This window comes from Equus przewalskii, chromosome 23 (assembly GCF_037783145.1).
Source record: "Equus przewalskii isolate Varuska chromosome 23, EquPr2, whole genome shotgun sequence".
Taxonomy (NCBI): domain Eukaryota; kingdom Metazoa; phylum Chordata; class Mammalia; order Perissodactyla; family Equidae; genus Equus; species Equus przewalskii.
The window spans coordinates 2,107,651-2,244,190 of NC_091853.1; the positions used below are offsets into that span (position 1 = coordinate 2,107,651).

The 136,540-nt window shown below is 48.5% G+C and overlaps 4 protein-coding genes and 3 long non-coding RNA genes across 21 annotated transcripts; 4 read left to right on the top strand and 3 right to left on the bottom strand.

Moving 5' to 3' along the window:
- The first annotated feature begins 10,501 nt into the window (after window positions 1-10,501).
- IL24 (interleukin 24) lies at window positions 10,502-16,138 on the top strand. Its single transcript, XM_008510731.2, has 6 exons — window positions 10,502-10,671; window positions 11,704-11,902; window positions 13,109-13,171; window positions 14,072-14,230; window positions 14,690-14,764; window positions 15,649-16,138. The coding sequence occupies exons 2-6, from the start codon at window positions 11,732-11,734 to the stop codon at window positions 15,730-15,732; spliced, it is 552 nt and encodes a 183-aa protein (XP_008508953.2). The 5' UTR covers window positions 10,502-10,671; window positions 11,704-11,731; the 3' UTR covers window positions 15,733-16,138.
- FCMR (Fc mu receptor) lies at window positions 15,976-31,798 on the bottom strand. The gene is made up of 9 exons (XM_070591378.1): window positions 31,613-31,798; window positions 24,827-25,162; window positions 23,936-24,061; window positions 22,774-22,984; window positions 21,222-21,352; window positions 20,701-20,859; window positions 20,156-20,214; window positions 17,868-18,079; window positions 15,976-16,830 (listed from the first exon to the last, which is right to left on the bottom strand). The coding sequence occupies exons 1-8, from the start codon at window positions 31,647-31,649 to the stop codon at window positions 17,903-17,905; spliced, it is 1,236 nt and encodes a 411-aa protein (XP_070447479.1). The 5' UTR covers window positions 31,650-31,798; the 3' UTR covers window positions 15,976-16,830; window positions 17,868-17,902.
- A 3,305-nt stretch (window positions 31,799-35,103) lies between these two features.
- Window positions 35,104-68,713, top strand: LOC139078953 (uncharacterized). 7 transcript variants are annotated; one of them, XR_011532176.1, is made up of 12 exons: window positions 35,104-36,605; window positions 52,387-52,544; window positions 53,203-53,253; window positions 54,166-54,208; window positions 54,787-55,908; window positions 57,033-57,231; window positions 58,905-59,009; window positions 59,694-59,781; window positions 61,714-61,852; window positions 62,533-62,660; window positions 64,137-64,608; window positions 67,257-68,713. It is a non-coding gene; the product is annotated as an uncharacterized lncRNA (long non-coding RNA). The 7 variants fall into 7 exon arrangements; XR_011532174.1 differs by lacking the exon at window positions 67,257-68,713 and adding an exon at window positions 64,931-65,292; XR_011532171.1 differs by lacking the exon at window positions 67,257-68,713 and having other exon boundaries at window positions 54,787-54,975; window positions 55,772-55,908; window positions 64,137-65,292.
- PIGR (polymeric immunoglobulin receptor) lies at window positions 37,810-55,715 on the bottom strand. 3 transcript variants are annotated; one of them, XM_070591379.1, is made up of 12 exons: window positions 55,536-55,691; window positions 54,761-54,837; window positions 48,464-48,560; window positions 47,469-47,813; window positions 45,180-45,833; window positions 43,647-43,988; window positions 42,756-43,079; window positions 41,697-41,868; window positions 41,185-41,306; window positions 40,396-40,527; window positions 40,218-40,276; window positions 37,810-39,154 (listed from the first exon to the last, which is right to left on the bottom strand). In XM_070591379.1, the coding sequence occupies exons 3-12, from the start codon at window positions 48,504-48,506 to the stop codon at window positions 39,059-39,061; spliced, it is 2,289 nt and encodes a 762-aa protein (XP_070447480.1). In that variant the 5' UTR covers window positions 48,507-48,560; window positions 54,761-54,837; window positions 55,536-55,691; the 3' UTR covers window positions 37,810-39,058. The 3 variants fall into 3 exon arrangements, with proteins under 3 accessions (XP_070447480.1, XP_070447481.1, XP_008539949.2); XM_070591380.1 differs by having other exon boundaries at window positions 54,761-54,840; window positions 55,536-55,667; XM_008541727.2 differs by lacking the exon at window positions 54,761-54,837 and having other exon boundaries at window positions 55,536-55,715.
- Window positions 41,779-45,536, top strand: LOC139078954 (uncharacterized). The gene is made up of 2 exons (XR_011532177.1): window positions 41,779-41,898; window positions 43,356-45,536. It is a non-coding gene; the product is annotated as an uncharacterized lncRNA (long non-coding RNA).
- Window positions 64,016-97,042, bottom strand: FCAMR (Fc alpha and mu receptor). 6 transcript variants are annotated; one of them, XM_008541726.2, is made up of 7 exons: window positions 96,648-97,042; window positions 76,578-76,714; window positions 74,007-74,067; window positions 69,495-69,833; window positions 67,792-68,551; window positions 67,032-67,150; window positions 64,016-66,393 (listed from the first exon to the last, which is right to left on the bottom strand). In XM_008541726.2, exons 2-7 carry the CDS (start codon window positions 76,614-76,616, stop codon window positions 66,224-66,226), a joined length of 1,488 nt encoding a protein of 495 aa, XP_008539948.2. In that variant the 5' UTR covers window positions 76,617-76,714; window positions 96,648-97,042; the 3' UTR covers window positions 64,016-66,223. The 6 variants fall into 6 exon arrangements, with proteins under 6 accessions (XP_008539948.2, XP_070447483.1, XP_070447486.1 ...); XM_070591382.1 differs by lacking the exon at window positions 96,648-97,042 and adding an exon at window positions 89,541-89,744; XM_070591385.1 differs by lacking the exon at window positions 96,648-97,042 and having other exon boundaries at window positions 64,016-66,257; window positions 76,578-77,265.
- A 28,922-nt stretch (window positions 97,043-125,964) lies between these two features.
- On the top strand, window positions 125,965-136,195 carry LOC103565613 (uncharacterized). Of its 2 annotated transcripts, XR_011532128.1 has the most exons (5): window positions 125,965-126,261; window positions 132,359-132,453; window positions 132,560-132,792; window positions 133,872-134,066; window positions 134,588-136,195. It is a non-coding gene; the product is annotated as an uncharacterized lncRNA (long non-coding RNA). The 2 variants fall into 2 exon arrangements; XR_548331.2 differs by lacking the exon at window positions 132,359-132,453 and having other exon boundaries at window positions 126,084-126,261.
- Window positions 136,196-136,540: the final 345 nt, after the last annotated feature.

Consider the following 136,540-nt stretch of genomic DNA (forward strand, 5'->3'; position numbering starts at 1 on the left):
TTGTAAAACTGAACTGGGTAAGAAATTAAAGAATTCTAATGGAGAAACTGACGATCTCATAAAACTGCCAGCAGAAGATTAAGATCAAGAATTGATTACACAGGACTGAATGAACTGATGAGAATGATTATAACTTTTTATGACTTTTGTTTGAAATATTGGTGATTTTTGATGTGTTGTTTTGTTTTCTTAAATTTAAGAAAAACTTTGCCTCTTTTCTCTTGTGCTAACTACTTTTAACAATTTGGTGAAATTATACCTTGGTGAGCAGAACTGAAACATCTCTCTTTTTCTCCCTACCTGATCCCTCCCCTCCAGAATTTGGAAACTCTTTGTGGGTGAGTATGGTTATTTCGTGGCAATACAGTTATTTGCGTAAGTTCATTGAGAATCTGTTCTCCTTATAACAGGACACAGTTGGAAACATTAGTTGTATTACAAAGGCTTTGACTGGAATGTCATATCTGAGAGAAACATACAGGCTCAGAGATGACAAGACAGCTTCTCAGGAACAAAGATTGAGCTTTATGGAATAAAGCCCCTTGGAAATATTGGCTTGGTATCTTGTTCACAGAGATTCCAGCAATCTTACCTGGTAAGTAAGGAAGCTCACTTATCTGGCAGGTGCAGGGAACCTCGAAATATTTGGGGGGACATTGAAAAGAGAGGAATCTGTAGGTACTGTAGGCAAAATCTGATGGCAAGTCTTTGGCTTGGCTTTTCTGGCCTCAAGAGGCCTTTAAAGTTCAATTTGAGATTCCTCATAAAAAATTCCAGCAAAGCAGATTTAAAAGAGCCTATATAATCAATTGCTATTCTTGCAATGCTTATGTAAATAATTGGACCAGGTTTTATTGACACTACACTTATTTTGCAAACCAGTTCATCTTAATTTGGCTATCTTTTGTAAAAATGAGGGTGATTTTAGAGAGAAAAATGATGTTTCAGTAGAAGCTATGTACACATTCATGGATATTAGATTCTAGCTCTTCTCTTCTACAAGATTCGTCTATTACTAATCATAATGTCTCCTTTGGCGATCTGTCTCTGATACCTGGGAGCTCCCTGGCCACACTCAAACCTTTTCCTTCAACTCTAATGCCCAAATACTAACTAAATTTGCCTTGCCACCGGTGGATCATAAACAACGAGTTCCTAAGGTAAAGTCCCCAACCTATCGATACACACAGGATGAACTATATCAAATTTGGGACGAATATATTTGGCTCACTCCTACTAGTGGCCAACCCAGTCAAAAGACCACTCTGTGTTAGGAACAAACCAATCACATTTGTGATACTTGGCCTAATAGCACCCAACCTATGAGACAAATACTCCGTTATATGTGTTCTCGTATCATAGCCTAAAAAAATAGTGATTGGTTTGGGACTGACTGGGATAGACAGCCCAGCATACGGCAGTTAGCCCTTAATGGCACTCAGTGGTTATGTGGCTCCAACTTATGGCCTTGGCTGGTGCCTGAATGGATTGGACAATGCACCCTAGGCTTTGTCTGAACGCAAGGTAGAACTACATTTACTATATCTCCTCCTGCTAACCTACCCAACCTGTGATAATGCTGGACCTGTTCTGTGTTCCACCAGTGTGATCACCTTGCCTCAATTTTACTTCCCCAATTAGGAATCAAAAGTGTCATCTGGAAAATGGAAGCCCTAAACAAATTTACCATGAAGGCGTTAAACAATACACAACATAGCCTTTTGCTGCTCGATTTAGAAGTATCCCAAATGCGTAAGGCGGTCCTCCAAAACCCAATGGCACCGGATGACGTGATGGCAGCACCAGGGGACACTTGTGCCATTATAAAAACCAAATGTTGTGTCTATATTCCTGACCACCATCAAAATATCTCTGGCTTCCTATCTGATATGAGTCACCAAATTAAATCCTTGTCTGACCCTACCTTATCCCTAAATGCTTGGTTGAACTCCTGGTCAGGTCCAGGTTTCTGGACTACAGTCAAAGCTTTATTCACTGAGTTAATCATATTGCTTGTGCTTCTTATTATAATTTGTTGTCTATTTTGTTGTTTGTCTTCCATGTGTCAACAAAGTTTCACCTCCTGGACCACTTCTCATCAAATGATTCTCGTCTCCAGAGGATCTGTATACCTTGTCAGCCTTGGACTCCATGGGTGCAACCTTCCGGTGCACTGAACTTCCTGCCTATACCCCTATGGCCCAATTTAGGGACAGCTCTACGACCTTGTACAGATGAAAGTAGTTACAGAAGATTGACCATCGTCCATATCCCCAAAAGATTTTGGGGCCAAATAGGTTCGGGGGGGTGGTTTATGATGAGAATCAAGGCTGCCCCAGGGAGAGAAGCACAAGGTGTCCTGCCCCACATACTGATCTATATCATCCTCTGGGAAGCATAGGACATCCTGACCTGATCTGATCTGATTCTCGTGTAAAGTTATAGGACCACCCAATAACCAGACCCCACCTACACTGATACCATTTTAACAAGTTTTTTACATAATCTTTCCTTTGTCTTGTGAAGAAATAATTCACATACCTATGCCTCAGATTTAGCCCTGCCCTCAACCCATTGCAGCTCTCACTGCCCATGGGTCCTGTCCCCATGCTGCAGCTCTTCACTACCCACCGCTCCTGTCCCCATGCTATTCTCTGAATAAAGGAGCACTACTACCAGACCTTGAGAGTCCAAGAAATCTTTCTTTCAACTCCTCGGCTCACTGAGCCTGCATCACATAAAATCTTTGTCCTCCCAAGATCTCAGTCCAGGGAGAGAGAGAGAAAGAGAAGGCAGGAAAGAGGAAGGGAGAGGTGGAGGAGGGGAGGGGAGGGGAGGGAAGAGATGGAATTAAGTGCCACGAAAGAAGTCCAAATTGCTACAGCATTCAGAGTGATAGAAATACCTTGCAAGGAAGAGACTTTGAAGAAAGGGTAAAATTTTAAATGCAAATCTCTCTCTGTAGGTGTTTGTTGAGTTCTTTTTATGTCAATTGCACAAAATACTTTAAAGATGAAAATAAAAGTCTACCCAGCCTATAATCTTAACTCCTTCAAAATAACTATCCATAACAGGATGTATATGTGTATGTGTACCTACACACGTTTTGTACATGTGTGTATATGTATGCAAATGTGTATACATATACATACACATAGATGTAATTTGCTTTTGATAGTCAACAACATATGACGACCATCTTTCTATGTCAAGGCAATAGATGGTGGTTAGTGTTTGACAGGAGGTAAGGATATCTCAGGTTCTGTGAAGAGAGCAGCAGAGGCAGGAAGTGGAGATGTGGAAAGGTGTGGGAAAAGGTAAAGTTGGGAAGATGAATGACCAGGTCTCAGAGAATGTTCAGTGTCAGGGAATTTCAATAATTTTCAGTGGGCAATAGTGAAACTAATGATTTGGTTAAATTTAAAACCTTTTTAAAAACCTTACACAAAACCTACAATTTTATTTTGTTTTTATTTATTTATTTATTTTTGCCGAGGAAGATTTGCCCTGAGCTAACATCGGTTGCCAGTCTTACTCTATTTTGTATGTGGGTCACCACCACAGCATGGCCACTGACGAGTTGTGTAGGTCAGCACCTGGGACTTGAAAAATACAGATAAACTATAGAGAAGGAAAACAACCATTATCTTACCACTGAAAGATAATCCTGTTAACATCTTGGTATTTATATTTCTAGATCATTTTCAACACATGTGCCCATTTTACTTCTTACAAAAATGGAATCATACTGCATATGTCATTCTGTAATCTGGTTTTTTAACCTAAAATTTTACAAAAGCTTTTTTAAGAATGTAAATATAAATTATTTTTAGTGGTTGAATAGCATTCCATTACATGGACTTTTACCCACAAAAATAACCAGATGTGGATCACACAAAAGTAAAAACCAATTTAATTTATCTTCCCCCTTAAATGCATTCCATTGACCTAGTTTGAAATTAAGAATTGATGGGGCCAGCCCAGTGGTGCAGCAGTTAAGTTTGTGTGCTCTGCTTCGGTGGCCCAAGGTTCACCAGTTCAGATCCTGGGCACGGACCTATACACCGCTTATCAAGCTATACTGTGGCAGGTGTCCCACATATAAAACAGAGGAAGATGGGCACAGATGTTAGCTCAGGGCCAGTCTTCCTCAGCAAAAAGAGGAGGATTGGCAGTGGGTGTTAGGTCAGGGCTAATCATCCTCAAAAAAAAAAAAAAAAGAAGAAGAAGAAGAAGAATTCATTCTAGAACAACCACTTTCACTGAACCCCTGAGAGGTCAAGGGCTCTGTACTAGGTACTGCTGGGATACAGAAACTGAAAAGAGCAACGGAGGGAAGGGATGGGGAGCTCTCCTTACTGGAAACCAAAGACAGTTTGGGAGTTCAGAAGAACCATGATCAGAGTTGTGCATTGAGGAGACTATTTAGAGTGGTGTGCAATCTGTGCTAACGAGGGGTGAGGCTGGAAGAGAGTCTGTAAGATTGCTGAAAGGGAGTCATTTCCCCGCTCGGACAGGAGGAGGCAGGTAGCACAGAGAAAGAGTGTGACTTGTTGATGTAGCAGCGTGGAAGCACTAGGGGTAAGACTGGGATTTTCTTGTTCACAGACCCAGGACTGCCTCCTCTGCTGGCCTAATCACAGATTCTGTTGTCCTAGAGATCTGTGTCCAGATGGGTGGTCATAGCATTACTTCACGGGTCTTTACTCTCACAGTAGGGGAATGCGCAAAGCTGGTCCAGGTGTTTAATAACGCCACGGGGTGTACGCCGTCTCAGCCCTGTGGCTGTTGCCTGAGCAAACTGGAGAAACACTTGGCAAAGACCTATGTGTAAGCAGTCTGGGAGGCTGTTTGGTCCTGTGCACAATTAGATTTGGGGACCCGTCATATGAAATTCACTCATTCAACAAATGCTCACCGAGCACCGTAGTCTGTGCCAGGTTCTGAGGGCCATCGTGCAAAGGATGAAACTCAATGCTGGTGCCAGCAATTCACAGCCTGGAGGACAAGGCAAGCAGGACACAGCGATGGAGGACATCCCTGGAGCAAGGGGTGGGGCGATTACTGCTGTCCAGGAAGCTAAAAGTCTCCTGCAGGTCTAGAGGACGAATCTGGATAGGAAGAAGAGGGGAGCTCTTTCAGGAGTACTGATTCTGATTTATGCCTGAAAATGAGATCTATCTCATTACCACCGAAGCCTTTTCCCTCCCTTGCTCCCTCCCTTCCTTCCTTCTTTAAAAAAAAATCTGTTGGAAAAAGCGACCTGAGATATATGAGAGACAGTGACACAGGGGAAGTGGACCACAATTCTTTCCCTGGATCTACTCAGGAGCTTCAGTAACTATCATTTTTCACAACCTGTATACCGTCATGTAGTTATTTAAAATTTAAAATACGCTGTGCAGGCTGTGGGAAGGCACAGGAGCCTGACTTCTTGGGAGCAGTTGCTGGTTTCAGAACTGGATGTTGCTTGTGGTTCTGTCTGCATGACTGGCCAGAAGCCTTTGCTTAGAAAGCTGGGACCCTTGGCCCTTCCTCCTGCTTCTCCACTCCCGTCTGCGGCTCCGAGGGGTCAGTAGCACCCTACGTCCCCTTCCATGCCCTGAAGTTGCATGTAAATTGCTGTTCCCCATCGATTTGCATGAATCATTAAGCAAAAGAACAATCAGTGGTCCTCTCTCTTCTAGCAGCTTCCAGAACCTTCTTTTCCTTGGTCCCCTACAGCAACTGTGCGGCCATAGAATTTATGAGGGTCACAGGGGTCTCCAGCAGGTGCCCTCCCTTTATTTTTGCTGGCAAATTCCTATATGGGCTTCAAACCTCAGATCAAATGTCACCTCTACTGGAACGCCTGGCCACCTTTCTAGCACCGTCCAAGACAGTGGGAGATTCTGCCTCACCTTGATGTTAACACAGGCTCCATCCTTCTGTTAATGGCGCCCATGACACTGCTGCAATTTATCTGTTTGCAAGTGCACCTCCCCTCTACTGCTTCATTAGAGCCCAAGGACTCTGCCTTAATTCATTTTTTAATGGCTTTGTTGAGATATAATTTACATACCATAGAGTTGACTGTTTAAAGTGTCAAATTCAATGGTTTTTAGTATATTCACAGAGTGCATCACCATAATCTAATTTCAGAATATTTTCCTTCCCCCAAAAGAAACCTTGCGCTCATTACCAGTCCCTCCCGTTCCTCCAGCTCACCCAGCCCCTGGCGCCAAGCTCTTGGCAACCACCACTCTATTATCTGTCTCTATCGATTTGTCTTCTCTGGATGTTTTACATAAATGCTATCAAAGTAATTCATTTCTTGTGTAGTCTCTTTCGACACTCAGTAGGTGCGTAGGAAATGTTTGTTCAGTAAACAAACGACTGATGCACGAATGAAAAATTGCACGGAAATGTGGTACAAGGGAAAGAATATTGGACTAAAAGCCAGAAGATCTGCATTCTAGCTCTGGTTCTGTCATTTATTTATCAGACCTAGGGAAAATCATTTGACCTTCCTGACTCTCAGCTTTCTAATCTACAAAGGAGGGTTAATAATACCTGTCCTCCTTATTTCACAAGGTTATGGTGAATATCAAATGAGAAAATTCACTTGGAGGGGTTTTGTATGTCTAAGCCTGCTGTACAGATGTAAAAATAATCTGTTTGTTTTTACTTCCATCCTTTGAAATGCCTGTAATAATAAATCATTTATTACACCAAGGCCAGAGAAAAAGATAGAATGGGAGAGTGCCAGCCAGTGGACATCCACCCCTCATCTCTGCTCTTGGAACTATGGCAGCTCAGACCAGGAAAAAGGCTGACAAAATGCCCAGGTACCCACATCTATTACCCCATGAATTTCCCAACCAAATAGGGAGATACAAATCTGTTTTAAGGTGAAGATTAAACTCAGTTCACTGGAAGAAAAATGATGATGTAACTTTCTCTTATCTCCTGGCTCTCAGGAAATCCTAATTAATATGCTCATCACTTCTCTCCTGCAGGGCATTTGAATCAATCAAAAAGAGGGTGTATTCAGATTCAAGAGTCACCCCTTTATGGAGAAGGGACCCTTCTCCATCCTGGTTCAGTCCTTTTCTCGCTACAAGTTTAGGAGAATTTGTAGGGGATGTGAGGCGGGAGTAGATTCACTTCTCAAAGGTAACATTCACTCTACGAAGAGATATATATGACAGAGACGGCACGAGATTAACAGAATAAAGCCCCTAAACCTAATAAAGAGTATTTTTGGGAAAAAGTGGCCTTGTAAATCAAAGTTTATCCTCAGAGGAACTTTTCTCCCATCTAATATTTTTATAAAGGAAATTCCCCAAGTTCCAGACATCATGGAGATTAGAGAGATTAGAAGAGCCTCAGATCTTAGTCTGGCCCAGGAGAAAGTTTGCATAAAAATCCACGGATCTGGACAAAAGGACCAGCCCCATTTTCTCCAGCTTCTCCAAGTCTTGCAGCTTCCCTGGCCGAGTCAGTAAGCCAGACCTCGCCCACCTGGTCCCACCCAGAGCCTCTGGGCACAGCCTTCCAAGCTGCCATCTTGTTCTCCCCCTCCCCTGACCACCTATCAGTCCACTGCCCCTTTCCCAATAAGGCTCCCTTCTTAGCCTTCTCTGGTCCTGTTTCTGCTCGTTCCCCACAGCCACTACTGCCCTCTAGTCCAGGATTTCTTAGCCTCAGCACTACTGGTATTTGGGGTCACATAATTCTTTGTGGTGAGGGCTGTTGTGTGCACTGCAGGATGTTTAGCAGCATCCCCAGCCCGTTCCACTACATGTCAGCAGCACCTCCACCCCACCCCACTCCCCAGTTATGACAACCAAAAATGTCTCCGGACGTTGTCGAACGCCCCCTGGGGGCAAAATTGCTCCATTGGGAATCTCTGCTCCAGTTCTTTACCCCTTCACTTGAAACCCTTGTTTGCTAAGCATTTACCACGTGGAAGACACTGGGCTAAGTCCTTCGTGTGTTTTATGTAGATAATTCCTAAATTTTAATATACATAAGAATCACCCTGGAAGTTTCTTAAGACATGCATTCTGGTTCAGCAACTATGGAAGGGTTTAAAATTGTACATTTCTAATGAGCTCCCTGACATTGCCATTGCTGCTGGTCTGAGGACCACACTTTGAGTAGCAAGGCGCTATGTTATTGTGTCTTTACGGCCCGATGAGAACTTGATTTTACAGACGAGGAAGAGGGTGAAAGACTCAATCACGTTTTGAACCTAGGTCTGCCTGGGTGCAAGCTCGGACTCATAACCAGCAATCTCGCTGGATGTTGGGCCAAGGCCCCTGAGTTCTCTCCTTGCCCTCCCTTCCCAGGTAATCAGGCTACGATAGCTCAGCCTAGCCTGCGACTCAGGCACGTGTTTTCCTGGAATGTCCATATTATATTGTTCCTTTCTTAGACAGAATGAGCTACTCATGACCTCAGGTGGATATTCCAGAGCCTACCGAGCTATCTCCATGACCTCATGCCTCTGTTCTATCCTGCCCTGCTAACAGCTCATCCCTCCTGCCCTCCTGCCTATCAGCAGACAGCTGTCTAGGACTGCAGCTGCCCTGGGGGCTCCCTTTCCCTCCCAGCTTCCTGTCTTAGCCACCTCTCCAGCCTCTCCTGCCTCCCCCACATCTGTGGCCCCAACACACTTACTTCATCTTCTTTTCTCTCTCATCAGTGCTTGTTGGCATCTTCTTCCCATAGTAGTGAGAGATTTTTAGAAATGCCCTAGATCCTGAAGGGGAAGAAAAGGATGTGATGTGGGTCCCTGCTAGGGCTAGAGAGCAAGACTCAGTTTCTCCAGGAGCAAAGGACCCAAGCTTGGCTCCCGTCGTGGCGGCGGCCCAGACCAGGCTGTGGCTGGGGATTGCAGAAGTGTTTTGTCTGCTTAAGGAAACAAACAACACTGTGTGTGTGACGGAGGGCAGGGGTGCTGGTGCCAGAGAGACTGGGAAGGGTCTGCCAGCTGGAGAGACTGGGAGGGCCTGATCCTCCCGGTGTCCCCTGTTCTTCCCTCTCCCCTGAGCTGGAGAAAGTGATCCTGCCCCTCACGTCACATTTCTGCTCTTGTGTCTTTGCTGGACCCAGGTTTAAGGAAACTCGGGGAATGTTTGCGCAGGAAGGTAATTTAGAGCCGGGCTCAGCAACCTCTCTGCAAAGGACCGGAGAGTAGATGTTTTAGGCTCTGTGAGCCACACGATCTCAGCACAATACTCATCCAGGTCATTGTAGCACAGAAGCAGCCAGAGACAATATGTGACAAATGAGCCTGGCTGCATCCCAATAAAACTTTATTTTTGGACACTGAAATTTGAATTTCACATACTTTTCATGTGTCACAAAATATTCTTCTTCTTTCGATTTTTTTTCAATCATTAAAAGATGTAAAAACCATTCTTAGGTCACAGGGCTAAGCTATTCTTGGCTTATTCTTGGCCCGTAGTTTGCCAATCCCTGGTCAGAGTGCAGTGTCCCCGGGATGTGGCCAAATGTTTGTGGGAAGCGCTGGGTTAAAGATAGTCAAACACACGCCCGACCCTGCTCCTCAGAGCACTGTACATTCCCGAGAGGGCCGTGCATGCCCGGCTTCTCTGAGTTACCGAACCCGCTTGTCTCATGGGGTGTCTTACAGACAAGCATTTCTCAGGACTCCATTCTGGGGCCTATGCTTTGGGACATGCTCCAGTCTACCCCTCATGACACCTGGGGAAACTGAGGCTGGAGGGCCTCGCCAGCTGGACATACAGCCACGTCTCTTGACTGCACTGGTGCTCCCGATATGCCATGCTCCCTGCACTGGCTGGATGACCCCAGGCACAGCAGCACGGGCTGAGGCTAGCCCACCAGGACATGAGGGCCCCCAGGTGTCTGTACCTGGACATGCACACACTTCCTTCTTCCTGAACCCAAGAAGGGGTCATGCGTGGCTGCACATCAGGAAACACTCCTAAAATTCCTGTCCCTGAGTGAGTAAGGAGAAGTACTTATAGGTTATCCTTAGCCTCCGGCTTGCTGTCCCATCACTGACGAGGTATAATTATTGAAGATTTGGGGAGTAAGGAGACTGGTGCACCCTGCACAGTGATCATGGATTTCCGTGTGCAGAGAGTTTACAAAGCGCCACTGCGTCACTTCCCATTTGGTCCTTAAACTTGCCCTCTGGAGGAGGTAGGACATAAATAAGGGAATAAAGTTTTTTCTTTCCTTGTTTCTTCTTTTTTAAAATTTTATAGATGTGGAAACTGAGGCTCAGGGCAGCCAGGAGACTTGCTCCTGGTTGCACAGCTTGGGGCGGAGCCAGAATTCAGACCCAGGTCTCATCTCCCCTCAGGGGTTGCCTTCTCCATGCCCATTGTCTTACAGTGAGGGGTGACTAGGCAGTGAAGGAATTCTCTAGGGCAGCATGACCAATTTCCCTTTCTCCACCTCCCCCCTCTTCCTCCGCCCCTCGCCAGCCCCCATATATACGAATCTCCACAGAGGCTTGTCTGCCCGCACACCTTCACTTTTGAAACCACCTCTCTAGCTGAGGGAAGAACCTTCCGTCCACACTTACACCCCTGACCGCTGAGGGAGGGGGCCTCTCTGACTGTCCCCGCCATGACAGGGGCCAGCCACCTCCGAACAGCAAACCCGTAAGCATCAGCTCCAGGACCAGAGGTGAGCGACTGGGGACTTCTGAGGACCTCACTTTGGAGCGTGGGGCTGCCGCATGAGTGGGAATGGGGGGCTGGGGGGCCAGCAGAGGGTGCTTATGTGAGGATAAGATGTAATTGTGGACGCAGAACCGCATTCTCCAATTTAACGCCGAGAAGGACTTGGGCTGGATGGGAGGGAGGCCAGGAGGATCACGAGGCCCAGAGATGAATTTTCAAGAGACGCGGCAAAGCCTGCAGAGTTTGAAAGAACAGAACGGGAAGACTTTCAGGGAGGCTCGAAGCACGCTCCTGCATGACAAGGATAGCGGGTGCCGGCCCCAGAAGGTTTGAAAGGTGACTCATCTGGAAATCTGATTCCTCCCTCTTGTTCAGTTACCTGAAAAGTTAATTCTTAGAGTCAAGAGTGAGTCGGTCAGTTGAAGTGGCAGAGTGAGTGTGTGCCGCTAACCTACCGTCTGTGCCTTCCCTATGGGCTAGGATTGACCCCTCGGCTCCAGTGTGATGAGGAGTCAGGGACGGCCTTCTCCTGGGGGAGGAGAGAAAAGACCTGCCCGAGTGTGCCTGAGCTTAAGGGCAGAACTCAGACTAGCAAACGCCTGGTTAAGCTCTCTATCCTCCCGAGTTTGGGCTCCCTACACGTGTTCTTTGGCCCATTATAACCCCCCATTTCTTCACTCTTCTTGGTCAAATTCTGATTAGCAGGTTGTTGGCTAGAGAGAACCGTCCTGGGGCAAGGAGGGAGGCGCAGGGTGTGTGTGATGTGGATGCGCGTGGTGGGGGAGGGCAGACAGTGAGATAGCCAGATCAGCCAGTAGGAGGTTGAGGGACAGAAAGACCCTCACCTCGCCCCAGTGTATCCCAATAAGGCCACATATTTGCAATATTCTAACACTGGGAACCCACCGTGGTCTCAGGTTTCCCATCTGTGTGCCCCCAGTGCTGGCTGAGGCAGAGCCAAGGAGCCTTATTCTGGCGTACATGACTCCTGGGGCAGAGGGCCTGCCTCAGTGGGACGCTTTCTTTCCTCCAGCAGGATCCTTCTGGTTCTTCCTTTGCTGAAAATGGGCTCTCCAATGCAGAGGGCTGCCCTCCTCTCCCTGAGTCTGATCCTGCTTCTCTGGAGCCAGAGGCCAGGAGTCCAGGGCCAAGAGTTCCAGTTTGGGTCCTGCCGAGTAGAAGGGGTAGTTCTCCAGGAACTGTGGGCGGCCTTCCGGGCTGTGAAGGACGTCGTGGTGAGTGAAGCGTTGTTCTGAACCCAGCCACGGTGGTCACCGTGGGCAGAGGATCATATTTCATGATTATGGAGCCCTTTGTACCTCGCTAATCATTTTCGTATACAACGATTTTGTGAAGTCAGAGGCATCACAAGCCCACATTTCCTCTTGCACGTGAGGAAACTGAGGCTCAGAAGGACATGGTTAGTCTACAGTAAAAAAAAAACACAGCCCAAGGGGAATAAGGAAGGGAGCCTGATTCATCCGGGCTTCATCTATGTCCCATGGGGACGTGAGACTCCACCAACCGGAAGTCACAGGAAATTCTTTGAGACCAGTGGGAGTTTTCCCTACTGCTTTGTCAGGCTCTAGATAGTCTGTCCCCATCCGCCCAACCCTTGCCTAAAGGTAGAAAGAATGGTTAATGCTGAGGTGGGATGGGGTGGCTTGTGAAACATGACTGGGGCTATCTCCTGGGCATGAAAGTGCTCCAGTCTGTACACTCGAAGTTGCTCTCCACACCTTAAAGAAGATCAGACACAAGGCAGAAAGAGGGAGCTTGATGAGGCAGCCTGGGGAGAGGGGAGAGTGCTGGGCAGGGGACAGGATGTGATCCTGACCTTGAAACCAACTGGTACAGTAACCCCCACCCCCCACCGCCCACCCCGATCAGTTTCCTTATTTGCACAATGAAGAGGTGGGACAAATGAGCTCTAAAGCTGCTTCCTCACAAGGATTCTTTCACTGCAAACTGAAGAACCGGGATGAGTGGCTGGGCTACAGGGGAAGCACCAAGGGTGTGAGCTTGGAGGTGCAGCCTGCCCACGTCCCCTGACCTGCCCCCCCTCCCCCCCCATTGGGAACGTGGAGGCAAAATCCTGCCCCTAGTGGTTCCTAAGCCAAATAGGCTTATTTCCTCCTGTCTCAAGTGACCAAGGAATCAAACTGGGCTCTCATCAAGCCCACATTCAGGCTCTAAGAACTCTTGGGATTCAGTCTGCCCCTGGGGACCAAGATTAGTGACTTTCTGTGGTTGGAAACTTGTACCCCTACCCCAGAGGCCAGCTCAGCCCAGCCCTTCCTGGGTCCTCCTGTGGTCCTTCTGGCCTCTGAGATCTCACAGACTGGATAAATGGAGGGGTGTGGGGGAGCAGCACAAACGTGCAAGGTTGGGTACTGTGCTGACCCCCAACCTGGAGACATCTTTTCTTTCTGTCCCCGAAGCAAGCTCAGGATAACATCACGGGCGTCCGGCTGCTGCGGAAGGAGGTCCTGCAGAACGTCTCGGTAATCAGACCTTGGGGAAGGAGGATGCTTCCCTCTTTGTGGCTGGCCTACTGTGGGTGGGGGTGAGGGGCTGCCTAGGGGAGGCTGACAGAAGCCCTTTACTTCTCCCTGGGTTAAGCCTACACAAGACAGGGCTGGGCACTGAGCCGGAGAAGTCAACGTCTGGGGTCGTCATCACTGTATTTGGGTTCTGTGGGTATGCGTGTGGCGACACAGCGTGGGAGGGAACTAAGGCTTGTAAACATCTTTCTCCATTTAGCCAGAGAGTTGCCATCCATCTTTCTCTCTCTTTTGCTTGGGAAGGTCCAGTGGGCATCTGCTTAGGTCTCTTCCATTTCCATCCTTTTTTCTCACCCATTATTGTCTTCTCATCACCCATTTAGTCAGTCAGTGAGCACAAACATACTCAGCCCTGATCCCTGAAAGGTGCTGAGCTTTGCTCTGTGGGTTTGAGGGGCGAGAGTGCAATCCCTGAGTTCAAGGATGTTGGTTTTCTTTCCTCCTCCTTCCAGTCCTTGTCCCTCCCAACTTCCAACCATCAAGTTCTGGGGGCTTTTCAGGATCCATCACCTCCCAGAGCTACGAGAGAGGCCATGTGATCTAGAAGGAAGCACATTAACCAGATGGGGAGTCAGGAGTCCTGGGAGCTAGGCTGTGTCTGCCGCAGGCTGGCTGTGTGACCCTGGGCAGGTCCCTCCTCTCCGGGTCTGCAGTTCCTCCCGTAAAACAAAGGCACCGCTCTGCGTGGCCCCTGAAGGCTCCTCCAGGTCTCACGTTTATCAGCATCTCCCAGGAGATCCCTGCCTCTACTGTGCATCTCTTGCCTCATGTAGCATGTGGGTTGTTCATCTGGGGGGGCAGGCTGGGCAGAGGCTCCACAGTGACTCAGACCCTCCCCAGGACGCCGAAAGCTGTTACCTCAGCCAAGCCTTGCTGAAGTTCTACCTGGATACCGTCTTCAAAAACTACCACGGTAAGGCAGCTGAATTCAGGATCCTGAAGTCATTCTCTACTCTGGCCAACAACTTTATTGCCATCACGTCAAGACTGCGACCCAGTGTGAGTAGAACAATGCTGGGACTGGGGCCCATGGGAAACAGTGCGTTTTGAGAAGACTCCCCTCCCCTTATCTGGTCCTGGCTTTTACTCCACAAGAGAGAGTCGTGGGTGTCATGGAAAAGAGCACAGGCTCTGACCCCAGCAGTTCTGGGTTCAAGTCCAGGTCTGGTTCTAACCAGCTGGGTGACCCTTTGCAAGGGGGTCAGCCTCTCTGGGCTTCAGTTTTCTTACCTACAAAACATGGAGGATCAGCCCCACCTGTCAAAACTGCTGTGGGAATGAAAGGAGGCAGCCCCTGCCACATGGCGGGAGTTCAGCATTGGCTACCTGAGGACGTGGGATTCAGAGCTGTCCTCTTAGGCCTTGGGAACCCCTCTGGCATCACTGGGAAGAAGCGGGAGGCGGCTTGCCTCTGCTGCTACCCAGCACTTGGCACAATGTCTTTTTTCTGTTATCCAGCAGGAAAATGAGATGTTTTCCATCAGTGAGAGTGCACGCAGGCGGTTTCTGCTGTTCCAGCGAGAATTTAAACAGGTAATCAAGGCTAGGAGCGAGAGTTTGCCCCTCCAGCAAAGACTAGCCTGAACTGTCACATGAGGGTGCCTCAGAGAGAGAATGCAGAATTCAGTGCAGGTGGCTCCACCAGGCTTGCCCCAAAGCCACGTGATTTAGCAGGAACACAGGTATAGTTGCATTCATTAGCATTTACTTTGCATAAGCACCACAAACTACATGGCCTATTTTTCTGCCAGTTTTCAAGTTAAAATGCTATTCTATTTCCCTACGAGATGATTTCACTACTGGGGACTTGCCCTGTGAGTTTTCTGAGTACCTGAGCTGGGCAATTGGAGTCGGAAGTGGGGGAGAAAGAAGGGAGACCACCCCACCACATACACATCTGCAGGATTTTCCATAAGGCTCAAATGGTCTAGTTTGTGAAAAAAATTAGGGGAAATTATATTGCCTTTTCCCAAATAAAGACAGCAAAGAATATCTAAATTTCATCCCCAGCTCCCCCGAAAAACATACACAATCTGACTGCTTTTTGAGGAACAGATACGTCAGTCTATAAATAAATGGTGAGGAGCAATAATGTACAATGGAAAGAGACCTCCTGCGCCTCAGTTTCCTTACCTGTACAGTGGCTCAGGAAGCGGACCAGGCCCACTGTGCACTGGGATTAGACGCTTTTCCCTTGCTCCTTACCCACTGATGCTCCCTGGCTCACTTGTCCTCACTCCTAAAGCAGACAACACACAGAGGCAGGGAGCAAGCGATGGGCTGGTGAGCTCGTCAGAGGCCATCCCGAGGGGATGAGGCCCATGATTCCGAATCAGGCCCATTTCGGGAGTGGTGGTGGGAAGGAAAGCTGTTCTTGTGGCTAACATGACACATCTTCATCTCTCGCTTCCCTTTAGCTGGACATAGAAGCAGCTCTGACCAAAGCCTTTGGAGAAGTGGACATTCTCCTGACCTGGATGGAGAAATTCTACCAGCCCTGAACGCCCAGACCAGGATACCCTCCTGGTTCTCCGTGTCATTTCAAACGAGCGCGCCTTCCCGTGATGCTCTCTGGGCGCTTCACGCCCTTGACCACGGGCCCCGTTCTTGGCCCAGGCTTATCCTCAAAGACTTCATTCTTTAAGTGGCCCCAAAGACAGCCACGGAAGGTTCCCTTGGATGCTGTGAATAATCTACAAGCAGATTCTTATATTTATTACAACTCTATTTAATTCGTGTCAGTGTTTTAACTGATGCCATATTTATTGGTGAGACTGTAAGTTCTGTGAAGGCAGCAGGGACACCCCTTGCTTCTCTTTTATCCACCACAATCCTGGCCACTGCATGGGGCAGTGGACAGGCGCTTGGCAAATGCTTAATAAACTGGATTTTTTGCCTGTCTTTGAATTGCTGAGGAATCATGAGGGGTGCTGAGATGTGAAGTTGAACTTTCGGGCATGGAAATCACATTGTTGTGACATCTGCAGGAACAGACCACTGGGCTGGGGGCGAGGCGCACCGTTTGAAATACAAACGACAAAAGATGTGATGTGGGCCAAATGCCCAGCACAAAGCAGGCTCTCACTGAACACTTCATTTCTTGCCCGCACTCCCCACCCCACTCTCCCACCATCCCTTCCCCTTGGTGCCTCCTTTCTTAGCCTACTCATTCTTCCCTTATCTGCCACTTGAGAGGTGCCAGTGTCCGTCTGGCACTGCCAGCGGTGTCATCGTACTGCTGTACTGTCCAATCTGTGATGACATTCCCTGCTAAGAAAAGGCAGGGACCTCAAGTCTGGCTGCCTTTCCTTTCTATTTCTGGACAAGTGCCCAGTGAGGCTGAGCTGGGTGTCTGGGAAAGGGCTTCTTCCTCATGGCAAGACTGGGCATTCTCTAGTCTCAAGCTCTGGATGAACTCTGGAGTTGACTTCAAGCCAAAGATAGAATGTCTGCTATGCCTTTGCTCAGAAATCTTAAGAGAAAGAGTCTATGTAGGAGGTGGGCTGTCTCTTCTCCCATGATCCAAGTGCTGCAGAGGCCCTGGCCCTCCAGGAATCCAGACGACTGTCCTTCCCCACCTTGCTACAAATGACCTGGAACTGGCAAAGAGATGAGGTGCACTTCAGAAAGCAGAGAGATGTAAAGGTTTTGGATGGCTAAAATAGACCAATGTTAAGGTGAGTGCACAGGGGCTGGCCCCGTGGCCGAGTGGTTAAGTTCTCACACTCTGCTTCAGCGGCCCAGGGTTTCACCGGTTTGGATCCTGGGCATGGACATGGCACCACTCATGAGGCCACGCTGAGCATCCCACATGGCACAACCAAAAGGTCCTACAACTAGAATATACAACTATGTACTAGGGGGCTTTTAAAAATAAAAAAAAAATGATGAGTGCACAAATATCAGTGCTAGGCGATGGAAGAAGGGTAAAGAGATGACAAAACCGATTCTATTTCTAAAAGACAAGAAGTTCTGGGGTCGGGGTACTTAACAGCATCAAGGGAGGAGAGAGAGTAAAGAGGATTTAGGGAGATATATATATATATATATATACACACATAACACTAACACTAACAAGCACAGCTCTGAAAATTTAGAACTCTTCATCACATCAAAATTAATTGCCCTTAACGTAAGATTCAAGATGAGTAGAAGCTCACTAGTAAGTGCCGGCCCTAAGATGAGGGCAAAGATGTTGACAGGGGTGTTTACCAGGCCCCCTCTCAGCTCATGGGCTGAGGCGTGTCCTCACAATGCAATCCAGGGGCCTTCTACTGGAGTGAAGCCCAAGCCTGGGGAGGGTTCCAGAAGCAACAGCTGTGCCTAAGCTCTAGCCCAAGGTCGAGCCACATGGTCTAGAGCCAGGGCAGCAAAGACCCTCTGCAAATCCCACAGCCTGTCACACAGCTTGGAAAGGAAGCAGGTGGCATTGGACAAACGCTCTGCATGCCCAGAGCCCACCTGAAAACCACATGGGGCTGCAAAGGTGCGTAAGAAGAGCAGCGGGGACTGTGCCATGACCCCGACATGGCACAATTATTCTAACATCCACTCAAGAGGGCTATGCTGGGGGCAGTCAGACAGGAACGAGACTCAAGGAGGGATGTGGGAGGTAATGAGGGCTCCAAAAACATACTGAGCAGGTGCTGGAAACCAGCGGACACACAAGACTCAGTGGCACAAAGGTCTGGGCCCAGGGCGACAGCTGGAGAGGTGAGTCAGGCAGGCAATGTTGACGTAGTCCTCTAAACCGGTGTCCTCCATCATGGCTGCAGGCTGGCGGCAGACGCTCACATACTCACAGCTGCTCTTCAGAGACGAGGCCTGGGGCCAGGGAGCTTCAGACACCTGGGAACAACCAAAGATGCATCACCAGAAAACACTTAGATCTAATGTGGGCAGAAAGTGCCTTAAATGGGGTGCAGGCTAAAATCACGTGGCCAAGCACAGGTCTGAAGGTGACCCAGCTGCCGGAGTTTCCCCTCTGGGTGACTTATCGAGTAAATATGCATCTTCTTAGGGAGTCATTCAGAAGCAGGGCGAGCCACGCCCTGCACCTCTGTAAGGGCTCAGAGAGGCCGTGACGTGGCAAGACAGTGCATTCCGGGAAGGGGCTGGGTGGTGGAGGGGGGCAAAGTGGCAGGCCACACGGGCCAGTGGAACTCCCCTTCCCCAGACAGAAACCTCAGGATAATCCGCCTTCAAGGTGGGTCAGTCCTCAGAGGATAAGGCTGTGTCACGACCCCAACATGACACAATTATTGTAACATCCACCCAAGAGGGCTGTTGTAGGGAGAGTCACATATTTACACCCAAGTGCTGAGAACTGGAAGTCCAGCCCCCTGAACATAGTAGGCACTCAGTAAGTGCTCATTGAAAGAAATGTTACTTTTTGTACTTTACCAGAAGGGAAATGAGCAGCAGCTTGCTTCAACAATACATCTCCGACTGCCTGTTACAGTTCATCGTTTGAGATAAATTTATTTGGCTTAAGAAATTAAGATATTCCCTACGAAGTCTAAAATATTCAGTTATTAATCACAGGCACCTTGTTGTAAACTTGTTCCATTAAGATTTTAGTCCCTAACAGTGGGAATGAGAGTTTCAAGCAGGGAGGAAGGGTAATATCTGAGCGAGCAACAGGCCCAGGGAGGGGCGTGTGGGGTCACAGGGGAGGTCAAAAGAAAAGGGCCCGTGTAAGGGTAGCGAGGCTGGGTCCTGCTGGAGCTAGTAAGCTCCTGTGGGCCTCCTCTGGCAAAGGTGGGCAGGGCGAGCTCAGGCAGCTGGAGGGGACTGTGACAGAGCGTTACTTGTTGCTGGGCATCGCTCTCCCCTTTTTAGCAAGGCACACAATTGCCCAGCCAGGGACAGCCTTTCTCAGCCTCCCTTGAGGGTAGGTGTGGCCCCATGACTAAGTCAGGCCAACGGGACGCGAGTGGCAGTGATGCGTGAAACTCCAGGGTCATGGTCTGAAGGAAGCAGCTTTCTCTCTCTCCCTCCTGTGGGCTGGATTGCGGACATGGCACTTGCGATTGAGCACGGACTGCGGACCAAGCAAGACTCCAGGGGATGGTGGAGCCACCAGACAGACGGCGCTGGAGTCCCTGGATGACCTGGCGGCTCAGGCCCTGCTTCCTGGCTCCCTGCCTTCACTGGAGAGGAAACAGACCTCCATCTTGTGAGCCTGTGGCCTAGGGTTTGCTGCATTAGCTTGGTCTACACCATAATTAAAACAGCAACATTTGCCACACTTAGGTTTTCCTGGTTCTTGAGGTCACAGTGTTTTAGCTACTGTGGGCTACTTTAGAGAATAAAGCGTTTTCTCTTCTTAATTTGGGAAAACAAAGATGAACGGATAGTTTAAAGGCTTTTCGCCCAACTGCCAATGGCCATCGACAGAAGCATGAGTTCCCTATGCCCACTCCTAAATTTCCAGAGGAATCCTCCTCACCCAAGGCGTTGAATCCTGCCTACATCTTGACGTCCACTAAGTCATCCTCGAGGCCAGGCTTAACCGCCTCAGGGGATGGGCAAATTACCTCTTCTCATCTTAGAGTTTACTCGAACGTTCCCCTCAGAGTAAGGTGAAACTGGGTGGATCCACCCCTTAAGACCTCCTAAAATCGAATCTCTTCCACAGGAAAGCCCGTGCGTATTTGCATGGTCGCCGTCTATCATCCCCTACTCAGCACCCACTTTCCCGTGAGGAATGCTTGGCTGCAAGCCCGGAAAGCAGGTCTGCCACACTGGCGGCAGGCAGTCTCCCGACACCATCAGACCAGAAACATACTCCTCGTTGCCGACGCCGGGCCCAGGAGCCGCTGGGGAACCGGCGCCCTCGGCGGAGCGGCAGCTCCGGGAACCGCGCGGGGCCCCGCCTCCCCGCTCCGGCCGCGGCTGCAAGCAGGGGCGGGGCGGGCTTACCTTGGGCGGGGCGGAGGCCGCCGAAGCTCCGGGGTCGGGGAGGCGGGCCTTGCCGTCACCTGAGGGGAACCCGGAGGCCCAGGTGAGGGCGGGGCCGGGGGAAGCCCCGCCTCCAGCCCCGCCCGGAGCCCCGGGAGGAGGAGCTGGCGGTGCGGGACGCCCCTGGGTGCCCAAGCCGTGCCCGCCCCCGCTCCCCGCGCCTCCGCGCCCACCTCCCGCTCATCCCCCCTACCCCCACCCTTCTTCCGCTCCCCGCGTATCCCCCGCCCGCTCATCACCCCGCCCTCCTCCGGCTCCCCGCGTATCCCCCGCCCGCTCATCACCCCGCCCTCCTCCGGCTCCCCGCGTATCCCCCGCCCGTTCATCCCCCCCCCCCGCGCCCTCCTCCCGGTCCCCGCGTATCCCCCGCCCGTTCATCCTCCCCCGCCCTCCTCCCGCTCCCCGCGTATCCCCCGCCCGCTCCCCGCCCTCCTCCCGCTCCCCGCGTATCCCCCTCCCGCTCCCCCCATCACCTCCCGCTCCCCGCGTATCCGGCGCCTGCTCACCCGCCTGGTCCGCCGCCCGAGCACGCCGCGGGCAGGCGCTATAGATGTTGTTTTGGGAGCGCGGCCGCGGCGACACGCGGGGCCGCTGCGACAGGGGCCGCTGCGAGGCATCCCGGGCGCGCATCCTCAGGGCCAGTCTGCGCACTCGCCTGGAGAGCGCTTCTCGACGGAGTCCCAGGGAAAGAGAGGAGAATGGCGTCAGAGGCCCGTGCCTCGCCCCCTCGCCCTGGGTCTTCGGAAACTGGAGGCTGTCTCCGTCCCCCTTGCCGTGTAGCTGCACAGAGTGTATGCGGCACAGCCTTGCCCTCCCCTGAAGGCCAGAGAGCCCTGGCCGCTCTCCTTCTTGTCCCCATTTCCAGACCACTGACGCCCATTTCCAGACCACGACGCCCATCCCTCGTTCCCCGTAGCCCAGGCTGCTCCTCTAAAGCCCCTCAGCGTCCCTGAGGTCCAGCCGGGGTCCTGAGGCTCTGGGCTCTTGGGGCAGCTCAGCTCTGCTAACCGAGCCCCCAGCTGCTCACCTTTCCTCCTTTGAATGACCCTCTTCACCACCAGTCCCAGAAGCGCCAGCAGGATGAGGCCTAGGATGGTGGGAATCAGGATGTGAAATCCTTGCTCTTCCGTTCCGGACCCCAGGCCATGGTGGAAGCCTCTGAGGAGGAAGGAGAGAGAGAGAGGAGGAAGAGGTCAGTGAGGGAGGGAGGTTGACGGCAGCACTCTCGAGTGGCCAACTTTTCTGGAGATTACTCACAGGTTTGTCCATTTGTTAACACAATTCTTGCCCTTCCCCCAAAACAGCCTTGTCTATGGAGTCAGGACACCTGCATTCAAACTGAGGTTCAGCTTTTTACTGGCTGTGCAGTCATGAACCAGTCTCCCCACTTCTCTGAGGCCTGGTAAATGGTATAGTAAAACTTGTTGCACAGAACTGTGAAAGGATAAAACAAAATAGTGGACGTAAAGAACTTAATGCGCCTGGCCTATAGCAGCAGTCGGTAAACGTCAGTTCCCTTCCACCTCTCTGTGCCTCAGTTGCCTCACAAGATTATCGCAAATATTAAATGGGTTAGTTTCTTATAACTGTGGAAAAGAGGATTTTTTTTATCGTGGTGCTCTCTCTGCCTAAAAGGTCTCCCCTCCATTTTCTCTACATATTGAAATCTTATTTTCCTCAAAGGTCGGTGCATACATCCTCTTGTCTTCCCCAATCATGGTAAACCAGAATTAAGTTTCTCTCTGTCCCCAGTTCTTGTGTTCATACCCATTACAACCCTTATCAGAGTCAGCCTTGCATTAGTTAATAAGATCCAGATATTGCATGTTTTTGTCTTTTTACATTTTCAGGACATAGAACAATGCCTCATACGTGGTAGACACTAAGAAAACATTGGTCGAATTGACTTGAATTCTTCACTGGCAGGCTGGTGTAATTTTCTAAACTAGTAGTCAGGAGTTCTGATTCTATTTGAAACTGCTTAGCTCTCATGGCCTCAATTTCCTCATCGATAAAACCCAATTGATGTTGGAGGTCCCTTTCCTAACTACCATGTTTGTTTTTGCTTAGGTAAAAGTAATTCCAATTATTATAGATTTTCTCTGAAGTCTGCTCTAATGCTGTCCATTGCAGCACTGGCCTGGGTTGCACGCCAGCCTTTGGACTGGTGCTGTCCAACAGAATGCAGTGTGAGCCACCTATACGATCTTAAACTTCCTAGTAGCCACATTGAAAAAGTAGAAGATACATGAAAGTAATTTTAACAGTTGACAGTTTAGTAGCTAATTTTATTCTTGCTTAGTTCTTCCCCAACAAAACAGATCTGAATAAATGCCGAGTGACTGAAAGATTGGGTCTCACTTCTACAGGAATCCTGCTGGGGCATTGATGAGTGTGTTCTTGTTAATGGCACTAATGAGTGCTATACTCATAGGCAGTGTATTTCACAGTGGCCTTCTAGAGGCAAAGCCAAGAAAGGTCTCAACTGGTAGACATTTCAGGAAGGTCTCAGTGGCTCTCCTGACTCTAGACTACTTTGCCTAGTTTCTAGCCCCTCCTGGATGGGAGAGGCCTCTTACCTCTGCCTGTGGAGCCTGTTGTGGTGGGTGTAGCTGGCTGTCTGGCGCCTGAGAGCTGAGGTCTTTGAGGCTGCGGTGGATGGCCGGGGGGTTGTGGGCTTGGCAGCTGCTACTGAAGATGCTCTGGAAACTCGAGGACGGTAGGTGATTAGGGTGGTGGGAGAGGAGTGGTGTGCTAGAGGGGTCTCCGTCCTTTGAGCTGGTGTGGTTACTGTAGGAGATAGCAGGAAACAGTGACCTCCCGTGCACACACTCTATCTCCAGCAGGACTGGGCCTCCATGTCCCTCTTGAATACACTTTTCCCTTTTAGCTCAACTGCCTTTGTTCTTGCAGTCCTCATAGCCTGAATGCCTTCTTAGCATGCCATCCACACCTAGTAAATTCTATCTTTATTTGCTTCAAACACCCGGAGGCCTTCCCTGACTTCCCAGGCAGAAGTGCTTGCCCTCCTCAGAGCGTGGAGAAGGCCTTGTTTGTAGTTCAGTCCCCACTCTGCCTTGTGCTGTGGTTGTGTGCTTGTCTTTCCTTGCCCATCCCACAGCTGTCTGCCACAACCTTGGGTATGTGATGAGCTCAGTTACCCTGTCCCTCTTGGCACCCAGCAGGGTCCTTTAGTGTAAAAAGGCTCATCAGTATATCTACCTCACGGGATAGATGTGAGCATATGTTGGAAATATGGCATGTCAAAACGCATTTAAGACTGGAAAATGATAGAGAAATGTAAAGGTCTCATCAATATAATTATCATTAATCTTTTTATTGCAAAATAGAGTTGTCAAAGTCACTGTATGCCAGCGAGTGGAAGACAGCCCTATGCGGAGCAGGAGGCATGACGACCTCTGGCTGGGACAGTGGCCCAGTCTTGTTTCCGCAGTCATTCACCAAAGAGCTGGATTTTGTGAATGGAGCACAAACTTCATTGCTTGTGCTGCCGCCCACTGGTGATGTGTGAGTTCTGCAACTAGTGCTGAGTGTCCATGGATTTGAAGGCTAGAAGGCAGATCTCCGGGAGTTGCCCCCTCTGAAGGCAGGGAAATACACATCTCAGACTGAGCTCTGCTCTGCCAACCCCTCTATGAACTGAAGGGGTTCCCCCTCCTCAATTTTCACAATGCCCCAGCATCTCTCCCACCTCTCCTACCCTAGCTTTGGTGAACCGACCTTTGGTTGTGAATTCAAAAGCATGTGCAGGCGTCTGGAACCAAGGAGGTACTGGCATGTTTAGAAATCTACGAAACCATTGTGGAAGCTCAGGCATCGACTCCTCTTCCCAGAGCAGCTCGTACTCTATTGGAGGCAAGAGGAACACATGGGTGGGCTCTAGGAGGAAGCCGAGGCCTGGGGCAGGGACTGTGGTATAAGCTGAAGCTGACTCAGCCAGGGTGGATGGCAGTGAGGGGACGAGGGTGGGGTCCACCAAGAGGAGCAGGGAAAGAACCAGGCTGGAGGCTTCACTGAAGGCAATACTCTTTCACCCTACCCCAGCCAACATTCCCTGCGGGACCGTCAGAGGCCACTGAGATTCCAGGTTGTTGAATTAGTGCTGCTTATGAGTGAGGAAGTCAGTGGGGAGAAGGAGGAAGGCAGAGGTCAGCAGAAATAAGGAAAGGGTCGGATCATAAAGTCACAAGTTTGGCCTACAAATGTGGCCTGAAAAATGACCACCTTTCCTTTATATTTGTCCCTGATATTTCTCATGGGACAATTATACAGGACAATTATGTCCTTTTCTTCCAATTTCCTCCAGTCTCAGAGCCTCTCTTCAATCTCAACCGCCCACCCCACCCAGCTCTAGGTAGGAGGTATACAGTGCAACCAAAGGTTATTGCATTATCTTGTTCCTTTCATCCAGTTTGGGTAGAAAATTCTGTGGGCCATGAAGTTAATTGACTCTATGAGGTTTCAACCAACAAATCCCAGTTATCATTGGACTAGCTAATATGGCAATAGCGTAAGAGTCGGAGGGACTGCTACAGTGGGATGGTTGCTCCAGCCTTCCTGAGTGGAAGCGTTTTCTGGGTGGGCTGAGCCTCCATCAGCTGGGGCACCTACCACTGTTGACATTCAGGGTGATTTGCTGGGTCTTGCCCAGGTCTGTGTTCGTGCCCGCCCCACAGGCATAGACTCCACTGTCACTTTTGGTCAGCTCTGTCACCTCCACTAGGAACAGATTCCTGTCTGGACATGGCGTCAGGGTGACTCGGTGCTTGTATTCTTTCTTGACAAAGTTACTGTTGGACACCACGGTGGCACATGCTCCAGATCCAGCCATCTGCCGGCAGAGATATAACCTGACACGCGTCACAGGAAGTGGGCACTCGATGGTAACAGATCCGCCCAGCGTTCCCTCCAGCTTGACTTCTGGGAGGATCTTCAGAGCGCCCGATACTGCAGGGAGACGAAGTTAATGTAGAGGAAGCCCCATCTGCAGCCACATCCCACCTTCAGCGACCTCACACTCATCCCCAGATCTAGTCGCATGCCCGTCATCAGCCCAGGCCTCAGCCAGCCCTTGGCCTCAGCCCTACCCTGACCTCAGTCCTAGCCTCATCCGCAGATTCTTCCCTCACCCACCCCTGTTTATGTCCTCAGTCCAGCTCTTCGTCCATCCACAGCCCTAGGCCCAAGCTCGTGTCTCAGCCAGACCTCTCCCCAGCCCAGGCCTTAACATAACCGTTAGCCTCACCACCAAACTCAAACCCATAAGGTCCCAGACACCACCCCTGAGAATATAGTCAAAACCACTATCCCACTCCAAGGAGAGAGAATATGCTGTGGGGCCCCGACAGCACCTAACCCCTAAGTGACTTCAGTGTGGCGTTGGGAGGCATGGCGCAGTGTTGCCGCGACAGGTTTTTCTGTCCAGCTTTGCTTTGCTTGGGTCCATTCAGCCAGAACAGCCGTTCGCCCTGCGTTCTCTGTGTTAAGTTGCTCAGCGGCATTCATGGATTGCCTTTCGTGTGACAGTAAGATAGCTAGCATCCTCCCCACACAGAGGGTGAGAAAAACAGACAGCCACTCCAGCACAGTGTCATAAGCCCCTGACAGAGACACACAGGCTCCCGGGAAGCGGCGAGCTGGGCACCTGATCCCAGCTGTAGGAGAGGGATGTGGAGTTTGGGGAACGCTTTCTGGAAGAAGTGATGTCTAGTAGCATCTTGTGACCTGAACGACTGCGTATGGAGGGCAACTGAGAGAATGATGCTTATCCTCACTGAAGTAGGGACATAGAGGGAAAGTAAGGGTGGATATGAGTGTGTGCACGTGTGTGCACGGGGTGTGCACACTGTATGTGTCCTGGGGGTGGGAGGAGGATGTGAGGCAGGGAGGAATAAAAGATGTGGTTCATGAGTCCCTGACATCAAAAAGCTTGTGCTTTGGCTGAGAGAAGGCAGGTCTAACACATGAGCCAGCTGGAGAAGGGGGCAAGGCCAGGCATGGTTGCTTGTCAACTGAGTGGGTCTCAATAACTGTCTGCGTGTTTCTGGGAAAAGGGTTCATAGGGTGAAGCGTGTGTGTTGGCGTAGGGCTGCGGGCACAAGGGCAGAGGAGGAGAGACCTTTCCAGACAGTGAGAACAGCCTCCATACAGGCTGGGATGTGAGCGAGAACATGGCATGTTTACGGGGTGTAGAGAAGGTCACAAACATCCTGAAATTCATCCCAAGAACACACGTTAAGAATAGCTCCAAGGAGTTTGGCAAAATGAGGAGAGTCAAGAAAAGAAGCTTGAGGCTTCTGGATGAGCAGAGAGACCTGAGGAGGACGTTCTGGGGAGACGGAAGAACGTGGATGGCACTAAAGGTAGAGACAGCTATGGGGCGTAGGTCAGAGTGGAGGAGGTTAGAGAGGAGCCACATCTACAGAGCGAGTGAAGACAGAAAATGTAGCTAGTGTTGACGTGTGGGAGAAACAGAGGGGCCAGCCAGGCACGTGAGTGCTGACTGGGAGACCCTCACTCGAATAGCCCAGCACTGCTTTAAGTCCCGGGGGACAGACGTGTGAGGGAGCCTCGTGACTGGAACGTGGTGAGGGAAGGGTGACCCATTCCAAGTCAATGACCCCATCAAGGGGCGGGGAGGCCCCTGTGTGTCCAGATGGCCCACACCTGTGTGTAAAGCCTGGCACCTGAGAGTGAACGTACGAATATTTTTGGATGAACCCAGCCAGAAAGAGGTGTGAATGCCGCTTTCCCAAGAGCGAGATGCTGTAAAACGGGTAGGGGCAAGACAGAGCAGAGAGGGGTCATCACCTGTGCAGACACCTTCAGCAGCCTCACTCTGCTCAGGGAGGAGCTTCTGGCAAACCCCTGGCTTGCCCAGATCCTCTGTTATGGACAGCATGTTTGCATCCCCCAAAAATTTATGTGTTGAAGCCCTGACCCCCAATGGATGATCTTAGGAGGTGGGGCCCTTGGAAGGTACTTAGGGTTAGATGAGGTCATGAGGGTGGGGCCTTCGTAATGGGATTATGTCCTTATCCTCTCCATGTGCACAAGAGGAGCCCATGTGAGCCCACAGGGAGATGGCAGCTGTCTGCAAGCCAGGAAGAGGGCCCTCACCAAGAATTGAGAGAACAGATTCTCACCAAGAATCTGCTAGCACCTTGATCTTGAACTTCTGGTTTCTGGAACCGAGAGAAATAACTATGTGTTGTTTGAGCCACACAGTCTCTGGTATTTTGTAACAGCAGCCCGAGCTGAGTAAGACCCTCATTGTGTAAACGCTGGATGGATGAAGCACAAGAAAGCAGCTGGTACGCTGAGCTCTGGTCCCAGGGAAGCACTGAGTGGCGATGTGAAAGTGACCAGACCCCAGCTCTCCTCGGAGTCCACAGTAGCTTCTAATCGACCCTCCAGGCTTAGAAAAGCAGATTTCCCAGAGAAAAGGTAGATATAACCTCCTGGTGAAGACCTTAGCACAGTGTGCGTAGACTCAAGGGGGAAGAACTTGCAAGGATGCAGATGACCTGGTCCTACCCTTAGGCACGGGGATTATATCTGGACAGGGTGGGGCCTATGAATCTGCATTTTTAAACAAGCATCCCAGGTGCCCTTGAATTTTTGCAATCCTGGGTTATATACTACATTTCCAAATGATTCTGGGGAGAGAGAAAGACTTTCTTCCATACTCAAGCCATCACAAAGAAAGCAAGTATGAATAAAAACCATTTTGACCCTCAGGAAACTAAGTAACCTTTAGAAGGTATCTAAAGGAACCCTTCTGTTTGATACTGATGTTTTAGAGAGACTACTAAGTAAGTGACATTAATCTCTAAATTGGTGACGGTTTTCAGTGGTGACGGTAAGGGAGAGGGGTATGTGTGGTGTAAAAAGTCACTCTTGATATATAATTGGATATAAATATGTTTGGAGTGTGAAAGAAAGAGCTGTGTAGTTTTCATAATGCAAAATAAGGTAAAGACCCACAAGGCCTTGGCTGGTGCTCTGGAGACAGATGCTGGACTCTGGACTCTGGGTAGCGGTGATTTTCGAGGTGAGGGTGGTAATGAGGACCCTATCAACTCGAGTCCCAGGAAAATCTCTGGAGGAGGGGGCTGGTCTGAGATTTTTATGTTTATCAGAGGGAGCATGGATATTTTAAAAAGGGTGAGAAAAAGCCTACTCAACTTCCCACTTGTGCGTGCGCTAACCCATGTGTGTCCAGGCCTGCTGTCTGCCCTATGTCCTGCCACAATGAATGGAATGTCCCCTCTCTTCTCAAAAGCCATTCCTTCGCCTGTATCCAGCGTCCCCCCTGCTCGCCTTGTTTAGAACTTCTCTTCTGCATTGATCCCTTCTCTCCCTGCCTCACTGGTTTCTTCTCTCTTGGTGTCACCACAGCTCATAGGCGTGCTCTGATCTTGCCTATGTGGACACCTCCGTGGACCTTTTCTTCCCCTTCAGCTGTCACCCTCTTCTGCTCTCTTTCCCAAACAAATCATCAAAATCACTGAACCCACTTCCATATCTCCCAGTCCTCTTCAACCCACACCTGGCAGAATTTTGTCTCCAGCATTCCACTGAAACTGCTCTGTTCAAGGTCACCAAAATGCTCCTTGTTGCTACCTTTGATGGTCACTTCTTTGTCTTCACTTTACTTGCCCTCTCAGCAGCATTTGACAAACTGAGCCCTCTCATCGTGAAACACTTTCTTCTCGTGGATTCCCTGATACTACACTATCAATGGCTGTTCCTTTCCAATCTCTGTACTTACTTCTTTTCTACCCACCTCTCAAGGCTGGGCTACCCCTGGCCTGGTACTGGGCCTGATCTTTTCTCTGTCCTCCCTCTCTCTCTCCCACAATAGCTCATTTGCTCGCATGGCTTTTAGTGCCAACTCTATACAGTTTTCACCAAAACCTGTATTTCCAGTCTTGTCTTTACCTCTGAGCTCCAGACTTGCCTTTCTAGTATCTTCACTTGGACTCCACTTGAATATCTAAGATATGTTTCAGACTTAGAGTGGCAAAAAAGGAAAGAACTCTTGATTTCTCTTCCAAAAACTTCCTTCACAAGCTCTTCCCATCTCAGAGAACAGCACCAACATCCATCCAACTGCTGAAGCCCAAAACTCATGCCCATATTAAAGAATCAAGAAAAGATTTAGGGGTGTGTGTGTGTGTGTGTGTATCTGTGTGTATGGTGGGTCACAACATCAAGTATGTGTATTATTGTTATTATGGGTCAAGGTAAGAAAGATTTGGAAGTCTACACTGTGCGCTACTGCCTTGCTTTATTATGGAACTCCACTGAGGGCTCCTGGTAATGTGGTCTATGGCTTGTGCCTCATGTACTGGGCTCTGGGACCTGGACAACCCTAACACTTGCAGGACCTGGGGCAGGAATACAAATAAAGGCCCAAATATCATGTGTCTAAATATTTTAAAATAAATCAAGCTAATGAACTGTTGAATAAAGAAGGTTCTATCCCCCTATCTTGACAAATTCACACACTCCTTCGATGTCCTCTCTAAAACATGGCCGTGCAGGGAAAAATGGCCCCAAGCTTCCTGCCCACAGCCTCTGCTCTATCTCCTCTTTTTTTCTTACCCCTGGCTCCTGCCCACACCACAAGCTTCCTGGTATACATATGGTGGATTACCCAGCTTGCATGTCCAAGCTCCATCCATCTCCTTCGCAAAAAGCCGCCTGTGGCCACCCTTTTATAGGCCAAGGGGTCACCTTAGGATAGAAGACGCAGGATAGAGACTCACACAGTCATTAAAAGTGGGCTCAGAGTCATTTGGACAGGGAATTTGAGGTCTAGAAGAGGGGGTGAAGGTGTGGATTTGGGGTGGGCACATCCCCTTGGGCCTGTGGACTCTTCATCCTGTGGGGATGGGCACAAATGAAGAAGGACCGGGCCCAGAGCAGGGACCTCTCTGGTCCAGCTAGAATGGTGGTATTGTCCAGGACAGGCTGTGGTGCTATAAGTGAGGTTCCCTCCACTCCTAGAGATCTTCCACTCCTACCCGACCCCTCTTCCTTCTCAGACCTGAGTTTAGTTAACCATATTGTGTTCACGTTTGTCCTAGTATCTCTCAGAGGCTGATATTTCATTAAAACATTCTCTTGGGCTTTTATGGCTTTTCAATCTTTGACTCAACAAACATTTGACTTTCTTCCATACTCAAGCCATCACAAAGAAAGCAAGTATGAATAAAAACCATTTTGACCCTCAGGAAACTAAATAACAACATACGATGGACATAACCTGACCCACAATACAAGGCAGAATGGGACCAGCTATTGGGATTCAGAATAGAGCACTCTGGAAAGTGTACAAGAAGGAGGGGGAGGTTGAGATGGACTTTGAAGTACCCATAAAAGATGGAGGTGAGAGGAAGGATGTTCCTGGCAGAAGGAATGGCATGAGCAAAGGCTTGGCGGCAAGAATGTCTAGCACATGTTCAAGGCGAGTCTTGTTTGTCTGGAAGTGCTGAGGAGTGTGGCAAGCTTAGAGCATAACGGGAGCACAAGGCAGGAGTTTGTATTGAATTCTGCAGGCAGTAGGACCCATTGAAGTTTGTTGGGGAGGTCAATCCCATGATTAGAGTCAAGCTTTAGGAAGATTAATCTGGAGCTACAGGCAGGTCAAGTTGGAGGAAGTGGGAAAGACAGTTAAGAGATGACTGTGTGTTCTTTTCCTTTCCATTCCCTCTGTCACCTCTCTAGTAGAGGCTGTAATCACTCTCATCCTGGTAAGTGCAAATCTAGAAACTACATGAATTAGCCATTGATTAGGTCAAAGTCTGGGTGCGGATAAATGGGAAGAGGTGGTAAAAAGCCATTCTGGCATTTTGTGGCTGATGTCAGAGATAGTTCAGACGGACAGAGTAGCTGGTTTGGATGGTGACCAATGAGGAACTTGAAGTAAGGTGTTAGGCACGTTGCATTTCAGATCTTGGTGGGATATGGAAGTGGAGGTGCCCAGGAGACAGTTGTAAATTGAGATATGGAACTCAGGAAATGGATTAGGGCCACCGAATGGATTAGAGAGTCTTCATTTAGAGTCGGAAGTTGAAAATCAGGAGTGAAAGAGATCCAAAGAAAGAGAAGGTAGAGCTAAGAAGAAAGAACTTTGAAGGCGCTTGCTTTAAGAACCCATATTAACCAGGGGAGAGGCGACGTCTTCAGCTCTTAAGAGTCAACACCTGAGCTAAACAGGAGACGTGTCTGGAGTGGAGAGAGGGACACCAGCAGGAGTGGAGAGGCCCCTAACAGCGCACCCTGCCCCTGTCCTTGTCCTGCCCTCGGGACTGGTTTCCAACTAAATCTATCCATCAGTGATTCCGCGACCTGAGGCCGGTTCAAACCTCATTTCCCCGCAGCACCTACCTGGCAGGAAGCAAAGTGACCAAAGCCAGAGGTCCATGGCTCCTTCCAGAGCAGGGTGCCATCCAAGAGCCCCGCAGAGGGGCAGAGACCTGGCGCCCAGCCGGAACCCGCACAATCGGGGGCTTGAAAGAGATTTCTGGGTCCCACGAGGAGCGGGGCTTGAAAATGAGGAAATGACAACCCATCTTGTTTGCCAACTACTCTTTTCTAAAAAAGAAAATACCAGCAAACCACAGCGGAAGTCAGGAACTGAGAAAACATGTTGTGTTGAGTGAGAATGGGTCCCCAGGGTTCAAAGGACCTCTAGGCAATTCCTGAAGACTATCAGAAACGACGAGCATGATACGAAATTTCCTTGCCTCGGGCACTTGTTCTTAGGGGGGCCTCTCATGCTTTGGGTAGATTCCTTGACTTCGGAGCCAGGGTCATTTGATTTATCCCTGTCTTCAGGATAAAGGAGCCTCGTTCCCAGTTTTCTCCATCTGAGGAAGGCTGTGTGGCTAGAATCTTGGGCCTGACGTCAGAAAGTACTGGTTGTAGCCCTTGAACTCACTGGACAAATATTTTTGAGCACCTACTATGTGGAAACACTAAGTATGGATTTTGAGCAATTCACTACCTTTCTCAAAACCTCGATTTCTTTGTCTAGAAAGGGAAGGTGGAACGAGATGATCCCTGGCATTCCCTCTGCAGAACATTGTTCCTGGAGTCCTGGCCACAGCTCGCCCAGCACCTCAGATCTGTCACCTCTCATCTCCCTCAAACACCTCCCCAAGGCGCTGCCCTCTGGCAAGGGCCCAGGCCGCTGTCCAGTGACCACAGGGACAATGCCAGGAGAGGATGTGACAGGTCACACAGCAACTCTCCTAAAGTCACAACAGCCTGGCAGAGCTATCCTTGACGACCCCCAGGGTCCCAGGTGAGGCCCAGTGACTGATGGAGAAGAGAGAGACATGGAGGCAGCCGTGAGGTGTTGTGGAAAGAGCTTTGGCATTCCCGTCAGAAGACCTGGGTTCTGGTCCTGGCTGGGCACGTCCCAGCTTTGGGCCTCAGTTTTCTCATTGATAAAATATGGGTGGTCCCCGCCCTGCCTGCCACATGGGGCTTTCACAAGGCCCAGCAGGAACTGTGGTTGTGGAAGTGCTTTGAGACCCTTCAGGGTGGTGATGTGTGGGGCTGTTACTTATTGGAGGTTTTCGTTCCTGGATGTTCCATTGTGGGTGGGTTCCCAGGGCCCTCACCTCCAGGCCCTACGGCCTCTTGTGCCCACAGAAGACTCAGGCCATTCCCACACCGTTTCAGGGGGTTGTGGCCGGCAGTGCCTCTGTCTCCTGAGCAGTCCTGTGACCGCTGAGCCCCACTGGCCCCTCACGCCAGACTTGTCATGCGCTCTCCAAAACACAAAATGAGAACATCCGCAGTGGAAGTGGAATGTGAGGCTCTGAGCAGGTGCAGAGGAAGTACGTGGGGGCGGGCAGCTTGCCCTGCCCACCCGTCTCTGGGTCCCCACCAGGCCAGAGGAGCTGTAGTTGTGATTTCCTTCAGCCGCCACTGGGCCGAGGTGTCTCAGGCCTCTGGCCTCTGGGTCTCAGATGTCTCAGGCCTCTGGGTAGCGTGAATGACTGCTAGAGGTCTCGGCTGTGACCAGTCTTCATCCTTTCCTGCTTGTGGGGCTCTTCCCAATGCCCTGCAGCTGTCACACAGCTGGGCTCTACCATCTGGTGGGATTGCCTTGAGAGAGAGAATAAATGAATGAATGTGATGTGTGTGTGACTGTGGATGTGAGAGTGTGTGAGTGTGAATGTATGGGTGTGTGGTGTATGATATGTGAGTGGCGAATGGTATATGACTATGATGTGTGAGTGTGTGGGTGTGAAGTGTGTGTTGTGTGTAACATTGTGAGGAGTGGTGTGGTATGTGTGATATCTTAGTGTGTGAAGGTATGATGTGTGGTGTAATGTGTATGTGGTATGTGGTGTGTGAATATGTGATGTGAGGCTGAGTGTGTGAATGTGTGTTTTATGACATGTGAATGTGTGTTGTGTGAGTGTGTGAATGTGTTGTTGTGAGTGTGTGAATGTGTGGTGCGTGAGTGTGAACACATTATGTGTGCGAATAGTGTGTCTATGAAGATGAGTGTTGGCTGCATTGTGGCTGGGCCTGCCAGGCAGTGCTGGGGATGTGTGGGATGAGAGTGATGGGGAGAGATTTTCACAACACGTGTGGCCCAAATAAAACCCTTAGAAACATCACATTGGGTTGTTAGAGCAAGAATTAGGGGTCCGAGGCCTGCCAGGTGGGAAGTGGATGTTTGGAGTCTGAGATCTAGGCCTGACCAGTCTCTGCCTTCGGGTGTTGCCCCAGGGTCTTGGGGGTTGGGCCGCAAGGGAAGGCTGCCCCCCGGCTAACTTGCCAAGGGGGAAAAGTTTACTGTCCTTATTGTCTTCTCCCTCTGCTTTTCCTTGTCTAAAATTCTCCTTTCTGACTCACAGGGCTGCTGTCTGGCCCTGGTGCTCCCGCTCCCAGGAGAAGGTCTGATAAGCTGAAGCACACTGACAGGGAGGGGGCTCGATGGCTGACGGCCTCTGGAGCCAATGCTTGACCGGAAGGGCTGAACCAAGTGGAAAAACTTCAGGGCCCAATGACAGGCAGGTGGAGGAAATAATGCCAGATCTACCGGGAACTGTTGTAAGTCTTTTAGGTAAATTCGTTTACTCTCCATAATCACTTAGGTTTTATTATCCTCCCTATGTTACAGATGGGATAAGAAGAGTGTTTCTCATAAGGTTGTTGTGAGGATTGCATGAGATCAGCATTACAGGGGCTTAGCATGGTGCCCGGAACATAGCATGAGGGCAGTGGAGACTGGCCGTGCTCATTAGGGCGGAGGCCATCCTTATGGGTTCTGCTCAGTTACTGCATCACCCTACTTTGACCCCCATGTGGCCAGGCTCCAAAGGGCCATCTCCTGGGCCTTCCTGGACTGAGGGTAGAGATCCTCCGCTGGCACCTCCCATGACTCAACACTGCTCTCCCCAAAGAAAGACCATGAGAATCCCCCTGCCTGCTGGATTCACCAGGAAGCCCACCCAGGTAGAGGCACCTGGCTCAGGCATGTTGCGGTTTGCTCTTTCCAAGAACTTGGACCACAGGCTCGCCTGTCCAGGACGAGCCGCTCTGCAGGAATGGGGCTTTGGGAAGGTTAACCTGCACAGTAAGCCTGCTCATGACTTTCTGCTACAAGAAATGGTAGAATTTTGGTGAGGAAGACTTCATTCCTGAATATGGTCATATTCCTGTTGGTATTCTAAAGTTAGAACCCAAATATGTGGGAATTTTGGATGAATTTTAATGTGATTTATCAGCAAAAATCTAGATTTTGGAATAGTCACCTCCACACATTTATTTATTTTTATTTATTTATTTATATTTATATATATATTTTTTTTAAAGATTGACACCTGAGCTAACAACTGTTGCCAATCTTTTTTTTTTTTTTTTCTGCTTTATCTCCCCAACCCCACCCCGTACATAGTTGTATATCTTAGTTGCAGGTCCTTCTAGTTGTGGGACGTGGGACGCTGCCTCAACATGGCCTGACGAGCGGTGCCATGTCCGCGCTCAGGGTCCGAACCCTGGGCTGCTGCAGCAGAGCGCGCGAACTTAACCACTCAGCCACAGAGCCGGCCCCCAAACCTCCACATATTTAAACAAAGACTTTTGGGTCTAGTGAGGGAGAACTAGCTGCCCATTTCTTTATCAGCCTTAGGAGAGCCTCACCAAGCCTCCAAAGCTGCTTGAATCTTACAGCTTGACTGTCTTCCTTCCCTCCCCTTCCTGTGTTAGCTCCCTGGCCAGCTGGGGGCCATGGTCTCAGTCTCACACCTTCTCTCTCATTGTGCCCTCTGTCTACCTAGATATGTAGTCTTTCTGAGATGATCTCTCATTGCTTTTATTGCACAGACTTCCTAATAGAGTTCATTATTTCCGAGAAGCGTGGCAGGGGGTGAATTCTACTTGTTTCTCAGCCTTGGGGACCAGCTTCACAGACCGTATCCCAGTCAGCTCCTCTCTGCTGTCTACTGTTCTTAGGAGAGATGTCCTGAGTCTTGGGAAAGTCTTGGGCAAATGACATATACATATGCCTTGGCTTTACAAACCAAAATCAACTGCCATAAACAGACTCTAAGCTGCTACTGGGCCTTAGTAAGGTGCGGTCATTATTACATATGGATTTTTAAAAAGAAAAAAAATCAAGATAATTCAAGAACTTGAGGAAGATTTTTTTGTCATCAGAAATATTTGAGTAGATCTCTGAATGGTTGTTGGACACTGATCATTGCTGATCAGTTTATCGACATCAACCCTATAGATGATTGTCAGTATTGGGCTGAAAAATGTCCCTCCAAAATTCACGTCCATCTGGAACCTCAGAATATGACCTTATTTAGAAACAGGAACCTTGCGGATCTAATTTGTTAAGATGAGGTCAAACTGGTTTGGGCTGAGTCCTAAATCCAATGACTGGTGTCCTTATAGGAAGGTTACGTAAGGACACAGAGCCACACGGGAAGAACACCGTGCGATGACGGAGGCCGAGATTGGACAGATGCAGCTACAAGCCAAGGAACGCCAAGGATTGCTGGCTGCCATGTGAAGCGAGGAGAGAGGCACGAACAGACCCTCCCCTCAGAGAGTCCGGAAGGAACCAGCCCTGTGACACCTTGATTTCAGACTTCTAACCTCCAGGACTGTGAGAGAATAAATCACCGTTGTTTTAAGCCATCGAGTTTGCGGTACTTTGGTACAGCAGCCCTAGAAAATTAATACATTCCCCAAACTGGTGACTTTTTAACTTGTCGGAAATCCCACCTCAGCTATAGACCGACTTCCTTCTTCACACAGGGGCACCTCCGTCCTCCTGCTGCAGGACGAGCAAGTGGACTCTGGGCAGGACATTCGTATACTTGCTATCACCTGCTGACAGTATCAGGTGAGAATAATGTGAGATCATCTGGGGCTTTAGCGACGTTTGGTGACATTTCTTGATTCTAGGGACCGGCATAGGCTGCACAAGCTCAGGACTCGCTTGCAGGTTGTTGACATTAATACAGAAGCTGCATCTCAGTCCTGCCCCAGGCGTGACCCTTTGGTGGGTTAGGGAGCAGCTTCCGGGGGTAAAACAGTGATACATTCTGACACCTTGTGGTTCTGGTTCTTCTGGAATAATTTGCTATCATTCCAGGAAAAGCTAGACACTCATCCCCGTTACAGAAAACAAAGAAGCAGACATTGCTGATGACCACCTCCTCTGGCCGGGGAGGAGGCCAAGGCTCTAACCCAGGTCAGGGCCCGGGGATCGGGACTGGGCACTGCAGTTGGTGGGGCTGGAGGGGAGACCGAGGGGGGCTGAAGTCTGTGTCCTGCCGGGGGCAGGCCTGGGAAGCACGCAGCATCCATTGGAAGCATTGTGTTCAAGGCCTGGGCAGAAGCAAACGTTCGGCCCGAAACCAGCACATCAGGCAGGATGGACTGGGAAGAGCGCTCTCCCGGGGAGAACTCTCCGCTCACAGGTCCTGAGGAGGAGTCTAGGGGCGGGGTGGGGGCCTATAGGATATGACGAGGTTTAGTGCCAGAACCTAGGAGTGGCCTTAGCAGACAAGGGGATCCTTTACCTAATCACTGTCCCCCAAGAGACTTTGGGTCAACTATTCTAAAACCTAATTTATTATTTAACTAGCTTCTAGTTGATATTCCTATGGAGGGAAGTTACTCATTTGGTTACTTGAGTTTTCATTAAAGCCTCTTGATCTTGGAGGACACCCCAGGAAGGTATGAGATTCAAGGGCATGTATTCCATGAATGCCTTACCATTTTTTTTTTTTTTAATGCCTAAGAAGAGCACTGGTTGTACTTGCTTTCAGTTCATTCCGCTATAAATAGTCTTAATTTTGTCCTGTGACACAGAGCTTTGGGGTCTTGACCATTGCAGTAGCCCCCAAACTATTCTTTTATTGAAGATCATCTTGGTCCCACTTGTAAGCAGTCTCCTAGCCCCCTCAGCCCAGCGCTGGAGGCGGCAGAAACTTTAGTTTAGACACATCCTGGGGTGCCTGAAAATGGGACCAAAGCAAAATGCTCTGAAAGTGTTGTCTGGGAAACAGAAGGTATGGGGGACAAATGCAGTCCAAGCCTCCTTGGTGGCAATCACGGTCTTTAATTATCAATTAAGTCACTTTTTTGATTTGTTAGCAAGTGCCAGCTCACAGGTGCTGGTTGAAGTACAGAGCTCAGAGGGAGAAAGACGTTAAACCTTAGCTCTCTGAAGATCAGTCCCTCCCTGGCACCGTCAAACATGCTCTTTTCTTCCCTTCTGTTCAGAACTCTTCCAAAGCTGGGGTTATGAGTGTCTGACTATTGTCTTATCCTCTCATGTCCATGTGAGTGACAGAAAGGGGAAGGGCTGTCTTCCCTGAGGTGGGGTTTGTGAAATACCAGTCTCCATTTACACATTTCTCTTCCTCCTCCTCCTTATTCTAGAACTATACCTCCACCACGAAAGCAGGGACTTTTCTAGAGAGATTCTTGGCCAAGATGACAGGAGATGCCAAGCCTAGTTTTGACACTAGTGTATCTCACTTGGCGCCCTTGAGCAAACCTCTTCACCTCTCAGAATCTCAATTTTCTCACTTGTAAAATGGTAAGAATGTGTGTTCATGACTTGTTGTGTATATGCCGTGTTACGTGATCCCTAAGGCCTTAGGACTCCAGACATTTTATGGTTTCTCCCAGTATGGGCAGAGGTGTGTATGCTTGATGAGGATTTCAGGTTGCAGAGAGTTTAAACACACTGAGAGGAGATGTGGCTCCCAAAGATTCAGTGATGTTTACAGAAAGGCCGCTGGTTGGGTTTGAGGCCTCTCTGTCCCTGTGTCTAGCAGAATGCCTCAATTCTAGTGAGTATTCAAATATGTATCTTTAACGAAGGAAAGAAGAGAGGATGGAAGGGAGGGTGGATGGAGAGATGGAGGGATGGAGTGGAGGGGAGCATCCCATTGGCATCCCATAGTAAGAGTGAAGAGAAGCCCTGAATGGCTCTCCTTTCTGAAATTATCTCCCTACCCCCCACCCCCTCCCAGCCCCGGTGTCTCTTCTTTCTGAGAGGCCCCTCTAAGATCTTAATTCCTCTTCCACACCTTGGGTTCTCTCATTAGAAATAAGCTGCAGGTGGGAACTCCTCACGTCATCTCACCCCCAACAGGAACAACGAGGCCAGGCTTGGATGCCGCTGAGGAGGGACCAGCACACCTCTGAGGACAGGTAGCAAAAGCCTAAGTGGAGTATGAGTGCAGGCAGCAGAGCCCCCCGGAGCTGAGGGCCCCGAGGATCAACGTGATTCTGAAGGTGATTGTCATGGGCGAAGGGAGGAGGCAGCAGGTGCTCTGCCTAGGCCTTGCTGGGGCCGTCCTGGATGTTAGCAGCCATGTTGTTGGCCTGGAGCAGGAAGGCAGTGTAGGCCATGTCAGCTTCCTCCTTGGAGGACTAAGGGGACAACAGGAAAGGAGTCAGTGTTTAGGGCATTGGCTCAGCAGGTGGGAGTCGGAGGGAGGGGATGCAGTAAATACCCTGAATGCATAATCTTGGCCCAAGCAACCCAAGCCTGTGTTGACCCACTGTTTTTCCAGCCCCCATGCTCACCAGCAGGGACTAATTTTGAGAAACGGAAAGTTGCAGCTCCTAAAAATATCCCCTTCTGTCTCACTACCTCCTTCTGACCCGTGGAGTGGAACACCTCTGTTGCCTGGGCCTGTCCCCGGAAGCTCTGCCCACACAGTCCACGGCTAGGCTAGGCCTGTGTCAGCCACAGTGGGTTGTGTTTTTCTTTCTCCACCAGCCCAGAGGTGTTGCTTTTTGTGTTGCTTTTCAGCAACACAAGGCTGGAGAGGAAAGCTGTCTCCAGGACTAACTTGTTCCCCTAATTGCTCCCAATGCTGGGCTCTCTGCTGCTGCGAGGGAGAGTGGACAGGACAACCAGCATTGGCGCCTTGGGATTTGGGGGGCACAAGGGGAGGGTCACAGGACTCCAAAGGCAGGAGTCACTTCTGGTAGGATTTCAAGTAACGTGGCACTTGGCTGGGATGGGGATGGGCTTCTAATGACTATCAAATTGCCCACCACCACCTGCAAATGTCCTCCCAGCCCAGGCAAATGGCTGGTACCCAGCAAGACCCTCAAGGGAGGGTGGCTGACCTGAAGTCCACGGGTCCCACAGCCCAGGAAGAGCCCACACCAAATTGCCAGCGCCTGACATTTGACCTTCCCACCTTGGGGCTGAATCTTCTAGGCACTGGCCTTCCCTACCCGCCAGTCTCTTGCACTCCTGCTTGAGGCTCAGCACCTGCCTCTGCCCCAACCACAGCAACGCCACAGCCAGTAAGATGCGTCTTGCCCTCAGGAAGTTCTCTGGAACACTATTTAAGCTACCTTCCCTATTCTGACATCAGCCCCTACTTTGCGGTAGTTTTTTCCGACGTCTAACTGCAGTCCCACGCACTACATTTCCTTGTCACACGAGTGGGGCCTCAGCCTCCCACCTCACCCTCACCCTTTTCGCCTTCTTGGGTTCTTCGGTCTCCACGGTGTTCTCGGTGGTGGCAATGAACTCTATGTGAAGAGAGGGGATGGATTAGCCCTCACTAGCCTCATATTCCCACCCAGGTGCAGTGTCAGGTCTAATTGTTGCTCTCCCGGGAATTGGGCATTCCTCTGAGTGAGGGACGTACCATCTTTTCCTCCGAGAGTTGTCTCCTGAGAGACTGGAGAGGCTCCCATGTTGTCGTTGGCTCCAAAGTCCCTGGAGTTCTCAAAGTCCGACATGCTAATGTCTGTCCTGTAGCTTCTAATCGAAATCCGGTCTGCGGGGGAGAAAGGAGCAGGTGCAGGGTGGGGGCTGCGTGCACGAGCACGGGCCGTGCTGCTCCTCTCTGAGGGAGCCCGCAGGGCAGCTGAAGGGGGTCAGGGTCTCTGACCACCACCCAAAGCAGAATGCAAATGACCCTGGTCTCTTCCTCCTTAGACAGTCCTGCCCTTTTCACGGATAACCGAGACAACAATCCCTGACCGTTGTCGCTCAGAGCCTTTCAATGCACAGTACCTTGCTTTGTCCTCACAGCCCTTTGAGGTGGCTATTTATTATGATTCCTGTCTTGAGCAGTAAGCAAACTGAGGCGTGAAATGGGGACATGCTGAAGTCACACAGCTGATTAGCTCTCACACTAGGCCAGCAGCGCAAGGGTCTGGGCATCCTGCTCGCCTCTTCCTGGCAGCCCTGCCTCTGAACTGAGACCCTGAGCAATGGGAGATGGCCTTCCAGAAATAACATTTGGACAGCATCACTTCATGTGAGTTTTGGGCACGTGTGGCTTTACTTCCCGCCCCCCCCCCCCACTCTCCCAGAACCTGTTCCTAGAGACTATAAGAGACTGTGGTGGTGGCATGCCCCCACCAAGGACAGCTAAGTCAGGCTGAGGGCTCAGGGTTGGAGGTGGGGCAGGAAGCACCTAGAGACTCACCTACATTCTTCCTGTGCCGGGCTCTTAGCACCCCCACCACGAGGACCCCCAGCGCCAGCACCAGGGCCAGGGGTACCAGGGTGGAGACCACCACTTTGGAGCTCCCGCCTTGTCCTGCAGAGCTGGAATAAGGATTCAGTTAGTTAGTTACCGAAAGGAGAACCTGGGAGTCCCAAGATATGCTGGCAGGTTGGCTGTGGCTAGTTCTTTCTCCCGGATTGATCGACTCCCTCCTCCTGATACAGCCCCTTGCTCTGTTCTTCTGAGAAGCCTTCCCAGACATGGCAAAGGCAAGGACAGAGCCTTTTCTGCATCCCAGGCCGGGGAGAATGGTAAACTGCACCCCAGCCACAGGAGAAGGGCAGAGAGCTCATCGGCCCCTCGCGAGGCAGTGAGGGCTGCCCCTGCTATCAACGAGCGGACAGGCTCTCCACCTTGGTCCCGGTGACCCAGCCTCAGGTCCTTGGCCTCTGGGATGTTCTCTGAGTGAGAAGTCCCGAATCCTTCCTCACCTGCCGGGGTCTGCAGATGCTATGCTCCCACCAGCTGCATCTTCAGGATCCTTCTCTTGCGTGTCCACAAAAAGCCTGGGATCCTGAACGACTTCGCTCTCAACCTTCCTGACACTTGTCTCTATCACATCTTCAGCAGCAGCAGCACGCACTGAGCTGAGAGCTCCAGACCCTGGAGAGAGCAAAGCGGGGCTGGATTATGGTACTGTCTCTGTTGTTTTCCCCCCTTGAGGTTAGGGAGTCTGAGGAATGGGACTTCATTAGGAATCCCAGGGTCAGGGTGAGATCTGAAGGCTGTTAGGGTAGGGTTCAGGATGACACTAGATGTAGTGGAGGGATGGTCTTCTCTAGCTTGTCACAGATGATCTCTGTCCTATTAACACCAAGTTCGTTTCCATCTACAAGGCTCCGTGTCATCGATCCACCTGTGCATAAGGGCTAACCCATCATTTGGGAATAGGAAGAGTTTTCACAGCCTTGAAACCCTGCCCGAGGCCTCCTGAGGGCAGAGCTGGGTGCAATAGTGCTGCCCTCTGGTGGTAGCTTGGTGATGGGCCCCAAGTGAGCCAGAGCCGCTGGACCCACAGACCAGGGCATTTCTAGAGGGACTAAAAATATCCTCGATAGGAGTAAAACATTTCATGTGACATTTTAAAAAGAGGCTTAAAATGCAAACTTACTAGAAGAGGTGGCCTAAATTTTCTTTGTCAGTCCTTGTACATGAAGGTCTCTGGCCCTCTTCTGAGAGCAGGCTTTGGCGGGGGGTACTGCGTGTGATAGTGACTTTGAAATTTCTGTGTGTGGAAGAGCTCTGAAAATGGTCTGAAGGAGCATCCAGGGAGGGGACTTGTCTTGAAGCTGAGGTTAAATAACAAACCCATCTTTTTTTCTTGGAGGGCTTTTTGGAGGGCTAAATGAGACTATATGGGGGCTAAATCTCCCCCAGCATCTTACAGCCAAACCTCGGGGCCACCCCTGATGAAGAAGCTGTTAGGCAAGAGTCTTCCTCTGGGGTTGGGGGCGGGGGGGGGGGCACAGGCTTTGCCCTTGGAGACTCACCTGTTCCCTTCTCCTTGACCGCCACATAGACAGCCACGGTCTCTCTGTATTGAAGGCCCTCCTTCACCCCGCACCAATACCAGCCCTCGTCCCCCTTGGTGACTTGCTTCAGGGTCAGGTTGATGAGCTGGCTGTTTTGGTCGCAGTTCACGACGGCCTGGCCGGAGCCCTCGTCTTGGCTGGGCAGGGCACTGCAGCCTTGGTCGGTCCACTTGCACCAGAATTTCTTGTAGGAGTAGAATTTGCACGGTGAGTGGCAAGTGAGCTGGACAGTCTCTCCCAGCTCAACATTCACAGTCTTGGGCACCTTGAGGTTAGGTTGTCCTGGAGCAGGGAGGGAGGGAGAAATAGGCACAGAAGCTGTCATTGGTGATGCTGCAGGGAAGTGACTGGTGGGGACCTGTATCCACAGCCTGATTCCTCTACGGATGACGTTGTAAGTCCATGCCTTACAGTATACGAAATACTTAAGAAATGTAATTATGTGCCCACGTGGTAATTATTATTGATGACCACTATGAATCAGTCCAGTCTAGCATAGAACATGGAACCTTGACATTGACTTCAGTTTGCTTTCCTTGCTCCTCTCTTCTCTTCTAGACTCAATACAAAGAGCTGCACTCTACTTCAGCTGACACAGTACACACTGTAAAAGAGGCCAGTGATCTTGATAATAGGAGGCGCTGTGTGTGGTCGTCTGGAGATTATGGTGTGTGTGCAGGGAACAGGTGTGAAAATGGGACCTCTCGACAGGTGGGCTCTCTCCCGAGGTCTGTCCCATCTGCATGGAGGGCGGTGAGATGGGAGGAAGAGCAGTTGGGGTGATGCTGTGGCTGACTGGAGGGGTCCTGGGGCTGCCTCCCTTCCCTCTCGCCCCATTTGAGCTCTTACCTTCAACAATCTTGAGCTCCACCATGGACCTCCAGTGAATATCACCATTGGTCAGGCACCAGTAGAAGCCGGCGTCCTGGGCAGTGAGCTGGTTGAGTATGACCGTGTAAGTGCCGTTGCCCGGCTCGTCATACAGCACGAGCCTGCCGTTGTACTGTTCGTACTGGTTCTTAACCAGCCCTGTGCTCTGCACCAACGGTGGGCAGCCGCTGTTTTGAATGTCTTCCCAGCGACACCAGGACTTCACGCTGTTTACTTCCTTCGGGTTGTAGGGGCAGAGCACAGCCACAGAGCCTCCAACCACACCTTTCACCACAGAGGGCCTGGAGGGGAACGTGGTCTCTAGAAGCACAGACAGAGATGTGGTGGAAGAATGGACACATGGTCTGAGCGACCTCTTCCCCACGGCCTCACAGGGCAGGGAGGGAGGTTTAGATTAGTCTTAACCTGGTCTTTCTCAGAAAATGATAAAGGACCCACCAGGACCAGACTCCAGGGACCTTCACCACCAGTCTGGGCATCTCATTCCCTTTCCCACCTTATTCTGAGCAGAGACTGGAAGGAGTTTAAGGAGACACCATCAACCCTCCTTTTTGGGCTTCTTACAAAATCTCCCTCTATATAAGTTTCTGGCTGTTTATTAGCTTGCCCCACAAAAATGGCCAGATGGATTTTCTCCAAATTAAGAAAATATATTTAGAACAGTGTGATTTAAAATATAAACTATGTAGCACAGATAAGTTTAATTGCTGAGGACCCTGAGGGCCGTCTCAAAGAGAAGAATGGCCCTTCTCCAAGAAGCCAAAGCCAAGGTTCAGGGAGGACCCTGGATGACTGACAATGCCGGGGAATGTGGTAAGGACCCGGAGCCGCATATAGAAGTGATGCACAGGGAATGTGAGCCCTGCAAGGGCACAAGGGCAGTTACTTTGAACTGCCAGTACTGGTTTGCTGCTTCTCCTGAGGGCAATTCTATGCAGATGCTCCAGGGTGAGAAGGAGCAGGGCTTTAATTATGTCACCACTGTTGATGTCTTAGAGCTGAGCAGGCTAGATCGTGCTGGATAGCAACCTGAATAGATGTTGGAGAGGGGAATTTAGAGGCTGGGACATTGCCTTCCTGGGAAAGCTTTGAGACCAAGATAAGCCAATCCTTCTCCCTTCTGGATGTGAAGGATGAGGTGCCATCCTGCCTAATGGTCAGGGTGAAGGGACAGTCAGCCCCTGTCTCTCAGCCTGGCACTTGGATTCCACCTTAATTCCTCACCGTGGTTCTCTGAAACCACGACAATCTACAAGTCTTGCCTCTATCAGGAGCTTCGCTCGCCTCATTCCTGTTAATCAGGGAAGCCATCAGAAGGCTGTGTGTTCTAGCTCTCCTGTACAACAGCCCGCGCAGCATCCAGTTCAGGGCTTGTCAGTGAGCAGATATTGTCGACCGATGGAGGAATGTTGAATAGATTCACAGGGAGGGAGCGAGGCTCTCACCTGCCAGACTGTCCCACTCCTTCCCTCCCCCCGCCTCAAGTCTCACCTTCATTGACAAAGAGTTGCCAAGCCTGGATGGGCCGGGATTTCCGAGGCTGACCATCAGAGTTGGCTCCACACAGGTACAGCCCTGCATCCTCCTTCCTCAGGTTGGTGACGTCCACGCTGAAGACGCCATTGTTGTTCTGGGACAGGATCCTGCCCTTAAAGGCCTGATTCCACTGACCCAGAGTGTTGGCGACCAAATTACAGGTTTTCTCTTTATTCTTCTGGCACAGGAATTTGGCCACATTTACCACCTCGGGGCCCAGGGCACAGTCAAATCTCACTGAGCTCCCCAGGTCTGCATAAACCAGCTCCGGCTCAGGCTTCAGCACATGGAGGTCTACGTTGCTCTTATCACCACTGGAATCATCCCCAGCCTGGCAGACATACTTCCCATCATCTTCGACCTGGAGCTGGTCAATGACGAAGAAGAACTCTGTTTGGGTGGTACCCTGAATAATAAGTTTTGCTCTGCCTTCATAGTTGGGTCCCTTGTACCCAGCGGAGTCGATGACTCGGATGCAATGCTTGTCAGCTATCTGCTTGCACACGGACTTCACGTTTGGAAGATTCGCAGAGGTGAAAGGGCAGCTGATGCTCACTTTTCCGCCTAGGTCTTCTGCGTAGACTTGAGTGCCATTTAGGACCCCAGAACCTGCAGGATGAGAGGAGGGGGTCAAGTTGTGATTTCACTTTCTTGCAGCACAGGACTGCTCAGTGTTCCCAGTGAGGAGCCAAGTGTGCCTATCAGCTCCGGCTCAGGTTTCGGCACCTGGAATGTGCACCCCCTCCACTGGGACACTATCAGAATATGTCTTCTAAGGCCCGGCTTTACTGCTGTCTCCTCCGTGAAGCCCTCCTCAAGCAGGCACTAATCTCTCCCTCCTCTGTGCTCTCTTGATATTTACATCTGTATCACTTATTACGTCCAACCTTGTATAGCTGCTTAAGTTCCCTGCAGGCTGGAAGTTCCTTCAGGGCAAAGACATGCTTTCCTCATGTTTGACTCCCCTGCAGGGCCCAGCACAATGCCTAAACATAGTAGGTGCCCAAATTATCGTGCGTTGAAATGAACAGAATGAATATAAGTATAGGGTGGTGGATTTTAGTGTATTGTGACAGAAGTTCCTAAAATTTACAACAATCCGAACATGGAATGGGCTGCATTGTGAAGTAATGAATTTTTCCGTTTAAAGTGTTTAATCAGAGCTCCATACCCGTCGTCTCCAGTGTTCTTCTGGACGTCTAATATAGGGTCAACTCTAAGCTCTCCTCAGCTCTTAAGATTCTTTGATTTTATGAATCTCCATGACCAGTGAAGGAACTCTTTAGTCAGTGCACAGAGAGTACTAGACATATCGCAACGGAGCAAAGCTTCTCTTTGGGAATCCCTCTAAATTTCCTCCCTTAAGACCTCTTTCCCTTCTAATTTCCCTTGATTACCTAAAATGCCCTTGCCATTGAACCCTTGCCAGAAAGATCTTCCCCATTTTTCTCTTTTCTCAATCAGAAGAGGCTTGTTCAGTGGCCCATTCCTTCAGTGCCCTGGTCTTTGGGCAAGAACTGCTCACTTAATTTATGCTGAGAATGTTGATGGACTAATGGGTCCCAGGTAAAAAATGCATTTTAAAACAAACCTTCTGTGACGCAGGTCTTCTTCTTCTTCTTTTTTTTTTTTTTTTTGAGGAAGACTGGCCCTGAGCTAACAGCCGTGCCCATCTTCCTCTACTTTATATGTGGGACACTTATCACAGCATGGCTTGCCAAGCAGTGCCATGTCCACACCTGGGATCCGAACCAGCAAACCCCGGACTGCCAAAGCGGAGTGTGCGAACTTCACCCCTGCGCCACTGGGCTGGCCCCTGTGACTCAGGTCTTGATCTAAAGGGTTCGCTAATGGCAGCAATAAGGATCCCTATGGAGCTCTCCCTGCCTTTTCTACCTCCCTCAGCGCATGGACCTCCTGGCTCACTTGCAGCAAACAATGAGAGAACTTGTGCCCTGATGCGCTTCTGAGTTAGAGACTTCATAAAACCCTAAAATGTTACAGGCCCTGAAGACCTAGAAAGGTCCACCCGCCACCCCCAAGAAGGTCCCATCCGTCTTGTTCCTGTGTTCTATTATGAAAAGTCTTTGCTTCTTGCCTCTGGAGGGAGGAGGACCCACGGCCTTCCCCCCCTGCGCCAGGACCCTCTTCTCTCTCGGGAAATTCTCCTTCCAGCTCTCCCACTGCACCTGAGATGATTCCCTCTCACTTTTCCACAGAAGCCCAAGGAGCCTGGATCCTTACCCGGAACGACTCTCAGCCTCACATCAAAGGACAGGCCCCGGTTATTGATGCCCACACCACACTTGTAGCTCCCGGAGTCACCCTGGACGAGATGGTCAATGTTCACCACAAACGTGCCACTCTCTGGGAAGTTGGTGAGGTTGGCTCTGCCCTCATAGTCCTTGGACACGTAGCCGTTGGAGGAGATGAGGGTTGTGCACTGGCCCTTGGGCCCCTGCCGGCACCAGTACTTCCGGGAATGTCGGTTGACGGAGGTGGGTGGGTAGTAGCACTTGATGGATGTGGAGGTGCCTTCCACGCTGTCTATCTCCGGGGGACCAAATATGGGGCTCTTCATGGAGACCACTGTGGGGACAGAAGACAGAGGCTTTCTGAGGCTGGGGAAGGTGAAGCCTGCTGAAAGGATCAGACTGCCCACCTAACACACGTGCCTTCTGTGCGATATTTACCATGTACCACAGCTGAACAGGCGCCGCAACTGGATAAACGGATTGACTAATCATTGTTAACTTTTAGTTGTAATTCCTTAATGATAACCACTTTAAGGACAATGGAATGGCAAACTTATTTAATGATATCCCTTGTTTATAAATAAAACCACTTTTGTGGGGTACTATACTTTTGCCGTTGCTGTCTATTTCCTTATATTTCTAAAAACGCTTTGTTAATGATTGTCTTTTTTTCCAGATAAAAATATTGAGAGCTAAGGAGGATAAGGCATTTCCCTAAAACCCCATAGCAACTCATAGAGATGCTTGGTTCAAGGTCAAAGTCCTTTGTTTATTCCCAGTGAAGACCCTTGGCCATGTCTGTTCCTGACCCCCAGCGCTTGCTCACCAATCCATTTCCATGCCTGTCCTTTCTGCATCATCTGTGTGACTCCTGCTCGAGGGAGTACAAGTACTGAGAGGGGCATCCCTGAGCATGGGCCAGATTTCAGCATCCCCAGGGAACTGAGTCCTGGAGAGGGGTGGGCTGGGACCCGGCAGATGTACCTGGGAAGACAGCCAGCAGGCAGGTGAGGAAGAAGAACATCATCGCTGGTGGCTCCCGCGGGGCTCTGCCACCCAGGCCAACTCCTTGCGAGGGATGCTGAAAGACAAGAACAGGGATGAAGCTCCTATGTCTTCCAAGGCTAGTTGACCTTAGAGTTCCTGTAACACCTGCTTGGTTTTGTAGCTCCAGTAACTGACAAAATCCTGTTGAGACAATAAATGGCTCCGCCTTTCCCGTTACAGCTCAAAGTCCCACCATCCGCAGTGCTTTTTGATCCTTAACGGTTACAAGTTGATTTTTCTTCTCAACCAAGCTGCAAGTTCCTTTGGGATATGGACACAGGTGCCATTTCTTCTGTATCCCCGGCCAGCAGGCACGGTCCTGAGCAAGATCCGTAAGATCTCAGGAACAGCTCACTGGACAATGGGTAGCACCAACAAGTGGCCCCTTCTCTCTGTGTCAGCCCTGGGAAGTGGGGGGCTGGCATATTCTATGGTGTGTTCATATGAGTAAACTGAGACCCATAGAGGAGGCCTAGTGAGGATTAAAGCTGTACACGTGACAATTTAGGTCGTAACCACCATCAGTTGCTCTCCTACCATGTTCCAGGCACTGTGTTAAATAATGCACTTGTATTATCTTACTTAAATTCCATATCCTCCTATGAGGTAGGTGTTCTCATCCACATTTTGCGTAGGAGGAAATGAAAGCTTAAATGTTAAGTGTTTTCCTGAAGGTCACCCAGGCATTAAGTGTGTGGGTGGAGGTTGGGGGAGGTGGGCAAGATTTGAACCCAGCTTTGTCTTACTCCCCAAGTCCGAGTTCTCAGCCTCCCCGCCACACTGTCTTGCACCTCAGACACGGCAGCATGCTCAGCCCTGTCCTTATTCCTGTCATCTGTGGAGTCCCCTCTCCTTATCAAAGCCTTGTCGTTTATACCGCTTCGCTGGAGCTTTGTTACTCCCTTTTAATAAGACAGAATGGATATTAGCACAACCATTTTATGGATAAGAAAATCAAAATCTTGAGATGGTGAACAATATGCCCAAGATTTCCCAGAGACTCGGTTATGGGGTCAGGGTTAAAAATGTGGGTGTTATGGCCTTTGTTATGCCACCTGGTGGGGCAGGGCAGATCAAGATGGAGACGCCAAGATAAGGCCACTCAGAGTGTGCCACGCACATGGACCTGGGGAGGGCAGAGGGTCCCTGGGTCCAGCCTTACTGCGGCTGTCTTCAGGTCCCAGACTGCCGCCTAGAGGAGGAGAGAGAAGTCCCCACTTTCCCAGAGACTTTGACAGGCTTTAAACTTTGAGATGGGCTGAACAAGAAGAGGGTTGAAGGAGAAAATGGTGTTAGCAAGAGCAGGGCAGTAATAGGCACCTTACTTCCGGGCCCTGCCCTCGTTCCCAGAGACTCCCTTCCCCAGCTCTAGCCAAAGGCAATAGATCTGTTTATCTTGGTTGTTTCTTTCCTGTGGGGGAATTTCCCAGCAAAGAACCTTTTTGTTTCCTTGTGGAGATAAAGGTATTCTGTTTCTCCAGTTCTCTAGAAGAGTAAGGGGGGCAGGTCAGGGGAGGTGGGGACAGATATGGGTGTCAGGTGGCAGCTGGAGGCTCTCTTGATTCCAGTTAATTCCCCCAGACCTTTCACACCAGGCCAATGATTAGCCTTAGCCAAATGCCAGTGTCAGCCCCAACCTGGACACACTCAGGGGACTCTAGCTGGGGGACCCCTGGAGTATGTGCCGCAGGTCATCTGGGGAGAGGGTTTCAGGTGGGAGCAGGTGTCAGAAGGTGGGAAGTCTGCCTCCTCTGGGATGCTTGGGATGGGCTGGCTGCAGAGTTTCAAAAATCTACCACCTGCCATTTGCACTGGCCTTGGGTGCAGCGGCAGGTGGGAGGACAAAATGCCGTGTGCTTTTAAGAGCCCAAACCAGCAATGGCTCTCCTTGGTTCTAGTTGCTGTTCTTACCTTTAGATAGGCAAGCTTCCTAATATTTCTGTGAGGCAGGCGTGGATCTGCCCGTGGGCTGAGCTGGGGAACGCAGCCTCTGGGTTAGTAAAAGTGATTTACTCTGGGCTACAAAGAGTTAGCTGCCAGGTTTTCCAAAGTGGGGTTCTCGACTTCCTGCCCAGGCTTCCTCTCATTTGTGACATGCTTGGATGGCTGTGAATGTCCACATGGGAGGAGGACACGTGCATGTACCCATTAACCCTTGCACAGCCTCAGGCCCAGGATGAAAGCATCAGGCATGCACAGCTGGAAGGGCAGATCTGGCAAAGGGTGACCTTGGTGAGGAAGCACATGATCTAGTCCCAGGGGAGATGATGGGAGGGCAAGGGCACCCACACCCTCAGGAACAGAAAATCTTTGCCCAAAGCTAAACTTGAAACACAATTTCTCTGGTAGCAGCTGAAAGGGCCCTGGGCTTTGAGAATCATTAGATCTCTTCCTCTCAAAACCAGCCATTCTCCCAAACCCGGGAGACTCAGGTCTCAGGGAGGTCCCAGGTCTGCAGTGGCCAGAGCTGGATTTAAAGAATTTGCTTAAGGAAGGAAGGAAAGAGCATGCCATTTATTGGGCACCTGCTCTGCACCAGATGCTTGGCGAAGGTTTTTTCTTATATGACTTCATCTATCATCACAGCAACTCGAGAGGTAGATATTATCTTCATGTGGCAGACGGGAAATCTAAGATTAAAGAGATCCTGGCCCCGACACCCACAGCAGAACTGGATCATTACCCTATTTGCACTCTGTGGGTGAGCAGAGGGGCCTGTTCTTTTGGGATATACATATGCTAGTGTATCATAAACACAGGCACCTTTTCTGGTCCTTAAAATAGGAGTTGTTTTACTCACTGGTGAGGCTGGAATGTTCTGGGTCATTCTCATTTTACCAAGTTACTGCCATTGACATAGTCATAACATATGTCTACATAATTGTGGATTGGGGCAGGGGTGTAGGCCAGGCTGGAGAATAGAGTTTGTCTCCTTATGAAATTAATCTAGCTAGCTCCCCTTCAGTTAGAGTGACTGATTTTCAGCTATCATGGCTCAGAGTCCAAACCTTTCTGCTCTTAGATTTCCTCCTTTTTCAGAGAGAGAGGGATCTCCTGGTCCAGGTCCTGGCTTGGCTGCTGGTTAACCACATGGCCTTCAGCAACTCTGGGCTCTTCATCTGTCTGGTACACAGCAGAGGGTCAGTCTGGGCTCTTACAGCCCCAGGGGCTTCAAAGGGGATAGAGAGCAGGGGCTATGGGGACCTGAAGCCAAGTTGGCAATTTCAGACAACTCCCTGTGAGCGTAAACAAGTGAAAACAGAAAGCTTGGAGCCAAGAGGAGTGGGGAGCAGCTGGCCTGGCTGAGGAAGGGCTTTCATCAGCCTGGACTGAATGGGCCCCTTCCCCTGCTTCCAGGAGAGCCGTTGCCTGAGGCCATCTGGGACTGCCACTCTCATCTTCCATGGGTGCGAGGGCCGAACACAGATGAGAGCGAGGGTGAAAACCGCAGCTTCGCTAGGGGAGGGAGAGCAGTCTGTGTGTTTGGAAGAGCCTCAGACTTGTAACGACGGGCGGGAGCTGAGGAGAGGTTGCGTCGTTTGTGTAAGCCCCGCGGTGTGAGAGAGTCACCAAGGCAGGGCAGTGCTGAGGGAAGGGAATCGGAACTCTGGAGGGCAGGGAGATGGAGAAATAACAGCCAAGGGGTCTGAAGAATGTACAAACTAGAAAGATCCAAGGCTTTCTGGTCCCATCCCTGTCAAAAGTGTCTTCTATTAATGCAAGACTTAAGCAGAAATTAAGAATTTGAAATACCAGCTCCACAAGGCTCTGGGAATAAGCCTATGGATTTCCAGATGGTCTTTCAACAATGACTTAGAACCCCTGTGATTGACTCCAACCCATCCTACCTTGACATGTAGGTATTTATCTCATCCAGTCTACCGGATGGCAAGCTCCTGGAAGGCAAGGACCAACTGAGATCATTCTCTCCATCCCCACAGTGCCTGGCAAGGACCAGCTCTCAGCAAAGACCGACCAGACTGGGAATGGTTACATCCTCATCCCCTTGCCAAGAAAGGTGAAGTCGGGGCTGATTTCTCTCACTTTGCCAAATGCCTTTTTGTTCTGGGCACTCAAGGGACAGTAGCATGAAGAGTAGCCTGGAGGATGGAAGTGAACCCAGAGGTCCAGAGTCCTGCTTTGTCACAGGCTATCAGGAAAGCTCTACCACTTGGACAAAACATGCTGGCTCATCTCCCCATCTGTATAATGGGCCTTATAGTTCCTGACTCATCTAGATTGAAGGGCTACTGCAGGATGGGAAAATATGGGGGCAGATAATGGGATAATGTATATGGAAACACTTTAAATAGCATAAAGTGCTCTTCAACTCTAAGAGGCTACAATCACTCTTAAGCACAGGAGGTGGGGGTCCGTGCACTTGGCTTTCATGTTTGCACTGCTCTTGGAGAGTGGCAAGAGCAGGGACCCCTCACTGTGGCTCTCAGCTCTCTCACGGTGGGGGGGCTGTGTGATTTGGGAGCCGGTTATTTAAACTCTTTGAGCCTCAAGTTCCTCAACTGTAAACTGGAGATAATTGTCCAGAGAGTCGCTGTAAGGATTAAATGAAACGACATACATTAAGTCCTTAGTATGGTGTTGGGCTTAAAAAAATGTTAGTTCCTTTCCCATCTCTTCTCTAAAATCAACACAGTCTTCTCTTTTTCTTGTTCTAGAGTGAGAGGAGAATAGAAGTCTGTTTACTGGGCGTCCTTTGAAGACTAGAGGTGAGCTGTCTATGTTGGACCAGCATAGGCTGAAAGAGGAGACACTCACTATGGCCTAGGGTAGAAGTGGGGGATAATAGTTACAGCAAGCACATGTTGAGTTATTTTCAAGTGCTTTACATGTGTCAACATTTAATCGTCCCTAGCAGCCAGGGAGGTAGGGTAAAATGTGCAAGCCCATTTCACAGATGAGAAAATTGAGGCACAATTTTGCCTCCTCTGAGGGAGGTAAGAAATTTGCCCAAGGTTACACAGCTGGCAAGTGACCACAACAGGACTGAAATTCAGACCCTCTGGATCAAGAGCGAAGCTCATAGCCGCTAGGCTAGACCGCGGAGGGTCTTGAGGTTGAGAGGAAGCAGTCAGGAGAGGAGGGAGCAGGAAATTCAGTTTTAGAGGAGAAATTAGTCCAGTTCTCTCCTCTCTGCCTTTCACGGGAAAGGTAGTTCCTGTGAAGAGACGCCTGAACCCAGAGGTAGGTGCCAACGGAAATTTCTTCCTGAAAAGTAATAATAGCTGCTATTTATTTAGCACCTACATTGCGAAGGGCACATGATGTTTGTTTCCTGTAACCAGACACCTTGCCTCCAAAGCTTCTTTCTACTCTATGACCCTGTGTCTGTGCCAGTGACTTTGGGACCCCAGCCCATCCAGAGAGAGGGCAAGACACAGATGGGGAAGGGCTCCACTGAGCACACGCATGGATAATGCTACTTTTTTATTTTAAGAGGTGGGTATTCTGTTTTTCAGGTGATGTCAAAATGTCCCCATGACTATATCAAAATGGCTGCACCAAAATGTCATTGTTCGTACTTACTGGGTGACCTTACACCACTCACGTTAACTCACGGAGTCTTCATTTCCTCAACTGTAGAATGGGCTCATGATACCTACCCCGTCTCTACCTTCCAGGTTTGTTCCAGGTGGGAATGAGATGAAGCTGTGAAAGCCCAGGGTAAGTGGATTTACTGCATGGAAGCTGCTACAATGGCACTATTTATAAAATAAAGCCACAGAGGTCTAGATGCGCCAAGAGACAGGCAATGATCACAGACCCAGTTGCTTTCCTGCCTCCTGGTTCAGTACTCTTTCTGGTACATCACTAAACCCGGGGCCAGGGAAGAGGATGGATGGAGAGTTCCAGAGTTGGCTCTGGGCAGACCAGACAGCTGCCTCTACCCTAACTCATGAGTTGGCATATCCTCTCTCCAGATGTTAAGGAGCCTGTAATTCCCCTAGTGAAGGGGGAGAGTGATGATGAAAAACAGTGCAAGCAGCTTGGGTTGAGGAACTGGGGGTGGTGGGGGCTGGAGCCTGCACAGCTGCGGCAGTTGTGTCGGAGGGTCCCATGGCAGGCTTGGGGATGCCATCATGATGAGCAAGGGGAGAACACGGAGGGAAGGGAGGCCCATGTCTGAGGCCTCCTGGCTGGAGAGCCAGGAAGAGCATCAGGACTTGGGAATGCTGCCTGTGTTTGGAAGGGGACTCTGCCGCATGTCTCACTTACCCTGGAGGACCTCCTTTTCCCACCAGAGCAAGGACAGGACAAGACGATGGTGCACTATGCTTCAGGGTGGCAGGAGTCTACTGGAGCAAAGAGGGGTTGAAATCGGAAAGGATCTCAGAGCCTCTTTGAAGCCCAGAAAAAGGGCAGCACATGCCGTCAGCAGAAAGCTGGAAGTGGACAGCTTCAAAGACCAGAGGAGAACCTGCTGTGTGTGGGTGTGTGGGCACTTTACATGCCTTATCTCATCCAGTCTGTCTGGGGCTCCATAAGTCCTTGAGTAATTGAACTAAACTGAAAAACAATTGCGATTTTGCTCTGGAGGTTACAAAGCAACTTCACACATATTTTCTCATCTGAACCTCACATCGACCCTGAATGATGGGTGTTATTTATATCCCCATTTTACAGATTAAGAAACTGAGGCTCAGAGAATGATTAGGTGACTGGCCCAAAGTCATACAGTTAAAACTATGGAGGGGCTGGTAAGGAATTCAGGGACCAAACTCGGAGAGGAACTACACACGCTGACCACAGACATTCCTGCTTCCCACCTGCTGATATTTCGCAGAAAAGTGGGGCGGGGGGCTTCCACACACGTGTCCTTACTCTCCCTCGAGGGCAGACCTCTACTCCCCCACCACACGCTCAGGACACAGGCTTTCGCCCCTGTCCTCCTCACCCACTCTCTGTAGGCCGAGAGTTGTGAATGAGCCACCATCCCTGGGTCCTTCCCAGATGGCATCCCGTCCAGGGATCCCAGAGCAGCCACACTTACTTTTACCACTTCCTTCTCCCCAGTCGACTCGGTTTCGGGGGCACAGCCTGTCAGCCAGACGGCAGCCCCTGCCTTTCTAGAAGTTGCCAGCAGGACACTGGATGCTGCTGCCAAAACCGAAACTGTGTGCAGTGCTGGACCCACACCTGGGCTCTTAAAGGGACACTCTCCCCCAGGCATGGCGGCCAGCCAGGGGCACGTGACTCTCACAGATCCTTTCCTTTCAACTTTCCTAGCTGGCTCCATTTGCTTCCCTTTGACCTTGGGGAGACTCTGTTACTTGGGGATTCTCCATCATTGCAGCTGCAGGATGCAAGACAGAGCATCAAGCCTGAAGAGCCTGTTCTGCCGCTCTCTAGCTGCAAGACCTTAGGCAAGTCACCTTCACATTTCTTTTCATCTGGAAAATAGGGATAGTAATTACCAACCCCACAGGGAGAAGATATAACCAGACATTAGATGTGAAACACATGGCCCGGGGCATAGTATGAAATTGATGTGCATTCGATGGGGCACAGGTGGCAGGGATGGCTCTCAGTCCTTGGTCTCACGTCTCCACTCACTCGGAACATCGCCCCACTCCCTAGGATACTTAGCCTGGATTAAGTCCACTCTTTACTCATCTTTTGCAAAGCGCCTTTTACCAGCTCCAGCGCTTCCAGCCACATGGGGGGCCGTGGCTCTTCCCTTTCATGCCCTGCAGGAATTAAAGACTCTGGCTGCTTCTGGGCTCCCCTGAAAATGGCGGACCTTGGAGTCTTGTTGGGAGCTGGGCTTGGCACCACAGCAAAGAGGGCACTGATCTGCCGAGCCGGGTAGAAATCTCTTTCTCTTAGTTGGTCCTTGGAGCAATCTCTCTCCCTTAGTTGGTCCTTGGAAGTCCCCCGGACACGGCCTGGTTAGGACTCCCAGGCAGTCCCCAAAAGATTTTAGCAGTCCTGCATCACACGAGTGAAGCCCACTCCCCAGCACACACGCACATCCCCCACCCCCCCACAGCCCCACACAGAAGCCTGCCCCATCCTACCTGCGCGGGGCTGACCAGGCTCTCCCTACAGTATCCTGCAGGCCAAACCCCAAAGGGGAAGGAGGAAAGGAGAAATAGAACCCTGGAAAAACAGGGCAGTCAGAGCCCTGGTCTTATTTTAGCTAACCACTCACTCGTGGTAGGGTAGCAACCTGGAAACACAGATTTGACAGTATTTTCTATTATGGAGCTTAATTTCAGACCCCAAACCCAAAATCTGACTGACGTAAGGAAAAAATTGCCTAGTCACTTCCAGGCAAACTCGATCCAATTCAGCAATACCTCTGTCACTTCACTCCTCATTTAAAACTCTGTCTCCGTCAGGATTTCCTATCCTTCTTGTCTGCCTTCTCTCCTCTGGGGCTTATGTTAGGTGTGGGGTAAGTGGGCCCGTGAGGGGTGGCTTTGCCCGTGATGCTTTGGGAGCGCTGGGAAGGAGTGCTCCATTACTTTGGTCTGCTTTGTCATAGTGCTGTGTTGGCCTTGTGCTCCAGAAGGAAGTTGTCCTGTCTTTTAAGATGGAACTCGACTTGCAGTCATTGGGCCTTTATCCCTGTTCATCCGAGAGGTCTGGTCCACTCTGCGCTCTCCTTGTCTCTACTGCTGGGCTCCTTTGGCTAGGACTTCCAGGCCCCCTCGGCCCTTCCTTGCCGTTCCTGTGGGTGCAGGGTAAGTTTGGCCAATCTGTGTCTCTCTGAGCCTTGGGGACATCCTGTGCACAAAGCCTCATTCTCCCCTAGAACCCCTTGTGGGCTTCTGTGCTCGAACATTCCTGTGTAATTGGGGCTGCAATGGATATTGGCAAGACTGCTGGCTACCAAAGTCCTGTATGGGACAAGCCAGCTGCAGCCCCCCTTGGCTCCAGCATCTCCAGACCCTTCTAGATCTCTCTGTCATTATGGATCTCCTCTCCTCGCTTGCAGCCGGGGACTACACCCCATGGTGGTGGGTGGGAGGGCACAAAGATACACCAACAGCTAAGTGGTCTTTCTTTCCCCTCAGCAATCTTTCTCCTCCCCAGTTCCAGGGTCTGTATCTAGTGGGAGGATGTAAGGGGAGATGGAGATGGTGTGGGGACAGTGAGGGAATAAGCCTGGTTCTGCCAGACTATGGCTTCCTTCAAAGGTTCTCTGTCTTATGCCTTTCTCCTTTAGAAGTGGATCATTAAGATATTTGTAGATTTTGTTTTCTTATTCCTCGTTAACTCACATTCCCCAGAGCAGGGGGTAAATTGCGTCTAGTTGTCTGGGCTGGTAGGAGTTCAGGGAGGCCCATCCACGAAACAGCTGCTCTCATGCTTCCCCGGGGCCCCCAGATCTCCTTCCCTGCCCCCTTATTCTATGATGGTGGGATCATGTCCTGGTGTGTGTTCCCAGGAGTCCCCATAACTATCTTAGCAGACTGTGTCAGGCACACACGTGTGTGCATGGGCACACACACGCATGCACACACACACCCCTGAAGCCCACCTGGCCCACTGGTCCAGCTTAGGGAAAGGGGAACATGAGAAGCGGAACCTGGAGAAGAGCCAAGAAGCAGAGTCCTGCATCCTGTTTTGGGCTCAGCCACATGCTAGTGGTGTGATTGGAGTCCCCCAGCTTCCCCTCTCTCACTGTGGTTTCCCCATCTGTAACTCAGCGGCTCTAAAACATCCCAGTCATCAGGAGGGAGGGACTGGCCAAGAGGGCCAACAGCCCAGCTCAATAGTAATGACCATGACAGCAGTAATCGTACCTTCCAAAACTTACGTCACTTCATCTGCTTTAAAAGCTCCCCTTCCCTTTTAAAATAATAACATGAGAAGAAAATAGTGATCAGAAGAACGTCTTTTCATTTGATTCTCATGGCTCAGGGACTGGCATGAGTCAGTGTGGGGAAGTGCAGAGCCCTGGTCTGGGGTCAGAACCTCTGTGTCCAGGCTCTGGCTCTGCCTCTAACTGGCTAAGTGACCTTTGCCGAATTGCTTCTTCCTTTAGGGCTGTGGTTTCAACTGTTAAATGGGAGGCTGGGCCAAATGGTTCCCAAGGCTCCTCCGGTTCTAGGATTCTGGGTTCTGGTTGAGTACTGCATTAGTTTCCTGTGGCTGCAGTAACAAATTATCATAACCTTGGTGACTTAAAACAACAAAAATGTATTCTCTCTTAGTTCTGGAGGCCAAAGGTCTGAAGTCAAGGTGTGGACAGGGCCATGCTCCCTCTGGGGGACTCTGTCCCTCACCTCTTCTAGCTTCTGGTGGCTGCTGGCATTCCTTGGCTGGTAGCTCTATCGCCCTAGTCTCTACCCTTGTGTTCATCCTGCCCTCTGTGTGTGTCTCAAATGTTTCTCTGCCTCTCTCTAATAAGGACCCTTGTGATGGCACTTACGGTCCGCCCAGATGATCCAGGAGATCTCCTCATCTCAAGCTTCTGAACAGAATCACACCTGCAAAGACTCTTTTCCCAAATAAGGTAACATTTACAGATTCCAGGGACCAGGGTCGGACACGTCTTTGGGGGGCCATTTTTCAGCCCACCACAAGCATCTACTATGTCCATGACCTGTTTGAGGTTCAGGGAGATGCAAGACGTGCAGGAGTGTTCATCCATGTTCCCCAAGGGCACGCGGTCTGATGGAGGAGTCATTGCCCCCACACACCACTGCCAAGGAGCAACACCAGCTGGGCAGCAGCCAGGACGAAGAGGCAAAGCAGCCTTGTGGACAGTGTATCGGCTCCAGCCCCAGAGCACCCTGGGTTCACGTCCAGCCCCTGCCACTTGCCAGCAAGTGGACCCTTGACAAGTTACTTAATATCTCTGAACCTTAGTTTTCTCATTTATAAAATGGGGCTAATTATCCTCCCCCATAAGTATGTTACAAAGATTAAGTATAATTTGTGCAGTGGCTGGCATCTAACAGCTGCTTATGATTCAGCTTCAAATGAATGGGACAACACAGCCTTTCAGAACAAAGAGTGATTCCCCACTGATCAATGAAGAGCTAAGGGCCCAGAAGTGGAATGACTTGTCCAATTTTGCACAGTGAGGCAATGGCATAGAGGAGTCGAGAACCAAGGTCTCCCAATATCGGGCGTTTCCCTCCAGTTCTCCAAGCTTTCACTCTTCCGACAAATCTTTTGAATTGTGTTTCCACAGGCAGCAAATGACTTCTGTTTGCACCTTTGATTGATTCAGGGATTGGAGAAGACCAAGTACACAAGCACATGCAGGTCCAGCTCTTCAGGTTGGTGGCATTAGCTGATGCTCCAAGGCCCTAGGTTGACCCAGCGCCAATAGAGAAGGGGAGGCCTGAGCCATACAATCCTTCCCCACCTCTCCACTGCCCTTCCAACATTGCTCACTGTGGATGCTTCTTATGAATGTGGCTTTTCCCAGAAGAGTGAGATAGGAGCGGACAGATGAAATGCCTATCACTGCTGTTTACTGCCAGCTCTCTGCTCCCATGTGAAGCTCTTCTGATTAGTCAACATTTAACCCCTGTCTTGAGTCAATGTTTAATCCCAGGCCAGCCAGCCCTAAAATCCAGCATTCCTCGGCCAGCCAATAACATAACAGTCATTTCAGTGTCAACCATTGGAAAATAGAATTGTGACAGTGAATCTACCAAAGCTGGATGGCTAACCCCCTCCCTTTATTTTAAGGATATTGACTGTTTGGGATTATCCATGTCCAAGTAGCCCCAGTGTCACCATTAGCAGATAATGATCTTGTATTTCCTGACCTTAGGTGTCATCCATTGGCCAAGAGCTTTACATCCATTTACTCTTCCTGTTCTAATTTTGCCTTTCGGGCTGGAGAGAGGACATGAGATGGGAACTACTGCCATTGTTGCTCAGCTGAGTGCTGCTGGCTGGCCACATGGTCCCTAGTATGGTCACTGGTTGGAATCCCACTAAGAGAGTGGAGACTGGAATAGTCCAGTAGGCTGGGCTCAGCCAAGCTCTTTGGGAGTTTCTGAGCCCAGACTTGTGTTCAAAGGCCTGAGCCTTTTCCCAGGTGAGTCTCCCTGTTAGCGACAGGTAGGAGGAAAATTAATTCTAAACGCTCCATATTTGCCTGGCTATTGGGCGATTGCACAAGGGATCCCCAGGGCCCTTCTTAAGGAGCTTGGAGATGGCGTCTGTGATCTGGCAGCATCGTGTAAATGCCAGGAACAACCTTAGTTAAGGAAAAGTCAGAGAATGGCCAGCTGATGGGGGCCATGTGGAGGGTGTGAAAGACGGGGAGAGGACTGTGACCAGATCAGCAGTTCCAGTCACTGGATGGTGTTGGAGAGGGCGTCTTACTGGCCGAATGTATGTATGTGAGCCTCAAATCTTTTCTTTTTTCTACATGAACACACAGTCACCTCCTTCTCCCTGACTACCTGCTTCCCTGTGTCACTGCACTGATGTCCAATCCCTCACCTGTTTTCCTAGCTCTATTTACTCCCAACCAGAGAGTGAAAACAACATTTCTTCTGGGGCTTCCGGGGTAGAGGGCTGTCTGTTCTCTTTGAGTGGTGGAGGAGCGCAGGCAGGGACTGTGGTGGGAGCCCTAAGACAGGTGCATTTTGCCCTGAGGAGGCTGTCATGGAGAGCAAGTGGTAAAGCCGAATGAGAAAGAGCCTGGAAGTGGAAAGTTGGCCTTGGTCCAAAGGCCCTTAATCCTGCCAGGCCAGTCCCGGGGCCCCAAAGAGCTTTTATTCTCCCATTCTGAGAGGCAGGAACAAATGAGCAAAACTTTCTGAGGTTACCAAACCACTCTCTTGCCTCTCCTACCTCCTTACTCTGGCCAGGGAGGGGCGGAAGGAGGAAGATTTTTGGGATACACATCCAAAGTCAACAGGTGAAGTGTCAGGTGACAGGGCCTAGCCCTTCTCGTGAACCATTGGGGTCCCCCTGAAGACTTGCTGTTTCCTTGTTCCTGGTCTTAGCCTGGCCTTCAGCCCAAGGTTTGCCTGGCTGGCAGCCATTGGAAAAAATCCCCTGCAGCCTGTGCCCATCTGAGCCTCAACATTCCCATCTGTACAACAGTGTACAACCTGCTTCTTTCTGCTGATGTATAGTCTAACTCATTTTCAGTTGTCTGTACCACACAGATGGAAGAGAGTGCTGGCAAAATGAAGAGTTTAGACCAGTTGCATTTAATAACCAGTCTGCCCTTCTTATGCCAGGCTCTAGAGAAGGAGACTCCTGACGCCCTTTTCCTGAACTCTTGTCTGATGTGAAGGGCAACAACTTCAGACACATTGTGGGGCAACTCGGAGAACACCTTTGGTCATGGTAGTCCTGGCTCTCTTCCTCCTATCTGAGGTACTCAGGGTTGGGGAGTCAGGCATTTGCAACATTAGGGAAAGAAGTGGCCTGGTTTGAGCCTCTGTGCTCAGAGAAGAACTGGTAGATCCAGATCGAGGCAGCAAATAAGCGAGGGGGGCGGGGGGGACTGAGCCAGAGGCTGGGAAAGAAGAACACAGAAGGCTCCAGATGCTCTCAGGGAATGTGTGTTTTCAACAAAACGGGAGTAGGGGGCGCCTGGTGGCCTACTGGCCCAGTGCCTCAGTGTTCACGATTTCTACACGCCTCCAGAAGTGTGGCACAGGGTCCTCTCCTGCAGCTGGCACCTCTCTGTTGCCCATCTGGGTTTCAGCTGACCCCTTGCAGAATGGGCCGTGGGGTGACAGCTCCTCCTCTTGCTGATAGCGAAGGGAGCAAGTTGGCCTGGGAGGGTCGGTGCGTGTAAGCCAAGCTACATCACTTAATGCAAAATGGAGAGCTTGGTGATGCTGGACCCTGCATGCGGGGCCACCCACAGAGAGTCTGTCTCCTTTTGTGTTGAGTCTCCATTTTCCATTCAATGTTTGTCAACCCCTTAGCCCTGGAACGTCTATACAAGTGGAAAAGAATCACTAATGGCTAAAGTGTGTTACAGGTCTTTCCATGGAAATGCCTTCCTCTTGTGCCTGACTGAAGCTGTTATTAAACTGGTTTTGCAGTTCCCAGATCACACTGGCTACTAGAGGAGAGGAATAAACCCCCAAAGTCTTAGTGGAGGACAGTGAGAAGTTGGCTGGGGGTCAAGCATTTGCCCTGAGTTACCTGAGATGGATGGACACCCCTGCGGGTAAGTAAGATCTGAACTCTATTTGTACAAATGCCGGTAAGGACCTCAGGGCCAGTGACTGAATTTTTAGCTCTCAGTTCCAGCTCCTTGAACTTTTACACTTCATTTAACCAAAATAGTAATAAGTCAGCTAGTGACTGGAGAGAACAAATTGCTGGAAATGATTATGAAACTTTCTACACATAGGCCTAAAAGAGAAAACAAGGAAGACGTTAGAGTCTTAAACAGCAAAAGACCTGGCCGGATACCCAGGCCATAAATCCAGGCACAGAGGAAGGCAGTGCAGCACGGCCCTGAGATCAAGGAGGTGCGGAGGTGGACCACGTCGCATTCAATTCCTAGCTTGCCCCTTTTCTAGGAGGGTAACCAGTGAATTTCTCTGGTTTCAGTTTTCTCATTTTTAGAGTGGGAATTCTCATACCTACCTCACAGAAATGTTGCAAAAAGTGCCATATGGAATGTGATAACACCTGGGGCAGGCCCTGCTGGGGAGAGGTCCTTTACGAGTAGTTAGTAAGTAGACGAGTGAGAAGTGAAGAATTGCACCCTAACCCGTAGAACATGCTTGATCCTAGGAAAGTCAGGGCCTCCCTGAATCTGGGATCAGAAATCTCCATGGGCGCTTCCCTGATTCCAGCCTCAGGGGTAGAGCGTCTCCCTGCCCCTTGTCCCAGTGATGTAGGCATCGTGCTGGCTAGGGATATAAAACAAAAAGCTAATCACTGACCATACCCAGGGGTGGAGTTGGCCTGCTTTGCCTGTTTTGCCTCTGGCCTTTTAAGTCAGCCGCCCCTGCCCCACTCCAGGATCAGTTAGCCCATAAAGGAGAGCTGTAAACTCTTGGGACTGTCCCACTTCCTTCTTGGCGAAGGTTTCACTCAGATCTTATCTCTGCATAGCTCCCCTCTCTTGGCCCTGACACTCTGATTGTGGCTCTGCTCTGGCCCCTTGAACTTGGACTGGCTCCTTCCGCTGGTGGACCTCAGCTTTCCCTAAAACACCCTGACTTGACAGCCTTTCCACATCCTGGAAGCTGCCCCTGACTCCAGCCACTTGGCCTACACCCTTGCTGGGCTGGGCCCTGCGTTCCCCCAAGTAAGGGGGGTCAGGCAGGACATCCTAACTGCTGAACCTCAGACAGCCAGTATCACAGGAGTTTGGGGGAAGGGGAGGGCCTGAGAGGGGTGGTGAGGGAAGCTTTTGAGGAAGAGCGGGGTCTGCTCCTTCGCATCAGAGTAGAGACAGAGATCCTTGCGAGGTTTTATGGCTTTGCGCAGGGATTGGCAAATTATGCCTCCGGAGCCAGGTGCCGCCTGCTGCCTGTTTCTGTAAAGAAAGTTTTGTTGGAACACAGCCAAAGTCATTCGTTATTTATTGTCTTGGCCGCTTCTGTGCTACATGGGCAGAACTGAGTAGTTGCGACAGAGGCTGCATGGCCTGCAAAGTCTGAAATATTTGCTCTCTGGCTCTTTACAGAAAAGGTTTGCTGACTCCTAGTTTAATGCATCAAGCCCCAAACAAGGAGTGACCCGAGGAACCCAGTCCTGTGCGACCGCTTCACCAAAATACAAGAGTCCACAATGCCGGGAATCTGCATGATGTCCCCACACCCAGGGCCACTCAGCGTGCACCTTAGCGTATTAAAGTCTCCAAAGGCGCGTGTGCAGGAGAACCTGCTTGCGTCCAAATTGCCTCGCCCGGACTTCTCTCAGCTACCAACCTTCTTTTTCTCAGAATACCGCCTAACAGTCCTGAAAAGCCAGTTATCTGTGGACGCCCCTAGTAAACACCAGTTAGGTGGCACGATCCCACACGGCCCGGGTTCTCCGCCCATCCCTGTCCCTAATGAGCTCAGTGACCTTGGCTGAATTACATCCTTCTGGGGCCTGCTTCCTGCTGGGTGAATGGCATCATGATGGCTGTCCTATCTCTCTTACAGGTTTTCTAGGTAGGTCACTGAGACAGCGTGCATGAAAATGGTCTGGAACACCATTGTGGTTGATTTTTGACGATTAGTTTTGCTTTGATACATTATTTAGCAAGGGTGATGTGGAGAAGGCACTAGATCAAGGATGTGGGTTCCCTTTTCTTGTCCTCACTCTGCTACTACTGACTGGGTTAATTGAGTAACTTTAAACAAGTTACTTCCCCGACGGGGCCTCCGTTACCTTACTAGGCTGAGGGTTAATCTCTAAGGCTCTACTAGCCTGAAATTCTATGATTCCATTTGGTTAGATTCATGCAGCTTTCCTACTTCTCTAAAACAACAGCTCTCTCTGCGAACCATGGAGACGGCATCTCCTCGACTTTCTTGGGACAGTGACCGGGTTCAGCACCGGCTCTGTGGAGGGAGTAACCAAAGGTTTCCGGTGCTGCTGACAGTTGGCAGGCAGGGCCGCGCCTCCTTGGAATGTCTACCCAGCAGTTCTGCACTGCATGTTGGACTTTCTCTCCCTTCTCTTCTGTTGCTCAGAGGCTGCTCTGCCCGCACACCAAGTTCAGACAGCTGGGTAACGGATTTGGCAGAATGGAAGAGCAGGTGTGATTCCTGAAAAGACAGTTGGACTGAGGAGGAGTGAAAGTCCCCAAAAGGCATGAGATGAAGTGGTTATAAAGCAGAATCCACACAAAATTGCTCCTGGCCTCCTTCTCTCTTATCCCTCCCTGCCAACCCAGTAACCATTTTCCAGTTTCATCAACAGTCCTTGATATCAAAGATTTATAAACAGTTGAACAAGAGGCTCTTTATGAAGAAAGTGAGAATCTACTGAAAAATACCCTCCTCCTCCATGATTTTAGGAAAATCCCAGAAAATCTTGACTGGGTCAAAAGGTCTGCTGCATGGAGTATGGACCCAAATGGGGAGGGATGATTTGAAGAATGAGTGTTGTTCCTTTTGGTTTCTATGTAGAAAACACCGCCTATGGAGTCGTCCAGGGGACTACCAGTTGAAGGGGGATTCAGAGCATCTGCATGGGCAGAGTCCCAAGAGCCCACTGAGCCCATGCCTTTCCAGTCAGCCATTTAGTCACAAATATTTATTGGGGCCCTACTGAGCTGGAAGTTCTCTGGGGACACAGTGAGGCAGATGAAGCAGAATTACTGCCCTATAGGAGTGTTGAATCTGCTTGAGAAGGCAAAACTAGTATACGTGACCATATACGCAAATACAATGAAACGTGTGCAGCAGGCTGAGTGCTAACAGATGTCAGAAAAGGGGGCGCCTAGCAGGGGCTTGGGTGAAGGTTAGAATTTGTACCTTTCCACACCACCTGGAAGCCTCTTGTATTTTCAAAGCTCCAGGAGTGTAAATTCCACACTTTTCCTGGGTGACCTCTACCAGTGTTTAATAAGTCCTTTCTTGAAGACTTCTTTGAGTCATACCGCCACCTTTGACTATGGAAAATGCTTGGCCTTCCTCAGCCCAAGGATGGTCAGCCTTTGCTTCCCCAGATGGCCCCCCAGTTCCGTTAGCTCCCTTCGTCAGGTGGAGGAAGGGTGAGGTTAGAGTGTTTGGTCCGGGTTCTCCTCTGTGGTGACTGAGGCGCTGATCCTTCGGTTCCTCAGGGTCCAGGGTCCCTCTCCAGGACAGTTAGGCTGGCATGGATAAGAGGAGAGTCATCCTGGAGCATCTTCCTTTCCACACAGGACAGCTGGCCTGGCTGAAGGCTCAGCTCCAGGAAATGTGTCATCCGAGTCAAGATGCCCCCTGCTGCCCTTCCTGTCTCCTGAGCTGCATAGACACAGAGCATGCTGTGAGGGTACTGGGCACTGGATTGGATTTCCCAGAACCACTCCCACACACCAAGAAGCCTTCAAGAACTTTCTGACACAGAAGAATTGCAAACGTGCCCTTAGATTGACAGGAATTGGGCCAGGCCTTTGAGCCCCTGGATCTGAGAATCTTAGCCTCCTCCACCTGCTCTCAGAAAATCTCATCTTTTCCTCGCCAGATCTAACCATCATGGATCACTCACTTTAGGAGTGTTTAAACCTGGGCACCTGGCTGTCAGAGACTTTTAGCTGGGCTGCGCAGAGGGCGCAGAGGTTGTTTGGCCCCACGTCTGGGCCCTGCACGCCCGCTGTCTGCTGCTCATGTGGTTCCCACACCTGTGGTTAGCGTATGCCTTGCCATCCTCCAAAGAGCTCCTGAAGCTCTGGGATGGCATTGAGCTATAAGTACAGAGATGATTTTCCCATTTGGTTGACAAAGAAACCAAGGTCAAGAGTGATTAAACGGCTCAGGCTAGAATTTAGCTCTCCTACATCCAGAAGTCCCAGCACCAACTCTGACCCCACCCGGTGCTGAGGGTATCAGATGGGAACAAGCACTCCCCTCCCCGGCCTTGGGGCTACTTAAACTCAACTCACAGGTGCTCTTTCTCTGGAGCTTCCTCTGCAGTAGAAAAAGAGCCACAAGAGTAAGCGGGAGCAGCACGGTAGAGACTGGAGTCAGGATCCGAAAGACGTTTTTCCCTTCTGGAGAAGCGCTGGAATGGAAGTAGCAGGAGTGGGGATGGGAAGAGCACAAGAGAGGGGAGGTTAGAGCTGGGTAGGAGACTGCAGACCATTTGACCCTCACCCCTCATTTTACAGGCAAGAAGCTGAGGCCAAGGCAAGCTGGCTGCCCTCACTCCCACGGCGGGTTAGCAGAGCTGGGACTAGAGCCTCTGTCTTCAAGCTCCCAAGCCCCCAGTCCTTTTCCTGCTCCGCCATCTGTGTAGGGCCCCACCAGTGTGCCACACAGTGGGAAAGAGGACTGAGTGAGAGCCAGGGGATCTACCCCTGGCAATTGGCTCTGCCACAGTCCTTCCTCCTGGCTTCAGCAAGTCACTGCCGCTCTCTGGAGATTCTTTTCCTCATCTTTAAAAAAAGCCCCAAAGGTTTCACTGAGTATTCTGTTATTCTATTGTTTAGATTTTTGCTTGAAAATATTCAGATAGCATTCTCCTAGCAAGGACCCTTGGCTGAGGGAGGGTGTCTGATTTTGGTGTCCCTGGCCCTTGACTGTCTGCAGTTCCAGCAGCAGAGAAGCAAGCAGACAGAGGGGGCACAGCGGGCAGCTCACTGAGGCCGTGCCAGGCAAAGGGGCTGGGGGCAGCCCCAGCTGAGAGGAGGGCTGGGAGCTTACGTCTTCATGGAGGACTCCCTGCCCGGGGGCCTCAGGGGCCCTGCTCCCGCAGCCTGGATCGGGGTTGCTCGGGCACTACTGTCTCCAGCAGGCACGTCCAGGTCCCCTTCAGCGCTTCCCTCTGCAGACGCCATCTCTACGCTGGTGGGGTCCATGGTCCACACACCTGCAGCTGAGGTGAGCCATTCAACGGAGCCCGGGGCTTGTGGCTTAGAAAGCGACGTTTCTTCTCGGAGGGTTTCCCACGCCCACTGTTTTGAGACGAGGGTTGATGGCCTAATGGTCCCTATGGCCTTCCCAGCTGCATCCAGGGCCGTTCTGAGCCTCTCCGTCTCCTCTCCCGGCAGGGCAGCCTCAGGAGTGGTGGTCTCCCTCCCTTCTTCATTGGCCCTAGCCCCATTTGCTACTGAGCTGCTGGTGCCCCACACCCAAACACCTTCTGTTGCAGTGGGCACACCCCCGATTGTTGAAGCTGGACTCTCTGGAATGGGGACTGTTGCCCTGACAGAGCCCTCCACCCGGCTGCCTGTCCCTGGAGCTGCTGCCCTAGTTGTTGCTGAGGTTTGCCTTCCCTTAGCTGAAGCTGCACTTTCGCGGGTTCCTGGAGTCAGAGCAGCTCTGTCCCATCCTGTCCCCTGTCTTGCTATAGTCTGGGTGGTTCCTGGGGTCCATCCGTTGGCTGCCACTGATGTTCTTCCAAAGGGTCCCCTGACGAGCTCACCAGCAGCTGGAGTGGCAGTGGGGCTGGTGCTGGCAGGACCTGTGTGAACAGCAGAAGGAGGCCACGTGGGAAGGCTATCCGGGCCGCCTAGAGGATCTGGCAAGGGAGGCCAGGCTTACAGTGTTTCCGCAAGGAATGCAGCCTCACTAAGCCACGCAGCCTTTGGCCAACATGTTGGATAAAATAAAAACGGGGAAACCAGATGGACTCTCTAGTCTTTGCAAATATTGACGTTTTATGTTCCTGTCTCGTTCTTCCACGCCCACATCTTGTCTATCCACTCCTCCAGGACCCCCTTGCTGTCCCTTTCCCAGAGGCCCACGGCCCTCCGCGTACTGCTCTTCAAACAGGACAAAAAGGAAAACCCCAGCTGCAGCGGAGCAGCAGCCTCAGCAGATGGTTAGACGGCAACATCTCACAGGACAGGTTCACGCAGGCCCCCGTGCCTGCCTGCTCCCTGACATGCCGTCCTTTCTGTGGTCTGCCCTCTCACAGCCTGGCAGCCCTTCCTCGGACCCTGGGCACCTGGTTCGGGATCACCTCTCCGCACCCTGCCACACAGACGAGGTAGCAGCTGGAGGTTCACTGAGGGCCTCCCTCTTAGGGAGACCCCCGTGCCAATTCTTCTGTTCTGCCCTCACCTGCTTTGCATGTCTGAACCAAGTCATGACCATAAGAAACCACTTTATCCAGTTCACTCCCTTCTTAGCAGTCTCTCCAAACGTATATTCTACAACATTTCGGGGGGATTGGGTGGGAGAGCTGACGTGCATTCAGCTGAGAAGTTTGCCTAATGTCTACCTTCCTTCTGAAACGAACACCTATACTTCCTAATGTCCTCGCCTTCTCCTGGCTTTTCGTCATCATTGCCCCCGTGTTGGAAGCCCTCTTGGACCCCTGGGTCTTCTCTTGTACCTCTCCTTCCCAGCACCTGCTTCCCCAAGCCTGACCCCCCCCCCCACCCCCCACCGTCAGCTCCTACCTGCAGAGACAGTCAGGTTCATGCTGAAGAACACCATGTGGTTTCTGTTCCCGAGGCCACAGCGATATCGCCCCGCATCTTCAGGGGACAACTGGGACAGCCTCACTGCGAACAAGCCACGCTTCGGGAAGTCTGCTAGAGCCACGCGGCCATGGTAGCGAGGGTGAGTGTAGTTGTTGGTGGACACAACGGTGTGGCAGATCCACGTCAGGGGGTTCAGGCGGCACCAGTACTTCCTCTGGTGCTTATTGATGACCAAGGGGTCATAATGGCACTGGATGGTGACAGCTCCCCCCAGCTCACCAGACACCAGCCTCGGGCCCTTCAACGCACTTGCAGCTGCAAGCAGAGAAAAAAATGTCAAAGGAGAGGGAGGGTTGAGTATCGTCACTGTTTGGGGGGGTTACCAGCTCCAAACTCCACCAGAATTAGATCAGAAAATGCCTCTGTGAAAGTGAAGCTAAGAAAAATCAATGTAGAAATGTCAGCGCTTAGCCGCTGGGTCAGGAGTAGCCCTTGGGCACGGAAAGGAGCCGTGTCGAGAGATGGAAACGCGGTAGAAAATCTTCCCACTATTTCGCTGACGCTCATCACGTGCCAGCTGTTCTCCTACCGGTCCATGCAGAGCCTGGGTTCATTCCACCATGCTCTGCTGCAGAGGTTGAAAAGGCTGCCGTCTCAGCGCCTGTGAGAGGCTGAGGCAACGTCTGACAGAAGGGCTGCGGTTTGCGGGGCGTGTTAAAAGAGAGTCAGAACAGATCAGTGTACTTTCTGCGGAAAGGACAGGGTGTCCTAAAACTCAAGGATTCTGGTCTGCTTGGTGGGTACAGCCCCACATCAGTGGTTGCAAAAACGTTCACACTGTTCTACACGTTCTGTAGAAACGGGCAGAGCCAGCGCCGCCGTCAAAGGCGGGTGAGCAGCACTGCGAGTGCCTCCACTTTGGCCGTGCGCGTAAGTCGCAGCTGAACCACCATGCATGGCCTGGGTACTGATCGACTTAAATTTGATCGGGTGCAAGCAGGAACAAAGTTTGTTCTTTCTCTCACTACCTCCTCATACTTGTTCTGTGGGCTTTCTGCTCCTCTATGACATTTTAGGAGTAATTTTGGGTACAGTAGCTTTCACAGTCTCAGGCATTAAGAAAGAGCCCAGTCTAGTCTAAAATTATATGCCCGGTCCAGTCCAACAACTGGTTGCAGCTCCAATCCCTTATCCACCTGAAGGCTTTTCCTTTCTCCCAGCCACGCTTAGAGGCCTGCTGTGGGGGAGAGGGACATGTTGGGGTCTCTTGCTCTGCTCTACCCCTTCCTCTACTCAAAACTCTGCTGTTCCAGGCCCTTCCAGGGTTGGGTATGGAGGGCGAGAGGAGTGATCTGCTCTTGCTGCCCTCCAGGCATGGCAGATGTCCAGGGCTGCTTCCTTCTCTTTTACCTCCCAGATCTCCCTTCCATGGCCTCTGGCTGCAGGTCCCTCCTCGTAAGAACTGCCTCCTCCTGCTGCTGGCCTTGTGTGATTGACTCCTCCACCGCCACCAAGCCTGTTGCTTCTGGCCATCTGCCCTCTTTTGTGGGACAGTCTCCTCTGGGTGGCCCTCTTGGTGGAGGCCCCAGGCTTGCTCCTTTTTGTCCATCCCACATTTGGTCACAGGAAGCACACCTTTGTCCTGCTGTCAGAAGAAACCTGGGACATATGGCGAGCTTGTTGAGTGGCTGTCTAGAAGTTCCTTCTCTTACTAAGCTTACAGTGTGGGGAAGCGATCCCTCCCGTCCCCCAGGGCAGGTGGCGGAGAGCACAACACATGGATGTCTCTCTCCAAAACGGCTCACACAGTGAGCTCCTCCACCCTCCGAGGACTCTTCAGAAGGCCACATGGTGGGCGACTGCGGGAACGACCAGCTTTGCACTCTCTCGCCACAGTCCTGCACAGGTGGTTCAACAGCCTTCTTTAGGATGTGGGTGCCTGGCATCTATCAGTTTGTTCTATATCTCTAGGGCTTCTGAACCCAAGAAAGCTCAGTTTAATGTCCTGTTGCCAGGACCAGCTACGTAATTTGTGGGGCCCAGTGCAAAATGAAAATGCAGGATCGCTTGTTCAAAAGTTATGAAGGATTTTACTACGACAATAGCAGAGCATTAAACCAACCAGTCATCTTGGTTTAAACCAAGCACACGGGCCCTATATGACCTCACAAGGCACATGCCCATGAAGCTGGCCCTGCCTGCTGCATATGTCTTGAGGTCTAATTATAGGAAGAGTCGAGGCCATAAATGCTATGGGTGTATCAATACTCACTGTGGGTTTAATTAAACAACACACCACCAACTACACCACCATTGATAAAGTTAAATGGTCATCTATCAGTAAAAGGCAAGAATAGTCCTGATTACAAGGTCTATCTCAGGAAAACAGTGATGTGCCCTGATCAAATTCTCATACCCTGGATTTTAGGAATTCTCGCGATCGACATGTGGCCTGTGCGAGAGTTGCTCTGCCTCAGAGCAACCGTTTGTCAGCAGGATGGGACCATCCAACTTCACAGTCAAAAGCTGATTAAGGATCCTTAATCAACTCTGGCAGTGCACATCTCTTTCTTTTACTGATACCAAATTTTACTCACCCTTAAGAACTCATTTGGGGGATTACTTATCAGTAGCTGTTACTTATATATAATTAAGGTTCTTAGAACTTTTTCTTAGTCACTTGTGAGAATTCAAGAAAGGGCTAGCCTCTTAGAGTCAATGTGGTGCCCAGCTGGGGCCCCTCATGCAAATTCTCTGCCCCTCAGGGGAGGCGGTACCCCTGCTCCCTTCACCGTCCTTACTCGGCAGGCGATGTCCAGGCTCCACTTCCCTTGGGGAGGGGCGGGTGAGGCCTGCAGTTGGGGAGGGGCCTGCAGACTGGAGCCTGACTTGGTCTGAGAAAGTGCAAGAGGTCTGTAGCAGGACAGAGTCGGGGGAGGGTTGCACCTGCGATGGATCTCGCCTCCCGCCAGCACAGGGGTGAGGAAGGTATGAGTGTTTCCTTGGCCCAGAGGTGGGACCTGGAGGGGAGAGAGCCAACCCACAGCCATCTGAGGTGGGGTCTTCTGTGTGGAGGGGCCAAAGCAGAACCTGGGACAAAGGGAGGAGATGGCTGTCAGGGGAACACCTAAGGGTCCACAGAGGCGCCACAGAGGACGAGGTAAAGAGCCAGCTCTAAGCACCTGCCAGGCTGGGAGCTGCAAGCCACCCCTCAGACGAGAGCGGCCTGCTCCCCACCTCTCCTCCCTCCTGCCTGTGACCTGCTGGGGTCCAGGTGCAAGATCCTAGCCAGGGAGGAGAAGGCGGAGGGAAGAGAGGAGGCTCCCACCACACCCGCCTCCCTGGGCCAGTGAGGGAATGAACGAAGATTAAAGTGCTGACCAAAATATTTAACTGGACACTTAAAATTACCAAATTTAGGGTGTTTGAGACTTAAAGGAATTGAGGACTATTACCTGCACGTTAGCAGAGAAATCATGGGCCCTGAGTTTTCACCAGGGGCAGGCCTACTCCTACGGAAAAATTGTAAAGGGGGCAGTGTGGTGTAATTATATCACAGGGAGTTCTTGCTTAAATCTTAGCCACTTTTAATTCGTTTAAATTCTGGTTTGTTTATAAAGCCAAACATAGTCGTTAATCCTTTGGTATTTTCATAACATTTTCGTTCGTTCATTAATTCATTCAACAATTATTTGTTAAGCATCTACTTGGGACTAAGTTCTAGGTGCCAGACACTCTAGGTGCCACTTACTACATTCCTCAATGGCTCCCCATACCATCAAAATGAACTCCAGACACCACAGCATGGAGCAGGGCCACTTGTCATCCAGCCTGACCCGCACCTGGCCAGCCTCCCCACACCAGCGGCCATTTGTCATCCAGCTTGACCTGCACCTGGCCAGCCTCCCCACACCAGCGGCCAGGACCTGCAGGGCTGGGAGTCTGCCGTTCAGCCATCTCCTGGGCCTGGCACAGGGTGGGCCCTTCATAAATGTGTGTTGACTAAATAAGTAGATGCATAGATATGATTTTTCTTTACCCATCTAGTTTCTCTGTGGACTCTGAGCTCGTCAGAGTAGGGCAGGGCCTTCATCTTTAGGTCCCTAGGACCGGCCCTTGACCGACACTTGAGTGCTTTCAGGATGAGTGGTAATGCAGCAATGTTCCTTCTACCTCTTGCGAGCCCTGGAACCATTATCTTGCAAATGCAACCAACTTTCAGTCATTAACTCAAATGGAAGAGAGCAGAGACAGAGGGGATATCAAAAGAGCGAATGTTCTAGAAATCATCAGGTCAAGTATATGCCCTCTCAAGTGAGCTCTCACCTCCCTCCTTCCCCCTGGGCCTAATCTGATGCCTGGCCTTGGATCCCGGGAGAGAAAGCCCTGGATCTGCCCAAACTGAGGAGCCCGCCAGCAGCCTCTGCAGCCTGGAAGGCACGGGTCTGGTCTTACCAACTCTGAATCTGGGCTGTGTCCGGGACTCACCTTGCAGGAGGCACAGCACAAGGAGGACAGGCATTTTCCATCCTGCCTTCTGGTTGGTGACCTGCAAAAAAACACTGTAAATGAACAGGCCTGAGAGCCGGCAAGCGAGCGGCTGGGCGAGCAGCAGTGGGACCCGGGGCAAGTACCTTCCTGCTTTGGGATCTCAGTTGGCTCAACACTGGGGCTGGATTAACTCTATCTGGGAGCAGACAGGAGCTGCCTCTCGGAGAGAAGCAGGATGCCATTCTCATGCTCCTGAGCAGGCACATTTGGCTGGGGTCACCACCACCACCAAGGCGAAAATTCCCCTACCCGTGAGGTTTCTGTGTTCAGAAGAGATGACACTCCCTCTGTAGGATTCCAGCCCCTGCACCCACGAGCCAGTGTGGAGCTCTGAATTTCGGGGAGCGGTGTGTAGTGGGAAAGACCATGTGCTGGTTTAACCTTGGCTGGAACTGTGGGGCTTTGGGAAGCTCCCTCAGCCCTGGGACCAGCCTTCTCTCCAGGGGTTGTAGTAGCACTTCCACGAGACGGTGTTGAAGTGCCCACAGGGGGCCTGGCACAGGGCGGCTCCCTTCCGCTCCTCTCCTCACCACTTCCTTTTTGCAGAAGGAAAATGGCTCCTTTGCGGGAAACTTGCTGTTCACTGGTAGTGTGCCTCTGGTCACCAACAAGGGGTGAAAAATGAACTCTCAGGCCAAGTAGCTGTCTGCTTGAGGGTCCCATTATGCTTCTTCTCCACGACTTCTCGAAAGCCTGCCCTGCCCGCCGTCTCTGCCCATCTCCCCTGCTTTGGGCTCGCCCACAGGCCTAGGGACCTCCTGGAGGGACCGTGTGTTTCGTCGCTCGCCTCCAGGCTCTGAATCAGGGTCCAGCACAGGGTTGGCGCACAATGCACAGCCGTTGTGAACAGAACTAACCTCTCTTTTAATTGGCACCATGCTGATCGCTGTGCAGTGGTCCTTACTGCTTGCTGATTAAAGACAGATTGTATGTTATACTCCTTTTGTGTTCCCCACAGGGTTTTCATGGATGTTTTTGGTTGATTAAAAATCTGTTCCTTGAATCTATCTACTACCTGCAGTTCCTGGAACCTGTAGTTTGGTTTTTTTTTTAAAGCAAACTGAAGATAGCCGTGTTTTCTCCTTCCTCCTCAAACACACGCCTCACTAACGGTCAGAACAGGTGCTGCCAGTCACTGGTCTGGCCATGGGCAGGGCAGCTGCCCCCACCCCTGCCCAGCTAGACTGAGCCACACCAGGCGAGAGGAGAAGTGGGAATGTGGGGAAAGCAGGCAGAGCCAGCAGGAGAAGGGGAGAGGGAAGGTGAGGAGGAGGCGAAAGAAGGGAGAGGAGAGGAGAGAAGGAGAGAGAAGCAGAGTCCACCGGCCGTCCCCCCAGCCTGGCTCTGCCCAGCCGCCTCTGCCAAAGCCTCTGCCTGCTCCACCCAGGGAGAGCCCGAGAGTGGTCAGACTTGGAAAAGTCCAGGGGCTCCTCGTGCCTCCTTCAGTGCCCTCCCTCAGGGCCTCCATGTCTCGGGAACGGCCACAGCAGCCTGCGGCCTCCAGAGCCGCTGGCTCCCTGCCCCCACCTGGAGGCTCGCCCAGGGGTGCCTGCACCCAGTCCATTGTTTGAGTAACAGTCACTGAGTCCAGGCTCATTCTGACACTGGCGCCTTGGTTCCCCGGAGCTAGTTTTTCATAAGCACTAAGTACTGACGGCAGCACGTGTTGGGGCCAAAGTCTCTGTGCCAAGCAGCCCAGTTCCTCTGAAACCCAGAGGTGCAGCAATCTCCCCGAGGGGCAATGAGGAAGCACGGAGCGTGGGATAAAATGTCCCAGGGAGTTATCAGCCTTGATTGAAGGCTGCAGGGATAACGTTCAACGGATGTCTCCAAGTCTCCCGCCCTGCCAGTGACCTTCAGAAAGCCTTTCCCCTGGAGACAAGGAGCACCAACCCAGGAGCCTGGGGCTACTGTTAGAGTGCACAGCATTTTAGGGGATCAGGGTCACATTGGGGAACTCCTGTCCCCTGGTCCTGCTGCGAAGGGCATCTGCCTCATTTTCAGCACAGGCTGGGCTATGACTCGCCAAATGCCGCCACCCTGAGCCCCACTTCTCCCCACCCCCCACCCCCGGACAGCAGACAAGAAAGGAAGGAGCCAGTGTGGGGTAGAGGGAAGAGCAGAGACCCAGGATTCAGGGGGCTCCACTTTGCCTGTGGCAGACACAGTGACCTTGAGCCCCGCGCCTTTCCTCCCCACCACAGCGGAGGAGCATTGACTGCACTGGCTCCATGTTTCCTCCTCTTTCCAACGTGTGTCGGTTCTAAATTACTCAGGGCCTCTATGGAATCAGGCACTCTGGGCAGGGAGAGGGAGGCTGAGCAGAAGGTATTGGGGAGGAGGGAGATGCTGTGGCCTGAGCTCCGGAGTCCTTCCCTGGCCTCCTGGGAGCGAGCCCAGCCTGCTCTGGGAAGGGCACTTGAGTGAACACTTGACAGCAGCTGCTGCCACTCATCACCCGCATTCAGAGAGAAGACCCCACCCTCCAGGGAGAAAGCCTCAGCTCACCTGTCCTTCTCCAGGCTCTGCTGGGGCTCCTCCATCCATCTTGGTCCAGAAACAAAGTCCTCTGGGACTTTTCTTCTTCTCTCTTTGAGATGCTGGTGTTTGGACGTTTTCTAGTTTCTCTTACTTAAACCCTGAGACTGAGAGGCAAGACTGGTGAGTTGGAGAGCAGCTGGAGTTAACAGTAGAGATCCAAGTGTATGGTGCAGCTTAGCCACAGACCCTTCCACAGCTAGCATCAAGTCACTTCACCCTGGGCCTTGGTTTTTATTTCTTATAAGAGGGCACCAGTCCTGGTTCCTGTCATTCTTACTGCTGCTTATTCCTGCAGAAATTTTCCAGGGCTGGTGTCAGGGGACACACACATCCGCACCCTCCCACCTCTCATTTCCCCTCCACTCCGGGGTCCAGACTCTTCAGTATGCCCCCTCTTTGCCAGCCCATTAGGGCCTCTTCTGGATAAGTGATGCAACAACTTGGGCAGGAGAGAAAATTCAGGAGAGGAATTCCCCTGCTGTCTAGCCAGCAGCTGGTGCCTTCTCTAGCTGACCTGGCCCTTCAACTCCCATGGAGAGGCAACTGGGTCACTGACTGCAGTTCAGCTGCATGCCTGGGGGTTATGAATCCATGCCCTGGACGAAGCACAGGACAGTAGATGGGACAGTCTCCATGGAAAGAGATCACTGACAAGTATGGCTTATCCAGACGCATGACACACTTCAAAAATACCCCACTATTTCCCTTTGGAAAATCTTTCATGTGTGGGTTCCTTTCCTTATAAGAGATGTGATGTGCCCACCTCTGTTGCGTTTGAACTGACATTAAGACGGCCGGCACAGCCCAAGCGCTCACCCATGAGGGGCTGCCGGGCCGGAGGTGCTGCAGGCAGAGCTAAGGACTCTCACCAGGAGCCCTGACAACAGCGTAGCACCCTTGCACCAGTTAGAAAGGGAGCTTCTTCCTTAAGAAAAATGAATTCACTTGGTCTATTGTGCATGATGCGAATAACGATAGGTGGCAGGTTGCATTCTCTATGCGGTCCCTCTTCCAGGTTTGAAGATGGGTTGGGGACAGGAGTTGAGTCTCTGAGAGCAAGAGGAAAGGAAAGGAAACAATTCCATGGGACCTCTGGAGTGTAGTTGGGACAAGGCATCTTGTGCATGTGTGTGTTCCAGTGCTTGTGTGCACAGCTGTGTGTGACCAGGACTTGGTCAGGAACTCCAATCCTGGAGCTCCAGAGCTTCACAACACCTGTAGCCTCTCATATCAGTTAGAACATCTACAATGTGAATGACATCCCATTAACTGTGGCATGCTTGAGCAGCACACAACCTGAAGAACTGTACGTGGTGGCCCTGCTTTCAGAGGCTTATCCCCCAAATTGAGCCAACTCTGTGCAGGTGGTAGAGAGGTGATTAATGCTTGGCTAGATTCTCCCCTCCCAGCTCCTCAGGAGCAGTATAGCATCACGGTTGGTCACATAGACTTTGGAGTCAGACTCCCTCCAAGTTAATATCCCAGCCCTAGTTTTTCCTCGGAAAATGATACAGGTCAGATTACTTATCTGCTTTAAACCTTGTTTTCCTAATCTGCAAAAGAAGAGATAATAGCATCTACCTCATAAAGTTATGATGTGGACTAAGTGTAATAATTCATGTAGCTCAAAGCGCCTAGCAGGCAGTAAGTTCTCAGTAATCACTAGCTGATAATATTAACAGCTTAGCTGACAGCAACAGGGAGCACACTCTCAAATGATCGAACTCTGAAAACAAAGTCCTTTTTGAAAGTTTTCATCTATTCAGAGGTCTTTTTCTTTTCTTTCTGACATTTGAAAGGTGAAAAAGAAATCAATTTGTCTAAGGACATATTTGGATTGATTGTGTATTTTAAAATAAATATTCGTCAAATTTTCATTATTTTATAAATAATGCAGTCAGTTTACACCCCTAAGGGTATCTTCTTCTGTCTACTTTTGAACAGTTTGAAGTTTTTTCCATACTAAAGACATAAATGGCAGTAAAGTTCAGTTAGTTGCAAAGCCCTGGGCCACCTTCAGAGCGCTGACCCAGAGCCACGATGGGCCCTCTCTGAGGTTTGTGAGGGAGAAACTTCTGTGCGGGCCACTCTTTCAGGAGCGTAACTGGATCCTCTCGCCCAGCACAAAGCCACAGGAGCCTCTTTATGTAGGTTCACGGCACCGTGACCTTCTGACTTCAGGTTCCAGACTCCAGAAAAAAGCGAAATAGTACTTAGCAAACGTGAGATCTGGGAAGAGCTTTATCCACTCCCTGCACCCACCTCCAATCCCCCAATCTCAATTTTAGCGAAGGATTTTATTTTCTGAATAGACACACAGAGTAAAAATCAGCAAACGGAAAGGTACGTAAGGCAAGGAAAGCCACTTGTGCTATAGCACAATCTCTGCCCTCTCCACACACGTTTTCTAATGAATAATTGAGAGCCATGTACAGAGATGTCTTATCTATCCACGTGACTGATAGTCAAGGCTTGCATTCCTCCTTACACATTGCTGCTAAGTTTTAGCTGTTTTTACCCTCGTTATACGCAGAAGAGACACCCCCCTCCTCCCCAATCCAGCATGCTGCACACAGAAAAAACATTGCTTCAGAACACTTGGATTACCACAGACCTGATCACTTACTTAGAAACTCATAAAGGGAGGTGAACCATGAGAATTGTCACTCTTCCAAATGATAACAGAAAAAGTATTTGTAAAGCACAAGTAATCGTTTTATAACGGCTTTCGCAGGCTTTTACAACCTCAATAATCATTTGGCAGATAGCGAAGATTGCGGTCCAGCAACACTCACGGCCCTCCAAACACAGAAGGCATTCAAAGCGGTCGGGAGGGTGCAGAGATGCTCTAGGCTTGTGCACAGAATGCTGGGAAAAGCACAGAGCCTGGGAGATCGTTTCACAGATCATAGGAGCGTGTGGCCTAAGACCTCAGCTGCAACCCATCTGAGGATATTGGAGATCGCTGCAGGAAATCATGATTAACAGCTCCCAGCACAACCTTCCTGGACTGACTTGTGTACGGGAGCAAAATTTGCCACCCCAAAATGTGTCTCTTTGGCACAAGGATTATTTTAGGCTGATTATTTTTAAGAACCAGAAGACTTGGGAAGTTTTTCCTTTTTCCTCCCCTTTAACTGCCTAAAAGAATTTAGATGGAGGGCCTCTAGCAGGAAGAGAGCCATCACCAGAGACAACTGCAAAGAACATGAGTGACATGTGGTGGAGGGGTGGGGGTGGGGGCTCTTACAAGGCCTGTTTGTTCAAAGTCCTCTCTGTGTCCCATTGTCCCTGCACGGCATGGCAAACATTTGTTTACCAAACATCTGCTCTTCCCATCTTCCTGCGAATTGTCTTCCTTCCCTTTGAAGTCCCAGACCACTACCCCTTTGTTACTGGTTGGGATTATTTGATTATGATGCTATTTGGAATAGACATTATCCCGTGACAATGAATCACTGGCCATTCCAGGGTGGAAAGGGCTCAGAATAATTAATCTGCCTCCAAGGAGGCAGTTGGTCTCCTTGAGGAATGTGCTAGATGGGGGACTTGGTGTCCAGCTCTTTGCTGGCAGGTTGGATGTTCGTTAGCAACAGTGTTAAACTCATCCTTACTTAGTGGGAGCCTTTGCTGTTTGTGGGAGCCCAGGCATAGCCCCATTCCTCTGACTGTGGCTACTTCCTTTGTGGGTTCATTGTGCCAGCACCATGTGGCCAATACCTAGAGGTGGCTGATGTCAGATGGCCAAGTCATTCTGTCTTCTTGGTAAATTAGTTTTTTTTCCATGTAGATACTCTCTGGTGGGCATTAGCTTATGATACAAAGAGCTTCAGTCTTCATGCTTCTCCCATGTCCATCCACGTGTCTCTAACCAACCTTTCAATCTTTCTCTATCCAGACCTGTGTGTATTCTAACAGCAGGCCATTTTTCCTTTCGCACGAAGTAGATGACCAGGTGCCCTGCCCAAAGTTCTGCCTAGTGGGAGGACTTTCTCTTGCCACTGTTTTTTGAGGCCACTCCTTGTAATATACCTACTGTTCACTTCCAACTTGAACCCATGTCTTGAACCAACTCATCTACAAATGAAGCTTGGGTTTTCTGGTCCCCTGCCATGCAGTTACACAGAATCCTCCTATGTGGCCCCTTGTGAGCAGAGGGAGGGGCACTGTTGCAGCCATTCTAGCTGATATGAGGGGCTGTGCTACTTGCTCACGTGGCTTGCTTGTACCCTCAAGTCCTTGCTGTGCTGGGTCCCAGCCGTGGCATTTCCAATCAATGATGAATTGCTGCTGGCCTGCCTGCTCTTATGACTTAGTGGGTGTAATCGCTCTCAGCTCACGATGAGCAGTTCCAGATGCACCCTGGAACTGGTGTCCTGGGTTCAGGTATTACACCTCTACCAAGGCCCAGTATCATGTCAGGAGTTGTTTTTTAAAAGACACACGATTCTCCCTTGCAGATGACATGGCCTGGCAAAATATCCACAGGGGACCTTGTGACTAGGCTGCGATTGTCCCACTGTGGCTTGTCAGAAGTTCCACATGGCATCTTTTCCCAACACCTCTACCTCTAATATTAAGTGGCAGGGTTGCTTACATCTCAGCCTGGACCTGCTGCAGAGCCCTTTTCTGCTCTGGGCCCCATTCAAAGGTAGAAGCATTTTATGCCACTTGGTGTGTGGGCTAGAGCAGTATTTCCAAGTGTGGAATATGCTGGTCCAGAGCCAAAGAGGCCTATCTGCTATGTTGCTTCCTTCATTGTGGTGGCAGGTGCAAGATGTAACATCTTGTCTTTCACCTGGGGAGAGATTTCTTGGCAGGCCCCTGATCATTCGACCCCTAAAAATATTGTTGATGTGGCAGTTCCCTGAGTCTTCAAAGGTTTACCTCCTACCCTCTGAGGCATGTGTGTCTTACTAAGGCTTCCAACATGCTAGCCACTTCCTGCTCACATGGCCTGATTAGCATAATGTCATGAATAAATAATGGATTGACATGACATTCTTCAGGATGTCCAGATGGTACAGATGCCTTCGGACTATGTTATAACAGAGAGCAGGGGAGTTAGCACAGCCTTGAGACAATAATGTAAATATATGTTGTTGTTCACCCATATAAATGCAAATTGTCTCTAATCTTCTTCTCTGAAGGGAATAGCAAAGAATGTATTCACCAAATCAAGGCTGCAAACTCTTTGCCCAAGGCCATGTCAATCTGCTGTAGTAGGTAAACAGACACAAAGGCTGGATTCGGGACTAATATTTGGTTGAGCTTGTGGTAGTTAATTGTCCTCTCCCAGGATCCACTAGGTTTCTGCAGGAGCCAACTACTAACTTGAAGGGAGATATTATGGGAAATACCACTCTGCCTCCTTTAGCTTCTTCAGGGTGGTACCAATATCAACAATTCCCCCCAGCAGGAGACATTGTTTTGTAATTCTTGTCTTGGCTGGGATGGAGCAGTTTCGGAGGCTTCCACTTGGCCTTCCTCACTACGATAGCTCTTACCCCACAAGCCTAAGACCCAGTGATCCAACTAACAAGCCTGTCAACCACGATTATCTATTCACAGACTAGAGAAACTACCACTGCGTGTGTCTGCAGACCTAGTGGGCACAATGTAAGCCAGGACTTTATTCATTACCTGGCCACATATACCCCATTAGTTAGAACAGGGGGTCGTGATGACACTTTGGTTCTTTGGGTATCATCTCAGCTTGGCCCCCGTGTCCAATGGTCCTCAGAACATTTGTGAATCCCTTTTCCCCAGTGTACAGTTACCCAAATAAATGACCGTGGGTCTCTTTGGGAAGGACTTATGGAATCATTACTGTATACGTTTGCTGGTGTCGCAGGGCTCATTCTCCTGGGACCCGGCTGAGTCTGAGTCTGGAAACTGGCTCAGGTCCAGAAAATGGGCAAGGGATTATGACATTTTATCGGGGCTACCGCCCTCAGGCTCTTTGTCCTCCATCCTTAACTTCTTCTAACGGTGCAACCTAGGAAACACCCTTGTTGGCTGAGTGTCCGTTTTGCCTCTCGGGACGCTGTGTTCTTTTGATCATCTCCGTAACTCTCTGTGGGTGAGGTCCCTGACAGGGCTCAGGTCATGTTGCCCCAAAATATGCCACTTTGACAGAATAATTATTTTGAATTAAAGTTACTTAAGAAACAGCAGGTGCATGCTGGATACTCTGACCCTGTTTTCTGTCCCTGGGAAAGCAGGAAATAAATCTTCCAGGTGACAGGTCTGCTCCCTGCATCAGGAGGCATCCTTCCTGCCAGAGATATGGCATTCAGGACTGAGAAGTGTGTGGAAATAAACTCTGCTTCATTTCTTCATTAATTAGTACCCAAGCCTCAGTTTCCTTGTCTTGTCAGTTCTTCATAAATTTATTGTTTCTTCGTCTAAAAAGTATAAAAGTTGCTTGCTTCGGTCATTTCTTTAGGTCCCTTATCTATGAAACCTCCATAGATATGAATTAAAATTGCTTTTCTCCTGTTAATCTATTTTATGTCAATTTAACTACTAGGCCAGCCAGAGAACTTAGAAGGGTAGAGGAAAAAATTTTTCCTCCATAACAGTGGACATAGCCGTCAGGATAAACTTCACTGACTAGACACTCCTTGCTCCAGGGCTGAAGCAGCTGCAAGAGCCTGGGACTCTGGACAAGGGTCAGCAGAAGGTAAGAATTCTCTTTTTTTACCAAAGTCAGCTCCCCTCCATCTCTCTGTACGCCTGGTCCCTTTCTTCTCTAAATTTAGATTAACGGGAGGAAATATTTGTGGCACTAATTGTTCCTCGGGCATAGCAACTCTAGTTTATTGATTCCTGTCCTCCCAGAGATAGCCATTGTTTTTCTTTGTCTCTGTCTGTTGTGTCATTTGTTATAAGGAGGGCAACAATAGGGTGGAATGCAGGCACAGGCCCTGTAAGCCTGATATTTCAGCTGGCCTCACAGACTGGTGACTGCGAGATTCTCGGCAGACCAGCATCTGTATAGAGAAACTTTGCTGTGGGTCTCCTACGTCAAAACCAGATGAAGTTTGTCCTTTTGTCTTGTTCTATGTCCTGAGAGCTTGACTTTGTGACCAGAGAGAATATTCTCTCTGGTGTCTGCTGTCTGGAAGGTGCACTTACCAGGATGAACCTTAGTAGCCAGTCAAACAGACTGCAGTTCTGAGACACAAAGTCACAAGCAGCACTCTGTCTGGCTATGCTAGCTCGCAGGGGAATTTGTCATAAAGGGTCCTAATCCATAAGGGGCCACTGTCATCTCAACTTTCATCGCTTTGTTGGTGCTGGAACAGTCCCACTCCGGTAGCGCCTGCCCAGTGTCAGAGGTTACAGGGTCTGTAACTGGAGCAACTCACGTTGCCATGAGAGACCAGAGATGCTGTTTTTATTCTATCGTCTTTACCGCCTATGCAATGAAGGCCTTCGCTTTTTTTGGGAGCAAACTTCCTAGATCTTACGTGGGCTGCATATTTTGTACTCTCTTGTAGGATGACCCCTGCATCCTTGGTTAAGCCATAAAAGGCTTATTGGTTTGAGCTGCTGTTGAGATCCTATAAGATCCCACTCATCAATGTCCAGATGATGAATTGCCAATGTTTAAAAGAAAAAAATTTTTAGAGAGCTCTCATCTTAAACGTTTTTTTATTGGTACCTTTGGAAAGACCAAATTAAACAGTGGATACAAAGAAACATAAGAGCTAGCCTTTGGGACTCCTTTTAACAAGATGAAAAGACAGAAATTAAACAGAACAAAATTAAAGTTCACATCCAGTGTAAATTCCCCTTAAAATCTGGCCCCATCTCAGCAAATTCCCTAACTCCTCCACCTTCCCCAGAAAACCCCTAACCCCCTGCTGTCTGTGCTAACTTCCCTCTCCCAGCAAGATTTGCAGAGAGCGCTCCAGCCTCATCTGCAAGCCCAAGGCTGCTCACTTAAATGTTAAAAGCCAGAAAATAAATTCAGCAAAAGCACCAAGGATGGACAATACGGTTCTATCTCTCTCTTTTTTTTTTTTTTTTTTGCTAGGCTCTACAATTAGGCTCTGCCAGCTTCAGGCCTTGCCATACAATGTCCTTTGTGGCTACTCAATTCTTTGAAGGTAGCTTGCAGGAATACAAAGAAAAGAGTTAAAATCAATAATTCTTGATTTGCAACTTGAATCTTTTAAAAAAAAATCAGGACATTGGAAGTACAATTGTCCTGCACTTAAGAAAAAAGTTAAATAGTAATTACCCTAGACTTCTGATAATAGGTAAATATACCCCAAAACTCCAAGGAAAAAACAACTTGCATTCTTTCTTTGTCCCTTGAAGCTGTAAGTTTTATCATGTCTTTGAAATGTAAACACAGCCCACAATCGCCTAAAACTGAAGAAAAATAAAAAGAGAGAAAAAGATCTTTTAAAAATACTGACTGCTACAAACGGACTCTTTCCCTAACTCTTACCTTAATTTATTCTGTCTACTAGAGACACAATTACTTATAAATTAGTGAGTTTTGTATCATATCTGGTTTACGGATAAAGTTTTAAAATAAAACCTAAGAGATCTCTGTTTGTGTCTGTCTACATGTCTATGTATGTAGGTTATAGATATGACATTTTTCTACCTCCAGATAGTATTGCCAAAATTAATTTGCAAAAGAGCTCTATTTAATTGTCTTAAAATAAAGCACTTATAAATTAAGTATTTTTAAATCTCAGAGATATAAGTGAAACTAACCTTAGTGTTTTTCAGGTTCATGTGACTTGGGTTAATCTTTGGGGAAAAAAACTAGTTCAAGTTTGGTTTAATTAAAATAGTTATGTATTCAGAGTTATCAGCATTAAATATAATGCAAATAAACAACTTTTATTTTACCTGGGTTTACTAATCAAACAAGCTCATATTATCTCTGTTGAAAAATTTGTCAGCAAAAAAATTAGCTTGAGATGATGGCTGACTTTGTCTAATGTCTCATGAAGTTTTTGTAGGTAATCTAAACATTACTGTTAAGAACAAATGAATTAAATAGATGTAAATGAGATAAGAGTTTTTAGGTGAATTTTTCAGCAATAATTGTTTTATGGTATGTCTGCTTAAATAGTTTTCCAAATCTTTTTGTTAACTTACACCCTTACAGCTTTGCTAAGTTAAATTAAGTGATGGAAATTCATTGAATATCTAGACCATTTTCTAAATAAGATGAAATACTAGAACATTAATTACTGAACACAGGTTTATTTACTTTTGGCTTCTTTTTGCAGAGAAACTAAAGATAAATTTGGGTCTATTAGTAAACACATCTTATACCAAATTGAAAAAATGTACTGTGATGAAGCATACATTTCTAGAAATTATGAAATGTGTTCATAAATTTGCCAATCTAAAAAATACTGCTGGTGTAACCGATAGTCCACAATTGCTTGCTTCTTCGTTTTTGCTAGAAGGTTTCTAATGGCTAAGAATTCTAATTAATATATGTGGTTAAAGCTACTAAAAACAATAGGGGAACATCTCTATATACACGGAAAGTAGGAGATGTTTTTGGGTAAGAAAAGGTATGAGGTATGGAGATGTTTTGTTAGGGGAAAAGAAAGTAAATTTGTCCTAAAGTACAACTGGTTATGAGAAGAAGGAAAGACAATGCCTGAATGTAAAAAAGAAAGTTATAGAAGGTTTAAGCAAAAGGAATCTTTGGGAAGAAATTCTATGTGTAGTCTGGGTTGGCTAAGATTAAAATGAATTTAATTAAGTGAATGAGTTTTAATATCGAAGGCATGCTGGTGCAAAATTAAAGTTTGGTTTTCTCTCTCTCAAAAGGATAGAGTTTTCCTCGAATGTTGGCCTGCTCTTGACAGGATATTATGAAGGTTGTTTGTTTGTTTGGTTGGTTTTTTTGCCTTTTAAGTGATCTGCCTGGAAAGCAGCAATTCTATGTTTTATAAAAATGATTTCCTGTGTTTGCTGTCTTTATCATCAGGTCTTTGATTGTTTGAAAAATTGAATCTTTTCCACTGAGAGAGCCTTTTGTTTTTACAAGCACTTAACTTGTCACTTTGGTTAAATGGATAACTGATTATTGTTTCACAGTGACCTATGATCCTATTTGACCAAGTGCTTTAAAGCTGCTTGATCTTTTTGACAAACTGCCCCCAATCAAATTCTAAATGAAGTCTTTTTGACTTAGAATTAACTTTGGGATTTTTTCCAGACAGCCCCTGAAACATCTCAAAGATTTGTTCTCTCTCCTTATTATTTTTAAAAAAGGAGAGATGTTACACTAATTAGGGTTATTTTATATGTTAAATTACATGGGAAGCATTTTCAAATAAGTTATGATAAATCTTCTTAGGTTATAGTGCATGATGAATGTTATTAGTATAAGTGTTCTAAAAATTATGTAAAATTCCTAAAATTGTGATATGTCCTGGTATAATGTTATTAGCCATAATTCAAGTTATTATCTTAAAATATTATGTGTCACAGAAATAAGCAAATTTCCTTGTCAACTGCATTATAATGAACTCTTATCAGATCTTTAACCATGGGTGTTTTAAAGTCTTTTATTATTTACAGTTTTTGTTTTACTCAGAAGCTTTTACAAAAGCTTCCTGCAACTGTGTTTCATCTTCAGAGAAATTCGTGGAAGGGAATCTGACAAGTACTCTAGAATACAAGTTTCTGATAACTTTCAGATCATACCACTGAACCGAGTAAGAATTTACAGAGCCCTAATGGAGAAACTGATGGCTTCATAAAACTTAACCAAAGACCAAGATAAACAAGGATTAATTACATGGAACTGAACGAACTGGAGAGAATGATTCTAACTTTTTAATGACTTTTTTATTTGAAACATGCTGATTTTCTTAATGTTTTGCTTTTCCAGATTTAAGGAAACTCTTTTCTTTTAAGCTACCTATGACTTACATGAAAGATAAAACACACCGTTTTCTCCCTCCTGGTCTCTCCAGAATTCAGAAACTCTCAGTGAGTATTCTCATTTCCATGCCAATATAGTTATTTGCATAAGTTCAATAAGAATCTGTTCTCCTTGTCACAGGACGCAATTGGAAACATTGGTTATATTACCAAGGTTTTGATTGGAATGTCATATTTGAGAGAGACATGTGTAGACTCAGATATGACCAGATAGCTTTAAGGAACTAAGGCTGATTTTATGGAGCAAATAAAGCCCCTTGGAAATGTCTGCCTGGTACTTTGTTTACAGGGCTCCCAGAAGCTTTACCAGGTGAGTAGAGAAAGTCAGTTCGTGACAGGCCCAGGAACCTCAAAATATTTTCAGGATCTTGAGAAGAGAGGAATTAACCCAAATCTATAGGTATTGCAGGTGAAGTCTGATGGCAAGTCCTTCATTTGAGGTTATCAAGAGGTCGAATCTGAGATTCCTTATGGAAAATTCCAGCAAAGCAGATTAAAAGATTCCATACGGTCAGTCATTATTCTTGCTGCACTTATGTAAATAACCAGCCCAAGTTTATTGAAATGACTTTACAAATAAATTGGTCTTACTATGGTTATCTTTGATGGAAGTAGGGGTGAAGGTAAAGAGAAAAAATTATGTTTCAGTAGAAACTATAATATACATTTATGGATATTAGATTCTAGTTCTATTAATTTTCTTTGAGGTTGTTTTCTACCTGCAAACTGGACTAGAACCTGAATTCTTCCAGTTTCCTCCAATGTCTCACTACAATTCTCCAAACTGACTTTTCCAATTTTTCTCCCATGCTTCTGACTCAGAATCATTAAGAACTAAAACTGCTCTTTCTCTAAAGCCATGCAAACTAAAATTGGACAACTTGATATAAACTTCAGGTAAATCACCACACCAGCTCATATATGGACCATCTTTGTGCTTGTTGCTGTGTGACCACTCAGGAAAATCACCAGAGTCATTCAAACTGCAAACCAGCAAAATCTGTCAAATTGTCACTGCCTGCCATCACTCTATCTGAAGAATGCTTCAAATCTGACATCTAGAAATCTTCTCAACTGGCCACTCTCAAAACTCAGAAACTGGTTTTTAATTCTCTCCAATCATTAACCATTGTTTCTCTCTTGTTTCCCTTGACATGCCTCTTATTAAATAACTGATTGCTTGCACAACACAGAGCTAACTTTGGGAGCCCACCTGCATCACCGCCTGCTAAAATGAGTTTAACTGGATTGACCTGTTCTCAGGACTAAGAAACTGGCTCAATGAGATAAGGATCAGTGTACTACTCAGCTACTAACCTGATTCTGCTCTCCACAGCCATCAGTTCAGCCTTTAATATTTAAAACTTCCAGGGAAGTTTCAGAGGGGGGAACTGATGGGGCTCAGGGCACGTTGCCCCTAAATGACGTGCTACTTTGGCATGGCAATTATTTTGAATTAAAGCTACTTAAGAAACAGCCAGTGTAAGACCCTCATTTCTGTCCCCGTGAAAGCAGGAAATAAATCCCCCATGTGAAAGACACCCTCCCTGCACCAGGAGGCAGAGAGACATCCTTATCACCAGAGACAGAGAATTCGGGGCCAAGAAGGCTGTGCAAACAAACTCTGCTTCATTTCTTCTCTAATTAGTACCCAAGCCTCACTTTCTTCATCTCGTCAGTTCTTCTCAAATTTATTGTTTCTCTGTCTAAAAATTAGAAAAGCTGCCCACGTTGTTCGTTTCTTTGGTCCTCATATCTATGAGACCTTTGCACGTATGAATTAAGTTAGTTTTTCTCCTCTTAATCTGTTTTATGTCAATTTAATTATTAGGCCAGCCAAAGAACTTAGAAGGATAGAGGAAAAATTTTTTCCTCCCCGACATCCCTTTGGCTCCAGCCAGGTTGCTCATCATAACTGCATCTACCTGGCCTCTCTGGTCCTGGGCCTATCATCACTATTGGTATCACTGAACCAAATTTTCCACCTACCTCTTCACCATCAGCCTTGGCTTGTGGAAGAGAACCCCAGGTGATCTTTTTGGTGATACTGGTGTCCTTCTCAACCAGCTCATTTCTTTCAGCTTTTGTGAGTGGTATTCCACAGGCCTTCCCATGGAATAGAATCATCTAGTACGTCTCCCAGCCTTAGGTATATCCACTCTAGCATGCTTACTTCCCTGAGCCTTTGCATTTCTCCTTCCACTGCCTCCTGGGGCAGTACTGGCTTTGCAACTTCATCTAGCTTAGGCCATCACTTTTTCCCTACTTCTAGGAGCCATTTGAACAGCGAGGTCATATCACCTCCTGGAGGCCTTACCAGGGTGTTAAATCTTGTATCCCTAGAGAGTGTTCCCAAATCAATAAGTTCTTCTCTATCTTATGTTACGTTTCAGCCCTTTTGATCCAGCACCTTCAGGATTCAGTCTCATGTGAACTCCTCTGACTTTTGCTGGTACAAAAGAATGAGAGAATTCAATGGGCCGAAGAAGTTAGGAGAAGATTCTCATAGAATCATAAATTATCAGAGAATCATAAAGCGTAAGGGACCTTAGAAGTGACAGAATTCAAATCTCCACTTGATGTACAATATCGTCAAAGATTTCCTTAAAAAGGAGACATTCCACCTCAGTTTGATTACCTCCAGTGACAGGGAACTCACACAAGGCCAATTCCATTTTCAAACAGTTCTAATTTTTAGGAAATTCTGATTGAGAAAAATCTAACTACTTTTAATTTCTAGCTATTAGTAATGCTTATACCTTCTGGAAAGAGAAATATAAGATTAAATCTATTCCCTCTTTTCTCCGTAGCTTTGAACTAGTCCACCTGAGTCTTTTGTTGGCTCATCTGAGCAAGCCTCATTCCTTTGGACTAAAATCATAGACTCTTATTGATGCAACTATGTATTCCGTATTGAGTGTTTATTTTCTGCCATGATCTCATTTAAGCATTGCAATGACCCCTAGGTCAGCATGACTATCCCTGCTATTTAGAGAGGAATGTGGGGCCTCAGGGAAGTTAACTTGCCCCGCTGCCCTACACCATCAAAGCTGCTCCCTTCTAGATGAATTTGTCAGTATGTCTCGAAAGCTCTTGGGAATTAAACCTGTGAGTAATGTTTTTTAGGAGCTGGGTAGTGGAGTGGACAACATGTATTGGAGAGCAAACATTTGGAAAAACGAAAACCTGTTAGGAAATTGTGGCAACACCCAAAGGTCATGAGATTGGGATCGTAGTGATGAGCAGCACAAAGTCAGGCTGATGTCAGCGGTGTGGAGAGCGGGTGGGTGGAGGGCATGTATGAGAAGAAAAAGAGGAATTAATTTAACGAGACCTCAAGTATTTATCAAGAATAAATAAACCAAACACTATGCTGGGTGCTGGAAATCGATAGTGAACAAAACAGGTATGTCCCTCCCTTCATGAAGCTTATAGTCTGGAGGAGGAGAGGGACCTTGATCTGAGCAGCATAGAAACAAGTCTATAATTACAAATGTTAACGACTATTAAGAAGGAAAAGCATAGAACTCTAAGAAAGCAGTCAGGACAAGTCTGGATAGGAGAGGGTGCTAGCAACATTTAGGTCAGTTGGGTTCTGATGAGTGAGAAGCCTATCTCCCACACAAGGAGTGATTTGCTCTAAGTTCAAGTTCGGCCACCTGCCTCACCCCTGCCAGCTGTCTACTGGACTGAGCTAGAAGCTGAACTGGAGTTTGGGATGGTGCAATCATGAAGCATCCTCTAGTGTCAAGGAAAGGAAGGGAATAGCTTGAAAGAGGGAGTTGGGGAAGGAAGAAAGAATTTAAGTGGGGACTTGTTTTGGAGATGGGTGGCCCAATCCTTTTCCTGGGCCGAGGAGAAGCCCCCAGGGACCTGTGCTGAGAGGTTGGGGGTAAGGTTGAAGCGAGCACCCCCTTGGTGCCCCAGAGTGCGTACCCACATCCCAGCCAATAACACAGACCACGAGCAAGAAACTGTCCACTGCTCCACGTGTTTTACTCGATTACTCTTCACAAAAGCCATATGACAAGGTACTAGTAGAACCCTATTTTACAAGGATGGAAACTGAGGCACAGAGGCGAAGTCATTTGCCCAAGGTCACACTTGTAAGTGGCATCAAACAGAATCAACAGTCAGTGTTAGTCTCCGACTGGCCCGGGCAGATCTCTGGACCCCAGCACATGTTTGGGATGCTTTGGATGTGCTTGGCTGAGCTTCTCTTTGCAACGTTTTCCTGACGGCTGATCGAGAAACCCAAATGAAGGTGATCAGTTAGGGTACTTATTGCTAGGCTCATGCAGTAGGCAAACCCTAAAATCTAAGTGGTTTAACACAGCGAACTTTATTTATTTCTAACTCAAGCAACATCCCACATGGATTGGCAGGGTCTCTCTCTCCAGTAGAGCCACCCCTCAGGAGCCCAGCTCCCTCATCTAGTGGCACCACCCTCTCAACACTTGGCCTCCAAGTCTGCTGAGTCAGGGAAGAAACGGATGGAGAAACCACACTGGCTTTTCATTTCTTCACCTCAAAAGTGCCACATCAAATGTACTTGGCCTGGACTAGTCACATGGCCTCAGCCTAAGAGTAAAGGAGGGTGGGGAAAATGTGGAGACAGAGACTATCAGGGGAGCACCCTCCCTGCCGAAGTGGGACTGACCCCGAGCCCAGCAGCAGAGGCAAAAGTGAACGCGTAGGAGCAGTGGCTCATTTCAACCCCCGAGGAAGATAATAGCCAGATCCTGGGAGAACACAGCCTGTCCCTGCCCACGCCAGCCTGCTTTCAGCTTCCACTCTTGGCCCCTGCCCCGGGATTTAGGGGCCACTGGCAGCACGGAGAAAGGGGCATAGCTGGGAAGCGGGTCACCCCACAGACCAGTGAGAAGTTGCTCCCAATTTGGGAATGGGGAGGAAAAACAACTTTTGTCTTTTGACTTATGGGGAGAAGGTGACAGAGCTGTGGAGACTTGAGCTCCTGGATGTTCACACTGGAAACATAACCCTGGGGGAATTTGTTACCCACCCCTCATAGATGTGGCCCCCGTGGTCCCTGCCTCCTGGGTTTCATGCCTTTTCCTCAAGCGTGGGGGTGATCTGTGACTTACTTTTAACCCACAGAACATGGCAAGGTGACGAGAGGTCACTTCCGTGATGCAGATGCGTGAGATTGCAGCGCCTGTCTTGTGAGGAGAGTTTTTCCCTTGCTGGCTTTGCTGCAGCCGGCTGCCACGGCGTGAGCTGCTCTGTGGAGAGGGCCATGCAGCAGGGAACTGAGGGCAGCCTTTGGCCTGCAGCCAGCAAGAAACCGAGGCTCTCAGTCCAGCAACCTACAGGACCTGCATCCCGCCAATAATCATGTCAGCTTGGAAGCGGACCCTTCTCTACTTGAGCTCTCAGGTGAGAACCCAGCCTTGGCCAACACCTTGATCGCAGCCTTGCAGAGAACTCAGCTAAGCCATGCTGGGACTTTTGATCCACAAAACCCAGGAGATAATAAATGTGTGTTGTTTTAAGCTGCTGACTGTGTGGGAGTGTTGTTATGCAGTGAGAGATGCTAATACGTTGGGATTGGCCAAGTGTGAGAGGGCAGTGCATCGGTTTCCTAGGGCTGCTGTAACAACGTGCCACGAACCGCTGGCTGAAAAACAACAGAAATTTATTCTCTCGTGCTCTGGAGGCTAGAAGTCCCAGATCAAGGTGTTGGCAGGGCCATGATCCTTCCGAACCCTCTAGCAGAGTGTTCATCCTTGCCTCTTCCAGCTTCTGGTACCCCAGGCGTTCCTTGACCTGAGGCAGCATCACTCCAATACTTCTTCTCTTCTTGCACGGACACCAGTCACAGGATCAAAGGCCCGCTCTACTCTCCAAGGCCTCATCTAAATTACTTGGATCTTCAGTGACCCTATTTTCAAATAAGGCCATTCAGAGGTACTGGGGTTAGGACTTCAACCTATCTTTTTGCAGACAAAATTCAACCCATTAACAAGAAGGAAGAAGAAAAGTATCGGCTGGAACGTGGACACCTCCTTCAGGAACACGCCCAAGCAGGCTACACCTTCAGGGCGGGGGCTCCTGTCTTCGCAGAAGGGCCTCAGAAACCGCTGGGGGAGAGGCCCCTCCCCGCGTTCCCCAGGGAATGCTTGAACCCAGGTCTAATTCTAGCTGCTGAGGGAATCCTCACCCTGCAGACAGGTTTCCCACGGGTGCCTGGTGTGGTTGTGTGGCCTGCCACATGGCGGGGGTGGACAAGGTGACCCCTTTACAAGTCCTTGCATTCTAAGGTGCCCCCATTTCGTCTGTCTGGTGTTATACATCCAGCCCTGTCCTGGGTTAATGAAGGGGCCACTTTGTCTGCCCAGATAGGGCGCCACCCACAAGCTGCAGTCCTTTTCAACTGTGGGCAGATGCTGCCACCTTGCGGTGGAAAGGCTCCGTGGCCAGGGTGACCACGTAATGTATGACAGACTAGGATGCTTTTGAAAGTTAAAGGGGGCACTTTTAATCCTTGTGCTGGGTCAGCGGTGTAATCTGGGACTGCCCCAGGCACACCGGGACATATGGAATGTGAGGGAGCAAGAGGCTGTGCGGGGACTCTGAAGCAGGCAGAGGTTTCCAGATTGTCCCATTCTCCTGTGTTCACTCCTCTGCCACCCACGCTGGCCTCATCCACCTTACACCACTAACACAGGAAAGAGTTTCGAGTTCCTCTGACACAAAGTACAAAGCAATCCCAACTATGCCTATTAAAAGGGAAAAAAGAGCTCTCTTTCTGCATTGCCTATGGACTCAACATGCTCCAAACACATTTAAAGTTTTCTTCTGACTTTAAAAATACATTTTAAATTAATAAAGGATTTAAATTCAGAAAAGGCCTTGTGTGCGTGTGTGTATGTGTGTGTGTGTGTGTTTGGTGGTGGTGGTTTCAAGATTTACATATTATTCAGAAATACAAAAGTGAAATTTTTGTTTTATAATTGCACTTTCTTCTGGAAGCTAACTTCTGTTGCTAGCAGGGACGAGGTGACATTGGCAGGACATTTCAACCTGAAGATTAAGGGTAACTTGACCTCTTTCATTTTCAGACCTCTTTTAGGTAAAGCAGTGAATTCAAAGCTCAAACTCCTAACATCCTGAAGGGGTCCCTTGCACCCCTTCTCTGGACCGTGTCTGGGTAGAGTGATGCTGGTCAGCCCCAACCGCTGCTCAGATCCCCTCGTCCTGCTTCATGATGAAGGCACAGCTGGCCTGCCCTGGTCCTTGGGTATCACAGTGGCATCTGCCACCCACACCCTGGTCCTCATCACTGTCTCGGGTGACAAGAGGGCCACTCTCTCAGCTTTCTTACTTAAAATGCAGGTCTCTTCTGGTCTCTCAGCTATCCCACTCCTTCATGGGTGCCAGAACACTGTAGAGTGCGTTCTTTCCAACATGCTGTGGTCCCTCAGAGTCTGCCCACAGCATCTGCCCCAGTCACTCTTACGTCCCCTCTCCTGGATCGTGTTAGACCTGCCATCCCACCAGTGAACCGTTTCTCTGTGAGGCCTGTTGTTTCCCCAGCTGTAGCCACCTCGGGCAGGATAGCAGTCCCTGAAGTTCTCAGATACTAAATCTATCTGGCAGCTCATTTTATCCACCTACCTCCTACCCTGCCACACCTGCTGTCAGTGTTCCATCCTGAGGTGAGGAAGGAGTCCGAACATTCCAGGTGATGCTTTGCCTTCCCTTCTCCCTCTGGCACCCAGCTCCTATTCTCAGCACCAAAAGGGACTTTTCCCTTCCTTTGTGGTAGAAACTTTGCTCCCATCTTATTCCATGTTCCTCTCTGGTCAATGATCTGTTCTCTGATTCGTTCTCTAAGCTCTGGCTGCCTGAAACTCTTCCAGCATTTTTTTTTTAACTTTCTCAACATAACCTGTAAACCAAATAGTAGCTGCCCCATTCTTGATGGTTCTTCCCCACACTGAAGCCATGAATGTCATTAATTCAACGTATGGGAGCCCCAGGCTAACCAGAGTCTAGGCGTTCCCAGGTTTAATATCTCACACAATGCTGTCCTCCTGCAGTGAGAATTTCACACTTGCTGAGTGTCACCAGATAACAAGTAAAGAAAGAATAGTCTTAGCTAGCAATTTAGAAAATAGATTGCTCCGATTAATTGCTAAAATAAACTTAGGTGGATTAATTAATTGAAACTAGCAGAAAATAGAAATGAGTATCATATCCTTAAAGGGGTAATTTTCTAAGCTTTAAAATCATGGAAGAAATAAACTAGGAAAAGAGAAATTCAAATACTTTTAAAGATCTGCCTCCCCCAACAAGAATATAAATAAATAAAAAGGAAAACAAAAGACCTGGAAAATCTTCCCAGCACATATTAGAATCAAGGGCTACTACACATGTTACACAACAGAAACCGGCACTGCTTCATTGTAGTACAAAATGACACCTTTTAGAAAGCAATCTGTCAATATAACCCAGGAATCTCACTATTTGGAATTTATCCCGAGGAAGTAATTTAAAAGAAGACTCAAGTTCTACATGCTTTTTATAACCCTGTTTATTGCCCTGTGGCGAACATTCGACACCTCTGACTCTCCCACCGGACGACGGGGATTGTGTTCTTTTCACCTCTGAATTCCGGATGCTTCGTCTAGAGTATGAATATTGTAGGTGGCAAACAAATGTTGCAGAATAACTATTTTCATTGTATTTTTATTCTATTAAAAAATGGAAACAATCAATTTTCAACAATAGGGGAATGATTAAATAAAATATAGTACAGTCATTTGATGGGGATACAGTTGATTAAAATAACTATTAAGTGTTACAAGACATGAAAAAATCTTACATGACTGTAGCACGTATGAATCCTGGACTATAGACTCAGTTGTGCCAAAAATGTAACTTTCTTTAGTTTTCTATAGTAAGCCTTACTTTCCCTTCCAAGCCCCCATTATGCTAAGTGTCGCACCCCTGGCGTGCTCCGGGGCTGGTCCTGGGGATTCTCCTGCAGGCCGGTCCTTCAGCCCACCCTCCTCAGCCCCATCCCCAGCTGCTCACTTTCCCCTGGAGCTGTGTGCAGTAATTTGTCCTTACCTGCTCTTGCTGGTGTCCACCAGGATGTCCACTGACTTCTTTCTCCTTTGATCATTGATCCATCCAGGACCTAGGGTGGCCTCTATTCCCTAAAGCAGAAATTTCTCAGTCCAGCCTTTTTAGCCACACCCAAACGACCCCAGGCCAGAGGGAATCCGAGAGGTCGTGTGAGTCCTCAAGTCTAGCTGGGTCACGTAGCCGTCGCTGCTCCCACACCGTGCTAATTGGAAGGAACTCTGCCACACTTGCCACTTCTCCAGGCTCTTTTCAGAGTCTCACCCATGAGGTCGTGTGGGAGCCAGTGAGGTGGGGGATGGGCCCAAGCCACACACCTTCCTTCTGATTCTCTGCAGCCCTACTCCAGCCCAGCACCATGAGCAAGTTTCTGGGGTGAGAAAAACTGGTTCTGGCTGTTTATTTACTTCCGAGTGCTTTTGTCTTTGGGCCAGACCTCAACTTTTGAAAATTCTTTTTCAGCTTTTGAAATTTTAAGCCCATTATTTGATTACTTTATAGTTTGGTTCTGATGTCACAACCCACCAGAGACAGAATAGGAAAAGCTAAGATATAAAATACAACAGTACAAACCACAATAAAAATTTAAACTCATTGACTAATGTACCAAAAAGCCCACAAAATGCTAAAACAAGCAAAACCCCCAAATCACGTGCACGACCCCATTATAACTATGTGAACGCTGTCTATGCACATGTACAGACACTCTATGGAACCGGGGCACACCAAGCTGGTTGAGGTCTCGGTGAGGAGAGAGTGTGGGTGATTTGTTTTCTTTAACACATTTCCTTCATCTTAGTTATGTGTAAATACCAGCCTTGTTGTTTGTGAAAAAATCATTGTAGCTCCAGTAATGCAGAAGCTTCCCACTTCCTCTGTTCCCACCTGGCCCCCGCCCCGATTCTGCATGTCCCCTCCAGTACGGCCAGCCTCCTCGCCGCAGCCTGCCTGGGCCTCTGCTTAGCCCAGTGCTTCTCAAACTTTAGCTACGTCAGAATCCCCTGGAAGGCTTGTTAAAGCACAGATTGCTGGGCTCTGCCTCAGAGTTTCCCATTCGGTCCACTGGGTGGGGCTGAGGATTTGCGTTTCTAACCAGTTTCCAGGTGATGTTGATGTTGCTGGTCTAGGGGCTGCCCTTTGAGAATCGCCGGCTTAGGCTCGCCTCCCACCTGAAACGTCTCCTTTTTTTGCTCCCTCCCTCCTTCCCTTCCCTTTCTTCCTTCCCTCCTTCCTTCTTGGCTCCCTTCCTCCCCCTATTCCTTCCTCCCTCCCTACCTTCCTCCCTTCCTTCCTTGTCAGTCGTCCACAAACTCCTAATGGGACCCTAATATGCATAATAGGCATGAGATACTCCTTAAGGAGTTTTTTTGGCTAGAACCAATCTATTCATCAGTGTACTTCCCCTACCTTTTCTCAACAAATTCTCAGAACTTGCATTGTTTATTCTGCACCATCCCTACCACTTACATAATCCAGCCAGTATATCAAGATAACTCTATATTATTTTGAATTTATCACTGCATGCCTTTGTAATTGTTTCACAATTTTTTCTCGCTTTAACCAGCCCTTTGAAACACACAGAATCCTCCTCCTCCTCCTTTGTGGGCACAGAACCCAAGCTTGCAGACTGGGTCTCCGGAGGGGCCGGCGCCCGTCTATTGCTGGAGCACTGACTTAGAAGCCTGTCTGCTCGCACCCTGACTCATCCTGATGACGAGCTGCTCCGGCCATCGTCCACATTCCTGCTCCCAGGAATACCCCCGGCTCCCTTCCATCAGCGCCCGGCCAGAGACAGCCGTGCTGAGCAGAGAGGAACAACTTCACCATGTTAGAAATGGGTGTTACTAAGAAAGTTATAATACAGTTTCAGAGTTTTATATTAAAAAATACAGAAAAGCCAAGGAAGAAAATTAAAATTTACCCATAACCCCACCACATAAAGATACCCAATTTTAACATCGGAATGTTTCTCTCCCGTATGTATTTTCCCACATAATTAAACTATTCTGCAAATACTGTTTTTCAAGTCATATTTTTTCATTTGCCAATATATCCACACTTCTTTACTCATGTTAATCTTTTATGACGTCGCTTCAGATGGTTACAAAGCATGACCTCGTATATGGAGACTATATGTTACTTTAACCAATCCTTTATTGATTAATAATCCACCACTTCTGTTAATATAAACAACAACTCAGCAAATATCCTTGTTCGTTCATCTTTGTAGACCTTTCAATGATTTAATCAAATGTATATTTTAAAGACTTGGATGCATATTGAAAAATTGCCTTCCAAAATATTTACATTCCCCTCAGCAGTGTGTAAGAGGCCCATGCAGTCCCTCACAGGCCACTACCAAACTGTGGGATGGTGTCCTTCTCATCAGTGAAGGTGGCATCTTATTATAATTTGAATGTATCTCATTGCTTGGAGAATGAATTTTATTTTATTTTTTTGAGGGAGCTCAGCTCTGAGCTAACATCTGCCGCCAACCATCCTCTTTTTTTGCTGAGGAAGATTGTCCCTGAGCTAACATCCATGCCCATCTTCCTTTATTTTACATGTGGGACGCCTGCCACAGCATGGCTTGACAAGCAGTGCGTAGGTCCGCACCCGGGATCCGAACTGGCGAACCCCAGGTCACCAAAGCAGAGCATGTGAACTTAACTGCTGCACCAGTGGGCCGCTCCAAGAATGAATTTTAAATTAGTAGTAAACATTTGTATTTATTCTTCTGTGAATCGCCTTTTTGCATCCTCTGCCCAGTTTTCTCCTTATTGTTTTTTGACAGCAGATTAAGTTAGACGTTCAGTTGAACCACCAAGATCCACAGTGAGATGAGAGACGGACCTGCAGAAAATTCCACGAAAAGAACCAGTGAGGCCACTCCCCGAGCCCGAGGATGAGGGGTTGAGAGTGGAGGTGGGAGTTGGTGGAGCAGATTCCTGTGCAGGGGCTGTGCTGAGCCTGACCTCCCCAGCCCAGTCGGGGAGCGTGCTGCTGCCGCCCGGGCCTCAAGTCTCATGACATGGGCTTCCGTTGACCACGGGGAGGGCGTATGTTCCCTGCAGTTAGGGCAAAGGCTGACTCTGCCCATGGAATCCAGGGGAGAGGTGAGGCGGTTGGCCAGCTGCTTTGGTAGTGGAGCGAGCCAAGGAGAGTTGCTCAGATTCTACCCAAGCAAAGAATGCGAATTTCCTGTGGACCAGAGGTAGAGGTGGCCCATTCAGGAACGAGAAATGGACTGTAGCCATTTGAAATCCTACCCTGTAATAGGCAGAATAACAGTCCCCCCAAAGATGTCCGTATCCTAACATCCTAGTCCTCGGAGCCTGTGAATATGTCACCTTACCCAGCAAAAGGGCCTTTGCAGATATGACTAAATGAAGGATCTCGGCCTGGGGAAATTATTCTGGATTATCTGGTGGTCCCAATGTAATGACAAGGGTCCTCGTAAGATGGAAGAGGGATGCAGGAGTGTCAGAGCCAAAGATGGGGAATTTTCCATAACTTTATATATATATATAATATTTATAAACTTCTGCTATTGTATAGTATTTTACAAGAACTCTCTTGTTTTCAAAATGCTTTTTTTAAAATATATAACATCATTTTCTTTTCTCTTTTTTTTTCTGGGAAAGATTCGCTCTGAGCTAACATCTGTTGCCAATCTTCCTCTCTTTTTTTTTTCCTCCCGAAAGCCCCAGTACATAGTTGTATGTTTTAGTTGTAAGTCCTTCTAGTTCTGCTATGTGAGCTGCTGCCACAGCATGGCCACTGACACACAAGGAGTGTGGTCCCACGACCGCGAACCGAACCCCGGCTGCTGAAGCAGAGCACGCCCAACTTTAACCACTGGGCCAGAAGGGCTGGCTCTGTAACGTCATCTTCTTGATTCATGGTTGCAATATCTCCTTATGTTTCCAAGGATATTGATTATCATTTTTTCCGAAGAATTGTTTGTACAGTTTTTTTAAATCTCTGCATTGTGTCTGTTTCCCCAAGCTCCTTTTTCCTGTTTGTTTATTTTGGTCTCTGGCTCTGATTTTAGAGGCTTTCCTCAAATGTCTAGTGGTCCCCGTATGTGTGTTCACACCTAAGACTGAGGCACCTAAACATGGATTTAATTTTTTGGATTGATTTTTGGAGCTCATCGATCACCTTGACAGGCATCACTGTAGGTTTTCTGTTGTGTTTTTTCAGGCAGGGACCCAGCCACTTCATTGGCAGAAACTCCCAAATTTAGTAGCAGTGGCCGTTTACCCTTGTGCTGATTGGCTTTCCTGGAGCATCTTCCAGCGCCCTGCCTGAAGGCATGGGGCAGGGACACGTGTCTGCTTGCATTTTTGAAACCAAATGGAGAAAGGCTGGAGGGTTCACATCTCCATGTAGAGGACCAGCTAATCCGCTGGTTCTCAGCTCATGTGCCTCATGTTTCTGAGTTTAGAGTTTATCTGGTACGAATTCTCTTACTTTCGGCTGATCGCCCATCCTCACCCCCACAGGCCTGGCTTCCATTCTCTCGACCCTCCCGGCTCAGTTCCCTTCTCCTACATGCTTTTCATCTTCCACTGTCATCTCGTTTTCTTTTTCCTTTGTCTTTGTGGATTTTTATGGTATTTATTCTTTGACTGTCATTTTAATGGGATTTGGGGATGAAGTGGAGATAAAATATTGTATCTACTCCACCTTGTTTAAGCAGAACTTGGGATTTTTCTAGATGGGTACCGTTTGATTGTTATCCTGCTGTGCTGTGCCCCTCTCTGGGCTGGCACAGTGTCAGCTGGGGGTTTGCTGCGTGGCCCCAGGAGCGTGAGATTTCCCGGAACACTAGAGGAGGCGTGGTCCCTGGCTGTCAGATTCTGGAGGAATGGTTCTCAGCTGCCACATTTTATAGTTTTGGGTTGTTTTATAATTTGGTGAATAGAAGAATTCACTTCCAATAATTTATTTAATCTCAGTAAGAACAGTCTTTGTTTTGTGGGTTTTTGAGAAGCAGCAGTAACACTCTTGGGGTGTTTTGAAAGAAGACTAGAGAATCACCCTCTAATCAGTCACCTGCATTTAGAAACACACTGATGAGAAGTTAAATGCCATGTTGTATTAGAAAAACCTACACTCCGCCTAAGTGTCTCCTTCATCTTTACACAGGACACTTCACTTCTGACACTTCTGGTTTCCCTCAGCAAGCAGTTCTATCACACCAGCTGGGCGTCCTACTTTTAACTCAATTCTGATTCTGTACCTGGAGACAGCGTCAAATCCCACAGGTTAAAGCCTCGGTCCCTCAAGACCGTGCCCCTCCCTTCAGCTCAGTCCCTTACGATCATGCCGATCATTAAGTCTGGGTTGTCACCTGTGCTTTTGACCGATGGGCTATAAATAAGAGGTTCCCACGACCCCCTCCTCCAGTTCAATTAATTTTCTAGAGCAGTTCACAGAACGCAAGTAAACAGTTTACTTGCTGTTTATCAGTTTATTAGAGAAGGATATGATAAAGGATACAGGTGACCATTCAGATGGAAGAGATGCGTCGGGCACGGTGTGTAGGAAGGGGCACCGAGCCTCCAGCCTCTGGGTGCGCCACTTTCCCAGCACGTCCGCGTGGTCATCAGCCTGGAAGCTCTCTGAACCCCGTACTATTGGGGCTTTATGGGGTCTTCCTCGTGTGGGCATGATCACTTATTAACTCCATTTCCAGCCCCTCTCTCTTCTCTGGAGAAGGGGCTCTGGGGCTGAAAATTCCAAGCTTCTAATCAGGGCTTGGTCTTTCTGGTGACCAGCCCACATCCCGGAGCCCCCACCCCCACCCCAGAGTCCCCTCATTAGAACAAAACCTGCTCCTAGTGCTCTTGTCACTGGGTGGCTTAAACAAGTGGAATTGAATGTCTCACAGTTCCGGTGGCTAGAAGTTCAAAATCAACGTGTTGTCTGGGCCTTATTTCCCTTGAAGATGAGGGAAGTATCTGTTCCAGGCCTTTCTCCTAGTTTCTGGTAGCTTCTTGGCTTTGGCAGCGTAGCTCCGATCTTGACATGGCATTCTCCCCGGAGCATGTCTGTCTCTTCGTGTGGAGTTTCTTATAAGGACACCAGTCATATTAGATTAGGGATCTCCTCTATTCCACTAGGACCTCATCTGCAAGGACCCTGTTTCCGAATAAGGTCACATTCTGTGGTATCGTGCATTAGGACTCCAACGTAATTTTGGGGGGACACAATTCAACCCATAACAAGCAGCAACGATGAATTTGTAAAGCGGACCTTTGGCTGAGGGAAGCTACTGGAGCTAACGAAAAAGAGCACGTGTTCTAGAGACTAACTATTAGGTTGGAATTCTGCTCTTGCGACTTCTTATGTGACTTGAAGCAAGTTGCTTACCTTCTCAGCCTTGGTTTTCTCACCTGTATAAGGAGAAAAATAGTATTCATCTTGAAAGGTTGTTTTGAGGATTAACTGAAGGAATCAATTAGAAGCATCCTGCCTAGAACCCAGCACACATCACTGTGCCACACAGTTGCTAGCGTGATGATTCTATGTGACTTTGGGCGGTATCTAAGTGCTGCTCTCCTATGCAGCTGTTGTTAATCAGGGGTCACCAAGTATTTATAATTACACACCATATCAGCTAAAAATATCTGACTCTGCACGCACTCTGTGTGTGTGTTTGTGTGTATGTGTGTAAACATATATGCACACACACATATGCATTTCTCACTTTGTTAATGCATTATCTACGTTAGAAGATATACACACGCAAAAGAAATAAAGAGAATGAGATAAACAGAAGTTTGAACAGTTTCTCCCATCACCCCAGTGAAACGTCCTGTGCACCCCAAGTGCATTCACTTCAGAGATTTAGAGACCAGCCTCGATGAGGTTGGAGAGATCAGCATTTGTCTGCTTGGCCTCTGCCCCAGTTACAGACCAATGAGCGTCATTGGCTTCCCCCAGTTGACACGTTCTCCACCTTTTCCACTCCACGGAGGCGAGCCCTAGCCGCCACGGTCGTGTGCTCTGGATACCCTGATAAACTCCCATACACTCTCTAATGGACCCTAGCTGTGGCATATCAGTGGCCAGAAGTTTGTCCTGGGTCAAATTTCCCCAGTCTAAGGGTGGTATAAGATCTCTTGAATCGTGCTTTTTTCGGAATACCTTCCTCCTGGAGCTCTCAACGTCCCGCCCCACAGTGGGTACTGCTTGCTCCTGAGACCTGGCACGCAGCTGTCATCCTGGGAGTCACTGCTTTCCTTGAGCAACAGCCACTGTTTCCTGGGCCCCAGGCCTTCCTCTGGCTTAGCTGACTCTGTATTTGCTGAAGCATGTTGTTAATCATTTACTAACAAAGGAGGTTTGGTAGGTAAATTTCTCCCATCTTTGCATTTCTAAAAATATCGTTATGAATAAAACAATTAACAAAGCTGATCTAATGAACATATATTAAATACTATACTTAATAACTAAAGAAAACACACTTTTAAAAACTATATACAAAAGTTCAAGAATTGACTACCATCATAAATCACAAATCAACTTTGAACAAATTTCAAAGAGTTAATTATCTGATCACAAAACAATTATGTTAAAATTCAATAACAGAGACACATCTACTTTTAAAAAGCCATTTATTTGGCAGTTCCGAAACAGATCTCTGGATATCTGAAGGGTTAAAATGGAAATAATAATATGAATCAGAAAAACATTTAAATCTAAATAATAAAAAATACTAACCTTCAAAACTGAAGTAGAAATGTGAGGGAAATTAATAACCTTAAATTGCTTGTATTAGAAGGAGAGAAAAGGCTCGACACTAATGATGAAGTTGGATTACACATCCAAACAAGACATTAGAAAAGGAGGCAGAGAAGAAACCCAAGTGAAGTTGAAGAGTGAAAATGTAAGACAAGGGCAATGCTTAAGAAACAGAAAAGAAATAGAAAATAGTCACCGCAGTCACAGTGATCAACGAAGCTCAGGAAGGGGATCCCAGCGAGGTGAGCCGAGGCGCTCACAGCGATGTCAGGCATGAAGAAAGGGCACCGCGAGATTAAAGATAACAGGCATGTAACGGATGACCATACAGCAATACACTCGCATTCTCAGGGGAAGTGGACAAACTCCTGGAAAAATATAACTGGTAACAATTGCCTCTGCATGAAATGGAGAATTGGAATGGCTTTATAACCGTTAAAGAAATAGAATCATGAAGGAAGCTCTGGGCCCCAACAATTGTAACGGTGAGCTCTCTTACGTGTTCAGGAGACAGACGCAGATGACCCAAACTTACTCCAACTCTTACAGGAGGGAGGAGGAGAGGCAATGCTCCCAAACTTATTCTGTGAGACTAGTGGAAGCTGGATCCCCAAACTGTACAAAGACAGCATGAAAAAAAGACTAGAGATCAGTCCAATTCATTAATTTGGATTTTAAAAAGCCCTAAGTTAAATATTCCAAACAGAATCTGGCTGTGTTTTTCTTTAAAAAAAATAATATGAGTCTATTGCAAGAAGTTATATTGGAAAATACGTTAATATGATTTATCCTGTTAGAGATTTGAAGAGATATTCATCTCAATAGGTCGAGTCTAGAAGAAGTATTAGATGACATTCGACATTTAGTCATTGTTTAAAAAATTAAAACCAATCTCTTAGTAAACTAGAAACAGAAGGTGATTTCCTTTATCTGGTTAAGGAAATCTGCTTAAAAAAACTACAGCATTAACATTGTAAATCATTGGTGAAACATTAAAAGCATTGCTTTTAAATTCAGGAACAAAATAAAGATTGCAATGAAGATTTTAGCCAGCTCAACAAGGCAAGAAAAAGAAGAGGAAAGGTAGAAGGATGAAATAAAACTCTCATTATTTGCCAATGATATGAATACCCACATGGGAGACTCCAAATAATCTTTATTGCTAGAATTATCAAGACAGTTTAGCAAAGTTGCCAAGTAGAAAATCAATATACAAAAGTTAATTTCATTTTTTATACCAGTAATAAACAGAAAAATATAATTTCAAATTTCTAATGATAAAAGTAGCAAAAAAGAAAAAACATCGAGGAATAACTCCAAAGATGTGCAGGTCCTTCGTATAGAAAATAATATGACTTTTTGAAAGATATTAGAGAAGCTCTAAATAAATAGAAGACATATTTGTGGGAAAGGAAGATCAATTTTGTAAATATGTACATTTTCTCCATCTTGATTTATAGAATTAAGGAAATTCTAATCAAAAGCTTAACATGGTTTTCCATGGCACGTGACAAGCTTCTCTCAAGTCTGTTTGGAGGAGCAAAGGGCCAAGAAGATCAAAACCCTCCTGAATAAGCACAAGATTGGTGACGGGGGTGGGACAGCGTGTTCTCTCTGATACCACGATTTATTATAAAACTAGAGTAATTAAAACGGTGTCGTATCCGGAAAGAAGAGACAAACAGATCAGGGGACAGAATAAGAGAATTCAGAAACAGTCTCATGCAAAGACGAAAACTTGATATATGAGAAGGGTCGTACTGCTGATAATTTACCCAGATGGGGAAAAAGTCAAGTCCCTAATTACAGCATATACAAAAATAAATTCCAGATGGATTAAGAACTTAAATATAAAAGGCAAAAAATTTAAACATTTAGAAGAAATGTAGGAGAAGAATTTCTTGACTTCAAGGAAAGTAAGGGGGTTTTTTTGGTAACAAGACACAAATCACAAACTAAAGGAAAAGATAGATACACTTGAATAATTAAGATGTTGTGTATATTTCAATATATTGAATACTTTGAAACTGTTTATCAAAGTACATCATAAAGAGAAAAAGAAGAAAAGACACAGAGAATATATTTGCAACATATGTAAATGAGAAAGGAATTTGTATCCAGAATATAGGAAAAACACCCACAAATCATAAGAAAAATAAAAATAAACCAAGAGGAAGATTGACAAAAGACATCTCACTTTTCACTGGAGAATAAACCTAAAATTCCCCAGGAACATATGAAAAAATGCTCAATAAGATGAGTAATGAGAGACATGCCAATTAAAAAACCACAATGAGAGAACGTCGCAAACACATCGGGTTAGCCAAGATTTTAAAAATCTGATAACATCAAGAGTTGGAGATAATGCAGAGAAACAGCAAGTCTTAAACGCTGAGGATGGAAGTGCTTATTAGAATGAGTCTTTGGAAAACAATTTGGAATTAGCTCATAAAGTCGAAGATGTGTGTGCCTCATGATCCAGCTAGCCCGCTTCTGGGCGTATCCTCTGAAGAAGCTCTTGGATGTGCACGCTGGACGAGCTGTAGGAGAACACTCACAAAAGCGTTATGTATAACAGCAAAAAACCGGAAAAGGTCCAAATGACCCTCAGCTGTAGAATGCACCAAGTGTGGTATGTGCATACAACAGGTGAACTATAGTCACAAGCATCGACATGAATGGATCTGAAGATGTCATCCGGACCATCATACATGCTGCTGGGAATGTAAAATAGTGCAGCCACTTTGGAAAACAGTGTGGCAGTTCCTCAAAAATTTAAACATAGAGTGACCATATGACCCAGCAATTCCACTCCTAAATTCTCCAAGAGAATCAAAACATAGATCCATGTAAAAAAAAAAAAAAAAAAACCCGCAACTATACATGAATGTTCACAGCAGAATCATTCATAATAGTTCAAAGGAGGAAACAACTCAAATTTTCCATCAGCTGAGGAATGCATAAACAAGAACGCAATGCATCCACCCGCATAACGCAGTGTTACTCAGCTGTGAAAGGGACGAAGTACTGACACGCGATACGACGTGGAGGAACCGTGAAGACGTCATCTAAGTGAAAGAAGCCAGTCACAAGAGACGCATACTGTATGCTTCCCTTTATATGGAATGTTCAGGATTGGCAAGTCCAGAGATACAGAAAGTAGATTAGTCGTTTCCAGGGCTGGAGGGAGGGGGGAATGGAGAGTGACTGCTAACGAGTGTAGGGTTTCTTTTTGGGGTGATGAAAGTGTTCTGGAGTTAAATAGTGGTCATGGTTACACAACTTTGTGAATATGGTAAAAAGAATTTTTTTGAGGAAGATCAGCCCTGAGCTAACATCTGCTGCCAATCTTCCTCTTTTTGCTGAGGAAGACTGGCCCTGAGCTAACATCCATGCCCACCTTCCTCTACTTTATATGTGGGAGGCCTGCCACAGCGTGGCTTGATAAACGTGAGTAGGTCCACACCCGGGATCCGAACTGGTGAACCCTGGGCTGCTGATGCAGAACATGCAAACTTAACCACTGTGCCACCAGGCCAGCCCCATGGTATTAACAGCGCATGTGATCCTTTAAAGTGAGTTTCAACTCTCTCTCTTTCTATCTGTGCAGCAAGTTTCTATCTATCTATCTAGATATATACGTACTCACTTTTGTGCATATTTTCTAATTTCTAAAAATTAAATCCCTTTTTCTGTCTTTACACCTGACAGTTTGTGTCCTGTAGTCTTTTTATGGATGTAATAAATATTTCTGAGGATATTAATTTGAATATTTAAACAATTCCCTTCTTTTCTCTGAATTATCCTTTTGTTTATAATCCCCCTCCCCACCCCCACTCATGGTGAAGGTTCTTCTAAGATATCTGGTGATCTTTGATTGCCTATTCTTAGTTTAAAACATCAGACTGGGGGTCCACGTACGCGGACATGCTTTACTTCCCCTGGTGGGTGGGGAGCCGGGAATTACGCTGCGGACATCTAAATGCCATTTGAGGAGTATCTTTTCTCTGGGACCATTCAGTTTCTCAAGGGAAAAAGCCCTTCCTTGTTTGCTGTTTGGGGTCTTGTTTGTGTCTGGTCTGGGTTGTTTCACTGTCCTGGGGAGGTTGGCGCCAGCTCCTGTGAGCACCTGCTTTGGGTGGCGTTGACTGCCCCATGTTTCGGGTCTCAGCAGCCCTTCCCCACTTCGAGCCTGGGTCCCTCTCCTGGCTTCACTCCACGTGGCGCTTCCTGGCTCACGTCCACTGGGTTCTGCAGAACCCAGCAGCCCTCCTCCGTTCCTATCCCCTCAGGCACGTCACCTCCAGGCTCTGGCTTCCTGTTCTCCGCTTCATCAGTCCTCACTCCTCTCTCTGCTTCATTTCTTCCAAGTACCTGTTGACTTCTCCCATCTGCTGATAACCTCTCTACTGGTCTTTTCGTCGCTCAGATTTTTACATCTTAATTCTTTACTATTATTTAGAGGGGTCTTTGAAAGGAGAGGAGAAAACAAGTGCAGGAAATCCGTCATCTTCAATCAGAAGTTAGGTTACCTTCAGAATAATAATGGAAGACGGCCGGCCACATGGCCGAGTGGTTACGTTCACGCACTCTGCCTCGGTGGCCCAGGCTTGCACCGGTTCAGGTCCTGGGTGCAGACATGGCACCACTCATCAGGCCATGCCGAGGTGCGTCCCACATGCCACAACTAGCAAGACCCACAACTAAAAATAGACAACCTTGTCCCGGGGGGCTTTGGGGAGAAGAAGAACAATTTAAAAAAGAGAGAAGATTGATAACAGTTGTTAGCTCAGGTGCTAATCTTTAAAAAATAATAATAATTATTATAGAAGAAAAAGAATGAATATTTATTGAACACTAACTAAGGGCCAGGCATTGGTGCAAGAACTTCATGTGTGTTATTTTGTTGATCTTCACAACAACCCTCTGAGGCAAATGCTCTTTTTTTCCTCCTTTACAGACAAGGAAACTGAGAGACAGATGGTAAATAACTCGCCCAAGTTCTCAGAGATAAGCAAGTGGTGGGACCAGGATCTGACTGCAGGCAGTCTGACTCCAGGAGCTGTGGCCCTGATGCTCATGTGACACACGGCTGGCTGCATTGCAGAGGTCCTATAAGCAGTGGTGGCAGGTGAAAGAGTAAAAACCCTATACCAAACTGAGAGCGTGAAAATCAGCTCAGAACGAAAAATAAAAAACCAGCCCTGCCCTTACTCAGGTTGGGAGGACAGACACAGATAAAATCTCCACAATATTAACAGGAAACATCGTTTCTCTCAAAGTCACACAGCAGATACAAAACGTCATCAAGAATGAGACTCCCTTCTGGGGGCTGGCCCAGTGGCCCAGTGGTTAAGTTTGGCACACTGCACTTCAGTGGCCCGGGTTTGGAGCCCGGCCACCAACCTTTACCACTCGTCTGCGCCCATGCTGTGGTGGCGACCCACATACAAAAGAGAGGAAGTTTGGCACAGATATCAGCTCAGGGCAAATCTTCCTCAGCAAAATAAAAAAAGAATAAGCCACCCTCTTTGACCACTGCTTTCTGACCACTGATGCTCCCAGACTTGCTTTGCTCTTCCCGTCTATTCCTGGAGTACCCAATTGCTAAATGGCCCTCGGCTCACAACAGCATCCACTCCCTAGTTAATTTCCAAGTATCCTAATCCTGCCTCAGAAACAGTAATTGGTTCAGAACTCAACCCCACTTCCCTGAGACTCTCCTCAAAATTCTTCAGCAGGAACCCAAACCTTACAAAAGCTGCCTTCCCTCTTCTCTCCTGTGGAGCCTTGTTCTACAGCTCCTCTGGAGCAACCTCCCTCACTGCGCTCAGGCCACGCATGCGGTTTTGTCAGACGACAGGTCTGTGCCTGCTCATCTTGACTGATTAGGCTTTATTGTAGGTATGGGTGTTCTTAGAGATTCATTCCTTTGGCTTAAACTCATGAGCTTTCTTACAGCACCAGAGCCCTGGGAGGGGTCAGACATGGAAAACCTCATGAAAATCTTGGGAGACAAGGGCGTCCTGGGGGAGCGAGTTTGGGACTTGGAAGGCACAGGTAGTGCTCTCTGGTGGGCCTTACTACTCTCCTTAGACTGGCCTGGTGTCAGGGCACTGAACCCTTCCAGGGATTGGCTCAGTTTTAGGCATCAGTTTCCATCCTTCCTGGGGCACTTGCAACGGCCATTACTGAGCTGATAGCTGTCTCCATCCCCATCCTGGGGAGGTACTTGCTTTAGTCAGATGCAGTTCAGGATAAGCGTGTCTCAGGTGAGAGAGGGCGGTCCAGCCCTGACGGCACAGCCTTGCCGTGAGAGGGCTGAGCCTCTTCCAGCCTTGACTGCACCGGGTTAGGGCCAGGAAGCTGGGGGGCGTTGACATCAGCCCTGTCGCTGGCACACTACTCTCAGACCCCTAGTGAGAGGCTTCTCAGTGCTTTGAGAGCCACAGACGAGTCCCCATGGACGTAGGTTATTACTGTCGTTATCATTGGTAACACTTACTAATACTTTTTACATTGGTATTGTATTTTTAACTTTTCTAAGTACTTTCACGTTGGTCTTCTCTCTCCCCTGTGAGGTATACACAACACGAGTGATCACCCCTCATTTTACAGTTGAAGAAACTGAAGCCCAGAGAAGTTGTCACTTAACTATGTTGGTGACAGAGCAGAGGTCTAAAACCAAAGTGCCCCGACCCCAGTCAATGGTCACCCCAGTGTCTCCCAGCAGAAGAGGACACAGGTAGGCGAGCGCTGACGTGCACAAAGTTTCCACTGCCGGGTGGTAGTGGGCGCAGCTCTGCAGACTAGAAACTGGCTCTTATCTCCACATCTCTAACCCAGAGCCTGCCCAGTAATCCCACCTCCAGAAGCCACTCAGCCCCAAACGAGAGACTGGAGCAACGCCCCGGGCTCAGGTGTCTGGGGAGCAGGGGTGGAGGAGGGGCAGCCTCCGCCCTGGCCTCTCAAGGCCAAGTGTGGGCGCAAGAACGCAGAGAGGCCGCTCTGAGCCGGCCGGGCAGGCCTTTGCCTTGCAGCCGGCTCTGAACCGACAGGTTCAGACCAGTTTGTGGCTTAGCCAGCACTGCAGAATGGGGTGGTGCTCGTCTTCGTTCTGTTCCATCCCCACCCTAAAGCAGGCTGCTCCATTGAGAAGGAGGAATGTGGACCAGACAAGAGGCGGTGGGAGGAGAGGACACTCAGACTGGAGGCTGCTTCTGCTCTTCTGAGCACCAGCCCCTGACGCCAGGTTTCAGGCCCACAGTGTTGTGGGGTTTTTACCGGAAGTGGTCCACTCATCAGTGTTTCTTTAACTCAATTCCACTCTCCTGACTCCACCTTTGCCCTTTCATCCATTCTTCATGCAGCAGCCAGAGTAAGCTTTCAAAATACAAATCTAATCATGTCACTCCCCTGGCCTAAGACTCCCAGTGGTCCCCCATTTTGCATCGAGTCCAAATTCCTCAGCACGGCAGCCAGGCTCTTTGCGCTCTAGAAGAGCCCACCTTCAGCCTCACCTCGCCCCACTCTCCTCACTGCTCACCAAGCTAAGCTCCAGTTCCTGGAAAGGGCTTTGTGTGTTCCTGCCTCAGGACCTTTGCATCTGCTGTTTCTGCCACCTGGAATGCCCGTTGTCCCCACCCCTCAACCCTTTCCTTTCTCTCTTCCCACTTAGATTCTTCAGATCCTTCAGATGTGAGCTCAGTATTTTCTTCAGAGACGTCTACTGAGATACTGTACCCCACATTAGGTCCCCTTGCATGCTCTCAGAATACTCCATACGATAACTGTCATTATTTAGTTAATGTCTGTCTCATCCTTTGCTTGACCGAATGCTCCATGAGGACAGGGAACCTGTCTGTTCAGCTCACTACCATGTCTTCAGCACTGGGTATGAGTGAATGAATTACATTCAATTTATTGAAGACCTAATGCTCTGGTTCAGTAAAGACTTGCTGAGCATCCCCTATTTGTCTAGCATGATGCAACTTCATGCAATCTTAATTAATTTAGTGTCTACAAACTTTAAGCTAGGATTTGGGGTCCCAGAGCTGAGGTTCCCACATTGAGATTATGTGTTTTAGATGAGCTCATTGAAAAGCATAGGCCTGGCACACAGTAGGTGCCCAATAAATATTTATTCAAGGGACAAATGCATTGAAGAAAGCATCTTTCTGGTGAAGAAGTTAAATCATACATTTTACAGCCGGGAAGAACAGGGTTCCCCAGGTCACAGAGCTTAGTAAGTGCTAGACCTAGGATTTGGACCACGGCTGGAGGCGTGAGTCACCCTGTGACCCACTCAGCCATGTTGGCCCAGTGGGGAACTCAAAGAGATGAAAAACCTTGGTCTGTCCTGGGGGCACTGACAATAAAGTGGATAAGAAAAAGCTGCAGATACAGGAAACAACCTGAAGACACAGTTGCCTCTGTGATTTGGTGCCAAAGAAATTGATATGGACGCTAAGTGAAATTGGAAATCAGAGAAGGGAGGGCTCCGGGGGGGCGGGGGGGGTGGGGGCAGTGAAGGACGCCTCCAGGGAGGGAGAGGCGGGAAAGGCCTTTCCAGGAGTGTGAGACAGCGGAAGCAGGGGCAGTAGGAACCAGTCAGCATGAATCCCAACCAGACCGTGCGTGTTCCTGAGGGGCAGGAGATGAAGCATGGAGAGGACAGGGGCTGCCAGAAGCTGAGGATCCTGCGTAGCAATGGAGAGGCGGCTGGACCTGGCAATGGGAAGTCATCTGAGATTTGCGATCAAGGAAGCAGCCGACGCGAGTGGAGTTCCAGGAAGACCAGTCTCGGGGGTCGCACAGATGAACTGTAGCGAAGAGGAAAGAAGAAAAGGCAGGGAGGAGAGAGGGAAGATGGACAGATGGAGGAGGGAGAGGTGGTGTTTCTGGGCTCCCAGGAGGCCCTTCATAACGGATATCTCATTTAATCCTGTCAACAACACTGAGCTGTGCGTGTTCTCGTCTGTGTTTTGCAGATAAAGAAGCTGGAGTTTGAAGAGGTGGAATCACTTGTCCAGGGTTACTCAGCCAGACAAGGACCAGAACCAGTGCTTGGGTGTTTCACCTCCAAGTCCAGCCACCTTTCCACTACATCACGAGGTGCCTCGGACAGAGCACCCGGTTAGGAGGTCCTCCCAGCAGGGAGGTCGTAGGGCGGTGGCTTTGGGTATAGGAGGAGATGTCGTGAGCTAAGATGAGGGTGCCTGTCTCAGGGGCGCAGCTCTAAAAGCATCGTGGCAGGCGCGCCAGCGAGTTAGCCATGAGGTCAGGAGCAGCACGATGTCAGTCCTGGCAGACGTGTGGAGCATGGAGCCACACGGAGACTTGAGTTCAAAGCGAAGTCTCAGCAGATGTGGGTAGAGCAGAGAGTCAGCCTGGCCTGGCGGCCACCGTAACAGGATTCTGGTCCTGGAAGCCTCACTTTGGGACTTTGGGTCAGTCATTTAAACTCTTTGAGCCTCAGCTTCCTCATCTGTAAAATAAAATAAAAAAATCTCGACTTCCTTCTCCTCTGTGTTTTGAGACCCAAATGAGATTGCAGCTGCGGGCTTGTTTTGTTTGCTGAGAGATGCGGGCTGTCAGCAGAGAGGGGAGCTGGTGGGCGGCTGACCCGGGGCCTGGGGGCCTTTCCTCCCAGGACCCGAGGGGCACTCTCCCGAGCTGTGGCCCTGAACTGGGTGTTTGTCATCAACCATGCCTCCTTTTGACTTAATTGCCTCTGATCACTTCACTGCTCATTTCTTTTATTTTTTCCTTAAAGATTGGCACCTGGGCTAACAACTGTTGCCAATCGTTTTTTTTTTAATTTTATTTTTAAAATTTTTTTTGTCTGCTTTTATCTCCCCAAACCCCCCCGTACGCAGCTGTATATCTTAGTTGCACATCCTTCTACTTGTGGGATGTGGGATGCCGCCTCAACGTGGCCTGACAAGCAGTGCCATGTCCGCGCCCGGAATCCGAACCCTGGGCCACCACAGCAGAGCGCGCGAACTTAACCACTCGGCCACGGAGCCGGCCCGTTCACTGCTTATTTCTTAAGCACCGACTCTATTTAAATCGTGGTGCTGAGCTCACCTTGCTCCGATCCTCTTAGCACACTTCTTTTACTTTCCTCTTTACTGTAGTTGAAAGGGTTAGTCGGATAAATCCACTGTGCTGCTGGTAAAAAGTGAATTACCTATACCCAAATATTGAGATGCACTGTAATGCTTCTTTCACGTTTTCCTCAGCCCGTCCCCTTCTCCGCTGAATTCACCGTCTGTGGCATATTTGTGTTATAAATGACAGGCATAGCTCATCAGATTCAGTTGTAGAAAGACGAAAAAGGGAAAAAAATGCTGACTAGTTTTCATTGCTAGTGGACTTTAAAACACGATGCATTTTGTGTGTGTGCGTGAGGAAGATTCGCCCTGAGCTAACATCCATTGCCAATCTTCCTCTTTTTTTTGCTTGAGGAAGATTAGCCCTGAGCTAACGTCTGTGCCGATCCTCCTTTACTTTGTGTGTGGATGCCGCACAACATGGCTGATGAGTGGAGTAGGTCCACACCCAGGATCCTAACCCGTGATGCCAGGCCTCTGAAGCGGAACACACAGAACTTCAACCACTGGGCCACGGGCCTGGGCCCTAAAACACGATGCATTTTATGTGTGTGGGTTAGGAAGTCTATGCGTTGGCTAACACAATGCCTTGAGAATTTACTTTTCACAGAAAATGCCTTAGTGGGGGTTGGCATTTTCATTTATTTGTACCAAAGCCTCAGAGAAAAATAAAATGCCAGTGTGTTGCTCAAGTGTGTACCATCCTAACAAAACAAAACTAGCACAAATGTCTGCACACACTGGACCCATCCAGTCGCCTGAGGAGACAGCACACCTAGGGGTCTTTAGGGACCCATGTCTCTACGAATGTGCCTGCCGAGGCCGTCCCGCCTGTAGCTCACTGTCCTTGTCTGCGCACGTCTCCTCAGCCCCGGACGCGGAAGGTGCAGTGGGTGCCTCTGGAGATCAGGGTCAGAGAGGCCAGATGGCGGGGACCCTAGTTACAGGATCAGGCCCATGATATGGAGAGACAGAGAGAAAGGATGCAGAGAGGTTGAAACACTGAGCGCTGATGGAGAGGCAGGAGTGCAGCCCCATGGAGACACAGGCCCCGAGGAAGGTCAAAGGGGACATCACCCAGGCCCAGAGAGGGGAGAGTCCTACTTTACTGAAAACAAAACCCACTCTAAGGGAGCATTCTAAACACCCTTGACTCTTGTCCATTCCTTTAGCTCAGTTCTGTGTGATCAGTTTGTTTGAGAGATTCTCTGCTCCCTGGGGGCAGAGGCTGGGGAGAGGATGGGAGCAAAGCTGAGCTCTCTGGGTGGGCAGGAGCAACCAGCTGTCTGAACGAGTGGCCTTTGAGTAAGACCACTCCTTACCTTGTACACTGGGAATTCGTTCATTTATTCATCCAACAATGTTTACTCAACCCTTGCAGATGCCAGGGAACATGCTAGGAGCTGGGACAACAGAAAAGAATGGAAGCCAGTCCCCCCAGTTTTCTGTGATGAAGCCACACAAGAGGGCCTCCTGCCAGCCACATCGGTCTGTGGCTCCTCGAGGAAGGAGTCTGAGCTCTGAAGACTCTTTTATTTCACAGCTCTTACATTTTCTTATTTAGAGGTTTTGCCTTTCTTATACTTTTCTAGAAAATCATTTGGAAATAATTCCAGCCTTGGATCAGCTAAACCAGGGAGGAAATGGAAATAGTCTATACCTGGCCTGGAGGACAGAAGGGACAGGACAGAGGCCAGGCATGAGAGTGTGGTAGCCATTCCATCAGATCAGTACAGGGGTCAAGTGAGGGGGTGGCACAGGAAGGCCTGGGGTCTTCCTTCCTCTTGGGTTTTGTACCTATGAGTGTCTGGAGGCTGCTTTGTCCAATGGCTGAGAGTAGCCCCAAAGGTTGGAACTAGGCATAACAGGATGCTGAGCGGTGGCAAGGACCCTCGGGCCCTCTTGGCCTTTGGTGAGGCCACCCCTCACTCAGGCGGCACCATCTTGCATCTGGGTTGGGCGCATGGCTATGCATGGCACCCAGCTCAGTCAGTCTACTGCCCTGATTCTCTTCTCCCCATCAAATTCCATCCTGCCTCGGGCAACTCACCGTGCCCCTCCTCACGCAGGACGGGGCCAGTCAGCGGCCTGCCATCTTCAAATCCTGCTGGAACACGAAGGGGACAAAGTGGCCCCCACTTCTGGCTCTTGACGGGAGAGCACCCAACCTTCCAACGCCCCTCCTGTTCCCTCACAGCTGACCTCCCCTGCCCTCCTACTCCCTTCCCTCCTCAGCCTGGGAAGAGAATGACAAGAATCTCACCTCCTGTGCAGCCGGTTCTACTTTCTTCTCCCCCTCCCCAGAGCCCAGGTCTCTTGTCTCTCTTCCAAGGCCCAGCTCAAGTGCCAGGCCAGCTAAGACCTGATTCCTGTGTACCAGAGAGGTGGGGCACAGGCAGTGCTGGAGCAAAGGAAGGGGGCTGGCACTCATACTGAAGGAGCACAAAGAGGGGTTCATTTATTTGTTCATGAGCTACTTCACTCTTAGTGGACTGAGAGTTTTCCACAGTGTCTCTCTCTTGTCCTTGTCCCCAGCAGCTATTCCTCCCAAAACTCTCTTGCACACACGTGACTTTAGCCATTTTCTGCACCTAATTCCAATGTGTGTGTCGGGGGGGGGGGGGAGGTTCTCCACCCCACCAAGCAATTCTTGGACACCAGCTGGGTGTCCTACAATTCAACTCAATTCTGATACTATACCTGGAGATAACCTCAGATCCCACAGGTTAAGGGCTCAGTCCTACAAGACTGTCCCCCCTACCCCTCCACTTTGGATGCCAGTCACAAGCCTAGATCCTTCCGATCCACCAGCTTTAAAATTGGAGGGTTCAGTTAATTTGCTAGATTGACTCACAGAACTCAGAGAAACATTTTACTTACTGGGTTACTGGTGAGGGGGAGCAGAATATGCCACTCCAAAATACACCACTTTGACACACTGATTCTTTGAATTAAAGTTACTTGAGAAACAGCTAGTGCAAGAAGGACACTCTGACCCTCCTTTGCCCCCTGAAGGCAGGAAACAAATCTCTTCCGTGAAGGTATCCTCCCTAGACCAGGAGGGTAGAGACATCCTTAGCTCCAGAGACACGGAATTCAAGGCCAAGAAGGCTGCATAAACAAACCTTGTTACTGCCTTCCTAACTTACTACCCTAAGCCCAAACTTCTTGTCTTGTCAATTGATGCAGGCTCTGTGAGCCGAGAAGTCGAAAGAAAGATTTCTTGGACTCTCAAGGTCTGGCAGTAGTGCTCTTTTATTCGGAGAATAGCATGGAGTAGCATGGGGACAGGGCCTGTGGGCAGGGAAGAGCTGCAGATGGGGACAGGACCTGAAACTGGCAGAGAGTCAGCCATTGATGACTAAGTAGCTAGGAACTAAAGTTTTTTTCCTTTTTGCAATTACTGATTATAGCTTTTAGCTATTAACCCGCCCATCGTTAACTGTGCTGCTGAGGCAATGTGCTCTCTGACTCTCACTAGGCTGCTATAGATAACATCTTCCTGGAGCCTGGGTCACCATGGTAATGGGTGTGAGAGCTGCTCTTCAGGAATTAGAACTCTACGTCCACTTCAGGCCGGTTGAGACCACCAGCCCATCAACTAGGCCTGCGCAGATGTCCGATAGGTGACCTTTTGACATCAAGAGGCTAAAAACTCCACACTCAGATCATGGTAATGCCGCTATTTTGTGAACATGGGTCCCACGAAGAGGCACGGCGTCTGACTACGGTTGCGCAGATTGTCAATTACCTCACCTCTCCCCACCTGCGATCACCTCTCTCCACGTTTCAGACCACCTTGCCCCCTATCCCATAAATATCCCTGAGTCCCTATTTTCAGGGAAGTGAATTTGAGCTCATGCTGTCGCTTCCTCACGTGGCTGCCTTGTGAGTAAACCCTCTCTCTGCTGCAGTCTCGTCTTGGTGTTTGGCCTTCTGGGCGGTGGGCAAAAATGAACCTAGTTTGGTAACAGACCCAGGGCAGTGAGAGCTGCAAACATGGGCTGAGGGCAGGGCTAAATTTATAAGGCATAGGTATGTGAATTATTTCTTCACAAGACAAAGGAAGGATTATGTGAAAAAATCATTAAAATGGTATCAGTGTAGGTGGGGTCTGGTTATCGGGTGGTCCTATAACTTTAGATAAGAATCAGATCCGATCAGATCAGCAAGTCCTATGCTTCCCAGAGGATGATAAAGATCGGTATGTGGGGCAGGACGCCTTGGGCTTCTCTCCCTGGGGCAGCCATGATCCTCATCATCAATTCTTCACAAATGTATTGTTTCTTTGTCTAAAAGCTATAAAAGCTGCCTACTTTGGTCACTACTTTGAGCCTTATATCTTTAGGGCTCCCATGCATATGAAGTTAAATTTGGTTTTCTTCTGTTAATCTCTCTTATGTCAATTTAATTATTAGACCAGCCAAAGAACCCAGTAAGGAAGAAGGAAAAGTTTTCCTCCCTTACGCTGGTTTATTAGAGAAGGACACAACTCAGGAACAGCCAGATGGAAGACATGTGTAGGGCAAGGTGTGGGGAAGGGCGCGGGCCCCCACGCCCTCTCTGAGTACACCTCTTTCCCCCGATCTTCACGTGCTCACTGACACAAGTTCTCCAAACTCTGTCCTTTTGGGATTTTAGGGAAGCTTCATTACATAGTCACGACTGATTCACTCACTGGCCACTGGGGACTGATTCAACCTCCAGCCCCCTCCCCTCCCCAGATGTTGTGGGTGGGATGGAAAGTTCCAGCTCTCTAATCACAAGGTTGGGTCCCAGGCAACCAGACCCATCCTCAGGTGACCTGGGGGCATTCCCAAAGTCACCTCATTAACACAACAGAAGACACTTATCATTTTTGATGCGGGGTCGGTGAGCCAAGGAGTGGAAAGAAAGATTTCTTAGACTCTCAAGATCTGGCAGTAGTGCTGTTTTATTTAGAGAATAGTATAGAATAGCATGGGGACAGGACCCATGGGCAGTCAGAGCTTCTGCTGCCGCCGCTTCTGCTGCCCCCACTGGCATGGGGACAGAGCCCACGGGCAGGCAGAGCCGCTGCTGCTGCCCCCGCTGGCATGGGGACAGGACCCATGGGCAGGCAGAGCTGGTGCGTGGGGACAAGACCCACGGGCAGTCAGAGCTCCTGCTGCTGCCCCGAGTTGAGGGTTAGGGCTAATTTTATAAGGCATGGGTATGTAAGTCATCTCTTTACCAAGACAAAGGAAAGAACATGGAAAAAACTTAAAATGGTATCAGTGCAGGTGGGGTCTGGTCATTGGGTGATCCCATGACTTTTAGACAAGAATCAAATCGGATTAAGTAAAGGTTAGAAAGGTTAGACGCCACCACCCTAAACCAGTTACATGAGATTGCCAGACAGCAACCAACTTAAGTTCTTGCCTTCCCCATTAAGAGCTTCTAGAGATAAGACCATTCCCCCTTCTTCCTGGCACAGAGAGGGAGGCATCTTCACAGATAGAGGTTTCCCTTAGAAATGTAAATGTTTCCCAACAAAGGGGCAAACAAATTCCACTCCTTGGAGCCTGAATCTCATCTGTAGTTTTAAAACTAACCAGCCTAAAAATCCTCATCATAAACCATTTTAAAATTAAGCAGCCTAAAAATCCTCATCAATTTTCATCTCTTAGGAAGTTCCGAGGGTTTTAGGAGTGGGTCAGGTCAAGGTTAAATATAAATTTCTCACTCTAAGTCACAACATCACAAGCCCCTAACTGTTTCTCTCTACGCCTCTGGACAAAATCCACATGGCCCAGACAATGGCTGTTAACCTGAGAACCATTCTTGACTCACTATTCCCGAGACTAGCTGAACTTCTGCTGCCCCCTCCTGCTAATGCCCTCTAAGACCTTTCACTCTCCTCCCCAGATTCGAAAGGAATAAAGGTTTATGCTAACGGCGCTTGCTCTCGTGGATTTTCTTCCACAATGCTCTCCTTGTCATAAGATGATCCAGTCCTGGAGAGCGTCTTCTATTATCCCAAGAAGAATCTGGGGGATGGGGAACATGGGGAGAGAGGAAGGGAAGATCATTCTGAAGTCTGTGGAGGGATTTGAAAGAATGTGTCGGGAGGGGATCCCAGCACAGCGTGAGTGAGCCCTGTCTAGCAGGCGCCGCACCCAGGGGCTGGCCCTGGAGCCCTTTCTCAGCTTCCCTCGTCCCCGGGTGCTCTCCCCTACAAGCCTCCTGGGTGGATGACTCCTCGCCTCACCCCTGTGCCCCACCTCTCAGGCAAACTGTCCTTGCTCAGTACCTCCATTTGCTGCAGAGCCCACATCATCCGCTTAGTTTTCTCTAAGTCCTGGAGGAAAGGTGATCGGCTGAAACAACTGAGACTCATCCAGGACCTGGCACTTCACAGAGGAAGATGGGCCTCTGGAAACGCAGGCTCAAGGTGTCTAACCTGAGGTCAGGACTTGATCCCAGCACTGTGCTTTGGGACACCCAGTGTGGATGCAAGTCCTTTTTGTCTCTCCATATGGTTAGCTGGCCCTGGTCCCATCTCTTCAGAGCGAGGTACACAATTCCTGGGTGTGAGGAGGGCCTTATCAGAGGGGATCGACAGAAGCTTGATAGCCAGGCCAGGGTCCAAACTGCACCCCACACTACAGCCACACACATCTGAAAGGACAAAGTGTTCCCCACTAACCCTGCTTCCTGCTCCTGCTTTCCCCGAATGGAATCCAAGCTTATTGGAAGACAGGAAGAGTCTGTCAAGGCCAGGTTCCTATCAAAGGGCCTTTTGTCTCCTGAGCTAAACACTGGCTTATTGTTACCTTCCTGACTGGGCCCTTCCAGAGGTGGGAGGCCGCCCAGAGCCTCCAGTTTTGGTTTGCGGCTCTGAACGCACTGGTGCAGGAGGAAGAGAGTGGCCCGGCTCTGGGCGGGAAGAACGCCTGGGACAGGCTAGTGTGATGCGTTTTCTCGGGGCTTCCTGTCCAGAGACGACGGCTTCAGTGGGACAATGGGACACATATTTACCTTTCTTCAGGATGAGGAATTCTTACATCTTTCCTTCCTCCCTTCTAAATTCAAGCCTGTTAAAGAATTCTTTTCCCCTTGCTTCTCAGATTAAGCACTTAATCCTTCAAAAATGGAGCCCAACATCATTTGCTTTCAGTCAGCTTCCTTCCATCAGCTCCGTCAATACTCTAGTCCGTACCCCTCAGCGGTTACGTACCCACCTGCATGGTGCTCATAGGCTCGTCTCTTTCTGTGGCACTCTTCACCCGTGGGCTCCATCTCCCACAGTGGAAGGCTTTCTGAGGGCAGAATTCATGTCTCCCCCATTAGCTTGGGAGCTCCCTTCTTTACGACTCAAAGCCTGAATAGTACAACACATCATGTTCTCTCAATGTTTGTTAAATACTGTTGCTAGCCACAGCTCTCCGAAGGACGGTGTTTGAAAGGTCTGTGTGGAAACAGACTCTCTCTCTCTCTCAGGATTGGACACGTCGATGCGAATAATCCATAACAATCCATAAACCAAAATTGGGGTGAGTTTTTTATGAGCCAGATCTGCAGACCATACAGCCTGGGAGAGTCCTTTCACAAAGGAATGGAGCGCTCCAGGGAAGTGGGGCTGTGCAGAGAGGTTACATACCGTTCAAAGAGCATGTTTCACATATGATCGGAATGTCCCTTTTACAACAGTCACAGGATGGTCTAGCCAGCACAGCGATTCACACAGCAACTGATGAACACAGCAGGTGGCAGGGCTGTGGGCTCGAACTGGGTGGTCAGCAGGCAATCCCTAGCCTAGGAAGAGATGCTTCTCCTTAAGGAAACGTGCCTGTCGGGGAAGTTGCAGCTTTCTTTATCTTAAAGGGCATTGTTCTTGTCTTTGGGACATTGTAAGTACTTAAAGCAGATATACAATGCATGCTCAACTCCATATCAGGCCCTTTTGGAAAAACACAAGGTTGGGCCAAATTAGTTTTACACCAAATGACTTCCTCATATACCCCAATACATCCTATTGCCTGCCATTTATTTATCAGACATAAGCTGCGTGGTATTTCATGTGGATCAACCATCCGCCTTCAACAAGTTACTGCCTTGACTATAGTAAATGATACAAAACGAGTTTACTTAGATTGCCCCAAGTCTGGAAGGCTCTTGCCTGTTTCAGTAAGGGGTGAGGGTTTTAATTAATCACGTTCTCTCCGCCCTGACACTCCCAACTCCCATTACTGAGACTGAAAACATCGGAGGGAAGACTTTCCTCCCAGCCTGCGTTCTGCTGTACACCTAGACTGGCTTGACACCGGTGCTCCCTAGGGCGGAGCCCAGCCTGGGTCCGAATGGGGGCTCTCTGCACCAGCATTTAGGCAGCTGTTTTTCCTCACCCCACATCTTCTGCTAAATACGCAACTCTGACCTGGCCTCGGTATTTCACAGAGCACTCTACTTCTGCCCGAATTGAGACACGCCTCCCCAGCACCCCCTGCCTCCTTATGTCAAGGCACTGGGATGACACTGGGAGGTGGTGTCAATGTTCTGCTGACCCTAGGCCATTTCCAGAACATGGCTTTTCTGCCCTTGTAAGTATAGTCGCACTCCGCAGTGCTTTGAGAGTGTATCTTCAAGTTCCTTGTCAGTAGCCTTCAGGTACTGATAGCTCCTTCAGGTACCGTCAGGTGCGGGAGTGGCTTTCACAGGTTCTGGGAATGAGCAAGGGTGGCAGCAAGAGCTGTGGACTTAGCTTAATCGAGCAGAACAGTGGGGCAGTTGTTTTTCAGAACAATTGTTTTCTGCTAGAGATGTTTTTATTTATTTATTTTTTATTATTGTATTTTAATTTTTTATTTTCTTAACTTTTAAAATTTTTAAAATTTTTCCTTTTTCTCCCAAAGTCCCCTGGTACATAGTTGTGTATTTTTAGTTGTGGGTCCTTCTAGTTGTGGCATGTGGGACACCACCTCAACATGGCCTGAAGAGCGGTGCCATGTCCACATCCAGGATTCGAACCGGTGAAACCCTGGGCCGCTGAAGCAGAGCGCACGAACTTCACCACTGGGTCACAGGGCTGGCCCCAGGGATGTTTTTATATGCTGGCTGTACAATAGTGAGTGAGGGGGCCTCAGTCAGAGGGTCAAGGTGGGAGATTAGCCTGTACTCCACAAACCCGGATTGACCAATTCCACCTTCCTTTCTCTGCACGTCCTGAAGAATACACAGGTGGTCTCTGACCTCATTTCGGCCTTCAGTGCCACCACACATCTCTTCTGTCGTTGTTCCAAATGAGCTGAACTTCTCACTTCTACCCATAACGGCTACTTTATGCTTTCTCCTCTCTCATCAAGCTCCCTACTCTACCCCTATGGCCCCAGCTCTCAGCAGCTGACATCACTTCCGAGTTAAAAGAGAAAATACAGTCCATTAACAGGGAACTCCTTTCATTTTCCACCCTCTACCCACAAAGTTTTTTTCTCTTTTTACATCCCTCCATCCTTTGCTTCTTCTCTCCTGAGCTGGAGGAGAAGGCGCTGGCCCTCTTTCCTCAGAAGAATTCATTCTTCCTCACTAGATTCTGGCCCCTCTTCCCTTCAAGAGCCTTGCTCTGTGATGATCACCATTCCTATATATTTGCTTTTTTCCCTGCTGACTCTTTCCCCCTAGCATATGATCATGCTCAAATCTATTCCATCTTAAAGCAAACAATTAAAGAAAACAACCCTCCAAGCCCTTTGGTACCTTCTGTCAGTTTCCCTGGCTTGCTTTCTCCTTTCATAGCTAAGCTTAAGTCTACACTCACTCTCTCCGCTTCCATTCGCTCTACAACCTGCTAAATTTAAGCCTCCACACTCAACTCTCCACCAAAACTGATTTTGCTGAGATTGTTGGTGACCTCTTAATTTCTAAATACAGTGGATCTGTTTTACTCATTGCCATATTTGATGCATCTGGGGTATTTGATATTGTTGACCTTGTCTCCATCTAGAAGCTCTTTTTTCCTTTCGCTTTCACAATCTCTCCCTCTCTTTCTCTCTCTACTGTGTTTCAGAGAACTCCTTTCTTCTTTTTTTTTTTAAAGATTGGCACCTGAGCTAACAACTGTTGCCAATCTTCTTTTTGTTGTTTTTCCTTTCTGCTTTTTCTCCCCAAACCCCGCCACACATAGTTGTATATTTTATTTGTGGGTCCTTCTAGTTGCGGCATATGGGACACCGCCTCAGCATGGCCTGACGAGTGGTGCCGTGTCTGCGCCCAGAATCCGAACCAACAAAACCCTGGGCCGCTGAATCGGAGTGTGTGAACTTAACCACTCGGCCACGGGGCCGGCTTCCAGAGAACTCCTTTCATATATTCATTAAACAAATACTTGTCGAGTGCTTACCACATGCCAAGAATTCTTCTACAAGATGGGCAAAGTCCTTGCTTTCACAGAATTTACATTTTGGTTGAGGGAAAGAGAAAGCAAATAAAATAAGCAAACACACAAGAAAATATCAGATAGTGGTGAACACTATGCGGAGAATTAAAGTGTGGTACTATGAAAGAAAAGATTGAGTGTCATCTTTAGGTTGAGCCTCAGCAAAGGCCTCTCTGAAGATCTGAAATTTAATGCAAGACTTGATGGATGAGAAGGAAGCAGCTGTGTAAAGATGAGGGGAAGAGAATTCTAGCAGAAAGAACAGCCAAGGCGAAGTCTAAGAGCTGGGACGAACTTGATGTGTTTAAAGGAGAACGTGTATATATATCTGAGCAGGGGGTCCCGGCCTGGTTGGAGCCCTGGGGCCCAAGAGGATAAGCTGGCAAAGGAGACTGAGAAGGAGCAGAAAGCACCCAGAAGACAAGAGAAAAAAGTATTTCAAATAGAAGGGAGTGAGTTGTCAACTGTGTCAAATATTGCAGAGAGATCAAATAAAATGAGAGCAAAGAGGACCATTGCCAACGTGAGCATCACTAGTGACCTTGACAATGCAGTCCCGGGGGCATAGAGAAGTCAGATGCTTGTTTGAAGGAGGTGGAGAGTGAGTGTGGGGTGAGAAGGGAAGGGCTGTGATGATTTCAAGGAGCGTTTCCAGAGGACAAGCAGAGAGCTGGCCAGACCTCCAGAGTCGCGCCGACCAACATGGAGGCGCTAGTCACACGTGGCTATTTAAAAACTTAAATGAAAACTAGCTAAAATCAAATAAAGTTAAAAATTCAGTTTCTCAGTCACATTACCCATATTTGAAGGGCTTGATAGCCACATGTGGCTAGTGGTTACTCTATTGATTAGAGCACGTATATTTTTATCCTCACAGGAAGTTCTATTGGACAACCCTGCTCTCGAGGATGTGGGGTTAAGGAAGGTTTTGGTTTGGTTTGGTTGTTAATTTTTACTGTGAGAGGTACTAGGCAGCGGTCAGACAGAGACTGGAGGTGCATCTTTCTTCATGGACGTCTCTTCCTTTACCTCCCTTCAGATGCTGGTGCGCCCGACAGATCCATCCATCACCCCTGCTCTTCCTCTTCCCTTGACAACCATCCTCCCTTGACAACCTCATCCATGCTTATGATCAGTTGTCACCCATCAATTGTCCCCATTATTATGTCTCTCTCCTGAGCTGCAGACCCATAGTCCACCTACCTAGGGACCATGTCAACTTAGAAGTCCCACAGCAATTTCAAACTCAGTATGTCCCAAACTGAACCACCTCTTTCTCCTGGTCCAACTCCTATGGCACCTCCATGAATTCCATCCACTCGCCCACGCCAGCAAGGTGAGAGTCATTTTGAACTCCTCTTCCTCTTCACTCTATCTCTGGTGAGTTGCTCAGGGGCTTGTTAGATTTGTGAACGCACATGGACTTGCTTCTCCTCTCTCCCTCTTGACTGGCTTATTTAAACTCCCACTGGGACTGTTAGGCACATTGTGGATTAGCTAACAGAACACTCCTACCCACCTCCTTCTCCCAGGCTGAACTCTAGGAGAGAGGATGGGGAAGGGACCTTTACAAGTAGAGGAGGCTTGTCTCATTGATCTAAAAGAAGAGTTTCTGAGCAAGATTTTGCTTTCCTGATTAAAAAGGACAGATACATCTGCTGCCACGCTTTCTTTCCCTTCTTCCTCCTTTGAATGCTGACACCGTGATTGGAGGCACCATATTGCAACCAATGAGGGAAAGGCAAGGAGAATCACAGTGCCTCCAGCCCCGACCATTCCAACAGCACCTCCTCCCAGATTTCTCAGTATGGGACAAAAAAATAGCCCTTTTATTTAAGTCAGAGGGGATTCTGTTACCTGCAGCCAGAGCATCCTTGACCGATAGTCTACCTGGTCTCCTTGTTTCATTGTCACTGCAGTGTGTTCCCTCTCCCACAGCCTTGGCCAGAGTAACCTTTATAAAAGGCAGTCTTGGTCTTGCCATTTCCCTACTTTAAATCCTCCGTTGGCTCTTCATTGCTTACAGGGTAATGTTCAGACTCCTTGACGTGGCACACAGGCCTTCTACCGTCTCCTGCTGTCTGCTTCTCCAGTCTCATCCCGTGGTGTGGTACATCACAGACAATTCTCCACGTGAACCATGTCCTTTCGTGTTTTCTTGGCCCACGCTGTTCCTTCTATCTGAAATAGCTTCTTCTCACCAGGCTTTTCCCCTTCCTCTCTTAGAGCTCTATCTTCTCTGGTTCTGTATCCCTACTGTCTTTATTATAATCCCATTTTGTTGTCTTTTCTTCCACTAGATTATGAGCTCCTCTATGATCTGGATTTGTCTTATTCATCTTTGTTTTCCCAATATTGGGTGAGGGCTGGAACTCAGGAAATTGTTTGTAAAATGAATGAATGAAAAAAATGAGTGCACTGAAACAGAGGCCATGATTCCATCTCTAATTCTACATCTTATGACCCCATGACTCTCTGAAACTTATTTCCTTCATATGTAAAACAAGGATAATAATTCTGCCTTTGTCTAGATCATAGGGCTCTTTGGAGTTCAAATGAAGTTATTTGTCTGTGGCAGATCTGTAATGGTAGAAACAGCACTGGCCTTGGTGACAGGCAGACAGATTCAAATCCATGGCTTTACTAATTGCCAAATTATGAACTTGGGCAAGTTAAGTAAACTCTCTGAGCCTGAGTTCCCTAATTGATAGGAGGTCGTATATACATGTGTGGGGTTGTGATGAGGATTAAACCTGACACTGGATGTGGGAATTCCTGGCTCATAACAGGGGCTCAATAATTGTTAGTTGAAGTAGAAGTGAGGAGAAGAGGTCTTCAGGGCCATGGGATCCCACCTGGGACACACAGTTCCTGGAGAAGAGCTGTGGTCCAAAGACTGCTGGGCAGCCAAAGCCACAGAACACTGTGTGCCTCCTTTCACAGCTGCCATGCCAGCAATGCCATTCTCCATCTCCAGGCTGGAGGAATAGGAAGATTACTAACATCTGTACAGCACTGAAGAGACCTCCTGGTGCCTCCATCACTATGTGTCTCATGGAAGTCTCAAAACAACTCTGTGAGTCAGGGACGGAGTAGAGATGGTTGGTGACTTGCTCAACAGCATACAGCAGCCACGTGGTGGAAGAACCAGGTCTTATAACTCCATATTTTGGAGCCCTCCCCTGCTTCCTCCCTCCCAGGACTGGAGGGGAATACAGAGGCTGAAGGAGAACTCAAAGGTTCAGGTTCCTAGGGAGTGAGGAAGCCTTACTCATGGTAAAGCCATGCTCCTAGGGGCAAGGGAAGGGAATGGAGAGTGGGGGCTGCTCTTCAGGGGCTGACAAAAGGGATCCCTAGTGTAAGTGAGCAGGAAGCCAAAGAGTTCAAAGTCTTCTTTTTCAAAACCAGCCCCAAGCCTCATGCAGCTTCTTTGAGATGAGCCCCAGGAAAGAAACTGGACCCAGAGATGGGGTGGGCTGTCTGCCGCCCATGTAACTCAGGTCCCCACCCAGAAAGTTCTCTCCTGTCCATGTGCTTGTCAGGCCCTGCACATCCAATCTTCCTGAGCCCCAATTCCTGCCATGAAGTCACTCACCAGTTAAGCTCAACAGTGCAGATGACGTCTCCAGATGCTGTTGAAAGTGCATAATCCTATCCCGGTATGAGAGGCAATCAGAATGGAGAGGCCACAAGACTGATCTCTTATGAGACCTTTCCCACTGGAACATTGACCGAGGTTGGCAGTTTTTACCTCCTTGAGAGGATGACGAAGAAAGGACTATCTTAGAAAGTTTGTACTCCAGTCAGAGATCGAGGCTGATGCCACTTGTTAGCTGTGCCGCTTGGGGCAAGCCTCTTATCCTCTTTCTGCCTGCTTTAGTTTCCTCTTCTACAAAGTGGCAATATTACTAGAGTTGTTGTGAGGATTAAACAGGATAATGTGGGTAAAGTGCCTGCCTCTGTGTCTTCAATATACTTACTGCAGTAAATGCTACCTATTATTACAGTTTTCAAGATAAGCACCAGGATCTCACTCCAGATTCTGCCCTCTTAACTTGTTCTCTGCGACCTTTCAAGGTACATAAGCATGGTCCTGGGGAGTTGGGATGAGGTTCTCTACCTCTGGTTAGGAGGTTCCCCAATGGAATCACAGGCCCTGGGTAGAGATGATGCCCATGCATTTGCTTGCCAATCCTAATTCCTGCGAGGACCCCTAGGACCACCTGTGAGTCCCAATATAAATGAGGCATAGTCAGAAAAATTGAAAAGGTGCACCTGAGCCTTGGTGAATCAGCATTGTCTCACTTTTTGTTTGAGCTGTAGGAATGATGGGCCTTTGTGGCACCCTGCACCCTATTCCATCATTCATTCCTTCATTCATTCAACAAATTTTCATTGAGTGATTACTATGTACCCAGAACTGTGCAATGTGCAGGGCATACAATGATGACCAAAAAGAGACATGGTCTTTGATCTTATGGAGCTTAGTCTAGTGGAGGAGTAGACATTAATAAATCAGTGATAAGCAAACGCTCTCTAGGGAAGAGAATGACTAATTCCATGGACTGAAGGAGTGACTACAGCTCAGAGAGGGTGCAGGGGAGGCTGGAGGGATGAACTGGGCTGTCTGTGATGGAACTTTGAGAGCTTGGAGTCCATGTCTGAGATTTTGGTTTGTATCCAAAGAGTAATGGAGAAGCCAGGTCCTGACTGCTTTAGTTTTCTATTTTGGAAAAATAATTCATTCTTAAAACTTTGTTTTTAAATAATTTTGAACTTTAAAAAAGTTGCAAAAAGAGTTCCCACGTACTCTGACCCAGCTTCCCCAAATGTTAACGTCTTACATAGTACACATTAAAACAAGCTGGGATGTCCTTTTCTGGTGTGAGAGCTAACCTCCCTCGGATCTCACGTTGCATTTATTTGCTGTGTCTCTTTTGTCCCCTCCAATGTGTGATAGTTCTTCACAGTCTTTTCTTTATCTTTCAAAACCATGGTGCTTTGAAAGAAAATTGGCCAATTATTTTGTAGAATGTCTCTCAATTTGCATTTGTCTGACGTTTCCTCATATTTAAGATCAGGTTGTGCATTTCTGGCAAGCACACCACGACTGTGACGTGTCCTTCTCAGTGCCGTGTACTAGACGTCAATGTGTGTTATAATAGGTGATGTTAACTTTGATCACTTGACTGAACTTGTGTCTGCCAAGTTTCTTCATTGCAAAGATACTATTTTTTCCTTTTAAGGGATACTTTGAGACTTTGCAAATATTCTTTTTCTCATCATACTTTTTCCCATTAATTTTATCACCAATTAATGAATGATTCTTGAATAATTGTTGAATAATTCAAAAATTAATACCGTAGTGTTTGCCAAATTGTGATTTCTCTATTTCCATCGTTCCTCCTATGTTTATTGATTGAAATTCTACTGACGTGAAGAATGGTTCCTTAATGCTAATTTAATTATTTATTCAATTATTTGTTTATATCAGTATAGAATCATGTATATTTATTTTATTCTATGGGTTATAGTCCGTGACTATCATTTATTTTGTTTGTCAACTTATCCATGTTTGGCAATTGAGAGACCCTTTACAGTGGCTCTTTTGTCCTTTGGAGATGTCCCCACCATTTTTTGAGTATTTCTTTACTTTTTGCCACCACAAGATGTTTTGGGCCCATCTCATCCTTTCCCTGTCCTTAGGCTGGAATTCTCCAAGAGCCTCTGGATCTCCTTTTTGGAAAATGACACTTAGAAACCAACATCTGAGTGCTAGAGCATTACAACAGGGATGTCATTGCTACTAGGCTCTCTCAGCGGACAGAGCTGGGAAATATACATATGAATATCACACACATGCACACACATCTATCTCTCTGTCTGTATTCGTCTATCTGTATATAGATTAAAATCATGAGTTTAGATACCTCCAATACCAATCCAGAACCACAGGGTTCATTCTAGTCTTGCTCATCTTCTTGTTTATAACTCCCTTCTCCAACAGTGAGAAACCTGGCTCTTTTATCCATAATATACAGTCATGTGTCACTTAATGACATGGATACGTCCTGAGAAATGCATTGTTAGGCAATTTCGTTGTTGTGCAAACATCATAGACTGCACTTACACAAACCTACATACCCGGGCTACGTGGTACTAATCTTATGGGGGCACCGTCATATATGTGGTCTGTCGTTGACCAAAACGTCATTATGCGGCACATGAGTGTAGTTACTTATTTGCTCAGTCATGTAATATATGTAAAGTAAATTCAAAATGCTAATCCGTAAATGTGAAAAACACATTCATCAAATTCGTCAGCTAGAATCTGGCTTTAGCCTTTGACAGCATATAGTCAAAATACATTTTTTTCAAAGTTACTTAGATTAGTTCTTTTCTTCCCCACTCCCACTCTCATTCATAGTAATGAATGGTTATGTCATTCATTTTTAATATACTTAGGTTTACTTTTTACTGTTTGTATTCCATTTTGGATCCTTCCACCTTCCTCCTCCAAACACATACACATCCTGGTTGTCATTTGTTCATTGTTTATATATTCTTTCTCTGGATAAAAGAAACATCACCACGGGTCTAAAATCTGAAGTCTACATAAAGGTATCCTCAGAGAAGTGCCATGCCCCTCTTCCTTCTACCCTGATCTCCCATTCCCCTTTTCTTCCCACAGCTTTCCACCCACCCCTGTATTTCTTTACAGGGATTAATGTGTATCACATTAGTTTTTGGTTTAAACTTCATGTATTTCTTTTTGCACAAATGTGCAGACACATGCATTTTCTAAGGGCCTCTTCTTTCTTCTGTGAGAGGTAGTACACTACAGATGAGAAGACAACTCTGGTTGCTGGGTGGAGAAGGGCCTGCAGGAGGGCTTGAGTGGACATGAAGAGAACACTTAGAAAGCTGCTGCGATGGTCCAGCAGAGAGATGTAGGGCGCTGGTACACTTGTGGTGGTAGGGCAAAGAGGAAAAGAGGACAGATCTGAACAATGTTTGGAGGTGACATTGCCATGATTTGGTAACTGATTACTGAGGGCAAGGGAGAGGGCTGTGTCATGCGTGATGTTTTGGTTTCCGGCTTTACTGACTGGATGGATGCCAGTGTTGCTTACTGAAATATAGAACACTGTAAAAGGATCAGATGAGGGGTCCCCCACATAGCTCTGTGTTTGGACACGTCCAGTTCGAGGTGCCTTTGAGATGCTGAAGTGGAGATGGAGTAGGCAGCTGAGGCATGAAGCACAGAGTGGCAGTCTGAAGAGAAACTTCTCAAGCAGCTAATTCTGCCCTGGTCTTCTGCACACTTAGGTCAGGAAATGAGAGCACAGCAGCACAGGGAGATATTCCAGTCCCATGCAGAAGAACAAGAACAAAAACGCAAACTTGGTGGTCACTCCAAACTCTTCTTGCAGGAGGCTGGCTGCTCAGGGCAGGCACCCGCCAGAGGACACCCTTCCCAGTAGGGGAGGTCAGAGGCACAGGGCTGTCCCTGCTTCTTGAAGTGGAGGTGAGATGGCAGAATATTTGGGCTAGAGTTGTAACTGATTTCAAGTTACCGTAGAATGCCGATGATGCCATGTTGAACTAACTTCAACTAAATGATATCCCCACAGCCCACAAGACCGACCTGGGGCCCTGACTAATGCAGAGGAGCCCTCGCCTGAAGGGCTGGACTTGGGAGTCACTGGGAGAGAAGACCAAAGCTCTCCTCATGTCCAAGTAACTGCACAGAGCAGGGAGCAGCCAAAAGGGGCCCTGCTGAACCCCTTGGGAAGAGGATAGCGAGGTTGGTGTGAGTTGGAGGCGTAGATGTGTCATGTCTTCCTCTCCACTTTCAGGAGTGAAGGTAAGGAGGTAGAGAACTCTGGAGTCTCCAGAGCTCATTTCCACGAGACACCTCTATTCATGGATGAGAAATTGTTTGGAAAAGTCCCTTGGAGCAGATGCTCCTGAGTGTGGGTGGAGGTGAGAAGAATTTCCTGGGTGTGCTGTAACACATCGGGAGGGAAAAAGAGGAAAGAAAGAGTAGCAGGGGAGGTGGTGGCGGGCTGAGTGTGAGTGTTAGGTCCCTCAGCACCCCACACCCCAGTCTTCAGTTCAGATCTCAGAAAATCACAAAATGCTTAAAGTAGCTTGGTTTTCCACGGGAATCAAGTAAGGGCCAGGATTTTGAGTCTGGAGTGGTGGCAGTGGGATGGTGAGGGTGACACGGGGTGGGCAGTGTGCGGAGTGCGAGGGTGGGGAGGCGTGGGGAGGCCCGAAGCAGCGCACAGCTGGAGACAGGACGCAGGAGGGTCGGGAAACTGGAGGAGGGCTTCTGACTGTTTCAGGTCGAGCAATTTAGGTGTAGGCTAAGATCCATTCAGTCCTCAACGGGGACCCTTTCGACATCTGAATTACATATGTATATGATAGTAATATTAATAGAATGCATTTACTGAGCAATATGCTAAGTGTTTTTTACACGTATTACCTCCTTTGATTCTGTCCTCATAACAACTGCAACAGGTAAGGATTATTATTGCCTCTAGAGGGTTCATTCCTGTTATAATTAAGCTCAGTTTTTTATTCCATTCTTAAACTAAATAATAACTGTAGGATAGCATATAGTCCCCTGAACCACACAACAAAGGAAGTTAAAGGATGCAAAGAGAAAGAAACAGAAAAGGAAACCCGGGTGCTGAGAGCCTGGCAGCCTGAGCCTGTGCTGTTGGCCACTATGTGTTCTCAATTTCCTCCCCCCACCGCCCCCTGATCCGTCCACCCACTCGCCCATCCATCTTTCTCACCATATCTCTATCCACCTATAGACATAATTCCTCTTTAGGTGGGAGGTTGGAGTACACAGCCTAAAAGTTTCCTTCCAGCTCTTGGGTTCTGTGAGGTGTATTTTCCCTTAGACTATATTGTGATTATTTTTGGCAGGGTGTTGACTTCCTAATGCAGATCAGGGCCGGCACGGATCTAGGAGGCAGTCCAGTCAAGTCCGCCATTCTATGAGTGAGATGAAGTGACTCACTAAACCTCGCCTCGTCCCGAGCTTTGCCACGATAGCATCCTGCTTCAGATTATTTTGAACTTTGGATACACAGCAAGTGGTGATAAAGGATAACGATCCAGGTAGGCAATGAGCAAGAGGGAACGAGGGCCTAGAATTGGAATGTCACCTATTTTTAGCTCACTTGTATGCTAAGTCAGTGACAATCATGATGGTGATGGCCGTGGTGATGGCAATGACTCCTGCAATTCACAGGGCCCCTATGTCAGAAGGGATTGGGAGAGGTCGTCCACTATCCCCTCCTGCCTCCTGCTAACTAATGCCTGATTGATTCCTGAAAGATGCCCACCCTACTTTTTAAAAATGCCCCAGATATCTCTCCCTGATTTTAGCCAGAGTTCCCTCCTATTATATGTTTATTCTTTTCTTCCATCTTAAAATAAGTAACTATACAATAGCATTTAGTTCCCTGAACCACACAGCAAAAGGAAGTTAAAGGAAGCAAAAAGAAGCAAACTATATGGTCATGGGTAGCAAAAGATTGGTAAAGGGGAAGCTGGGTTTTGGAACAGGGAAGCTGGTTCAGCCTTCACTGAGACACAAACACCATATTCACACTGATCCCTTTCTTTTCAAATTCCAGGAATCATGGTGTGGGTGAAGTTGAGTCACCTAGAAAATGTGCAAAAGCCTAGCTGTTACTTTGGACTATTATTTGCAGCAAGATCTCTCCCCTTTCGTCTCAGAGCTGAATTGGGTGAACTCGTGGCTTCCAACCCTTTCTACATTTGCTCCCTTTGAGAAGGAAGGAATAAGACCCAGAAGACAATACTATCATTTATTATCTACACTATTTCAAGCACTGAGCTTTACATATTTTATATCACTTGTTCATCCCACCAATCTTGAAAGGATGGTGCTACCCCATTTTCCAGAGGAGATCCCTGAGGTTCAGAAAGTTAGAGTTCCAGGTTCCCTGATTATTAAGTGAGGGAGGTTGAATTGAGCTCAGATCTGTTATGCTCCACAGTCCCTCACGTGAGGAAGAGAGCTTGGGAGCATTTTAGCTGCATTCCTCCTTAGACTCTGACTGAGATGGACATGATTTCTCCTGCTCATCCCCCTGGTCCCCACCTCCTCTAATCTATGAGCCTATAGCTTCATATTCTGACAGCACGATCCTTTTCTTCCTACATGTATGATCACGGATCAAGGGGTGGAGTGGTTCATCTCACACGCTTACATATATTGTAGGCTCTTAAATCTTCACTTCCAGCTCTAACTCGTAACATCACCTAGGGCCTTCTCTTCAGTCTTTCACCTGTCCTGCCTTCCAGGGAATAGACATCAGCTTTTGCACACCTGCCGACCCCCAGCTTACAAAGTGGTCTCTGCCAGATCACACTTCCCACTGTGGAAGGAGGCACCTGAGAGGTGCCTGGGCCCATCCCCTGGCCTCTGTGTAGGCCAGCACGTGGGCCTGCCCCACTGAGTTGGAGAACTCTCAGGATAGCACATGAGTGGTGATCCAGAGAAGCAGCTGCCAACACATCTGAGGGCTCAGAACTACTGTGCTAGGCTGAGCAGACGCTACCTCCTATATCTGGCACCTGGTTTGCTCCCAGTGGCAGCAAGATTGCAGCAGGTACAGCAGAGATACAGGCCAAGTGAAGTAGAATTGCTACTTTACGTTTTAAAATCGAATGAATGGCCTTTACAAACTTCCACCCAAAATCCTTCAAAAAGAGGTGAGGACAACCCTGACCCCACTCTCACCTTCCACCTGATCAGTCTAAGCTGAAGGAAGAGCAATCCTTTATGGATATGGGAGGACAGATAAAGTTCAGGATGGGGACATTCTCACTGGGTCCACTTGCCCCTCTTCAAGATGGAGACAACTGGATTTGGATTTATTATCCTATTCTTGAATCCCAAACACCATTCTTACAGAAAAAATGCTCTTTGAAGGGTGAGGACATGGGGAAGCATGGTATCTTTAAGTAACAAGGGAAGAGAACCTCTCAAATTGGGAGAATTGGGGAAATGGGCATGCCACTAGGAACGAGGACGCAGAGCAGAAGGGCAGGCTGGATGTAACTTTCATCTCGGAGAAAAGTGAACTTTACGCCGTGTTGGCCAGCCTTGTGTTGATGCCAGGGCTCCAGATACCTACCAAGTCTTACCTTACAGCTAGCCCCAAGCTTCCTTCTTTATCAGGGCAATTAACAAAAAATAAAGTGATTGCTCCTCATGGTGTGTCCTGAAATATACACATGAAACAGTTCAACCAAATACAGCCTGTTGAATTGGTCCTTCAGGAGGGGGGCCTTCCCTCTTTTGGGGAGTCTGTGATAAGATGTGGCTTGGCCCTTTGTAGGAGTCCCTGTCAGCTGTGACAGACCAGGTCTTCGCCTAGGACCAGGAATAAGGTGCCAGGCTTTCAGGGTGTGTGTGAGAGTGTACATAGAAACTGTCACACCCTCATCCCACGTACCATATCAGGGTGGAGCCATTTGTTGTCCTCACCTTAACCATCTCAACATTTTCTGAAAGACTGAGCTTTGACGGTGCTGGGTCCCCAAGGTCACAGCCCAGA

What these genes read in the sequence shown, in the direction of transcription:
- IL24 (XM_008510731.2), top strand. Translation starts at nt 11,732, where the DNA reads ATGGGCTCTCCAATGCAGAGGGCTGCCCTCCTCTCCCTGAGTCTGATC. An exon ending in GGGCTGTGAAGGACGTCGTG is followed by an intron (nt 11,903 to 13,108) that starts GTGAGTGAAGCG and finishes CTGTCCCCGAAG; the next exon opens with CAAGCTCAGGATAACATCAC. An exon ending in AGGTCCTGCAGAACGTCTCG is followed by an intron (nt 13,172 to 14,071) that starts GTAATCAGACCT and finishes GACCCTCCCCAG; the next exon opens with GACGCCGAAAGCTGTTACCT.
- FCMR (XM_070591378.1), bottom strand. Translation starts at nt 31,649, where the DNA reads ATGGACCTCTGGCTTTGGTCACTTTGCTTCCTGCCAG. An exon ending in TTTTGAATTCACAACCAAAG is followed by an intron (nt 22,985 to 23,935) that starts GTCGGTTCACCA and finishes TATCTCCTACAG; the next exon opens with TAACCACACCAGCTCAAAGG. An exon ending in TCGGGCGGCGGACCAGGCGG is followed by an intron (nt 20,215 to 20,700) that starts GTGAGCAGGCGC and finishes GGTTCCCCTCAG; the next exon opens with GTGACGGCAAGGCCCGCCTC.
- PIGR (XM_008541727.2), bottom strand. Translation starts at nt 55,715, where the DNA reads ATGCCTGGGGGAGAGTGTCCCTTTAAGAGCCCAGGTGTGGGTCCAGCA. An exon ending in GAGGCTGAGAGTCGTTCCGG is followed by an intron (nt 45,834 to 47,468) that starts GTAAGGATCCAG and finishes CTCATCCTGCAG; the next exon opens with GTTCTGGGGTCCTAAATGGC. An exon ending in GCAACTCTTTGTCAATGAAG is followed by an intron (nt 43,989 to 45,179) that starts GTGAGACTTGAG and finishes CTGTGCTTCTAG; the next exon opens with AGACCACGTTCCCCTCCAGG.
- FCAMR (XM_008541726.2), bottom strand. Translation starts at nt 76,616, where the DNA reads ATGGATGGAGGAGCCCCAGCAGAGCCTGGAGAAGGACAG. An exon ending in TGTGCTGTGCCTCCTGCAAG is followed by an intron (nt 69,834 to 74,006) that starts GTGAGTCCCGGA and finishes CTCTGCTTGCAG; the next exon opens with CTGCAAGTGCGTTGAAGGGC. An exon ending in AGGGAGTCCTCCATGAAGAC is followed by an intron (nt 67,151 to 67,791) that starts GTAAGCTCCCAG and finishes CTTCCATTCCAG; the next exon opens with CGCTTCTCCAGAAGGGAAAA.